At 44.1% G+C, this 126,377-nt stretch overlaps 1 protein-coding gene across 1 annotated transcript; it reads right to left on the bottom strand.

Moving 5' to 3' along the window:
- Positions 1–27,644: 27,644 nt before the first annotated feature.
- colec10 (collectin sub-family member 10 (C-type lectin)) lies at positions 27,645–108,143 on the bottom strand. Its single transcript, XM_052023192.1, has 8 exons — positions 108,064–108,143; positions 89,499–89,641; positions 65,995–66,066; positions 53,857–53,928; positions 47,160–47,213; positions 43,671–43,766; positions 28,325–28,635; positions 27,645–27,846 (listed from the first exon to the last, which is right to left on the bottom strand). The coding sequence occupies exons 2-8, from the start codon at positions 89,620–89,622 to the stop codon at positions 27,658–27,660; spliced, it is 918 nt and encodes a 305-aa protein (XP_051879152.1). The 5' UTR covers positions 89,623–89,641; positions 108,064–108,143; the 3' UTR covers positions 27,645–27,657.
- Between the last annotated feature and the right edge of the window lie 18,234 nt (positions 108,144–126,377).

Below are 126,377 nucleotides of genomic sequence, written 5' to 3'. Positions count from 1 at the left end.
AAGTTCTGTTAAGCAGCACATGACAGACTTGGCTGGTGCTGGTTAATCAAGAGTTGTTCAGGCCTGACCCTTTCATCTGCCCACCCCGTCCCTGAGCATGGCCACTGCCTCTGCAATGTCAGCTACTAATGGCTTTGTCGGACTGCTGTTCATTGCTTTTACTGTATTGATAAATCATTGTCCCCACTGCACAGTTCACACCAAGTCATGAGAATCAATAGGCCATTTGATCTTTTGAAACACATGAAGTGTTATTTTGAAGATCTGACCAAGAAAAACCCTTCAAATTAATATTATTTCCTTGGACACTATCTTTTTTAGCTGTTGACAAACAATAATAATTCTTTTAACCCACTCCTACACTTACTCCCACCCCACCCCTACCACTCATCATTTCCAGTTCCAATAACATGTAATCTCATTTTAATCAGATTTATTTGCTCTGGATGTGACATCCATTTCTGGCCAGGGTATCCTCATCAAGATTGTTATTGAGGACTATGACGTGCAGTGAGGCAGGGATCAGTCTTTTTAGGAATGCTTTTGGGAAGAAGTGATCTGTTGAGCTAACTAGATGGGGGACCACTTCTATGTTTTTGTACAAATAATTTCAGAAGCTGTCTTTCCAATATTATAAACAATTATTAAAGGCTTGTTCAGTCTATTCTGGAATGAAGGAACAAGTTGCTTGAAGAGTTAAATATTTCTTAAACTGAGAAACACCTGAGCTTTGCCTGCTCATAGAGAGATAAAATGTGATTCGTGGGTTCAGAATGATGGTAAAATACTTTGGCTTAGATGTATTATCTAGTAACCACCTAAAATAGACGTTGCCTCTGGACTGGTTGAGCAGCATGTGGTATTGAAAAATATGTAAATATATTACATGATCACAGTTTATTCCTGAGTGTACACCGTTAATGAATAGCATTGTTCTGCTGGGTGTGATATTTGTCCCCATTCTATTTACCTACAAAACAGGAGAGTTTCCAAGAAGTGCATCTCTTCCTGCATCTTGAAGATCTACCTGTAGCCCCTTCCAATTTCTCATCTGCATGCTGCCCTATTCAAGATCATCTAAAGGTACATCATTAGATTCCATGAGAGCTGTGATGTTCAGCTCCAACTCATGTCTGGCTCCACCTCTCTGCCAGCTCTCTTTAACCTTTCATTGCATCTGATTTGTCTTGCTCACTGCCAAACATCCAATGTTCAATGAGTGGACATTAGGAAGACAGAAGCTGGATTTTAGTCTGTGGATAAGTCTCCTGCAGTGTGGGCCCCAGAATGTCCATGGTGACTTCAAGGAATTGGAACTTTCTTACATTAACGACAGCTGCCTATCTTTACGCAGAAGTTTCTAGTGTGTTCAATCACGACATGGATGTGCAACCAGGGTGAACTAGAGGCCATATCTAAAACAGATATAAATGGGGATGTGTCCAGAAGCTTAATCTAAGAGTCAGATTTTAAGATCGGTTTTAAAAGAGGAAAGGGAGTTGGAGGTCATAATGAATTGAAGACCATGGTACCTTGGTGACTGAAGCACACTAGCCCATGTGATGGGAAGGAGGTGTGGGAGTGGTGGTGAGTAGAAGGATGGGTGATGTTCAAGAAGTTAAAGACAATTAATGTAAGCCAGGAAACCTAATAGAGTGGGTCCTTCAATCCCCTGCTGAATAAACTGTAAGGTCTCTTTGTGGGATTCCCACCACAGGTACCCGGAGTGATAGCCTGGTAGCTCTTTGTTGGAAATCCTACTTCACAAGGACAAAATCTATGAGAAAATTTAAGTAAATTGGGGGTGGGTATGAGAGATTATTGGGTTGTAGAGTTTGGATTGCAGGGTTGAGTCTGGATGAGGGAGGAGGAGTTGATGGCGATGGGATAGAGTGGTCTTACAGTTGCAGTAAGCAGATGGAGCTGGGTGGTCCATACGTGGCCAGGAACCAACCAGCTTGTGGGAAGTTGGTGAGAGTTCTTGAGAGATTGTTGAGCAAAGAAGAAGCAGCTTCTCCTGGCCCACAAGCAGAGTTGTAAGAGCGCTATAATATGGCCTCGACTCTTCCCAATACACAAGGAGCTGGAGGAACTCAACAGGTCAGGCACATCTATGGAGGGAAATGGATAATCAATGTTTTGGGTTGAGACCCTTCATCCGGACAGGAAAGAAAGGGGAAATAGTCAGTATAAAAAGGTGGGGGGAAGGGGTGGAGCAAAGTGGGCAGGTGATAGGTGGATCCAGGTGAGGGGGAGTGATAGGCAAGTGGGGGAAGGTGGGGGGAGAGTGTAATGATGTCAGAAGCTGGGAGGTGATAGGTGGAAGTGACAAAGGACTGAAGATCATGAAATCTGATAGGAGAGGACAGTGGACCATGGAATAAAGGGAAGGAGGTGAGGAGGGGAACCGGAGGGAGGAGTGTGTGGGTGATGGGCAGATCGAGAAGGAGGGGAAAGAGATGGGGTATGGGGGCTGGTGGGATAAGGGATAAAAAGAGATGGGAGTGGTTACCAGAAGTTAGAGAAATCGATGTTCATACCATCAGGTTAGAGACTACCAAGGTGGAATATGCGTCTCTAATCTGCGTCTAACCTCAAGTTGGCAGTAGAGGAGGCCGTGGATAGACATGTCAGGGTGAACTAGATGCCACGTCTAAAGCAGATATAAATGGGGATGTGATCAGAAGCTTAATCTGAGAGTCAGATCTTAAGATTGGTTTTAAAAGAGGAAAGGAAGCAAAAGTGTCGTAATGAGTTCAGGATCTTGGTATCTTGGTGACTGCCAGCAATAGGGGTTCAATTCCCGCCACTGTCTGCAAGGAGTTTGTATATGAAGTAAAGTTTTAAAGCACACTTGCCAGTGGGGAGGGGAGTGGAAGTGTTGAGGTAAAAGGAGCCAAAGGCAGGATAACAGGTACAAGAAAGAGCCAAGAGATTGCACAAATTTTTAACTGAGCATTGCAAAATCCATGAACTTTGATATAAAAGAAAGTCTACATGAAGATTATTTTACCTTCATTCTGTGCTGTGGAATTTGCTCTATAAATGTATCAGATTACACAGCCTTTTGGCATTGAATACATCATTAGTGTGAGCTAATTCAGTCTGAGATCACCAAGTTGAAAGTACACTGGGTCTACATCACAGTTGCACCTACCTAGTCTTTAAGCATTTGTCAAAATGTCATATGGCAACATGGCTCATTGTATGCTAGGAGGATTGATTTAACAGTGGGGTAACTGTTTTTAAAGAGTAAAGAAATCTGTAAACCTTTCTGGTTGTTCACTGTTTGTTTTTGGTTAATAATTAATGTTTTTCCTGCAATTGCCTTTAATTCTTATTTGGGCAATGTGGATTGGAATGCCGTTTGCAATCTACTGGCATACTTTTCACCTTGTGCTTGGGAAGTGACCCGGTGGAGTAGATTACATGGTCCACGGTGATCAACTAGATGAAAATTGGATGTGTTTTACAATGGTTGCAGGATCAGCTCTGCCAGGACACTGCAGGCAGCAAAGTTGACATTTGGACCCCTCACACTTTACACATCTGTAAATTTTTAAATAACCTGATGCTTTAATCAAATTACATTTATGTATCACACCGGAGTTAATTGCACAAATCCTAAATTCAAGATGGAAACTTCATTTTGCCTAAGACCGCAAGCAATTGTAGAGATTTGTGAACACAGTCCAGTCCATCACGGAAACCAGCCTCCCCTCCATTGACTCTGTCTACACTTCCCACTGTCTCGGGAAAGCAGTCAACATCATCAAGGACCCCTCCTACCCCAGTCAATCTCTCTTCTCCCTCCTGCCATTGGGCAGAAGATACAAAAGCTTGAGAAAATGTACCACCAGGCTCAAGGGCAGCTCCTATCTTGCTATTATAAGACTCTTCAACAGACCTTTCATACAATAGAGATGAACTCTTGATCTCTCAATTTACCTTGGCCCTTGCACTTTATTTGGCTGTCTGCACTGCACTTTTTCTGTAACTGTAGCACTATATTCTGCATTCTGTGTTTTTTCCCTATTTGTATTACCTCAATGTACTTGTTTATGGAATGATCTGTCTGGATGGCATACAAGCAAAAGCTTTCCACTGTATCTCGGTACCTGTGACAGTAATAAACCAATTACCAATTTTTAATGGTTTCAAATAGCTTATCTCAATAGGAACTGAGTGACACAATTGAGGGTGATTACAGATTTGTCCCTTGATGTATGCGTATCTCAATGCAGTGAGGTTCCTGGGTTAAAGAGGGACAAGCAAGGCAGGACTTCTCCTCATTAATATTCAGCACCTACTGTTCCCTGCTAGAAGTATCTTAGTTAAAGACAGGATTATGTCGTCAAAGGTAATGTCCTTCATAGATGTGTAGCTATCTAATGCTCCTTGTTCACATTTAATTACTATAGGCTATGGAACTAATACCACAGAACCCTGGAACTCTGCCAAACCAAAGCATGAGTGCCTTCAGGAGAGGGCAATGGTGACCAAATAGTAAATAGAATATGGACGTGTGAGTCATGAGAGGAAGTAGTCCTAATTAGGAATAAATTTACCATGTGAAAGGAAAGACCTTTCTGAGTTTATATTCCTAACAATCAAGAGCATGACGTACAACATATGTAATGAACTTCCATATAGCTGAGTAAAATTACTAATTCTTTCAATCTTGCAATAAAACCATTTTGCTATATTACAGATTAATTGTAGGCCATGAAATTTTGTTAAACTGGGCTAAGATGATTAAATTGCATTGCAGTGTGCTTTTCCTAGATCACAGAATCATTTTACTGATACGATAATGGAGTGGCAGCTTTGTTGCAAAAGGAAAATCCTGTGGATGCTGGAAATATTCAGTAGATTAAGCTGTATCATAGACAAAGAAACAGTTCCTATTTCCTGCTGATAATCTTTCATCAGGGCTAGGAAAGTTAGAGATGAATGGGGTTTGAGGTGTAGGAAAGATAGGACGGTGAGCAGAGAACCAAAGGGAAGGTTTGTGGTGAGGTAGATCGCAGGAGAGATTAAATGATAAAAAGCATGATAGTGCAGGGTGAAAGAGGGAGTAATGCAACATTTAAAGAAACAAGAGGTCAGTATGGAAGTGATGTTTGTGATGTGGGAGAAGCATAACTATTATCTGAAATCACCAAAGGAAAATACCGTTCCCTTTGTTGAACCCAATGTTGAATCCTAGGAGCTTGGACTGTGCTGAATCAAAAGATGAGTTCCTGTTCCTCAAGTTTACGTCGAACTTCATTAGAACAGTAAAGGAGGCTCAGGACCGAGTGGTTAGAGTAGGACTGGAGGAAAATTAAGAAGCTCAAGATTGCATTTGTAATCAAACTGAGGTGTTTTGTAAAGTGCTTATATTCAGCCTGCATTTGGCCTTCCCCATGCAGAAGTGGATTGTATCTTGAGCAATGAATCCAGTGTACAAAATTAAATCAAGTACGAGTAAATTGCTGCTCTATCTGGATGGTGAGAAAGGTGCAGATACTGCATTTCTTGTGGTTGTATAGCAAGGGGGAGTGGGCATTGTTATAGAACATAGAACAGTATAGCACAGAACAGGCCCTTAGGTCCACAATGTTGTGCTGACAAAGCTAATTCCTCCTACCTACAGAATGCCCACATCCCTCCATTTTCCTCTCATTCATGTGCCCATCCAAGCCCCTCTTAAAAGTCCCCAATGAATTGGCCTCCACCACCCTATCAGGTAACACATTCCAGGCATCCACCACTCTCTCAGTAAAAAACGTACCCTTCATGATCCTACCCCCTCACACCTTAAATGCATGCCCTCTGATATTGGATCACTCAATAATGGGAAAAAGATATTGCTTGTCCACCCTATCTATGTCCCTCATAATTTTACACACTTCCAACAGATCACCCCTCAGCCTCTGCCGCTCCAGAGAAAAGAGCCCAAGTTTGTCCAGCCTCTCCTGATAGCACATGCCCTCTAATCCAGGCAGCATTCTAGTAAACCTCCTTTGCACCCCCTCTAAAGCCTTGACATCCTTTCTGTAGTGAGGTGACCAGAACTGCACACAATACTCTAAATGCAGCCTAACCAGAGTTCTATAGAGATGAATCATAACTTCTTGACTCCTGTAGTCATTACCTTGTTATGATGGAAGAGTGAATAAGAGTATGGAAATATTTTTTTCAACAGGAAAAATAAGAATCAAAACGAAATTACTCAATATACCTTTTTCCCTTCCTCTTGGTCTCACCATGTTCCTCAATCCAGCACCAAGCCCAATCACTGTGCTGTGTCCACTATCATCTGCCCCACTGCACCCTTTGCTCTTGGCAGCCCCATATTCTCATAAATGTTGACCAAAAACAGCGACTGTGCACCAGTCAATTACTGACCGCTAAAGCTTCAATGTCATTGATTTTCTGTTGCAGGTTTGCAATCTTGATCGAACCCTTTCTTCTTGGCGGTCACAAGGGCAGGAGTGGCTGCTTGAGGTTTTGGGGTTTAGGTGTTTCAAAAGGGATAGGGGAGGGGGTAGAAGGCGTGGCATTGCTAATCAGGGATAAAATCACAGCTGTAGGAAGGGAGGGCATCACAGAAGGATCGTCTATTGAGTCAGCGTGGATGGAAGTCAGAAACAGGAAGGGAGCGATCACTCTATTGGAAGTATTCTATAGGCCCCCAAATAGCCACTTGGACACTGAGGAGCAGATAAACAGGCAGATTTTGTAAAGGTGCAAAAATAACAGGGTTGTTGTCATGGGTGACTTCAACTTCCCTAATATTGATTGGTGCCTCCTAAGTGCAAAAGGTTTAGATGGGGCAGAATTTGTTAGGTGTGTACAGGAATGATGCCTGACACAGTACGTAGACAGGCTGACCAGAGGAGAGGCCATGCTGGATCTGGTATTAGGCAATGAACCTGGTCAGGTGAATGACTTCTCGGTGGGCGAGCATTTTGGGGATAGTGACCATAACTCCCTGACCTTTAGCATTGACATGGACAAAGATAGGAGCAGACGATATGGGAAAGTATTTAATTGGAGAAGGGCAAATCTGGTAAATGCACCGCAGAAATGTGGAGGTTGTTTAAGGACCACTTACATGGGGTTCTAGATAGATTTGCCCCCCTGAAACAAGGAAAGGATGGTAGGGTGAAGGAACCACAGTTAACAAGAGAGATGGAAGGTCTAGTCAAGAGGAAGAAGGAAGCATATTCAAGCTTTAGGAAGCAATCAGGTATAGGGCTCTTGAGAGTTATCAGGTAGCCAGGAGGAGCTTAAGAAGGGACTTAGGAGGGATAGAAGGGGACTTGGCAAGTAGTGTTAAGGAAAACCCGAAGGCATTCTACACGTATGTGAGGAATAAGAGGATGACTAGGGTGAGGGTATATCCGCTCAAAGGATAAGGGGGGATAAATGTGTCTGGAGGCGAAAGAGATAGGGGAGGTCCTAAATGAATAGTTTGCTTCCGTGTTCACCAGGGAGAGGGACTTAGACGAATGTGAGGTTAGCGTAGAACAGGCAAATGTGTTGGAGCATGTCGAGGTTAAGAAAGAAGCAGTGTTGGAGCTACTAAGAAGTATTGGGATAGATAAATCCCCGGGGCTGGACAGGATATACCCCAGGTTACTATGGGAAGCAAAGGAAGAGATTGCTGGAGTGTTAATGATAATCTTTGAGTCCTCCCTGGCCACAGGAGTGGTACTAGAGGATTGGAGGATGGCAAATTGTTGTACCATTGTTCAAGAAAGGTAAAAGGTATAATCCCGAGAATTATAGTCCAGTGAGTATTACGTCAGTGGTATTGGTATTGAATTGGTTTATTATTGTCACTTGTACTGAGGTACAGTGAAAAACTTGTCTTGCATATCGATTGTATAGGTCAATTGATTACACAGTGCAGTTACATTGGGTTAGTACAGAGTGCATTGATGTAGTACAGGTAAAAACAATAATGGTACAGAGTAAAGTGTCACAGCTATAGAGGAAGTGCAGTGCAATAAGGTGCAAGGTCACAACAAGATAGGTCGTGAGGTCAGAGTCCATCTCATCGTATCAGGGAACCATTCAATAGTCTTATCACAGTGGGATAGAAGCTGTCCTTAAGCCTGGTGTATGTGCCCTCAGGCTCCTGTATCTTCTACCTGATAGAAGAAGAGAGAAGAGAGAATGACCCAGGTGGCAAACTATTGGAGAGGATTCTTAGGGACAGGATTTATGAGCATTTAGAGAAGCATAGTCTTATTAGGGATAGACAACATGGCTTTGTGAAGGGCAGGTCATGCCTCATGAGCTTAATAGAGCTTTTTGAGGAAGTGAGAAGACAAATTAATGAGGTAGTGCGGTGGATGTGGTATATATGGATTTTAGCAAGGTATTTGACACGATTCTCCATGGTAAGCTCATTCAGAAAGTCATGAGGTATGGGATCCATGGAAAATTGGCTGTGTGGATTTGAAATTGGCTTGCCCACAGAGGACAGAGGGTGGTTGTAGAAGGGGAGTATTTGACCTAGAGGTTAGCGACTAGTGGTGTTCTGCTGGGATCTGTTCTGGGACCCCTCCTCTTTGTGATTTTTATGAATAATTTGGATGAGTGGAAGGATGGGTTGTAAGCTTGCAGATGACATGAAGGTTGGTGGTGTAGTAGAGAGTGAAGAAGGTTGTTGTAGGTTGCAATGGGATTTAGACAGGATGCAGAGCTGGGCAGAGAAGTGGCAGATGGAGTTCAATCCAGAGAAGTGAGGAGTGATACACTTTGGAAGAATGAACTTGAAGGCAGACTACGTGGTTAATGGCAGGATTCTTAGTAGTGTGGAGGAACAGCGAGATCTTGGGGTCCAAGTACATAGATCCCTCAAAGTTGCCTCACAAGTGGATAGGACAGTTAAGAAGGCGTATGGTGTGCTGACCTTCATAAGCCGGGGGATTGAGTTCAAGAGCCGAGAGGTAATGTTGCAGCTCTATAAGGCTCTGGTTAGACCACACTTGGACTATTGTGTTCAGTTCTGGTCACCACATTATAGGAAGGATGTGCAAGCTTTAGAGAGGGTGCAGAGGAGATTTACAAGGATGCTGCCTGGGTTGGAGAGAATGTCATGACAGAGGATGAAAGGAGACTTAATAGAGGTTTATAAGACTATGAGAGGCATAGACAGAGTGGACAGCCAGCATCTTTTCCCCAGGATGGCAATGGCTAATAGTAGAGGTCACCCGTTTAAGGTGCATGGATGAAAGTTCAGGGGAGATGTCAGATGTAGGTTTTTTACACAGAGAGTGGTGGGTGCCTGGAATGCACCGGCAAGGGTGGTGGTAGGGGCTGATACAATAGGGTCACTTAAGAGCCTATTAGATAGGCACATGGAGGAAAGAAAAATGAAAGGGGGATTGATTGAATGGGGATCAGGTTTATATAGGTCGGCACAACATTGTGGGCTGAAGGGCCAGTACTGTGCCTACTGTTCTATGTTTTATATTCATTGTCCCTATGTGACTACATCAATGCAAACTAATGGAATGATTTATCTGTATTTCTGTTGTGTAAAAATAGGTGTACATAAACAAAAGATATTTTGAATGCAAATTGGACAGAGAACAGTAGCTGTGTGCTAGAAACAGATGGCTTTGTAGTTCTGGCTGGAGCAGGTTAATTAAGTGTTCATGTGAATCTCAGAGCTGCAGCCTGGCAGAACAGACCTGGGATAAGAGAATCTCCAGGACAAGGCACTCCTGGTCTTCATGCCAAAGTGCCAGCAGTTGGTCTGAAATTGCTCTAAATATTGTGAACTAAACATGTCTAGCGTCCAAAGTCATTCAGAAAAGAAATGTAGAAAACACTTCCATGAGACTTCATCTCCTATTAAGCAGTTTCTGATGTTTGCCTCTCACTCAGGAGTGTAAAATTGAACATTTGGAGTGATTACAGAGTATTCGATTTAGCTCAATAAAAGTAGAGCAACTGGTCCTACCCATTTTGTTTGGAACCAGGCAAATATGCATTTTACTTTCAAAGTAAGATGAGAGCAGATCCACAGGGGGTTGGGTCAGAGGTAAGGAGAGAAAAAAAGGGGGTAGAAAAAAGAGAGAGAGGCTAGGAAAGGGAAGGAAAGAAGAAGCCTGGTTGGGTTGTGATGGTGTGTGGGGAAGGGGTGTGGGGATTACTTAAAGTGGGAGAATTCAGTGCTGTTAGGCTTCAAGGTTCCAAGACAGAAAATGAGTTGCTACTCTTCCCTCCTCCCCCACACCTGCCTATCGCTATCTCTTACCTGCATCTACCTATCACCACCTTGTGCCCACCCCTCCTCCCCTCTTTTGTCCACCTACCACTGCTCTGCTTTTCCCTCCTATATATTGGGTTCTCCTTTTCCTATCTTCAGTCCTGAAGAAGGGTCCTGACCCGAAATGTTGACCGCCTGCTTTTCTCCACAGATGCTGCCTGGCCTGCTGAGTTCCTCCAGCATCATCGTGTTTTTCATCTAGATTTCAGCATCTGCAGTCCTTTGTTTCTCATTATGCTGCCTTCTGCTTGTACTTGGTTCAAAAATACTGGCTGCAAAACTTGGTTGTTGTTCAGTCACTTTAGCTCTGCACATTTGTTGCACAAGTTGCATTGGCATTAGGAAGGATGCCAGATTATGATGCTGTCACCTGCTGGCAGAGTGCAGAATATGCAAATCATAATGTCAATATACAATCAGTTGGAGGGAGAGAATGGCTCGCACCAGAAACCATGTTCACCACAATTCCTTGTGCCGAATTAATTAAGCTAATGACACTTAATCCCTTCTGCCTGCAAATGGTCCATATCCCTCCATTTTCTGCTTATTCATGTGCCTATCTAAGAGCCTCTTGAAAGCTTCTATCATATCTGCCTCCGCCACCACCCCTGGCAGTGCATTCCAGGCACCCACCACTCTCTGTGTGAAAAAAACTTGCCCCGCCCATCTCCTTTGTACTTTCCCTCTGTCACCTTAAATGCACGCTCTCGGATATTAGACATTTTGACACTGTGAAACAGATACCGGCTGCCTACTCTATGCCTCTTGTAATTTTATAAACTTCTATCAGGTCTCCCCTCAGCCTCCGCCGCTCCAGAGAAAGCAACACAAGTTTGTCCAACCTCTCCTTCTAGCACATGCCCTCTAATCCAGACAGCATCCTGGTAAACCTCTTCTGCACCCTCTCCAAAGCCTCCATCTCCTTCCTACAATGAGGCAACCAGAATTGAATGCAATACTCCAGATGCGACCTAACCAGTGTTTTATAAAGCTGCAACATAGCATTCCTGTATTCCTGTTTCAACTTCTATGCCATGCTTTTAGCCTTTGCTTTAGATCTATTCACTGTTTTCCCTTTTGAGGCATGTGCCTCAAGTTGGTTCATGTTGGTTTTAGATTGGTCTTCTGCTTGACTTTGGGACTCCATCAGTTTCGGTGCTCTTTTGTTCAATTCATGCTGTTGGTCTTGTCTAAGCCTTCCTTTGACTTTTAACCTATGTCTTTGCCATGGTTTCCACATTGGGAATCCATGTCACCTTTGATCTGCTTCCTGTCAATAGAAGAAATGTGTCTCGGTGCCTCCTGGCTTTTCCTGTGCTGCTCAAGATTCCATTTAACCATTCCTTGTTTCCGTATTTCTCAAACGAAAATCAAAAAAAAAACACAGGTGGTGGAAATCTGAAATAAAAATAGCTAATGTTGGAAACATTCAGCAGGTGAGACAGCATCTGTGGATGTTTCAGATCCAAGACCCTTCATCAAAACACTCAGTGTTCTTCAACCTGTCACTATTGCCTGTGCTTTAATCAATGCCTCTGCATTATACTCATTATCCAGGGCTATATCTGTGTCAGAGCTTGTTGCCTGATCTGCAATAAACATCTTCAAACCTTGTCATGTTCCTGTGGCATTCATTTTGATTATTCTCTCCATAATATGGATAACCGAGGACCAACCCTTCACCTCTATACTTTGTCTCCATTCCAACACCACCTCAGTTTCAAGTTCAATAAATACAATGCGCCTAGATTCTAGGCCAACACAGAAGCCTGGAATTCTAATATTAATGGCATCTTTGAAGATTAACTTGAGGTCAGCCAATATCCTCTTGTGTGGAAGAATTTTTAGTAAACATCATTCTGGAACCACTCCCTTAGTTGATTACTCTGCTGTGTCCATGTCATATGTTTCTCTCTGGTGAAGCTTAACTTCTTGAGCCACAAGGTGAAGGGTCCCGACCCAAAGTGTCGACTGTCCATTTCCCTCCACAGTTGCTGCCTAACCCGCTGAGTTCCCCCAGCATTGTATGTGTTGCTTATAACTTCTTGAGCCACTTCTCCTTGACTGACCCTCCCAAGGGTGGAGCTTTCAGTTTAATTTCCTACTCTGTAGCACTGTCTTGTTCTTGTACTGTTCTATTTTGTTGGAAAATCTTTAATCTGAAACTTGCTCAACTGATGTCTCCTCCCATGGTGAACCTTCCTGCTTCACCGGATGATTTGATTTAGTTACCTCAAGCTCAATACCAAGCTTTTCTTCTTCCAAAGGCAGTGAATTGTCAGCTATATTCTTTGCACTTTGCAAATTTTCAATCTCTTTCCTTCCTCACACAGTTTCATGAAGTTATTGACTTTCTGGTTCATATAGCTGCCTTGTTTGAGCTGCATTCTGTAATCTTTGTCTGCAAGTGTTACTAGTTGGAGACTTCATGGTCCATCCCAAGCCCATCTGCCCAGTGGGCTGCTCAGATGAGGCCAGTGCACCCAGGAGTGTGAGAATCTTCTGGATTTCCTCACTGTCCCAGGCTATGATCCTTTTAAAAACAGAATCCCTTAATCTCGTTGACACGATCCAATCCCCTCCCATGATCAAACTCAGAGCCCATTAATTAGAATAAGTGCCTGGTAGACACCCAGCAGTTCATCTCACCCATGACTCTGAAGATGTATATCCAATAGGGACACAACAATCTGTAAATTCTATCAAAAGGGACAGTGTACCCATGGAGACCACTACGGGTATGATCATGTGAAAGCTCCTGGATCTAGAGTAGCGGGACCAGTGATCTCGTGAGTCACCTGTACACCTGTCGTTCATCTGCCTCAGCAAAAAGTGGTGGAAAATGTTCAAATATACAACCTGTCCCATCACAGAATGGCTTGCCATAGTGTCTAAATGGATGTTTATAGTGACTTTCTCAGTGGACATTATGGCCTTGCATGGAGATTGCTGTTTTAATATGTGTAATAAATGCATTTGAGTACATCTATTTCCACCTCTTTATTCTCTGGCTCTATGGTGTGTACAGAACTCCGTGGATCTATTCCATAGACTTGGTTCCCTGTATCTGAGGCAAGCTGACTTGTTTATTAGTTTCTAGCCTTTTGAAGGTCTTGCACCTTTGTGCAATGTGCTACATTGTGTGACAACCATAACACTCATTCATCTTGAATTGGCATTCGAGGTAAGGCCTTCCAGGGTTTGGACACATGAGATCTATAGCCCTCCAAGCTCCACTTGCATTTCTTTGTAAATTCACCAGTGTTGACCATTTGACTCAGCCTTGATGAAGAAAACCATGCTGCCATTGACAAACGCTGTGGCCTGTTCTGTGCTTGTACTTCAGAATCATTATCCAAGTGAAGCTTCCTTGCCACCTCCCTTCCGACAGCACTCCTATGTGTTCTCTCAAACTTTCGGTCTACCATATTAACTATCTTCATTTCCAATGACATTGGATTAAAATGTCCCTTCAAGGTTTTTACAACGTTGTCATCACCGACCTTTGCTGTGGATTGCAAGAAGACTCAACAATGTCTCAGGTCAAGACCCCAGATGAAGGGTCTTGACCTGACATGTTGACTCTCCATTTCCCTCCATAGATGCTGCCCGACCCGCTGAGTTCCTCCAGTGCTTTGTGTGTTGCTCCAGATTCCAGCGTTTGCAGTCTCTGGTGTCTCTCACCAATGTCTCATGTCACCACCCTTACCAGCATCCTTCTTCTCCTCAAGTAACATATTCTTCAGCTCTATTGTCCATCCCCAGGACCTCAACAATTTAATTCATCCTGCAGAGCAACTACAGGTGGTCTATACATATACAGTTGAAGGCAATTGGCTGAGTCTGCTTGCTGTTCCTGGGCTTTCGATGTATCTGATACATCCACTTCCTGCGCTCTTCACCAACTGTGCTCCTGCTCAGAGAAGCTGGTTCACAGCGCTGGATCTCCTGTCACTTGAACACAATAAAATAGGAACATGAGTAGGCCACTAGGCCTCTCAAACCTGCCCCACCATTCAATATATGACTGATCTACACCGGTCTCCTCCTCTTCTGTGCCATTTCCCCATAACCCTCAATTCTTTTGTCTTTCAAGTACTTATCTATCTTCATCTTAAATATATCCAATACTTCTCTGGGACGGAGAAGTCCAGAAATTCATTATCCTCAGAGAAGAAATAGCTACTCACTTCAATTTTAAATTAACAGCACCTTTGTAGCTATGTCTGCTTGTTTGTGACTCTCTCACTAGTGAAAACATCTCAACATCTGCCCTGTCAAGCCACTTAGGATCTTATTTTTGAATAAGCTCACCCCTCATTTGTATAAACTCCCAAGGAATATGAACCCAAAGTGCCCAACCTCTTTTAATAGGACATCCCAGGAATTGGCCTGCTGAATCTTCTTTGGACTGCCTTCATTGCAACTGTAATTTTTTTAAACTAAGAGGGCCATAGGCAGCAACATGTCAAACTTGATTTGAATGTAGTGGCTGTGGGTTTCTTTGGCATTGTTACAATTACTGTTGGTCTGACCTGATAAAAGCAGAAAATCCTATATTGAAGGAAGTCATTCTCTAATTACAGAGCAGTGGCTGCTACAACAATGTATTGTGTGGTGCACTCTTTGTCCTCGCAAGTATGCAGCACTATAAATGTATGATTTGTAACTCCTCCTTGGCTTGACCACACAAGTGGGATGACTAACCTTTGCCCTGCACTGTAACACTGTGTGCAAAGATTCACTCCTGGCCTGGATTTCTGCTGCCACCTCCTTCCACTGATGTGTCATGCCTACTTAAGTTCTTAAATATCTCCCTTCGGCTTGCTACCTCTTCCATCAAGATTTCCAGGCCTCCACCTGAGAAGCTGGGGCCCGCTCACGGCTGGTACAATCTCCCTCGCAGCAATCAATTGCATCTCGTTGCTTTGGTGAAGCAGCCAGCGTAATCAAAGACCCCACCCACCTGGGACATTCTCTCTTCTCTCCTCTTCCATTGGGTAGAAGATACAGGAGCCTGAGGGCACATGCCACCAGACTCAAGGACAGCTTCTACCCCACTGTGATAAGACCATTGAACGGTTCCCTTATACAATGAGATGGACTATAACCTCACAATCTACCTTGTTGTGACCTTGCACCTTATTGCACTGCACTTTCTCTGTAGCTGTGACACTTTACTCTGTACTGTTATGGTTTTTTACCTGTACTACATCAATGCACTCTTTACTTTGTGAGTACTACTTTAGATTGTGAAGTCAAGATTCCATCTTATCGTACCAGAGATCCATTCAATAGTCTTATAACAGCGGGATAGAAGCTGTCCTTGAGCCTGGTGGTGCGTGCTTTCAGCCTTTTGTATCTTCTGCCTGATGGCCCAAATCATTGTCCAAGTGAAGCTTCCTTGTATCTCCCTGCCTGAGATGCTGTGGTACAATGGAGAAGTCTCAAACAAGATAAGTAAGATTATATTTATGAGAAGGAAATCATCAAGCCACAAACTGTTGGAGTAACAGAAACCTTGGGGAGTACGGTCCAGCTCTCTCGTACCTTAGAATAAAGGCACCGAAGTTTAGGATGAGGGCATGTTTATGGAGAGTGGAAGGACAGCCACAGGAGGGCAGTCTGCTTGCTTTTGACATTATTCATTGGACCAACATCAGCATCCTCTCCCAGGCCAACATCCCCAGCATTAAGGGAAGGGTTACTCTCAGTCAGCTACCCTGTGCTGGCCACATGGCTTGTATGCCTGACACACACACTGTATTCCGAGTTCTGCCATGGGAAGGGATTACCGGATGGATGGAGAAAATGATTTGAGGATGTGTTGAAGTGAACATCCCTACTGACCTCAAGCCCGTGCATCTGGAGCACCCAGAAGCCCTGCGTAAGCGGTGGATGACCCATCAGGCACCTCCTCCCGCCAGTGTGAGTCTGGAGTTCTCACATTGACCTCATCAGTCACCTCAGAACGCCCACAAAGCTGAAGTGGAGCCAAGTCATTCTTGATCCCAAGCAAAGAAGAAGGATTGACTGTTAAAATATTCTCTGTACGAACTCAATGTATCTGCACTGTGTAATGAATTGACCTGTACGATTGGTATGTAAGACAAGCTTTTCACTGTACCTTGGTACAAGTGACAATAATAAACCAATACCAATAACAATTTGGGAGCAAAACAAATATATACTCAGGAACTTGTTCAATGATACAGTGCTGCAGTGGCTAAAGGGTTTGCAATGAAGCATACTATATAAATGATGGAAAATCGGGAGTAAATATAGCTGAGTATTTGGCTTTGCCTTTGACTAAGAATTAGGAGACAGTTGTTTAATTTATTGGATGCGTGAAGGAAATCAGAAGTTTGCTATCTGGATGGAAAATGATAAAAGGACCAATAAATTTAACATCTGAGATATACTGTCTCTCTGTCATAGAATCACTAATTGAGGATGCCTAGCCTATTTTCAAACAACATAGAATAACTAGAGCCTTTAACTACTCCTGGTGAATAAATATATTAAATTCCTTCTGTTCGTTTTAAATAACTTAACACCGCCATTAAAATGAAAATTAAAGAACCTCAATGATTATGTCTCTAACGTTAGAAAACTAATAATTTCATGATATTCTAAGCCTGAGACTGTACTCTGCTAAGAGGTTCATTGCAAAAAAAAAGCTGGAAAAACTTAATTGAAAAACCAGAACAAAAAAGTCTTCATGTTCCTCACCTTTCACCTTTTGCGATCAGGGATTGGATTAGGTTGGTAAAGCTTCTGTATGAAAATATTTTATTAATAAATTGTCTTTCAACCAGAGAACATGGATTTTCGTATATCGCTTTTGATCTTCTGTTTCAGTTTATAAATTTAACGAACGACATATGCAGTCAGCAGAGGGAGCTATCTACCACTCTTCAAAATAAATATGACATTTTACTTTGAACTCAATTGCCAATGAGAAACTGAACATCCAGAATCAGAATCAGGTTTATTATCACTGACATATGTTGTGAAATTTGTTGTTTTGCGGCAGCGGTACCGTGCGAGAGGTAAAGACATAAAAATTACTATAAGCTACAAAAATAAATAAATAGTGCAAAAGAGGAATAATGAGGTAGTGTTCACGGGGTCATGGACCGTTCAGAAATCGGATGGCGGAGGGGAAGAATCTGTTGCTGTAACATTGAGTGTGGGTCTTCAGGCTCCTGTATCTCCTCCCTGGTGGTAGTAACAAGAAGAGGGCATGTCCCGGGTGGTGAGGGTCCTTAGTGATGGATGCCGCCTTCTTGAGGCACCGCTTCTTGAAGATGTCTTCGATGGCGGAGGGGGATCTTCCTTGTGCCCGTGATGGAGCTGGCTGAGTCTACAACCCTCTGCAGCCTCTTTCGATCCTGTGCATTGGAGACTCCATACCAGGCTGTGATGCAATTAGTCAGAATGCTTTCCACTGTACATCTGTAGAAATTTGCAAGAGTCCTTGGTGACGTACCAAATCTCCTCAAACTCCGACTGAAGTAGAGCTGCTAGCTTGCCTTCTTCATGATTGCGTCAATGTGTTGTGCCCAGGATAGATCCTCTGAGATGTTGATGCCCAGGAGCTGCTCATCCTTTCCACTGCTGACCCCTCAATGAGGACTGATGTGTGTTCTCCCGACTTCCCCTTCCTGAAGTCCACAATCAGTTCCTTGGTTGTGCTGACGTTGAGTGCAAGGTTGTTGTTGCAACACCACTCAACTAGCTATCTCATTCCTGTACACTTCCTCATCACCATGTGAGATTCTGCCAACAACAGTGGTGTCATCGGCGAATTTATAGATGGCATTTGAGCTGTGCCTAGCCACACAGTCATGAGTAGAGAGAGAGAGTAGAGCGGTGGGCTAAGCACACATCCTTGAGATATGCTTGTGCTGATAGTCAGCGAGGAGGAGATGTTATCACTGATCTGCACTGACTGTGGTCTCCTGATAAGGAAGTCAAGGATCCAGTTGCAGAGGGAGGTACAGAGGCCCAGGTTCTGAGGCTTGTTGGGATGGTGGTTTTGAACACTGAGCAGTAATCAATAAACAGCAACCTAAGGTATGTTTTGCCGTTGTCTAGGTGCTCCAAAGCCGAGTGGAGAGCTAGTGAGACTGCATCCGCTGTAGACCTGTTGTGGCGGTAGGCAAATTGCAGTGAGTCCAGGTCCTTGCTCAGGGAGGAGTTAATTCTAGTCATGACCAAACTATCAAAGCACTTCATCACAGTAGATGTGACATTGAAATTTTCCTAGAAATTAAATTAGAAACATATTATAGAACAGAAAGCACTCTTTTACTATATAGAAGTAGGGAATTTTCCTTATTCCACAGGCCACAATTTGTCACATCAGTGACAGAATTTGTTTTCAACGTTCTTGCTGAGCAGTAATTCAGCAGAATGAAATGCTTAACTGGCATGGGAATTAGATGGTAAAAGGTTGGTAATCTATTTCATCAGATTACCAGAAAAGACTTTATTTCACAATCCACATGTTCCAAGTGCCAGAAAATAGTAAATGACGTCATAATTTTCTGTCAATAAGTCAAGTTCTAGAGGGCAAAGTTGAGATCAGGACAAATTACAACAGCATTAGACAGGAATGAGGGAGAATTGATTGGAAACAGCAGTTTATGGGTAAGCCCACATGTGACATGTGGAGAATGTTTAAAGACCAACTACACAGAGTACAGGACAGGTATGTTCCAGTAAAAAGGAAGAACAAGATTGGCAGGGTAAGAGAACCTTGGATGTCGAGAAAGGTGGTGAATTTAGTCAAGAAGAAAAAGGAAAAGTATGTAAAAGTATAGAAAGCTAGGATCAAACAGAGCACTTGAAGATTATAAATAAGCCAGAAAGAAACTCAAGAAGGGAATTAGGAAAGCCAGGAGGGGCCATGAAAAGTCCTTGGCAAGGAGGATTAAAGAGAATCCAGAGGCATTCAGATCAGATCAGATATCTTTATTAGTCACATGTACATCGAAACACAGAGTGAAATGCATCTTTTGCGTAGAGTGTTCTGGGGGCAGCCCGCAAGTGTCGCCACGCTTCCGGCGCCAACACAGCATGCCCACAACTTCCTAACCCTTGCGTCTTTAGAATGTGGGAGGAAACCGGAGCACCCGGAGGAAACCCACACAGGCATGGGGAGAACGTACAAACTCCTTACAGACAGCACCCGGGTTGCTGGTGCTGTAATAGTGTTATGCTAACCGCTACACTACCGTGCCTTCTATACATTTGTCAAGGGAGAGGGTAGGACCACTCAAGGATAAAGGAGGGTACACGTGCTTGAAGCAGAGGAGGTGGGTGAGGTCCTTAATGAGTACTTTGCATCAGTATTTAGCAACGAGAAGGATGTGGAGGATAGGAAGATCAGTGTGGAGCGTGCTAATATGCTAGGGCATTTTGAGATAAAGGAGGAGATAGTGTTGGGTCTCTTAAAGAGCATTAAGGTGGATGTAACCAGGGTCTGATGGGATATACCCCAGGTTATTGAGAGAGGCAAGAGATGAGATTGCTGGGGCCTCAACCAATATCTTTGTGTCCTCTCTTGCCACAGGTGAGGTTCTGGAGGACTGGTGAGTAGCTAATGTCGTTCCATTATTCAAGAAGGGAAGCAGGGTTAATCCTGGTAACTATAGACCAGTGAGTCTCATGTCAGTGGTCGGAAGTTACTGGAGAGAAATCTTAGGGATAGCATTTATGAGTATTTGGGCAACCATAGCCTAATTAGGGACAGTTAGCATGACTTTGTGCAGGACAAGTCATGCCTTGCTAACTTGATTGAGTTTTTTGCAGAGGTGACGAGGGTGATTGATGAAGGTAGAGCTGTGGATGTTGTCTACATGGATTTTAGTAAGGTGTTTGACAAGGCCCCTCACGGGAGGCACATCCAGAAGATTAAGGTGCATGGGATCCAAGGTGAATTGACCATTTGGATTCAGAAATGGCTTGCCCGTAGAAGACAGAGGGTAGTGGTCGATAGGATTTATTCTAGCTGGAGGTCTGTGACTAGTGGTGTTTCTCAGGGATCCGCACTGGGACCTCTGCTGTTTGTGATGTATATAAATGAACTGGATGAAAATGTACATGGGTAGGTTAGTAAATTTGCAGATGATCTGAAGATTGGTGGTGTTGTGGCCAGCAAAAGAAGACTGCCAAAGGATACAGCAGGATGTAGATCAGTTGCAGATATAGGCGGAGAAATGGCTGATGGAGTTCAACTCGGCCAAGTGTGATGTTTTGCACCTTGGGAGATCAAATATAAAGAAACAGTACACTGTTAATGGCAAGACCCTTAACAGTGTTGATGCACAGAGGAATCTTGGGGTCCAAGCTCATAGCTCCCTGAAAGTGGCTGCACAGGTTGTTAGGGTGGTAATGAAGGCATATGGCATGGTTGCCTTCATTAGTCGAGGCACTGAGTTCAAGAGTCAGGAAGTTATGCTGCAGCTTTATAAAAATTTAGTTAGGCCGCATCTGGAGTATTACATTCAGTTCTGGTCGCCCCATTATAGGAAAGCTGTCGAAGCTTTGGAGAGTTTGCAGAAGAGGTTTACCATGATGCTGCCTGGATTAGAGGGCATGTGCGATAAGGAGAGGTTGGAAAAACTTGGGTTGTTTTCCCTAGAGCGGCAGAGGCTGAGGGGAGATCTGATAGAGGTTTATAAGGTTATGAGAGGCAATAGATAGAGTAGACAGCTGGTATCTTTTCCCCAGGGTTGAAATGTTTAATACGAGAGGGCATGCATTTAAGGTGAGAGGGGGTAAGTTCAAGGGAGATGTGCGGGGCAAGTTTTTTACACAGAGAGCGGTGGGGGCCTGGAATGTGCTGCCTGGGGTGGTGGTGGAGGCAAATATGATAGGGGCATTCAAGAAGGTCTTAGATAGTCCCATGAATGTGAGGGAAATGGTAGAATATGGACACTGTGTAGGCAGAAGGGATTAGTTTAATTGGGCATTTTATTACTAATGTAATTGGTTCAGCACAACACTGTGGGCCGAGGGGCCTGTTCCTGTGCTGTACTGTTCTGCCTTCTATGTAACTTCAAGAGGCAACAGTGTCGTGGTTAGCATAACGCTATTATAGCACCAGCGACCCAGGTTCAGTTCCGCCGCTGTCTGTGAGGAGTTTATACGTTCTCCCCGTGTCCAGGTGCTCCAGTTTCCTCCCACATTCCAAAGATGTACATATTAGGAGTTGTAGGCTTGCTATGTTGGTGCTGGAAGAGTGGCGACACTTGCGGGCTGCCCCCAGCACATTCTCAGTAACGCAAAAATTACACAAGCATTGATTGAACTGAAAGATATAGATACAATTAAAGGGAGGCTGGCCAAGCATATGAGGGACAAATGAGAGAGAGTAACACCAATCGATTTGAATGGAGAAAGATGGGATGATTCTTGAGTGGAACATAGAAGACAGTATGATTGGATGGGTTGAATGGCCTGTTTCTGTAACTGATAACTGATATCTTATGCAATCCTTTGTTTTGTTAATTAATTTCCACCCAGTATCCTTACATTGATTAATTTTGTTTTACTTTGTTGCTCAGAACATTTCCCTCATCAGCCTTCTGTTTCAAGTTATCCTTGCAGTTCTCAGAGCTTGCAAATTGCATCTGAATGAATCCACAATGGTGAGATGGTCAGATATCCTGTGATTAGGGGAATATGGTTTTCAAAACCCCAGCACTGTTTCTAAATAAAGTTGCAAACTTGCTTCCACTCTGGGACTTTCCGCAGTGTTGTGAAACGTGCAGTTTCTCACTCGAAAGGATGGTAATTGTGGCTGTGAGTTTAGGTTGTCAATGAGTCAAAGAAATTCATTAATGAAAAGTTTGAACTTGTGTTGTGGTATACATGGGTGATAATGAATCAGCAGTCTGTTTCCACCTTCAACATAATTCAGACAACTAGTATTGTCTCCAGCCTTGGAGAGGTTATTGTGTTTCATCAAATCTACAAATGGTATAACAGGGTTATTAATAGAAAATGATGTGAGATAAGTGAGAGGTAAAGATCATAAATGGAATAATGAAGTTGAGATTTTGAATAACTGGGTTCCTCCATTCATAGCTTCTTTCAGGGACCAGAGTATTGTCAGTGAAAATATGCCTTGACTGGGTAGATGCCCCCGCAATGTATGAGCAGTTGTTAGGATTGAGGCTGCAATCTCTGAATACCTAGTACTGATACTTTAAAAAAAATCAAGGTAACCTACAAGAGGGCCACCAAGTCACGTACCTTGGTGAGGAGGTTGAGGAGGAATGGTGGACCCAAAAAAAACTCCACCCCAGGGCATCCTGGCGTCTGGCAGAAAGAGTGCTCAAGATGTGTTACTGAATCTTTAAGCAGTGGAGTAGGAGGTGGACAAAAATGCCACATGATGTTTATTTGAGGTAAGCACTTGTGAACATTTAAAAGTCATTGTAGGAATGGATTGCTACCAAATAATGTTAGAATACATTTCTATATTTCCATACAACAGAGGAGGAGGCCATTTGGCTCATCAGGGCTATGCTGACTCCCAGGAAAACCCATTCTTGCACTAATTTTCCTTGTGACCTATTCCACCCATGATCCCATCAACTACCAGCAGCTCCTCTTCCCACCCATCTACAGTGGGGGAAATTTACAGTGACCAATTAACTTTTCCAGCATTTCTTTGGAATGTGTGAGGAAACCAGAGCACTCCGGGGGGGGATATATTGTGGGAATGCGCAAACTTCATTCGGACAGCACTGGAAGTCAGGATTTAACCCATTTTTGCTAAAGCTGTAAGGTAGCAGCTTTACCCTCGGCACCAGTGTACCACCATATATAGAGCTGAAGCTTATAAAGATGTAATGACATCTTGGAGGAGGGATTAGCTATGTCGGCACAACATCGTGGGCCAAGGGGCCTGTTCTGTGCTGTACTGTTCTATGTTCTATTATCTTCAAATAAGAATAATGACTTTAAACCTATTGGTGTGGAGCTTTTGATGTTCCTTATACCTAATAGATGAGTTGTTGGTGAAAGCTTAATGGCTGTTGCTCAAACAACTCATTTTGTTTATTAAAAACTTAAAATGTACAGTTTTTAAGCATTAAAGTTCATTTCTATGACCTTCATGATTATACATTGTCTCTAATTCGATTGAGTCATTGCATGGAGCTGTTTTGTTTTTACAGTGCTGGGAAGAAAGGCAAATCCCCCATAAATTTCCATTTGAAGTTTCCTGCCAGCAACGGCTTGGATGGTGTTGATCATAATTTTCCAGATAGATGATAAGATGCTGGGAACTGCCTTTGTGCATAGCTGCAATCCATGTGGTGAAGGTGGTAACTAGTGTAGGGTTCTAGAATTCAGACTCACTGACAATGAATCTGTGACGTGACCAAATGAGGATAGTGTGTAATTGGAAGTGAAACTTGTGGATGTGGCTGCTTTTGTGCATCTGCTGACCTTCTGATGTGTTTGGGAGATGCTTTTGAAGCAAACTTGAAGAGCTGTTATAGTACATTTTGCAGCTGATATGTACCTTAGCCACAGTGTGTTGGAGGCAGATGATGTAATTGTTTAAGCTGTAGTTCATCTTGTTTATCTTCTTCAATGTTGTACTCATCTTATGAAGAGTTGGCTCTTCTGTTCTACTTGGGGTGAGTGCAGAATACCCATCCTCTGAGCTGCTCTTGCGTCATGGTACTTATGCTGCTGTAATGGTTACGTTTCTGGTCAATAACAACCCTCAATGTGCAGATGGTGAGATTTTGACAATGGCAATGCTGTTGAATGTTGGTGAGGTGATTAAACTTGCATTTATTGGAGAAGGTCATTCATGTGGGGTTGCGAGTTTTACTTGCTCACCTTTGAAATATAAAATTGGAGAAAAAAAAGCAGATGGCATATAAACACCGTGGAGTAGATGTTTATATAGGTCAGCACAACATTGTGGGCTGAAGGGCCTGTACTGTGCTGTAGTGTTCTATGTTCTATGTCAGAGATTTGAAACACTTGCTTCCTCATTCTTCTTGTTCGCGTTGGCACGGTAGTGGTTAGCGTAACGCTATTACAGCGCCAGCGACCCAGGTTCAATTCCGGCCGCTGTCTGTAAGGAGTTTGTACGTTCTCCCTGTGACTGCGTGGGTTTCTTCCGGGTGCTCCGGTTTCCTCCCACATTCCAAAGACGTACGGGTTAGGAAGTTGTGGGCATGCTGTGTTGGTGCCAGCGGAGTGGTGACACTTGCAGGCTTCCCAGAGCACATTCTCAGTAACGCACAAAGACGCATTTCACTGTGTGTTTCGATGTACTTGTGACTAATAAATAAATATCTTATCTTATCGTATAAAATGTTAACTCTGTTTCTCTCACCACAGATGCTGTCTGACCTCCAGCATATTTCTGTTTTTATGGTAGATAAAATAGAGTCAGAACAACTTGAAGTCAATAGGTTGACTGATTTTAACACTTTCCGCTCAGCAAAAGTGGCTCTGAAGTCCGTAGACTTCCAGGCATGGTAATTTTACTGAGACTGCCCATGATCTCTGCTGAGCAGTATATTATTATAGAATAGAACAGTACAGCACAATACAGGCCCTTCGGCCCACATTGTTGTGCCGACCTTTAAACCTCGCCTAAGACTATCTAACCCCTTCTTTCCACATATCCCTCTATTTTAAATTCCTCCATATGCTTACCTAGTAATCTCTTGAATTTGACCAATGTACCTGCCTCCACCACCACCCCAGGCAGCGCATTCCATGCCCCAACCACTTCTGGGTTAAAAACCTCCGTCTGACATCTCCCTTGAACTTCCCACCCATTACTTTAAAGCCATGCCCTCTTGTATTGAGCATTGGTGCCCTGGGAAAGAGGCACTGGCTGTCCACTCTATATCTATTCCTCTTTATTCCTATTAGTTATGATTTAAATATGAAATTGCAGGAAGTCAATTTCAGCTCCTAAACTGTGAGGGCCTGCAGAACAGCGAGGCCTTGTGTGCGTAACTGCTGAAATGTTGATGGATCATAATAAGCCTCGACCACAAATAGCTGAGAAAAACATTGGCAACAGGCAAAGTCCTACCTGCAGTTTTGCTCCAACAGCTGAAAACAGCCAAAAATCAAACAAGTTTTAATATAATTAAAAGTTTTTAAATAGTTACCTAATAACTATGTGATTACAACACAAATACAAATGGAATGCTTTCTCTTTCTTGAGGCCATAAAATTTCTATTCAAAGAATGGGCTCACGGGTGCTGCTTCAGGTCTAACCAGGCACAGGACCTGTACACAGATTGCTCAGTGTAAATGGGGAATTTCAGCATGTGGGTGCAACAGAACAGACAATATTTTCCAGAAAATTCTGGGCGATTCTCACTGTGTTGTTGAAAATGCATGAAGAATAGACCGTCCACCTCTACAAGAACAGGTATTGATTGTAAGGGCCAATGTTTGTGAAGGGGATCTTTTCATTTTTTTAATTTACTTAAATTCCAGGATGACTGGTTATTGCTCTTCCATAATTGGCCTTAAACTGAGTAATTTGCTGGGAAACAACATTAGTGAATTCAAAACTGTAGAGAGTAGTGGATTCAGCACAGTACATCACGGGCAATTCCTCCCCACTGGTGAAAGTGTCTACAGGAGGCGCTGCCTCAGGAAGGCAACATCTATCATCAAAGATCCCCACCATCTGGACCATGCCATCTTCTTGCAGCTGCCATCGGGCAGGAGGTACAGAAGCCTGAAGTCCCACACCACCAGGTTCAGGAACAGCTAATTCATTTCAACCACTTGGTTCTGCAAGCAAGACCAAGGAATTGATTGTGGACTTCAGGAAGGGGAAGTCAGGAGAACACACACCAGGCCTCATTTGAGGGGTCAGCAGAGGAAAGGGTGAGCAGCTTCAAGTTCCTGGGCATCAACATCTCAGAAGATCTATTCTGGGCCCCACATATTGATGCACGCCAGCGGCTCTACCGCGTTAGGAGTTTGTGGAGATTTGGTACATCACCAAAGACCCTTACACATTTCTATAGATGTATGGTGGAGAGCATTCTGAGTGGTTGCATCACAGCCTGGTATGGAGGCTCCAATGCACAGGATCGCAAGAGGCTGCAGAAGGTTGTAGGCACAACCCTCCCCACCATTGAGGACATCTTCAAGAGTCGGTGCCTCAAGAAGACGGCATCCATCACTAAGGACCCTCACCACCCAGGACATGCCCTCTTCTTGTTACTACCATCGGGGAGGAGGTACAGGAGCCTGAAGACCCACACTCAACAATGCAGGAACAGCTTCTTACCCTCCACCATCAGATTTCTGAATGGTCCATGAACCCATGAACACTACCCCGTTATTCTGTTTTTGCACTATTTATGTTGTAATTTATAGTAATTTTAGGTCTTTGCACTGCATAGTAGTGTAGTGGTTAGCGTAAAGCTGTTACAGCACCAGCAATCCGGGTTCAATTCCAGCCACTGTCTGTAAGCAGTTTGTACGTTCTCCCCATGTCTGCGTGGGTTTCCTCTGGGTGCTCTAGTTTCCTCCCACATTCCAAAGGCGTGTGGGTTAGGAAGTTGTGGGCATGCTAAATTGGTGCCGGAAGCATGGCAACACTTGCAGGCTGCCCCCAGAACACTTTATGCAAAAGATGCATTTCACTCTTTGTTTCGATGTACCTGTGACTAATAAAGATATCTTACCACACTGCAGACACAAAACCACAAGTTGCATGTAATCTAAGTCAGTGATAATAAACCTGATTCAGAATCTGATTCTGATTCATGAATGACTCTGCATTACCCTCATCACTACCTCAGTATACCAACACTATGACCACATTGCACTAGAATGGACTGTGGGTTTTTTTTCTAATTATGTTTTTTCTTGTCTAATTTCTGTTTATGTTTTTCTTGTGACTGTCGTGTCTCTAATGCTGTGTGCCTGTGATGCCGCTGCAAGTAAGTTTTTCATTGCACCTGTGCATACATGGACTTGTGCACATGATAATAAACTCCACTTTGACTTTGATGCACAGACCAGTATGAGTAAGACAGATTGTCTCCCGAAAGAACATTAGTAAACTAGATGGGTTTTTATGACAATCCAGTTTTTCTTGTGGCCATCATTACTAATGCTAAGCTTTTTTAAAATAGTAGATTATTCCTGAATTTAAATTCCACAGTAGCCATGGTAGAATCTGAAATTGGGATTCTGAGATTACCTAGTTCAGTAACTTAACCACTGCATCACGAATGTACCCATTACGTTTTTTAGACCATGATAGAGATCACACCAACAATACTAAAACCTCTAAACTCTAAAGGGGCAGGCACTGTAGTGTAGTGGTTAGCGTAACGCTACTACAGTGTCAGTGACCCGGGTTCAATTCTGGCCGCTGTCTGTAAGGAGCTTGTACGTTCTCCCCGTGTCTGCGTGGGTTTCCTCCCCGTGCTTCGGTTTCCTCCCACATTTCAAAGACGGACGGGTTAGGAAGTTGTGGGCATGCTATGTTGGCGCCGGAAGCGTGGCGACAGTTGCGGGCTGCCCCCGGAGCATTCTACGAAAAAGATGCATTTCACTGTGTGTTTCAATGTACATGTGACTAATAAAAAAATCTTATTAAAAATTCGTGAGAAGTAGTGATGGAAGAGACCAGATGACAGGGATCACTGCAAGAATTGGAGTATTCTTTATTCAGTTGCAAAGCATCCTGATATAAAATGTCCAACACAACAAAATTCCAGATCAGAATGTACTTTATTCAATGTTTTCTACCAATATTTGACTTATAAATTTAGGATCTTTGCATACAGTTTTATGAGTTGATATATAATTGGTAGATCTAAATAGGTGTACTTAATTATGATCCCACTACGCACCAAAGATAAGAACAGATGGGGATAACTTCTTATTAATCATGAGTGACCATTATAATAGATGAAATGTAGATTAGATCATGAAATCTTTTTTAAAAATTCACAGACAAAGTATATGGTGAGGTGACACTCCACATCATTCCAACCCCCGTCACTTACCATTTCTACACAGTCTTCACCACCAAAAGCATTGTTGGGTTCTCCTGGTCTCCAATGGCTGTAATTCTGCAGTGGGGTAGAGTCAGTGTACATGAACTGCCTTTCCTTTTCCAAATCATTCACACCAATGAACACCCGAGATAAGCCAGTTTTATTCACATAGGCAGCAATCAATGAGTTTGTTTCTTCATCCTTTGGCATTGCCAGCGACCCTCCCCTATCTTTGCAGTGCACAAGAGCAGCATTGTAATTCTTCCCTTCTTTCACAATCAGGTAGAATTTCTCCTCCGTCTCTTTGATGCCTGCAATAACTTCAGAAGAACAAAGCGAAAGGTTTATTTTACTTTTCAACCAGTTGTCAGCAGAGGTGATTGCTTAGTGATCCAGAACTCTGCACCCTAGCAGTCTGGCAAAAGAACCAGTGCAGTGAAGAGAATAATTGTTGATGTGATCTGGAATGCTTTGCATGAAAGGGCTGTGGAAGCAAACTCAACAGTACTATCTGAGAAAATATGTGCTTGGAAAGGTAAAATTTACAGGGCTTTTGGGAAAGAGTAGGAGAATGGGAATTGTTGAACAGAACCTTCAAATTGTTACTACTAGATTGAGAGGTCAAATGGCCTCATTTTGCAGAATTTGTTACTTCATTCTCCAATATCTGATATCATGACACCACCACAAGTAGACTTCAACAACAATCTATTTGCATTCAGCTTGTAAAGTCTAAGACTAACTATGTAAATCCAACTCCCATGTTCTATTTGAAAGCACACCGGTCTAATGAAAAGTTTTGTTGGGTTAGAAATTCAGTTGCTTACCAATGTGGCATTGATTCCCAAGTGCTTTTCTGTCTAAATTAGTCAAAAATTCATCCTGTTCAGATTGCATAGTTTGCAAAATTCAGCCTGGCACTGCTAGGTCGGTGCATGTGAGATGTTTTATGCATGGACCACGCATTGAGAGGCGTCACAATGCTTACTTGTAACATAAGCAAATGAAATTGGGCCACATTTTCCTGCTTTAGAAGCATCACAGTTCAACAAGTTGGCTTCTTTTTAAGGGCAATTCAGATTGAGTAACAAAATGGTGGACTTGCAAGGGTTGTGGAGGAGAAAGGGGAGGTAGCAGGGGTTGCTGGGTACAAGTCAAGATGTCAGCAGATGGTGTCAACAGATGACTGTCCGAAATGAACACTTTGAGGAGGTAGTGAAGGCAGATATTATTGCAATGTTTAAAAGGCAATTGGATAGATAATTGGATAAGGAAGGAGTAGAGGGATACGGGCTTAATGCAGGCAAATGGGATCAGTGTAGATAGCTTAACAGACAAGGTGGACTGAAAGGGCCTGTTTCTATGCTGTATCTTTTTATGACTGTGTCCTCAGCATAATATAAGCCAATACCATGCCCTATCCATCAAATGCTTCATCTATCTATGGGTGATGCTGGCTGGTGACCTTGCCATCAGAATGGCTTCATCTCTAATACTCGTGCCATTATTATGTGCATGTGATCCTCCCAACAACACATTGCTGATGGCTGAAGTCCTAGCTTCCTCTTCAAGTAACTAAGGCATCAACTCCTGAAATAATAAAATGCAGGGCACAAATCCAGTGACTGTGTTTACATCGTGAGGTACTTGCACTTTAAGATCAGCCAGAAAATTCAATTTACCCCTGCACCAGTTCCTTCACATAGCTGGGAGGAGCATCCAAAGGTTTTGTTTGGCAATAGAATACATTAAAGAAAATAGTCACCTTCACAATGTAACTGGACTTGCACAGAGATTATACAAAGCCCATTGCACCACACAGTCTCTATCTTTCCACTGTCTCCATCTACACATTTCATTGGACTTGCTAAGAGGGAAAAATCAGTGAAAAGCGTTTAATTAGTGTATATTTTTGAAACATAAAGTCAGATGAAGTTTACTGAATATACTGGAGAAATAAAGGACTGCAGATGCTGGAATCCAGATGAAAAACAGTCCTCGGCCTCCTCCACTGCCAGGAGAAGTCCAAGCGCAAACTGGAGGAACAGCACCTCATTTTCCATCTTGGAACCTTGCAGCCTAATGGCATGAACATTGAGTTCTCCCACTTTAGGTAATCCCCATCCCCCTTCCCCACAACACCCCCGCCCCATCATGCTTCTTCTCTTCCCCCCTTTCCTAGCTTTTTTTTCTACCTTTTTTCCCCTCTCTGACCCCTCCCCCGGTGGATCTGCTCTCCCCTCCTCCCCTGCACCTGCCCGAGACTATCTCTTACTTGCATCTATCTACCATCACCCTGTGCCCACCCCGCCTCCCCTCTTCTGTCCACCTATCACTGCTCTGCTTTTCCCTCCTATATATTGGGCTTCCTCTTTTTCTATCTTCAGTCCTGAAGAAGGGTCCTGACCCGAAATGTTGACCGCCTGCTTTTCTCCACGGATGCTGCCTGGCCTGCTGAGTTCCTCCAGCATCATCGTGTTTTTCATCTTTTACTGAATATACAATGACATGAACTAGTCAACCTGGTGTTTCTACATAGTGGTAGAGTTTGAGCCAGGACTCCTGATGCTACTACCTCTACCTCAACCTTGCCTGTGCTGGAGGCTGCTCTATTTTAGCAATGCCAACTTAAGATGATCACGATGAACAGTCTGGGCCAAGAAGGGTCAGCCAGTGACTGCAGCATCTAAGGTATCTAGTTGTGCTAACATCTCAAGGAAGGGCTGCAATTTCTTGCTCCACAAAACCACTGGTCCTCCAGTGGCAACATCCAAAGTATAATCCAGATGGCACCATTGAAGGTGGATGTGCACCAACACATATGATCAACTCCCAGGTGGCAGCAGTCTACTTCTGAAGGCAACAGCCTGCACCCAGGTGGCATCAAGCAGGGCTCTGGTTGGAATTTGACTAGGAGTTCACTGATGCATGAAGACTTTGGCTGGCCTCTCCCTGAGTTTCGATAGAAGCTGAAAGGAAACAGTGAATGCTGTTGTTGTTAGGAGAAGCATGCAGCAGACATGCATATTGAGAGAATGGAAAATGGGATTAGATGGGATTACTTAGGTTGGCACAGACATGGTGAGTTGAGGAGCCTGTTCCTGTGCTCCACTGCTCTACGTTCGATGTTCTAACATTCATTGCCACGAGAGGTATTGGTATTGGTTTATTATTGTCACTTGTACTGAGGTACAGTGAAAAATTTGTCTTGCATTCCGATTGTACATATCAATTCATTATACAGTGCAGTTACATTGAGTTAGTACAGAGTGCATTGATGTAGTACAGGTAAGAACAATAACAGTACAGAGTAAGGTGTCACAGCTACAGAGAAAGTGCAGTGCAATAAGGTGCAAGGTCACAGCAAGGTAGATTGTGAGGTTAGAGTCCATCTCATCATATAAGGGAACCGTTCAATAGTCTTATCACAGTGGGGTAGAAGCTGTCCTTGAGCCTGGTGGTATGTGCCCTCAGGCTCCTGTATCTTCTACCTGGTAGAAGAGGAGAGAAGAGAGAATGTCCCGGGTGGGTGTGGTCTTTGATTATGCTGGCTGCTTCACCAAGACAGCGAGAGGTAAAGACAGAGTCCAAGGAGGGGAGGCTGGAGAATCTTGTATATTATCTTCACCTGTGACCTTCAGCTGCAGTAGTGGTAATGAACTTTTTAAAAATTTTTTTATTTTTTAACTTTTTTATTTACAGCGTGGTGACAGGCCCTTCTGGCCCAATGAGTCCGCGCCGCCCATTTTAAACCCAAATTAACCTACCCCTAACGTCTTTGCAATGTGGGAGGAAACCGGAGCACCCGGAGGAGACCCACGCAGACACGGGAGAACGTACAAACTCCTTACAGACAGCGACGGGAGTCAAACCCCGATCGCTGGCACTGTAATAGCATCGCTCTAACCACTATGCTACCATGCCGTGCATGATGCCAGATCCCAAAAGGAGGAGGACCCTCTTCAGTGTGAGCAGCACTAGTTATTAGAAATGTCACCCTCCTGATGTGATGGATATTCACTACCCAGTGTCAGGAGGCTTTTTGCTAAACCTTATAGCACAGCAAAATAAACGGTCCAAGGTTCAAGATGTTTATTGTTAATCTCTAACTCGTTCTATATACCCATCTTCTTGAGAAACAATACTGTCCAGGCTCAGGAAGCCTATTATTGACTTCACTGAGTCTGCAAGCTAATCAGAAGAAAAAACATGGTTCCTGCCATCTGACCTGACCAATGCAGTTGTGAAAACATCACATGCAGACCAAGTCGTCAGTAGATAACCAGCCAAAAAAGATATAAATATTAGAAGGCAGTAAGGGTGGGGAGGAGTTACAGAGATGAAGCCATCGAGTCCTCTCCTCAGCCTTGACCCCAGAAGGATCTCTTCCCAGAGCCTCCCATTAGCGGCGGACGACTTGTTCCTCTGCAACTTATTGGTACGTTTTTGTAGTCTGTAAGAATCGTACTTGTGTTTGGAAATCCTTTGTAGAGTTATAATCTCTGTTAGGGTTACTCCTCCAATAAATGTGCTCCATTTAAAATAAAATAACTGTGTTTAATCTACTTTGTTAGCTGGAAGTACCTCCTCCTTGGTTGGGAGGGGGAGCCGACTGCTCGAAATAGTGATTATTGACAGCTAAAGAGAATAAAATAGTTAAGTAAATTACTCTTTGCGCTCTGGGTTGATATAGTATAATCTTCCTAAAGTGAGGGTACTGATAGACACCTATAATACTTAAGAATCTTGGATAAAGTTTAGGACTCTAGAACGGGTATACTCAATATCATAACACTGAGTGCTACAATGTACAATAATATCTTCCCTGCAATGTGGTAACAATGTGATATGCAGCATTCAAACTGCACTTTAACTAGTATTGTATAATCTGCTAAAATCTACATCAAATGCATTGCCTCATTAACCCTCTTTGTTACATCCTCAAAGAATTCAATCAAATTAATCAAACACAAACTTTCCTCAACAAATCTATGCTGTCTCCGATTCATTTATGCCTTTCCAAATTAACGTTTATATTGTCTCTTAGAATGGGTCCCAATAATCTGCCTAGAGCTGGTTAAGTCAACTGGTCTGTATTTACTTGGTTTATTCCAATATCACTTTTTAAACAGCAGTGTAATGTTAGCAATTCTCTAACACCACCCTTGTAGCCGTAAAGTTTGAAAGATTGCTGTGAGAGCCTTTGCAGTTTCCTTTCTTGCTTCTTTTAACAGCTTGCCTTTGATGGTTTATCCATTTTCAAAGATAAACCCCAAATACTTGTTCTTTTACTATTTTTAATCCATGCAATATCTTACACTTATTTGCCTTAACTGAGATATCATCATCATCCACATCATTGTAAAGACAGTCACACAATATTCATTAAAATCCTGGAGTACTGAAGATCTCCAGAATGGGCCCTCCCTATGGCCAAGCTGCTCCAGTAGAGTTACATGACTAGAACATAGAACATAGCAGAGTACAGCACAAGAACAGGCCCTTTAGCCCATGATGTCCATGCTGACCATCTGAAGCATCTGAATCCTGGAACGTTGAGTTGTTAGTCCTACTCTTCCTTCAACTAAATCCCTCCCTCCTGCACCTTAGCCAGGTGGGCATGGTAGCGTAGCGGTTAGCGTAACACTATTACAGCGCCAGCAACTCGGGTTCAATTCCTGCCACTGTCTGTAAGGAGTTTGTACATTCTCCCTGTGTCTGTGTCGGTTTCCTCCGGGTGCTCCGGTTTCCTCCCACATTCCAAAGATGCACAGGTTAGGAAGTTGTGGGCATGCTATGTTGGCAGCGGAAGCGTGGCGACACTTGCGGGCTGCACTGTGAACATTCTATGCAAAAAGATGCATTTCACTGTGTGTTTCGATGCACATGTGACTAATAAAGATATCTTTTCATTCAACTGTACTATCTTCCTAATTCCTGAAGTACTAACATGTGGCTCAGGGGGTTATCCTGAAATTACAACACTGGAAGTCCTGCTTTTTAACTTTCTGCCTAACTCCCTTTGCAGGATCTCATCTCCCCTCCTGCCCATGTGATTAGTACCAATATGGACCATGACATCTGGCTGCTCACACTCCCCCTTCAGAATGTCCTGTGACCACTCCTTGACCTTGGCAGCAGGGAAACAACAGACCATCCCGGAGTCTCAGTGGCAGCCACAGAAATGTCTATCTGTGCCGCTGACTAAAGAGTCCCCTATCACTATTGCTCACCTCATCCTTGATCTACCCTGCTGTACAACAGAGCCAGTAATGGCGCCACTGATCTGGCTGCTGCTGTCATTTTCTCCTGAGAAGCTATACCCCCCCTCCCAACAGTATCTGGAATGGTGTGCTTGGATGAACAACCACAGGACACTCCTGCACTACCTGTCTTCCCCTCCTGGTTGAACCTTTGGTGTGACTACCTCCCTAAAACTCCTACCTACGACACTCTCTTGTAGATGAGGACAGTGTGGTCGATGCAGCTTACATTGACTTTAGTAAGGATTTTGACAAAGTCCCACATGGAAGGCTGATCCAAAAGGTTAGAGCCCATGGGATACAAGGCAAATTGCAAATTGGACCCATAATTGGCTTGGTAATAGTGTAGAGATGGTGACGGTGAAGGATAGCGTTTGTGATTGGAAGCCTGTCACCAGTCGTGTACCACAGGGACCCTTACTGCATTAATGACCTGGATGTTAATGTGGGAAGTGTGATTAATTTGTACAAAAATTGACACAAAAATTGATGGTCTTGTGGATATGAGGAGAATAGTTTCAGGCTACAGAAAGATATTGATCAGCTGGTGAATCAGTCAGAAAAATGGCAGTTGGAATTTCATCCTGATAAGTGCAAAGTGATGCATTTTGGGAGGTCACATTAAGGCTAGGATACACACAATGGAGGGTAGCACTATTCGGAGCTCGAAAGAACAGTGAGAGCTTGGTGTACAAGTGCTAAAACCCCTGAAGGTGGCAGCACAGGTCGGTAAAGAAGGCCTTGATTTGCTAGCTTTTATTTAGCCAGGGCAGAGAATATAAAAGCAGCAAAGTTATGATACAGCTTTCTGAAACATTGACGAGGCCACATCTAGAATATTGTGTGCAGTTTTGTTCACTAGAATACAAGAGGGTACGGAGGAGATTCACCAGGGTGTGGCCTGGGATGGATGAGATAAGATATCGTTATTAGTCACACGTACATCGAAACACACTGTGAAATGCATCTTTTGTGTAGAGTGTTCTGGGGGCAGCCCGCAAGTGTTGCCATGCTTCTGGTGCCAACATAGCACGCCCACAACTTCCTAACCCGTACGTCTTTGAAGTGTGGGAGGAAATCGGAGCACGGGGAGGAAACCCACGCAGACACGGGGAGAACGTACAAACTCCTTACAGACAGAGGCTTGGAATTGAACCTGGGTCGCTGGTGCTGTAATAGTCTTACGCTAACCGCTACACTACCGTATCTCAGAGGGGAGAATAGATAGGCTGGGTTTGTTTTCCACAGAGCAGAGAAAGCTGGTGGGCGGGGGGTGGTGGGGGGAACCTGATAGAGGTGAGGGGCATTGATAGCGTTAAGAACATAGAACATTACAGCACAGTACAGGCCCTTCGGCCCACAATGTTGTGCCGACATTTTATCCTGCTCTAAGATCAATCTAACCCTTCCCTCCCACATAGCCCCTCATTTCTCTATCGTTCATGTGTTCTAAGAGTCTCTTAAATGTCCCTAATGTATCTGCCCCTACAACCTCTGCCGGCAGTGCGTTCCATGCACCCACCACTCTCTGTGTAAAAAAACTTACCTCTGACATCCCCCTTGTATCTTCCTCCAATCACATTAAAATTATCTCCCCTCATGTTAGCCATTGTCACCCTGGGAAAAAGTCTCTGACCGTCCACTCGACCTATGCCTCTTATCACCTTGTACACCTCTATCAAATCACCTCTCATCCTCCTTCTCTCCAAAGAGAAAAGCCCGAGCTCACTCAGCCTATCCTCGTAAGATATGCTCTCCAATCCAGGCAGCATTCTGGTAAATCTCCTCTTCACCCTCTCTAAAGCTTCCACATCCTTCCTCTAATGAGGCGACCAGAACTGAACACAATACTCCAAGTGTGGTCTAACCAGAGTTCTATAGAGCTGCAACATCACCTCGCGGCTTTTGAACTCAATCCCCCGACTAATGAAGGCCAACACTCCATACGCCTTCTTAACAACCCTATCGACCTGCGTGGCAACCTTGAAGGATCTGTGGACGTAGACCCCAAGATCCTTCTGTTCCTCCACACCGCTAAGAGTCCTGCCACTAACCTTGTATTCTGCCTTTAAGTTCAATCTCCCGAAGTGTATCACTTCACACTTTTCCAGGTTGAACTCCATCTGCCACTTCTCAGCCCAGCTCTGCATCCTATCAATGTCCTGTTGTAATCTACAGCAACCTTCTACACTATCCACGACACCACCAACCTTTGTATCATCAGCAAACTTACTAACCCACCCTTCCACATCCTCATCCAAGTCATTGATAAAAATCACAAAGAGCAGGGGTCCCAGGACAGATCCCTACGGCAACCACTGGTCACCGACCTCCAGGCAGAATACGCTCCATCTACCACCACCTTCTGTCACAGTTGATGGTAGGAAACTCTTCCCCGTATCTGAGGGGTCTGTAACCAGAGGACATAGGGTCTAAGGTAAAGAGTAAGAGGTTTCAAGGGGATGTGAGGAGGATTTTTTTAGCCAGAGGGTGGTTGGGGTTGTGAATGTACCACCTGCAAGGCTGAGGCCCTCATCACATCTAGTATGTACCTAGACGAGCACTTGAATCATGGAAGGCTACGGATCAAGAGCTGGTAAGTGGCATTAGTTTAGATGGGTACGAGGGTCATCCTGGACATGGTGGGCCGAAGGGCCTGTTTGTGTGCTCTATTACTCCGATATGGACTGTTAGGCATGGGAGTTTGTGGATTCAGTGAGTTGGGGACTGGATTGATGGTGGGATACCGAGGTAAGGTGATCACAGGAGGAGGCTGTGCATGGAAAGAATCATGGAGTGGAGGGGGTTACCAACAGGTCTGGGAGTGGCTGTGGGTGTGGGTGACAAGCACTGGGAAGAAGAGTGAGAATCTCTCTGCGGATATAGAATGGAGCAGAGTCTAAATCTTGGTTGTGGAGACACTTGTAGCGAGACAGTGGTGAGGGGGAGGGTTGCGGGATTGACAGCAGAGAGGGAATACAAGAGACTGCAGGCACTGGAATCAGGAGCAAAAAACAAACTGCTGCAGGAGCTCAGCGGGCCAGCCAGCATCTGTGGAGGGAATTGAACAGTCGACGTTTCAGATCAAGACCCTGTATCTGGACTGAAAGATGGAGGGGAGATAACCAGTGTAAAGAGGTGAGGGGAAGGGGTAGAGGAAGGGGTATCCTCTTATGAGGGTAGGTTGAGTGAGCTGGGGCTTTTCTCTTTGGAGAGAAGGAGGATGAGAGGTGATTTGATAGAGGTGTACAAGATGATAAGAGGCATAGATCAAGTGAGTGGACAGTCAGAGACTTTTTCCCAGTGTGACAATGGCTAACATGAGGGGACATCATTTTAAGGTGAGTGGAGGAAGATATAAGGGGGATGTCAGGGGTCAGTTTTTTACACAGAGAGTGGCGGGTGCGTGGAACGCACTGCCGGCTGAAGTTGTGGGGGCAGATACATTAGGGACATTTAAGATACTCTCAGATAGACACATGAATGATAGAAAAATAGGGGGCGATGTGGGAGGGAAGGGTTAGGTAGATCTTAGAGCAGGATAAAATGTCGGCACAACGTTGTGGGCTGAAGGGCCTGTACTGTGCTGTAGTGTTGTATGTTCTATGTTAGAGCAGGCAAGCAACAGGTGTTTCCAGTGAGGAGGGGTGACGGGCAGATGGAGGAGGGAAGAGTGGGAGAAGGGGACCAGTGGGAGAAGTGTGTGGGTGACGGGCAGATGGAGGAGGGGAATGAAAAGGGGTCCCCTTTCCCCACTGTTCCCTCCTGCCCACCCCCCTCCCTTATTTGGTTCCATGCTCCCTTTCCTATCAGATTCCATCAGGCAGCAGCCCTTCGCTGCCTCCACGCATCACCTCCCAGCCCCTGTCGCGATTTCCACCCTCCCCTCCTCTATCCGCCTATCACCCCTCCTCACCTGCGTCCACCTATTGCCTGCCAGCTCTTTCCCCAACCCGTCCCCTCACCCCCTTATACTGGCTATCTCCCCGAATTGATACCCTTCATCTTCCAGTCCAGATGAACGGTATCAAGTGGAAACTTCAACTGTCCATTTCCCTCCACCGATGCTGCCTGACCCACTGAGTTCCTCCAGCAGTTTGTTTCTTGCTCAGGATCGAAGAGGGGGTTCGGGGAGAGGTGGGAAATGTTTGGGGAGAGGTGGGTGTGGTGGGGGGGGTTGCACTGCGTTTGGTGGTGGTGTTGGGCCGACAGTCATAGAAACATAGAAAACCTGCAGCACGATACAGGACCTTCGGCCCACAAAGTTGTGCCGAACATGTCCCTGCCTTAGAAATTACTAGGCTTACCCATAGCCCTCTATTTTTCTAAGCTCCATGTACCTATCCAAGAGTCTCTTAAAAGACCCTATCGTATCCGCCTCCACCACGGTACAGTAAAATCGGTACAGTAAAATTCTGATAATCCAGCACGTGGTGCCAGAATGGCAGATTTTCCAGACTATTGGATGTAATTTTTTATTTATACCCCAACACAATTTTAAATCCCCTCTTCAGATATGACACATTATTACAGTAAATCTCCCAGTGAACCAGTTAACACTGAAACTGGGTTCTCGTTGAGTAGAAAGGAAGCACAGCAAACTTGACTGAGTAAGCCAGAAATCGGGAGGTGGAGAAATATAATTTATCTCCCGCCTTCCCTGAAGTTTGTTGAAAGCTGTTTCCAAGAATTGCTTTAATTAGTTTAACATAGTGACCTGGGAGTTTAGGTATTCAATAACTTACAGATACAGTTCTGACGAAGAACAATTCACTCAGTCGTTAAATCAAGAAGTTGAAAGGCATGTTATTTTTGTAGGATGGGTCTAAAACAATTAGTATCTGTGATCAGACAGGAATAAAGGAAGACAAAGGAGGGGGGTACAAAGGACAAAGGACAAAGGACTCTTCCTTTCCAGTCCTGATGAAGGGTCTCGGCCCGAAACGTCGACTGTTTATTTCCCTCCATGGATGCTGCCTGACCTGCTGAGTTCCTCCAGCACTTTTTGTGTCTTGTGCCAGATTCCAGCATCTGCAGAATTTCTTGTGTCTTAGTATCTGTTATCTGGCAGTTTTTTCTTGCAATTCTACCTCCTAGTTTTTTTCCATCTGGATAAGTGCCAAATCAAAAGCCAACCCTGAACCAACCATCCATTATCCTAATTATTCCATAGTAGAGAGTTTGCACAGTGAATACTGACGGTTTATTTGATTCTTGGAAATAGGACAATCAAGTTTAATCTTTAACCATGTCTTTTACTCACTTCCTCTTGGCTGAATTCTGGTTGAGTTGCTTAACTTTGTATTTTGTTAGATTTCCTCCTTTCATCGTCTTACCTGCAAGTTATCGTTGAAGGAGCCCTTGAGCACTTAATTCCTAGCTCACTGAATATAAAAGGTATTTTATAATATGTGATCCAAAGGTCGGTGAAAGAAGTAAGGTTTTTGCAGCCTCTTATAGGAGGAAGTAGAGCAAGCAAAGTGGAAAGTGTTGGGGACAAGTTTTAAGGCATGGGAGTGGCCACCACTGATTGCGCGATGAAATGTCTGGAAGAACCAAAGAATGGAAATGGATAAACATGAAATCTCAGGGATATTCAAGAGATAAAGAGGACATGAAGCAATTTGAGATCAAAGATGAACATTTTTAATTCAGATTAGCGCCGATCTAAGTTAGCAAGAACAAGGGTGATGGTGAAAGAGCTTGGTGCCAGTTAGGATGTGAGCAGCAAAATTTTAGATGACCTCAGACTTATGACTAATAGAATGAGTGGGCCCAAGGATGCATTTGAGTCATCAGATTTAGCAGTAAGAAAGTGCAGATGGGGTTTCAGCAGCAGATGAGCTGAATTGCTGGAGTCAAGGCATGCTAGCACAGTGGAAATAGGCAGACAAATTCACCACCTGATCCAAAGATCATCTTAGGTCAGGTGTACCAATCAGGTTCAATTCTAGATGGGTTCCAGGCAGAAGGATTGGGCCACTAGCTGTGGAATGCAGTTTGGAATGTGGGTTGTAGGTTCTTTCCTCAGGTTAGTTTGAGAAAGTTACTGCTCATCCAGTCCAAGATGTTGGGTGTGGAAAGTGATAAGCTCGAGACAGTGATGGTGTCAAGGTAGATGGTGGGGTGGTAGAGTTGGCTATTATCAGCATCCATGAGGAAACTTTTGCTATGTTTCTGAATGTTGTTGCCAAAATGAAGCCTATGGCTGGGAAATAGAATGGACTACAGGCATAGGCTTGGGAGGAGAAAGATTCAAACAAGAAGCTCTGGGAATGTTGGGCATGGATTAGAGAGACAACAACATGCTACAATCTGGAGATAGTATAGTCCTGATGTGGTTATAAAATACCACGAGCTTTGACTGACTGAGCTGCACGTAGACATCTCTGGTTGTATTATAGACATGATTTTAGTGTGATATTCTAAGCCAATGTAGAATATGCGTTTAAATAAAAACCCCTGGGATCTCAACTCCCAGCATCTCTAATTGACCTGAGGATCTATCTAATGATAATTTCTGAGTCTTTATGTAATCCAGATAAGCTCAGAAGAATTCAGAGAAATAGTAAGTTACACACTTCAGCAGTATAATAATGTAATGGCTCTCGACTATGTGGTCAGTGATGAATGAGCAGCCCAAGCCATACCTTGGATAACTACTTGCCCTCAGATTTTCTAAGGGGTTTTACAGTGGAACTGAAAGAGCCAAAAAAACATGGGAAGAAATATCATTTATTTATAAGGTGCTGGTCATTGAAAACAGGTGCATAGAAATGTCTTCTTTCAGAGGGTAGTGAATCTCTGGAATTCTCTGCCCCTGTGGGTGGTGGAGGCCAGACTATTAGAAATAATTAAGGTGGAGATCGATAAATATTTGAAAGATCAAGGAATTTAGATTTATGGGGAATTGGCACAGAAGGGAAGTTGAAGCCTCTGTAGATCGGTCATTATCATACCAAATGGCGGGGCAGATTCGAAGGCCTAGTGGCCTACTCCTGCTCCTGTTTAGCGGTTAGCATAATGCTATTACAGCGCCAGCAACCCGGGTTCAATTCCAGCTGCTGTCTCTAAGGAGTTTGTACTTTCTCCCTGTGTCTGCGCGGGTTTCCTCCGGGTGCTCCGGTTTCCTCCCACATTCCAAAGACGTACGGGTTAATACTCTACACAAAACATGCATTTCACTGTGTGTTTCGATGTACATGTGACTAATGAAGATATCTTATCTTATTTTCTTGTGTTCTTCACAAACAGGCCAATTATTAATGTTGCAAATGAATGTTGGTCACTTTAACACCCAATGAGCAGTTAGAATAGTTAATTCATTGTCAAATCACGTATAGAAAGCAAAAACAAAGAAATCGAAGAGATGAAAGGGACAGAAAATGGAAAAGGTAAAAAAACTTTCAAATTTATTTTTAATAATCTTCAGCAATAATTCAAATCTGAAAATGTGATGCCTTGCAGGAGAAGTTTAATTTTTGGTGCCAGCTATTTTGGTTGGTGGTAATGAAGACCTGTTGCATTGTTAACAGTTTGCAAAGTCTGGAATGGACAAGCTCTAACTTTGTTGACATGATTAGTGACATTTGATTTTGTATGTCTTCCCATTTCTCATTCTTCCATATATTTCAATGCCAAATCTCTCAGTCAGATACTGATGCAGCAAAGAAACAGGGCAATTTGGACTGATCTATCATTCTCATTCATTATTTATATTCCACAAAATAGTCTGAAGAGCATTAGATGGTATAGCCCAGATGTGTTTACAAAATGGGATAAGCTTTGACTCACTGAGCTGCACAAAATCTCTGGTAGTATTATAGACAGTTATTACTTTACTGTGCCATTCTAAGCCAATGTAGAATATGTGTCAAGACAAAACCCCCTGGGATCTCAGCTCCTAGTATTAGTGTTCAGTGAACCATAGAACCATACAGCACAAAACAGGCCCTTCGGCCCACCATGTTGTGCCGTCCATCAGAATGAAGAGATGTCATCATAATACAGCAATGTGGATCACAGTACAAAACAAAGGCAAACTAAAACTAAGTAGAAACACCTACAATTAGTCAGATTTTCTTTTAACCAAAATTTGAAAGGCCATTTTCTCATTTCCTTCCCAAGCTCATTAGGCACCATACCAAGAGGGCAGACAAAGTAGACAGGGAGTAATCTGTTCTCAGGGCTTTGAGACAACCATTGAGCAGGACAAGACCAATGACACATCCCCTTCCTATGTGCAGCTGTCTCCCACCAGGCAGACATTACAGTTGAAATTAAAGTTGCTTTTCAAAGTTGCATTGCAAATCAACACACTCTACATTTACAACTGAAGGCTAATGGCACTGCTGCCTCACAGCTCCAGCGACCCTAGTTCGATCCTGACCTCTGGTTAACATCTGTTTGCATTTTCTCCCTGCAAATGCATGGGTTTCCCCCAGGTGCACCAGTTACCTCCCGTATCCCAAAGATGAACAGGTTGGTAGGTTTATTTGGCCATTGTAGATTGTCCCTAGTCTGCAGGTGAGTAGTAGTACTTGGGGTAAGTTGATGGGATTGTGGCAAGAATTGGTTACAGGGAAAATTAATGGAGGGATGGGATTGCTTTGTGAACCAGCAGAGACTAGTGGGCCGGAATGACCATCTTCTTTGTAGTCAGAAAATGTGAAATAATATGAGAATGATATATTTTAAAGGTTGATCGTGTTGTAACTTGCATCTGAAACTATTAGAGTCAATGATATCTGTAGCACAGAAGGTGACTCTGTGGTCCTTTGGGCCTGGGCCAACTCTTTGAAAGAGCTCTCCAAATAGTCAACTGCTTCTTCCCTACAATCCTCCAATTGTTTCCAATTTCTCTATAGAAGTAACTATCAAATGTGCTCCATTATATTTTCAGGCAATCCATTCCAAATCAATTCTCTTCTTAGTTATTTTGCAAAAAAAAATTACATGACTTTTAGGTCAATGACATGAAGAATTCTGTGACAATAAGTATAAAATATATACCAGATGTGAAACATAAATAAATCTTTCAATGAATGCATCTTATTTTGAGAAGGTTTGTGTCAAGTTAATATGTTACCTACCATTCTTTACAAAGCGCATAGTGTTGTTCAGACGAGCTATGTTGATATCCATTTGTCCTACAATTTTCCGGTATCTGCCACAATCACAGAAGCGGCCTGTTAATTCAGCAGAACACATTATGTGATCAGTATTTCCGTATGCATAACTATGGCTTTGGTTTAATGATCAACAATTTATGGCTGAAGCCTCAGTGCCTAATCATCCCATTAGAGACATTTTATAATCAACCATCGAAAGCGGGGGAGGTTCACCTCCCACGTTGCAACCTAAGACTAAATAATAGTTATCATGCACTATAATAGGTTTCAAAGTTCCTTCTGAAATAAATCCAGTCAAAATGAAAATGAAAACTTTCAGGGTAAAACTGCCTCTGCTACATAATTGATACTTAAATGTTGTTAAGTCAATTACGTCACTAGACCATCCATTTGGAAGTTGCATTCCATCCATTGCGGTATCTAATTACTTCCTAAATGACCGCGTGTTTATCCCTTCACTGCTCCTTTCTGAATACCATTCACATGTTAATTACTCTTTCTGTGAAGAACCCCAATGTTAGTCTAGAACTTGGAGACACAAGAGACTGCAGATGCAGGCAGATCTTTGGTTCCTGAGATAATTGTGGCGAGATGGTGGTGAGGGGGAGGGTTGAGGGATTGACAGCAGAAGAGATCAAAGGGGCAATACTAGAGACCACAGACGCTGGAATCTGGAGCAGAAAGCAAACTGCTGGAGGAACTCAGCAGCATGCCTAAGGGAAATGGACAGATGACATTTCGGCTCGAGACCCTTTATTTGGACTGAAAGAGTGGAGGGAGTCATAGCTAGATGGTGGTGAAAACGCTTTTGGCACACTGGCCTTCATCAGTCAGGGCAGTAAGTATAGAAGTTGGGATGTTATATTGCAGTTGAACAAGACATTGGTGAGGCCGCACTCGGTGTACTGTGCTCAGTTTTGGCCACCCTGCTATAGGAAAGATGTGTTGAAGCTGGGAAGAGACTTGAGGATATTGCCAGGACTCAAGGGGCTGGGTTATAGGGAGAGGGTGGGCGGGCTAAGACTTTATTCCTTAGAGCATAGGAGGTTGAGGGGTGATCTTTTTGAGGTGTACAAATCATGAGGGGATAGATAGGGTGAATGCACTCAGCCTTCTTCTCAGGGCTGGGGAACGAAGAAGTAGAGGGCACAGGTTTAAGGTGAGAGGGGAAAGATTTAATGGGAACCTGATGGGCAACATTTTCACGCAGAGGGTGGTGCATATACGGAACGAGCTGCCGGAGGAAGTGGTTGAGGCAGGTACAATGACAACATTTAAAAGACATTTGGACAGGTGCATGGATAGGAAAGGTTTAGAGGCATATGGGCCAAATGCAGGCAAATAGGATGAGCTTAGATGGGCTTCCTGGTCGGCATGGACCAGCTGAGCTGAAGGTTTCCATGCTGTATGACTCTATGACTCTAAGGAGATAGTCTTGAATTTGCCTTAAACTGATCTGAATTGAGATTTCTTTTTCCCCTGCAGTAACTGTTTAGGGATAGGTTTAAGTAGATAAAGTGTAATGTATTCATATTTATAACATCAGTATATGTGCAGAAGCAATGGCAGCAGTAGATGACATTGAGAGGAACGGCTCGCTGTCTCTCGTTGGAGTGCAGTACAGGTTAAAGATACAGCTATCCCTGTCAGTTTTAACCAACATGTCATGTGGAATCATAATATTATGGAACAGAATCGGGTGCATTAGTCCATTTGTCTTTGCTGGTGATAATAAAAGCAGTTTCAGTTCAATATTTCATACATAAATTTACTGGAAACAAACTGCAAAATTGCCACATCTGACAATATTGAGGAGACAAAACTATAAGCATGGCTGGACTTGGAGTGGCAAAATCGCTGACTAGATTACAGGTAGGGCAGTGAATAGGGAATTGAGTTGGTGGCAAGCTTGTCTCTTTCAATTGAGATGATGATCGTTCACTGTAGCCTTTTACACAGTTGACCACCACACTCTCCCCACTGTTGTCCAGCTCAGTGTGTCTATCACTTACATTGTCAATTGCTATGCATAATAATTTCTTCTGACCCCAAACCTACTGAAACCCTTACCCTTCCCTTTGTTATCTACCAACGTGACCATTTCAAAGCATAACTTGGGTCTCCTTTTTTAACACTCTGTAAACTTGAGTTCATCTAAAACTCTGCAGGTCTTGCTCAGCCATCATCCTTGTGCTTTGCTGACCTGCACTGGTTCTCAGTTAAAGCAGTGCCTGGTTTTTAAAAACTCGTGTCATTATTTACAAATTCCTCCATGGCCTTGACCCACCCTCTCTCTCAATTCTCCTCTGACTTTATACCTCTCCAACATATCTGTGCTAATTTAATCTTGACCTTGTGATTATTCCTAAATGTAGTCACTGCACTATTGCCTTTAGCTGCTAAAACCCTGAACTTTGAAGTCCTTTCTCGCTATAAACTTCTCTGTCTCTGTGTCTATTTTTCTTCCTCTGAGACACATTTTAAACAGCTTTGACCAAACTTTTCATCAGTTTTCCCAGTAAACTTTGTTTGGTTAGCTCGTAAAGGCCAAGAATAAATATTAACTTGCAGCTTATATAATTAATGACTTTACTTAAATGTTTATAATTGCTTAAACATGTTTTAACTATTTTATTTCTTGTACAATACTTTAACGTTTTTGATTCTTTTGTCATTTTTTTCAATCGTATCTGAAAATTTTAATGTTTCTGAATATGAGGGATATTCAGAAGCATTAAAATAGTTCAAATACAATCAGCTGCTAAAGTTCTTTGTAGCCATTTTATGAATGAAGCTTATTCTGTGACAACATTGTGTTACACAAGGCCCTGCTGCCAGGCTGTGTTGGGATGGCTATGGACAGAATGTCAACACCGACTGATCTGGAAGAGCTAAGTGGGCACTCGCCACAGAGGTCAGTGATGTGTTAGCTCTGGCCTATTTAACTAATTAAATTAAAATGCTCAGATACCACAGTGACATTTTTGATTATTAGTACAGGTCATTATTAGTAAATTAGCCATTAAGCTAAAATAGCTTCTTGGGACGTGGTGAAGTAACATATGGTGAGAGTAAGACAGCAAAATAGCAAGTCTGGAATGGGACTGAAGGAGCAAGAAGCCAATTTCAGTCTGGAGAGGGGAAGGGGAATTGGAGTAAGCTGAGCAAAATTGTCTCAGGAAAGAAAACTTGGCTTTTCAAACTCATTTTGTGAATGGAGCTAATTCCTATCGATGGAAATGGCGTGTCGTTTCTCTTATTATGTCTGGCATGAGTGCCCTCAAGTTGCTGCTGGCTGTCAAAAGTCAGAAGTAACCACATCTCCACCATTGACATTTTCCCACGTGACGTCGTCCTCCGTCTGGTCCACATTCCCAGGGAGTGTGGGTCTTCACTGACAGTGGGAGATTTCTGCATTTGCCAGTACATTTTCAGAATCGGGTACCATACCTGGTTGGCCTTTCATTCCTGGAGGTCCTGGATACCCTCTATTTCCTTTTTCACCTAAGTAATAATCAACAGTGAGTTACTATCTTGTCTCACAGAGGACTGATTACCAGTAGGATCTTATTTGCCCTACACTTGTGAAAGAAAGTTTTTTTAAATTTGTAAACAGAAGGCAAACATGCGCAGTTTTTAGACATAGTGATGTCACACGCACAGTGAATAATAATGCATCAAAGTGATTCCATGCAATAATTTAAAAAATTATGTCAGTTAACATACAAGATACACTAAGAGCTTCTTGTGAGGACAGAACTCCTTTTACGATGAGTTGTATAAATGTCTAGTCGGGAAAGAACTATCTCGGGTACAACTGCAACATTTTAGAGGCACTTGGATAGGTTTATGGAGGGGAGGGGCTTGAAGGGTTACGGGCAACCGGGACTAGCAGGGAGGATGCTGTGGTCAGCATGGACTATTTGGGCCGAAGGACCTGTTTCTGTGCTGTATTACTCTATGACTATCTCAATCTTTTTTTACACACTTGACATTCTGTTAAAAGATGCTCAAAATATGGATTATTCAGGATTGCATTGCATCATTTGATGACATTTACCAATAGGTTTAAAAGTTTTTTAGTTGGGCTTTTGAGAATCACAAAGTTCTGTCCTGTGGAACATAAATCACTATGAGATCACTGGCTTCCCATAATAGACCCTGTTAGTCATTGCAACCATGGACTAGACTGTGGTAGAAACCTCTGTCTGGGTAAAATGATGAAGTCTAAAAATATTATAAATGATCAATTAGTTTTAAGAAAGGTGTGCTGTATGCATGGTTCAATGTTGCCAATCCAAACCATTGTCATCAAATGCTTCATCTTGAATCCAGCCTATTTATGGTAATGCATCTTCACTGCAAAGATCTGCTTAACATGTGAAAATAGTCAGCATTACACATTCTACTTGCATTGACAAGCAATGTGCTGGAGGGACTCTGCAGGTCGTGCAGCATCTGTGGGAGGAAAGAAATCGTCGATGTTTCTGGTCGAGACCCTGCATCAGGACTGAGAGCGGAGAGGGGGAGGTGGCCGGTATAGAGAGGAGAGGGGGGAGTGGCGAGAAAGGATTCCGAGGTGATTGGTGGACTAAGAAGGGGCATAAGGAGACAGGTAGGTAGTACCTGGTAGGGGAGGCGAGTGGAGGGTGGTGTTGGGAGACAGTGGCAGGTGAATGAAATGATAGGTGGAGGGAGGGAGGGAGGGGGGAGAGAGAGAGAGAGGGAGAGAGAGGGAGGAGAGGGAGGAGGAATTTGTGGAACTCCTTGCAACGTACAGCAGTGGAGGCCAGATCAGTGGGGGCGTTCAAAGAAGAGATAGATAGATATCTAAATAGTAGGGGTATCAAGGGATATGGGGATAAGGCCGGAAATTGGGATTAGAATAGTTTTTTTTTTCCCCCCCCCCATTTCTTTTTTTCCATTTTCCTTGGAGCAGACTCGATGGGCCGAATGGCCTGCTTCTGCTCCCTTGTCTTGTGATCTTGAGAGAGAGAGAGACGGAGCAAAGAGAGGGGAGGGGAGTGTGAAGATGAGAGAGATGCAGGAATGCAGTTCTACCAGAGCTGGATTCGGATAAGTAAAGGAGGTGAGAATGGGAACCATCGGTGGGGGGAGGAGGGGGGGGGGAAGGTGTGTGAATGGAAGTGGGAACCAGAATTGGGGGGGGGGGAATAACCTGTGTGTGCAGTGGGTGCATGGAGCCAAGAGGGGGAGGGGAATGAAGATGGGTGAAGGAAGGGCTGGGGGGGGGGGAGGGTGGGGCTGGGGGGGGGGAGGGTGGGACTGGGGACAAAAATGGGAGGACCGGAGGATCAGAAGGGAGGTGGGGGAGGAATAGAAAGGAAAAGGGGGGTTAACTGAGATTGGAAAACTCAATATTCATGTCATTGGGTTGAAACGTCAACAATTTCTTTCCCCCCACAGATGCTGCTCGACCCGCTGAGTTCCTCCAGCAGATTGTTCGTTGCTCCAGATTCCAGCATCTGCTGTATCGTGTGCCTCCATTCTACTTGTATCACACTGCACCAGTATTTAGTGCCCTGAAATACGGTTGCGTTTAGTGCTAGCACCAAATTGGCCAACAAGATATTGGAATCAGTGTTAGGGTCGTTTACACTTGAAAATAAACACTAAGATGGAACCTTTGGGATTTCTGATAGGATCTCACCCAATTCTGTGTATATCCCTGAACTTTGCTGCACAGTGTTCAGAGAAGGGTGTCAGGAAGACTCCTTATGACAGGAAGACAGTGACAATGCAAACCCTGCTGTGGAGGTGACGAAGGCTGCAGGGGAGAGGGAATAAGCTATTCAATTAACTTGGTCAATGAGGTACAGGCAGGAGGGATTTCATCGTGCACCAGGGGACCTGTCAGCAGAAATGGGAGGAAGTGGCTACAACAGTCTCTCCTCCTGGACTGAGAATCCTTGCATAACAGAGCATGGAACATAGAACAATTACAGCACAATTCAGGCCCTTCGGCCCACAAAGCTGTGCCGAACATGTCCCTACCCTAGAAATTACTGGGCTTACCCATAGCCCTCTATTTTATCGTGGGAGAAACTTCACGATCTCACGAGCAGCATAGCACAGCTTACACGTGAAGAGTGCAGATTCTCAAAGGAAAAATGTACCTTATGAAGCGATCTGCATTCTTCAAGTGAGGTGCCAGTTATCAGGAAATAGAGGGAGACCTAACAAGTTACGTTAAGTAATTGCAGCAGGGATTCATTCATGTGTTATAGTCAGTATGCACTATAACATAAAATGCTGTATACATTGTATGTTATATAATAATTACAACACTTTTTGTGTGTCAGTGGGACTCCCCTGCACGATTTTTGCTGTGCTTTATTAGTGTTAATGATTGGAGTGTGGAACAAGTCACATGGCTTGACTGGGGATGGTGATTTTGTAGGGACCTTAAGGCAAAGTGATTATCAGGGAGTCTTTAATAGCCCAAGCTGACAATAGTTCTGTCCTCTGCTTAGTTGGGAGAGACATCTTCCTGTAGACTTCTTCCTCTCCCAAGCCCTCTTGTTCATGCTGCTCATGCCCAGGGTCTCTTTGCAGCTCATCCTCTGGAACCAGCTGCTGCCCGTGTTTGCAAGCTTGTGCTCTGCATGCCGGTGAGTGATGATGCTTCTGTATCTGCTTAACATGTACTGCAGGAAGCTGTAAGGGTCTGTGCTTGACCAAGGTGTGTGTACAGACTGTCCAAAATTTGATGTACCAGCAGAATTTGGGAATATAATGTGGTTAGAGCAAGGAATTGTACAGGGGCAGAGAAAGACATACTGCAAGCATTCACAGGAGATAACTTTGAAGCTATGATTTAGAACATGGTGTGTAAGAATACTGCATTGGATAGAAAGATTCTTCTGGGATTCCTGAGAAAGTACTTATAGTGTCATTGACGATGAAATTACACTGGTGTCTATGATCATTCTCTAGCTAGTTGAAAGATGTCTGGGTGCACACACAAATACATTCTGAAGAACATCAGGAAAGTGCAACTAAGAAATGTTAGTCAATAACTTTCTTTTAGAAATGTGTGCTTGCCCATAAACATTTTTATTTCAAGAGCACTACATTTGAGAACTTGTCCATTATCTGATACAACTGGACAAAAGATATGCAAAGACCTCCAGACTAATATTTTGGTGAGTTCACCCAGAAATTGAAGGATGGTTTGTGTCGGACGGTACTTTCGGCCTGATACGGGCTTACTATTGAGTGTGTGTAAAGTAGCCGGCGTGTGGTAACGCATTGTGAATTTGTACTGAAGAATAAAAAGGACATGGCACAATTACTTGAAAGTTGCACAATGTGACAAGGTTCATGGGACTCACGAGTGAGACAGCATTTTACACCATCAAGACACTGACTTGTCCATCACAGATAAGCTATTTAACTTGAAGGTTTCAGCAATGGCTCCAGATGGAAAAACTTAGAGGATGTTGAAATGGAGGCACACATAGAATTCAGAGTGATAACTGAAGGCAAAGGATAATGAATACCTAGCAATAATTATCTATGTGATTGATACAATTAGTAAGGAGTACTGGAGGAATTTATGTCCTTATGCATTATATTTTAAAATACAGCTTTCTGTATGTTGTAGTTTCTAATTTTTATGCTTATTTGGCATTTCAAATACATTGTAACCTTTTGAATTAGCGCCTCTCGGGTAACCTTTGAAGATGTATTTGTTGGTGTCACATCACTGCATTGTTGATCCTGAGTGGACACTTGTGAGGTAAGAATTTTAACATCAATAGCCGCTCGTCCCAAGATAATCGGGATCAGGTATAGTTTGGCAGAAGTTGGGTTTCGGACCAGGGTCTGATCCTGGGACCAGGAAGTCAGTGGGACTTTTACCAGCTGGGGAAAGTGGCCATTGTTTCTCTGTTCATCCTCAGACAGTGGTTGCTTTGTGGATGCTTTGACATCAAGGCCTATTTATCAATTCTGTGGACTGTTAATAAGCCCAAGGCTATGGATATCAGTCCCATCAACCTACATCTAGCATGGCCATATATGAGAACATTTACCAGCATGAAGCTGTCTGTCCTTGAGGAATTAGTGAGCTATTCAATGACTCAGTGGGGGATTTACATGATGCTGTCAATATGTTGTTTAAACTACCTATCTTGCAAGTGGACAGACATTTACAGATAAATTGTGCAAGCCTCTGATTATTCCAAAAACTGCCCATGTGTTCTGCAGAGGAAAATGAATACATTACTAGGATCCAGAGTGAGAAGGTGCTGTGCTAATATCCAGGACTGAAGTGATAGCAGGTGCTGTAGAAATAGTCAGGACAGTGGTTGTTTCTAGGGCTGAAATAGAGATGGATGTTCCTGTGGTCATTCAGGAGATAACTGGAATTGGAAGGACAGCTCAGTGGAGGCAACGTGACCACTTGCTCTGGGCTTATGGTGCACAAGAGGGCAGGCAAATGTGGGCCTGATACCAATGAACTGATCACACATTGTGCCTGTTTGTTAGTAATCTTCTGTCTGCAACTGAGCATGCTTGGAATATCAATGTACTTGCTAAAACCCAGTGAATGTTCCTCCAAACCTTTGTTCTGGGTTGTTTTTCCAATAAAGGAGTCAGAACTGAATATTGTGCTAACACCCGAGAATGTCTGTACTTGCTTACAGTAGACTCTGGGCTAATGCAGGCAACAGCATCTCATTTTGAGGGGACCCATAGCATTTTCCATTACTATCATCCTTCCCCGGCTCAAAATGTTTCTCTGCTCAGCTGCTGTGGTTGGAGATTTCACGGGTGTGAAGAGCTTCCCCTAGGATCTATTTCTCCCTTTCAGGGTAATCTTACCAAAATATCCATGCAAGTCTGGAGATCTTTGTTCTTATTGGTTCGAGCATGTGAGGTGGAGACAGGTAATCAAATACACTCATCATAAAATAAAGACGTTCACAGAGAAGGGCACAGCCGTTCCAAAAGAAAGTTATCAACTAACTTTTCTTAAGTACACTTCCCTGAAGTTCTTTACTCTGCAGTCAGTTCTGACTGCTGAAAATGTCCAGCACTGCTGTCTCTCTCAGGATAAAGGAGTTATGTCTACTTCTGGGAAACATGGTGTTCATTGTGAGGAAGTCACAATGATCCAAAACAAGCTGCACATAGAAGGAGAGGAAACCTTTAATTTTGGTGAAAAGGTCTGACTTCTTAATGGGGACAGAGTGCAGTCAATAGTTGCATGCTGGTTTGAGAAGTTGGCAAATCCTAGTACCTGCTCCATGTAGGAGCAAACCCGAGGCCATTTTTAACCAATGACAAAGAAATAATTTTTTTTTACTTTATTTAAGTAGAAGGTGTAAGAATCCAAATGGAGCATCACGGCTGTAGGTAGATATTTTATCCAAAAATATATATTTAAAAGTGATAAAATACAGCCCTTCTGTTAAATTATAAAAAGTACCAATACCATCATTACTGAAAGCCCATTAATACCATATACGTTCCCTTTTACTCTCCCTATACAACAATAAACATACCACAGATTGGGAGAGAAAGAAGCAGTTTTAATTGGTGCAGAACACCTTTGCATCAAGATAGAGAATGGATGTAGTTTCTGATGACACAGAACCTTATCTGTTATTGTTTGCTTATTAGAATAACTCTAATGAATCATTTGCTACAGAATGGCTCCTACAGACTCTGGACTGAATGACGTATGAAAAATCAACAAGGTGCTGGAGGAACTCAGCAGGCCAGGCAGCATCTGCAGAGGAAAAACAGACGGGCAACATTTTGGGTCAGAACCCTTCTTCAGGACTGAGGAACTTTGTACTAGAAAGGAAATGTTTGGCTTTAACCATCTTTGAAGCTTTTACGGAGACACAAGAGACTGCAGATGCTGGAATCTGGGGCAACAAACAATCTGCTGGAGGAAGTCAGCGGGTTGAGCAACATCTATGGGAGGAGAGTATTTGTTGGTGCTTCAGGTCGACATTCTTTTCCTCCCACGGGTTTTGTCCTGACACACAGTTTCGACCCAAAATGTCAACAATTCCTTTCCTCCCATGAATGCTGCTCGACCCGCTGAGTTCCTCGGGCAGATTGTTTGTTGCTTTGAAGCTTTTATACTGCGTTCAGTCTCGAGACTCACCCTTTGCACCAAGTGGACCAATTTTACCTCTTTGTCCAATTTCTCCTTTCTGACCAGGTTCACCAGCCAATCCTTAATAAAAGTAAAACTTCACATTAGATGATTAATATGCTGAGCTATAACATTGCTGTCACTAAAAATTACAGGTTACCCAGAAAAAGTAGTTTATTACATTTTTTAATGTGTAATTAAATTTAAATTATTGATACGTGTTTGTAGGCAATAAAACTAAAAAGGAGTTATTATTTGAGTGACATCCTTAGTTTTTGGATTCAAAAATCAAGTGCAGTTAATCATAATATTGTGGAAGTTTATTACCACACTGCCGTCAGTATGGGGAGATATATTCCTGAGGTTTCTACAGTCAAATAGCTTTATCTTTAAAAGACTTAGATATATAAGATAAAATTTCTTTATTAGTCACATGTACATTGAAACACACAGTGAAGTGCATCCTTTTGCGTAGAGTGTTCTGGGGGCAGCCCGCAAGTGTCGCCACACTTCCGGCACCAACGTAGCATGCCCACAACTTCCTAACCTGTACGTCTTTGGAATGTGGGAGGAAACCGGAGCACCCGGAGGAAACCCACGCAGACACGGGGAAAATGTACAAATTCCTTACAGACAGCGGCCGGAATTGAACTCAGGTCGTTGGCGCTGTAATAGCGTCACGCTAACCGCTACACTACCGTGCCTGCCCTATATCTGAAGGGTGTATTTTGTTAAAATGATCTTTGATTACATAAGACTCCCTCTGTCAAATTTCTTGATAAGAAGCAACATACAAAAATAATTTGCAGTTTAGATCTAAATGAGATACATCACAACTGACCAACACTCTCAGAATGAATCAGACTTGCTGTCATTTTATGTGAATATAACTCTGCTTTATCCCACCTCTGTCTCATTTCTGTCTCTTTATTTTGTTTGACTGATGCAGATTCATGAAGACTCTTTCAAAGTACTGAGAATGCCGGCAGAAAGGCAGAAATAAATGTAGATTCAGCCTTGATTCCAGGAGCAATGAAAAAGAAAAAGAAAATCTGATAAAGCAGGTAGTAAGAGGTAGTAAAAAGGAGAATAAAATGATACTTGTGAGGGATATTAAAGTGAACACTGTTTTTTTCCAATGGTTTTAGGAAAAAGAGGATGCATCAGGGCACTCTGTCTTCTAGAAAACTGTTGGAGGAAGAGACTAACATCCTGGATATCCTAAAAAAGATAATATTGAATCTGGCAGAACTCATTAAAATTAATGAAAACAGGACAATAATAATGAAATTATGGCATCACAAAGTGACCATCCCTTAAGGCCAGATGGTTTCCGTCCCTGGGTGGAATTGATCCAGGCAAGAACATTGCAGATATCCTAACCAAAGTCTTCAAAAGATTTCTTGGTTGGAAACATTTCTTTCAGATTGAAAAATTGTGGTTGCCAGCCCAGTATTTAAGGAGGATGAAAGTTGTAGAGTGAAGAAGTACGAGCAGGGAAGCCCAGCATTCACACCCCGAGAACTATAACACATTATATCACAACTTTAAAAAGGGCTGGAAGATAAAGGCAGTTCTGGGCATTACACTCAAGGAAGTTATGAAAATCCAAAACAAATCTGCAGGTGATTGAAATCTAAAATTAAAAAAAAAGGAAAATACTGGAAACATTGAGCAGATCGGGCAAAATCTAAAGAACATTTTCTTTGACCTAGCACACACTGTTTGTTTCCACAGATGTTACCTGTTCTGTTTTCAAAAACCAAGGAAATTAGATAGCTACATCTAGTCTAACATCTATTACAGGAAATTACTAAAGTCTAACATTAAGCAAAGTGTGAATAAAGAATTGAAAGAGTAGGTCAAGCCTGATGGAATATTTTGATTAATGGACATGGGAATGTTTAGGGCTGTTATTTATGTGGTTCTCAAACCCATTTTATAAAATCCCATTTAAGGGATTAAAGTGTCAATTGTTAAAGTTAATGGTCATGTGATCAAAGACAATGTACTGGCTGAATACCAGGAGATAGAGAGCAGGATAGCAGGCAGTACTCAGATTGGCTGGAGCCAGCCGGTGGTGTCGTGCAAGGATCTGTTTCAAGTGCGGATTTGTTCATCATATCTGTTCACCTTTCCCTTAGAAGACAGAGGGTAGTGGTTGATGGGTCTTATTCTGGCTGGAGGCCTGTGACTAGTGGTGTTCCACAGGGATCCGTACTGGGATCTCTGCTGTTTGTGATATGTATAAGTGGCTTGGATAAAAACCTGGATGGGTCGATTAGTAAATTTGCAGATGACACAAAGATTGGTGGCGTTGTGAATAGTGTAGAAGACTGCCAAAGATCAGTTGCAGATATGGGCAGAGAAGTGCTAGATGGAGTTTAATCTGGGCAAGTGTGAGGGGATGCATTTTGGGAGATCAAATGTAAAGGGAGAGTACACAGCAGGATCCTTAACATTGTTGATGTACAGAGGGATCTTGGGGTCCAAGTCCATAGCTCCTTGAAAGTGGCCACATAATTTCATAGGCTGGTAAAGAAGGCGTATGGCATGCTTGCCTTTATTAGTCAAGGCATTGACTTCAAGGGTCAGGAAGTTATGTTGCAGCTTTATAAAACTCTGGTTAGGCCGCATCTGGAGTGTTGCATTAACTTCTGGGCGCCCCATTATAGGAAGGATGTGGAGGCTTTGGAGAGGGTGCAGAAGAGGTTTACCGAAATGCTGCCTGGATTAGAGGGCATGTGCTTATAAGGAGAGGTTGGACAAACTAGGGTTGTTTTCTCTGGAGTGGCGGAGGCTGAGGGGAGACCTGATGAAAGTTTATAAAATTATGAGAGGCATAGGATAGACAGCCGACGTCTTTCTCCCAGGATTGAAATGTCTAATACCTGAGGGCATGCATTTAAACTGAGAGAGGGAGAAAGCTCAAAGGAGATGTGCGGGGCAAGTTTTGTTTTAAAAACACAGAGGGTGGTGGGTGCCTGAAATGCACTGCCGAGGTGGTGGTGGAGGCAGATACTACAGAGGCTTTTAAGAGGCTCTTAGATAGGCATATGAATTTGCAGAGAATGGAGGGGTATGGACCACATGCAGGTGGAAGGGATTAGGTTAATTAGGCATCATTAGATTAATTAGTTTGGCACAATCTTGTGGGCCAAAGATTCTGTTCCTGTGCTGTACTCTATGTTCTAAACAATTTAAAAGGTTGGATAGAACACCACTTATCAAACCAAGATAGTATTGCAAGCAGTGCAAATGGAAGCATGAAATTATATTAAAAAATGATTAAACAGATGGGCAAGTGTATTGGTTTATCATCGTCACTTGTACTGAGGTACAGTGAAGAACTGGTCTTGCATACCGTTTGTACAGATCAATTCATTACACAGTGCATTGAGGTAGTACAGGGTAAAAACAACAACAGAATACAAAGTAAAGTGTCACAGCTACAGAGGAAGTGCAGTGCAGGCAGACAATAAGGTGCAAAGTCATAACAAGGTAGATTGTGAGGTCAGGAGTCCCTCTCATCGTATAAGGGAACCATTCGATAGTCTTTTGACAGCGGGATAGAAGCTGTCCTTGAGCCTGGTGGTACGTGCCCTCGGGCTCCTGTATCTGCTGCCTGATGGGAGTGAGTTTCAGCTAAGGAAAGAATGAGATCCTCTACTGAGGACCCAAGAGGAATGCAACAGAGCACTAGTGAAAATCTAGGAGCAGTAGAGGTCTGAAGACACAGAGGGGTTCATATATATACACCATTAAGAAGTTATGGACAGGTATAGAAAAGCCTAATAAGATGCTGGTCTTAATGCCTGGAGTACCAGAACATAAGTGTATGCATAGTTTGCCAAAAGCAGGATAAATCCAATCTACTAACTACTGCTTAAACATTCTGTTCCCAGTCAGCAATGAAGTGATGAAAGGTGTCATCAGTGTTATCAGGCAATGTCGCTCATTAATAACCTGCTCACCAAAGCAGAGTTTGTTTTACGAAGACACATGGCTCCAGATCTCATCACAACCTTGATCCAAAGGGTGGAGTTGCAGTAGTGGGAGTGACTGCCCTTCACATCAAGGCAGCATTTGACCAAGTGTGGCATCCAGGTGCCCAGACGTTAATGGGTATCAAGTGGAGAACAGTCCAATTAGAGTCATACCTCGCACAACATACAACTACCTCAATCCCTGGACATAACTGCAGGAGTTCCTCAGGGCAGTTTTCTCTGCCCAGAGACACAAGAGACTGCAGATGCTGGAATCTGCAGCAACAAACAATCTGCTGCAGGAACTCAATGAGTTGAGCAGCACCTGTGAGGGGGAAAAAAGAATTGTCGATGTTTTGGGTTGAAATACTGAGTTCTGTATTTTCTTTGTCCAACTCGGTTTTGCACTAACCTTGCACTAATTTTGTATCCTGTATATACCATTTTTTGCACTATTTGTGCTTGCACAATTTTTCTGTCTGCATTTATTGCATGTCCTCTGTGAGAGTGTGGGGGAAACGACATTTCGTTCCTCCTTGTTTTATACAGCATATGGGTGAATGACAATAAAGTAACTTGAAAACCTGCATCATTTTCGGCTGCTTCATTGGTGATGTTCCTTTCATCAGAAGGTCAGAAATGGGGATATTTACTGATCGTTGCACAATGTTCAATTTCATTTGTAAGTCCTCAGCAAATGAAACAGACCCTGCCTGCTCTTAGGCACACCCAGACCAGGACAACATTCAACCATAGGCAAGTAACATTCATGCCGTTTCCATGTGGGAGCCTACTCTTGACATTCAATGGCCTTACATGCTGCATGAGCAGGTCAGGAGCTGGATATCCCGTAGTGAATGACTTTTCTCCTGACACTCCAAGCCCCTTTCCATCATCTACAAAGGCACAAGTCAGGTGCATGACAGAATACTCTTGAATTGCACAACCTTCCACAAGGTGCACTGTAGCTGCTCGCCTCAGCTCCTCCAACAACACCTCCCAAACCTGCAAACCCTGCCGCCATCACCAAAGACAAGGCCAGTTGACTCTACATGTACAAATACTTTATTTAATTCTTAGTATATGATTATTAGAACATAGAACAGTACAGCACAGAACAGGCCCTTCGGCCCATAATGTTGTGCCAACATATCTAATCTCTCATACCTACAAAATACCAATATTCCTCCATTTTCCGCTCATTCATGTGCCTATCCAAGCCCCTCCTAAAAGACCCCAATGAGTTTGCCTCCACCACCCTATCAGGCAATGCATTCCAGGCATCCACCACTGAGTAAAAAAAACATACCCATCTCTTCTGAAACTACCCCCTCTCATCTTAAATGCATGCTCTCTGGTATTGGATCGCTCAATAATGGGAAAAGGATATTGCTTGTCCACCCTGTCTATGCCCCTCATAATTTTATGCACTTCCAACAGATCACCCCTCAGCCTCCGCCGCTCCAGAGGAAAGAGCCCAAGTTTGTCCAGCCTCTCCTGATAGCACATGTCCTCTAATCCAGGCAGCATGCCAGTAAACCTCCTCTGCACCCTCTCTAAAGCTTCGACATTCTTCCTGTAGTGAGGTGACTAGAATTGCATGCAATACTCTAAATGCGGCCTTACCAGGTATTGATTTGAGTTCTCATACATATTGTTAAATAAGATAATATTATTTAATGCATCTGTCTCCAATCTCACCTTTGTTGGCTCTACCATTTGTAAAGATAATTTGCTCAGGATTGATCCACTGCCCTGTCATGAGTGATTGTCTTGTTTAGTCAGTGATAACCCATTAACTGGATTATCTAAAGCAATCCAATAGAGACCTAAATTATGGTGCAAATTTAGATGTGATGGGTACATTCCAGCTCAATTTTCTGACATGCCTCAATTCAATTGGGTGCAGTCAGGTTTGGAAAAATCCTGAGACATTTTGTAATTGATATCACGAAGCAAAAAGCCTAATTTCCTTGATTCCATGGACAAATGCACAGTCAGCATGAAATGGTTGGCTCAGTCTGAACTGCAAGCTTAGTTCCTCCGTGGGGATCTTTGAATGGCATGTGTCCAGGGAACAACCTGCCCTTCATCTGGACCCACGCCATTGTGGAGAAGAAGTGAACATGCTGCAAATAATCAATAAGGGAATAGCTGGCCCCGTCACAGTGTGATTTCCGTAAAGAAGTAAAGTGCCCTCCGACATTGAGGTTCAATTTCAGAGGAAGGGCAGCTGTCTTAAAGATGATGCAATTGACTTGCTGATAGAAAGTGTCAGTGTTGCCTCCCGTATGTCTGAGTTGCCAGAGAGGTTGACAGTAACAAGTGGGATCAAATGCAATCAGCACTGTTATCAAAACACGGGGCCAAACATTAACAGCCAAAAGTGGGTGGTAGGCCAGGTATTGAAGTACTAGTCGATCTAAAAATCTGACAACAAACTGTCTTTTGTTGGAGGGGGTGGCAATTTAAACATTGCAATGAATGAGCGATCTTTGATTTAAGGCTATTTTGCAGTTTAAATGTTAGAATTGGGATGGCCATTCCATAGATCCCATATTCCCACTGTCTCAGGATATCAAGCAACTGCAGGAGGGGGAAGGTAGATTCATGAATAAGGTAAGTGCTGAGAGATTGTGGACAACATGAAGCAGAATTACTTCCACGATCTCCGCAAGGTTTCAAACCCTATCTCCACAAACCCACACCACTTATACATCGCCCCAAATCAGATAACTTTTTGTACTTAGGATTAGAAGCCTGGGAAGCTGGAAATGGAGCTTCTCTGGGATCAGACTCTTCTGAGGTTGTGGACTGAGCATCCCTCCTTCCAGGGACTAGCCTAGAGCTGCCACTACTGGATGAGGGGAAGCCAATCCTGTTGGTAAGCATGAGAAGCCTACCAATGCAAACAAAAACATACACTATAGATTTGAACTCATGGCATACAGAGAAACCTGGACTTTTGGAATTCCTGACCAAAATTCTACTCCATACAATACTCCCAATCATTTCCAGACCACTGTCAGTGCAAAATAAGCTTCAGTGTCTTCCTCAGAGAGTTCAGAGGGCAGCCTATGAGGCCCAAATGTTTCTGTTTAAGCACCAAGTATCATAGCTTTCACATTCTCACCTCCAAAGAATCACTGATGCTTTGTACCACCTCCTATCCATCAATGGAAACATAACCGCAGAACATGCCACACGTTCCCTAGTAACCACTTAGATAGGGAACTTGTTTCAGTGAAGTTTACTGTGTCCAGTTCTGGTCACCTCATTATAGGAAGGATGTGGAAGCATTGGAAAGGGTGCAGAAGAGATTTACCAGGATGCTGCCTGGTTTAGAGAGTATGCATTATGAGGAGAGACTAAGGGAGCTAGGGCTTTACTCTTTGGAGAGGAGGATGAGAGGAGACATGATATAGGTGTACAAAATATTAAGAGGAATAGATAGATTGAACAGCCAACGTCTCTTTCCCAGGGCACCAATGCTCAATACAAGAGAGCATGGCTTTAAAGTAATGGGTGGGAAGTTCAAGGGAGATATCAGAGGGAGGTTTTTTACCCAGAGAGTGGTTGGGGCATGGAACGCGCTGCCTGGGGTGGTGGTGGAGGCAGGTACATTAGTCAAATTCAAGAGATTGCTAGATAGGCATATGGAGGAATTTAAAATAGAGGGATATTTAAAATAGAGGTTTAAAGGTTGGCACAGCATTGTGGGCCGAAGGGCCTGTATTGTGTTGTACTGTTCTATGTTCCATGAAGTTCATTCTTCCGATTGAGACAAGACAAATTTCATGCACGCATTTTGATCTTTCCTTGCCTTGTTGCAGGGCAAGGGAGCAAACCAGATGGATGGAGATATAGATGCAATGCAAAACCTCATGTCATTTGAGATAGGGCCCTGTAAGTTGTCAAAAAGGGTTTGAGAGCTGGCAGGAGATGCTCTGGGGAAGGATGGGAAATGTTCTCGTGCAGGTATTGCATCCTTTCATTTGTAACTGAACAAGGACCACTTTGATAGAAATTATACCAGGGTTGCATTTACCAACCACTTCACCTGATATCCTTCCTGGTGCTAAGTCTGTCATTCAGGGCCACTCATTCAGTTTGGGAAGTATATGGTTGGTGGATGAAAATGCTTTCATCAACTGTTGGGGCAATGAGGAATCTGGTTTAGAAGAAAGTTACATTTCAAGCAGCAAAACCTGCTGGAGTCACTGGGAAGTTAACTTGCAGTTTATAGTTCATGGCAAATAACTTGGAGGATTCCAGAGCCCATGTCACGTGGAATGCCTATGCCAGACATTGGGAGTGTGCCTGCGGCTTGGAGGAAATGAAATCTCCAGGGTCACCCGTGGTGCAAAGCCCCATAGCAGAGACTGTCACTTGTTTCTCTCCAGATTATGCAGAATGCAGTAACATGGGCTTCCAACTTCAACACAATCTCCTCAACCAAGATCCCTGACCAGTTTTGTTGAACAGAGAGAGTCATTGATTCAGCTGCCAGAGGATTTGCTTGCCCACATATCAATGACTGTGCTTCAAACTACACAAAGGTCTTTGTAATGGGATTAGCCAGAAATCATCTGGCTTTTTGTCCCATTAACTCTTCCGCTATGTGTGCGTCCTCATTTATGGCTTCCTGTATAGTTCATTCTTTGTCTATTTCATTCTTTTTCAGAATGAAACACCTCCTCAATGTGATACACAGCATGATTTGGCTGAAATGTGGTCAAAACAATGTGTTTTTAAATGATCCTGTTGCATAAATATCTGATCTTAAAATCAAAATTATGAGAACATTACAAGGTTAACAGATGCAGTACCTACAAGGAATCCACATGAACACCAGTGAATTTACTATGTGCTCTAGGCTTGAACTAACATTAAGATATTTGGGAAGGCCAATCAAGGTGCTTGACTATAGTTGCTAAATAAGAACACAAGAAATAGAAATGCCTTGAGCCTGCTCTACCATTCAATGAGATCATGGCTGATGTTCTTCTGTAATTGCAAATCTCTTACTTCCTCTAATATCCAGAAATATGTTGATACGTGTTTTGAATTAAGTTAGTGACTGAGTGAGTCCTCTGCAGTGGTGCATTCCAAAGATTCACCACACACTGGGCGAAGGAATTTCTCCTCATTTCATTTCTAAATGTTCTATTCCTTATTCCAAGACTGTGACCCTTGGTGTTAGAGTCTCTGCCAGGGGAATTATCCTCTCTTCATTCAGCCTATAAGAACTTCGTATGTTTCAATAAAGTCATTTCTTCTTACTTATCCAAAGAAGAGGCCTAATGTACATATCTTCTTGTGTAACTGACCCCGTCTTCTGAGGAAGGAATGTGGTGAATCTTTGCTGCACTCCCTCTGGGGCACAAATATCCTTTGAGCTAAGAAGGACAAAATTATACGAAATACTGCAAATGCGGTCTCACCAAGGCCCCACATAATTGAAGCAAATGTCTGTAATACTCGATCGCTTGGTTCCTCAACTTTTTACCTGTATGAATCTGTACCACTGCTAAACTAACACATTACCTCTATATCATTTGATTAGTTTAAGGACATTGCTGTTACTATAACATTTCTGAGAAAATCCATGCAGAGGAAGCTCCTAAACAGAACAAGAACTTACTTGCATTTACACAAGCACCTTTTGTGTAGAAAATATCCCCACAAAGTATTTGCCAAAAGAAAAGGACGCAGATGGCAAACTTGTACATGTTAAAACTAACATTTGAGATCCTTAACAGCTGGTTACCACCAATTACATTAAGACTAACAGCATTCAAGATATTAATATCAGTGGAAAAAGAGGGGTGGCTAGGACAAAAGTAGCATCAAAACAGTTAACTAAGTATTAATGCATAAATAGACATGTTTATGCATGTCTAAATATTAAAGTATTAATGCATAAATAGGCAGGCACGGTAGTGTAGCGGTTAGTGTAACATTTTACAGCACCAGTGACCCGGGTTCAATTCCAGCTGCTGTCTGTAAGGAATTTGTACGTGCTCCCCGTGTCTGCGTGGGTTTCCTCTGGGTGCTCTGGTTTTCTCCCACATTCCAAAGATGTAGGGGTCAGGAAGTTGTGGGCATGCTACATTGGTGCCGGAAGCATGGCGACACTTGCGGGCTGCCCCCAGAACACTCCACGCAAAATGCATTTCACTGTGTGTTTCGATGTACATGTGACTAATAAAGATATCTTAAATTGAGGGGAGACATATTATGGAGAACCGACTAGGAACTGCAGGACGTGGCTACATTCCATTTCTGTGATCACACAGGCAGAACTGACCAGCTAAGCCTTCCTCATCAGCACTGAGGCATTTAAACTGGATACACAAGGTCATAGAATACAGTATTACTGTTCTTGTTCAGGAACAGGGTGTGCAGTTTGCACCAGGGAGCAGTCCAAGAGCTGTCTATCAGCTGTCCATAAAGGTGGTAGAACCACCCCCATATATTTGTAAAACCCCAGGTTGGCTGTGCATAAAATGTATGTAATCAGTGGTTGATGTCATTAGTTTGTAGTAAAATGGGAAGAATTGGAAAAGGCAATAATGATGGATTTTATCCTTTGCTCTGTGGAGATAGTTGTCTGATATTTTTGGGAATTCTACACACACCCACCCACACACACCCACCCCCTGGGTCCCATGTGATTCTTGCATTTCTTCCATCACTCAGTTCCACTAATAGTTTTATTGTGTGATAACCAAACACCAAAGTCACAACAGCATGGCAAGTACTATCACAGTACTTTTCATGATACTTCAAGTGCATTCCATCTGGGAGAACTTGTCGAAATGTATTCAGTCATGTCACGTAAAAAAATGTGACTGCCAACTTGTGCACAGCAATATACCACGAACAACACTGTGCTTTAGACATTGAGTGCATAATAAATATGGGCCAGAAAGTATCCATCTGAGAGAAAATGGAGCTTTTCTCTAAAACTTCATCTGCAGGAAAGCCCCGTTGGAGCTGCCCTGAAGCGACAGCCTAGTTTTTTTGTTCCTCTACCTGAAGCAGTATGTGACCCTGATTCAGATGTATTATTGTTCTTATCCCAGCTATGGTATTAATTCAGAAAGAGGAAGATCACGTTGCTTAAAGCTTAATACACTGAAGCATACAGACTACTCTGCTTGTCTAAGGCAACACACTTGATCATTATTGGGAAATATTTTGTTTCAAAATAAATATCCTTTTAGCATCACATTCAGTGAATTTCTTTCAAATGACTATCAAAGTTATGCACATTGTGTTTACGACAATTCGCAGATTACAGGAATTGGTCTCATTTAAAGGAATAAGAAACAATAAAATTAATAAACTAGAGGGGATTCACTGAAGTGTGCAATATTACCAGGGAAGATACAAGTACTTGTTCAGCCATATTTGTTATGGGTGGGAAACCCAAGATCCTTGTGCGGCAGTTTGTTTTCATCAGCAGCAGGGTCTTGGCAAAGTGGTCTCCATGCAACCTTAACCTCCATCTCATCTGGTCGTCGTGCTCAATAGGAATGTCGTGCTCAGTAGGGATGTCAGTGTGAAGCCAATCTGGCAGTAAATAATGAATGTTCTGTTCAAGTGATTCCCACAGATTCTGATGATGTTTGTGTACCACCTCAGTTAGCCCCATGACAACGTGCGAAAGCAAATCCAACAATAGAACAAAGAAGTTAGTGAAGTCAAGAGTTCATGAGAGCAGAACAAATGGTGCCGAGAAATAACAACCAGAAAAGAAATGGAATTGCTCAAGTTTGCAAGCATAAATTCTAATGTGACAGAATTTCATCCTATCCCTTACCCACATCTCTGATCCAGTATATATCTCAGGAAAACGGTCACATGTATCTTGCTGGATATCAACAGCAGTACAAATACAGCTGAGGCCTTGAATGGGGAGGTAAGAAGGGGGGGGTGAGCTCAGAGGCAGGGAGGAGAGGAGAAGCTACGTCATTGCCCTAAGGTGGAGGCAATTGTTTTATTGCAATTGCCATTTAAAGTGTAGCTCCCCTAGCTGCAGATAAATAGTAACTGATTTGCCTTATTACTACTATATGGATTTGACAGGCAAAAACCAGCAATATTACCAACAGAAATGAAGTTAAATGGCCTTGCAAATATAATGGCATCATACCTTTTGGTCCAGGAGGTCCCAGCTTTCCTGTTTTTCCAGGTTTACCAATATCACCCTTTTCACCCTGCTCACCTTTGAAAAGAGAAAACAGTCATCAAATGTTCCTTTTGCTGAATTAAAGTTTACCTTTCCACTCCAGGTTTCCATTGTTCAAACAGCTTATTCTAAAGTCAAACAGCTAAAAAATCTGCAGGTGCTGGAAATTTGAAATAAAGACTGAAAATGCTGAAAAATGCAGGAGCTCAGGCAGCATCTGTGGGAAGAGAAAAAGTATTTCAGGTCCATGACCTCTCACCAGAACTGGGAAAATTTGAAAACAGGCATGTTTAGACTGGTAATGAAGGGAGAAGGATGGAATATTGGTGATAGGGTGGAGACCAAGAAGAAATGGGTGGCATTGACTAGGAGAGGGTGCTGAGGCTTGTTAATGGTAGCTAATCTGTCTCGAGGAGGACAGAGGAGAGGGAAAAATAACCTGTTAGAAATAAGATATCTATAATCGAAACACAGTGAAATGCATCTTTTGCGTAGAGTGTTCTGGGGGCAGCCCGCATGTGTCACCACCATCCGGCGCCAACACAGCATGCCCACAACTTCCTAACCCGTACGTCTTTAGAATGTGGGAGGAAACCGGAGCACCCGGAGGAAACCCGCGCAGACACGGGGAGAACGTACAAACTCCTTAAAGACAGCGGCAGGAATTGAACCAGGGTCACTGGTGCTATAATAGTGTTATGCTAACTGCTACACTACCGTGCCCACCCTAGAACCCAGCAGCTGCTGGAAATTTGAAATGAAGGAGAATTCTGGGAAAGCCTGGCAGGTAGGGCAGCATAGAACATTACAGCACAGCACAGGCCCTTCAGCCCACAATCTTCTGCTGACATTTTATCCTGCTCCAAGATCTATCTAACCCTTCCCTCCCACATAGCCCCCATTTCTCTATCATTCATGTGTCCAAGAGATTGGTGGAAAGAACAAAACTGGTTACATTAGAACATGTCAAGGATTAAAAAGCAAAAAACTGCAGATGCTGGAAATCTGAAAGAAAAGCATAAAGTGACAGAAACAACCCTAAGTCTAACCACCTTTCATTGATATGCTGTTCATTGCTCCAGATTCCAACAGCCTTGTGTTGCCACTGGTATACTTCCTGATCAGCCCCAACATTCTTGTACCTGACATACACTATCACCATATGACTGCCAGACATCACGATTCAGTTGCCTGACCTATCCATTCCCCACTGTAGACCTTATCAATGCTTAAGGTCCTACCTACTTGGTCCTTGTGTGATACTAAATTTCAGAGGTGAATGTTTGACCAAAATATTTGTTAGTGTATTGTGGAGGGTCGTGGCTGCCACGTGACAGCACTGCCCCCTACCTGGTCGAAAGACACACCACTGCCAATCAAGGTTTGGCTCCACCCCACCCATCAGCACACACCAGACCATTGGTCACTAAGCACCTTTGTACTTGGCCTTGGGCCTTTGTGAATCACCTGGGCTGGACCCCCCCCCCCCCCCAGCCCTATAAAGAGTGCCACATGTGCTTGGCTCGGTCTCCCTTTTGCCAGCCCCGAAGGGATCACCCTGCTTCTTCCCAGGCAGAGGAACAGCGCTGGAGAGATCATTGGTAAGGTGTGCACTGTTATTAGGGTTAGGAGCATCTTGGTTAGTATCCCTGGTAGCACAGAGCCATGCTTGCACTGAGTCAAGGGGTGGCAGGTATCGTATTGTTTTTCCTTGAGAGAGAGTGTGAGTCCCATTGCAATTCTCCCACACTTGCCATCAACTGTGCACGTGTGTTATTTCTGTTACCCTTTCCCCATGTTAGTCTTTTGTAAATAAATGATTTATCTCTAGGACAGTGTTCAGTCCTTGCCTTCTGAGACCCCCAAATCTGTTTCATAAGTTAGCTGCCACACACCACAGTACTACCTATGTACCATCCAATTTGTGTGTCTTTTCAGGCACCTTTAAATTTCTAGGCAATGGGGACACGAGAGACTGCCGATGCTGGAATAAGGAGCAACACACAATCTGCTGGAGGAACTCAGTGGGTTGAGCAGCCATTTCAGGTCAAAAACCCTGTATCTGGCAATTATGTGAGCTGACCAAGGACCTTTGACCTGAAACATCAACTCTATTGGTCTCTCCACAGATGCAGCCTGACCTGCTAAGTATATCCAGCATTTTCTGATTTTATTTCCGATTTAGACAGTCAGAATCTTTTACCCAGGGGAAAAATGTCAAGTATTAGAGGACATGCACTTAAGGTGAGAGGGGAAAAGCTTAAAGGAGATGTGCAGGGCAAGTTTTTTTTAAATATACAGAGTGGTGGGTGCTTGGAACCGGCTGCTGGAGAGAATGGTGGTGATTAAGAGGCTGTTAGACACATGAATATGCACGGTATGGAGGGATATAGATCAAGTGCAGGCAGAAAAGAGTTAGTTTCATTCAGCATCGCATTCAGCACAGACATTGTGGGTGAGGGACTATTCCTGTGCTGTACTGTTCTATGTTCCAGCATCTGCAGATTTTTCAATTTTTAGGCGCTAGCAGTTGCCATTGTCCATAGAAAAATTGACTTCAAAGCATACATTACATCATGCTATGGTACATTAGAAAAAACCATTTTGGAATCAAAGTTCTTTGAAGTCACTAAAGTATACAAGTGGTGCCAATGATTGCTGAAATTGTTCTGTCACCTTTTCTATGCAGACGTGTGTGGTAATTGGTGTGCCCCTGGGGAACGACACACTTCTAGAATGATCAGAGGACATAAGAAACAGGACAAGCTGCTGGGAAAAGGGCAGGACAGGGAGAAGGTTGGAAGCCATGTTTGTACACATGCATTGGGTATTCAGGAAGCAACATTCTGCTCTGAAGATATTCACACTAAAATCTGGCACCTCCTCCTCTCATAACAGAAACCACAGGGCCCATTCCCACTGGCCTCAGGGTCATTGTGGCCATAAATCTTTATATATTGGAATCATTCCGGCTGGAGCAAGAGATCTGCATCATCTCACAGTTTGTTGTCCGCTACAACTTAAGGAAGATAATCGATGTTCACCATTCAAAGATACTGGCTACATTTTATTCTCTTCGGTAAAGTACAGCAAGTGGAGTGGGTGTGTGGAGTTATGAGTGTTGCAGTCCACCTGATAGTGTAGTGTGCTATTTTCAGTATAGGAATCATTTTGGAAATCCCAGCAATCAACTCGTATGTAGCAAGCAAATGGGATTCTACTCGATGTCCCAGATCTACAGAGCAATGTACATTTGTGCCAAATACATCTCTAAATGTGCAACTATTCTTTCCAACCATTTCTGGCTTAAATGGGCAGGTTGAGATCCTGGTTTAAAATGTTTGGGTGCAAATGGATGATGTATATCTTTGATGCAAACCAAACTGTTTCCTTTTTAGCCCCCTTCTAACCTGCCCCATCAAACCAATTGATTTATCATCAAACCAATACACTGTCTTTTCATGATATACCTGTACCTTTTTGCTAAACTTAAATGTAGTATTGTTTAAAATTCATTCTATAATTTCACAATGGTTAGTACTGAATATTACAATAAAAAGAGCTTACCAGCTTTGGGTCTCCAAGTATATCGTCTATTTATTTGAATAAATAATCTAAGATCTAAAATCTACAATCTAGAGATGAGAGGGGTAGTTAAAATAATCAGTGATGGTTTGCATGTGTTTGAAACTTGCAAAAATCTGGAGGAGAAATTTCCTTTTGGGTATTTGCATTAAATACCTGCAAGAGAATCACTACTTATCACCCACCAGCCCATCTCACCCTTGCGTACTGGCTATTTCCCCTTTACGTTCTCAGTCCTGATGCCGGGTCTCGACCCGAGATGTTGCCCAGCTCTTTGCCTCCACAGATGCTGCTTGACCTGCTGACTTCCTCTAGCTGTTTGTTTTTTTGCAAGAAAATCATTAATTTTTCATTAGCTGTAGAAGGTGAGTGCAACTTGTAGTGAACAATGTTGAATTTCTTTATCAATACATCACTTAATTTTTCAAGTCTGCAAGCCCTGAGTGAGGAATTTGATCCAAACTTTAAGAGTAATAATGAGTTTTTCTTTTAAGTTGTTGGATGAGGATTGCCGTATTGTGAAGGGAATTGTGTACATTAATAAATTAAATTCCAATGCAATAATGCATGGAAAAGTACAAAATCCCACAAGAAAAGCTCTTATTTGAAGTTTTGGAGTTACTGTCTAACTTGAGTCATCCTGTTGATATGGAAATTTCCTTGTTCAACAGGTAACAAATCCAAACAACAGGTTAGTTTGCCAAGTAATTTCCAGCTTTGACTCATCCTTGGTGCCGGGAACTACATACAATTTTGAAGGAGGAATCTCAGGGAAATCATAAGAATATTGGGAAAGTTTGGAATATGGTCAACTTAAGTGTCACAAACTGGGAAGGGATGATGGGAAAATAGGATGATGGAGGTAGTTTAAAGGCCATGTTAGAAGAGCAGAATGGTCATTAGGTTAGGTAATGTTTAGATTGCAAGGTATAGCTAGCTGGAGCAGAGATAAATAAATGGAAGTTGGAAAGTAGCTTAAGTGCAGGAGGGCTGATCATAAGATGAGCAGAGTCATGACAAAAGGACAAGACCATAAACCAGTCATAAGATTGGGGAGTGCTGGACCAGGAAGTTGCCAAGTGGCAAAATGCCCACAAACAGGAGAAGTTATACCCAGCACTGCCTGTCAGGATGGCATCTATTGAGACCAGCCAATGGCAGGGTCAGAGGCCCGATGGTCCCAGCCAGCCACTCACTCTCATCACCGCCATCCATGAACCCTTCATCCCAGGGGAGAAACTCCGAGCTGCCCTCACTTAGAGTGTGGGAAGGCAAAATTTTGGCATAAGTTAGAACAAATGATTGAAATTCACCAGCTGCACCCCAAAGACATACATGTTTTAGTTAAAGCTAAATGCACAAGGAATGTGTGGGGGATGGTACCTGGACAAGTAGTGAGAGTTCCAGTAATAAGGAGAGGTATTGCACATTTAGAGGGGCAGTGAGACAATGACTGGGAGGTGGTGAGAGTAATTTCGGGAGACGATAACGTCAGTTGTTCAGAAGGCTGGTGAGCTTGCCATTGACTCAGTGGAGCTGAAATATTGAGTCTATGAAGAATACTTAGGGCTGGACAATCCAGGTTGGAATGATCCAGTCTTTCTGAAAATGCTCAAGGAAGGTGGTCAGGGACATAGGGATAGTAATGAGATCCATCTAGTGTTATGGGCCGGGGAGATGGAGCAGAGGAAGGGGAAGAGAGGCCACGAAGTGGCTGCAGTAGATGTAGCCACCGTTAAGAGTCACCAACCAAACCAGATAGACACCACAGCAGAATATAAACCTTTACACATACCCCAGACATATGGAAGTAAGGATTTGAAATAATGGATGGTCCTGGAAGGAGATGTTTTAATTGTTGTGAAGTGGGACACGTTGTCTGGAACTGTGAGACAAACAGGTCATATCATTCAAGTCCCATCATAGATCAAAGTTTGGAATGTGGAGAAATCTTGGAAGTTGGAGTTTTGGTTAATGTGGGATGCTTGAATGTTTGCTTGTGCATGATTAAAACAAAGGAATACTGGATGTTATCAAAGTCAAAGTTTGAATGTTTCCATAAAGTTGTTTGATTGTACTTTAAGATGTTTTGTTAGCTGTTTAATTCTTGAAGATTAAGTCATACTAAACTGGTTTAAAAGATATCTTTATAAGTCATGTACATTGAAACACAGTGAAATGCATCTTTTGCATAGAGTGTTCTGGGGGCAGCCCACAAGTGTCGCCATGCTTCATGCTCTGTAATGTAAATGCTGAGTTTTCAAATGTTGCATGAAGTAATGGCAACTTGTGAGTTCACTGGAAAGAAAAAAGATAATGTGTGAATGCTTGAGTGAAAAGCTGTTACTTGTTTGCTCAACCTGTGCTGGAAGCTGTTTAAATATTAACTATGCTCCAGAGGAACAGGATGTGACTGAAAGATTCTGCTACTCCATGTGAAATAAATTTGCAGGACCTCTTGTGTTGTAAGAGAAGGCATCTCTTTAAGAAACTATGAATGTGTGAATGAGGCCAGACCAATCAATGTTTTCTTTCCTATGTTCTTTGGAATATGTGTCAAAGTTTTTCCACTATGGAGGTTCACTGTTTTTTCTAAGTTTTTCCAGACACTTGTGAAGGATGAATACTGCCAGCATGGATTTTTTGTCTTACCTGTTTAAGTTTGAGACACACAGAGCTTACACCTGAACAGGAAGGGGACTAATATCCTTGCAAGCAGGTTTGCTAGGGTGGTTCAGGAGGGTTTAAACTAGTTTGCGAGGGGGATGGGAACCAGAGGGGTAGGTCAGAGGAAGAAGTGGATGGGGAAAAGTCAGATCTAACATGTAGAGAGGCTTTGAGGAAGGAGAAGCAGAGTACAGGGTATAAAAGTAGAAAGGTGGATGGGCTAAAGTGCATTTACTTAAATGCAAGAAGTATCAGGAATAAGAGTGATGAACTAAGAGCTTGGATAAGTACATGGGACTATGATATTGTGGCTCTTGCAGAGACTTGGCTGTCACCAGGGCAGGAATGGATATTGAATATTCCTGGATTTCAGTGTTTTAAAGGGATGGGGGGGGGGGAGAAGGTGGGGGAGAAGATAAGGGGTGGTGTTACTGGTCAGAGACACTATCCACCCTTTCTGCAGCTGTAATAATGTAGAAGGATCTTCTTTAGAGTCAGTATGGGTGGAAGTTAGGAACAAGGAGCAGTTACTCTACTGGAGTATTCTGTAGCCCCAACCCCCCCAACTGCACCCCCACCCCGCCCCCAGGTGACCAGAAAGATTGATGAGGGTAGTGCAGTAGATGTGGTCTACATGGATTTTAGTAATGTGTTTGACAAGGTTCCACATGGTAGGCTTCTTCAGGAGGTCAGAGGGCATGGGATCCGGGGGGCTTGGCTGTGTGGATTCAGAATTGGCTTGCCTGTAGGAAGCAGAGGGTTGTGGTGGAGGGAGTGCATTCAGGTTGGAGGGCTGTGACTAGCGATGCCCCACAAGGATCAGTTCTGGGACCTCTACTTTTTGTGATATTTATTAATGACTTGGATTGGTGTTGGGGGGCGGGGGGTGGTGGTGGTAGAAGGATGGGTTAGCAAGCTTGTAGACGACAAAGGTCAGAGGTGTTGTGGATAGTGTGGAGGACTGTTGGAGATTGCAGAGGGATATTGATAGGACGCAGAGCTGGGCTGACAAGTGGCAGATGGAGTTCAATCTGGAGAAGTGTGAGGTGGTACACTTTGGAAGGATAAACTTCAAGGTGGAGTACAAGGTTAATGGCAGGGTTCTGGGTAGTGTGGAGGAACAGAGGGATCTGGGGGTTCATATCCACAGATCACTGAAAGTCACTTCACAGGTGGATAGGGTAGTTAAGAAAGCTTATGGGATGTTAGCTTTCATAAGTCGTGGGATCGAGTTTAAGAGCCACAAGGTAATGATGCAGCTCTACAAGACCCTGATTAGATTACACTTGGAGTACTATGTCCAGTTCTGGTCGCCTCATTATAGGAAGGATGTGGAAGTGTTGGAAGGGGTGCAGAGATTTACCAGGATGCTGCCTGGTTTGGAGAGTATAGATTATGAGGAGAGACTAAGGGAGTTGGGGCTTTACTCTTTGGAGAGGAGATTGAGGGGAGACATGATAGAGGTATACAAAATATTGAGAGGAATAGATAGTGGACAGCCAGCACCTCTTTCCCAGGGCACCAATGCTCAATACAAGAGGGCATGGCTTTAAAGTAATAGGTGGGAGGTTCAAGGGAGATAGAGGGAGGTTTTTCCACCCAGAGAGTGGTTGGTGCATGGAATGCATTGCCTGGGGTAGAGGTGGAGGCAGGTATGTTGGTCAAGTTCAAGAGATTGTTAGATAAGCATATGGAGGAATTAAAATAGGGGGCTATGTGGGAGGAAGGGGTTAGGTAGTTTTAAGCGTGGTTTAAAGGTCGGCACAACATGGTGGGCCGAAGGACCTGTATTGTTCTATGGATGTTGCCTTTTTGAGGTAATGCCTCCTGTAGATACTAACAATTGGGGAGTGATCTTAGATATTGCTTTCCTTAAAAAGAATGTTTTCAAGGTTAAAAGATGTTGCTCAAGAATTTACGCTATACTGATTGAGTTTCGGAGTTCTTTTGGAAAGCTTGTTTTTGATGTAATGCCAGTATTTTCTTTGTATGAGCAGCCAAGATTCAGGTCATTTATCTCTAAGAATACAAATGTGTAATGTGCTTGAAGTTCAGTATGTGTCTTAGTCAGAGACGGGCCAAACACAGCAATTCATTTCTCATCATAGGGAACTGGAGAAGGAAGGCAAATGAAGAAACCTAGTCAGCACACTAACAATCCTGAAGGAAAATCAAATATAACACCCATGGTGCTGAGGTTCAGAGCTTCAAGTTCCTAGGGGTGAACATCAACAGCCTGTCCTGGTTCAAGAAAGCTCACCAGCACCTCTACTTCCTCTGGAGGCTAAAGAAATTTGGCATTGCTCCATCAACCCGCACCAATTTTTATTGACACACCATAGAAAGCTTCCTATCCAGATGCATCATGGCTTGGTATGGCAACTGCTCTGCCCAGGACCAGAAAAAAATTGCAGAGAGTTGTGGACAGCCCAGCACAACACAGAAACCAACCTCCCCTCCATGGACTGTATAGTTATTGCCCAAGTAAAGCAGCCAACATAATCAAAGATTCCACCCACCCCAAAAATTCCCTCTTCTTCCCTCTCCCATCAGGCAGAAGATACAAAAGCCTGAAAGCATATACCAGCAGGCTCAAGGTAGCTTCTATCCCACTGTTATAAGACTACTGAATTGTTCCCTAGTACAATAAGATGGATTCTGGACCTCACAATGACCTTACACCTTATTGTGTACCTGCACTGCATTCTGTAGTTGTGACACTATTTTGCAATCTGTATTGTTCTAACCTGTACTACCTCGATGCACTATGTAATGAATTGATCTGTAGGAATTGTATGCAAGACAGGTTTTTCCACTTATCTCAGTACATGTGAAAATAATAAACCAATTCCAACCAATTACAGTTCCAACCTCCTATTTCTTATCTATCCATTCCTGATGGAAGCAGACCTATGGATGTAAGGGAATGGGAATGCAAACAGAGGACATGGAGCGAGTATGTCAGCAAACCATAAAGAAAACACTAACATGTCATAGTAATTGCATTTTGTAATGAGGGCTGGTTCTGTATGTCAGATGTTTAGTGGGATAGAAACTTAGAAAAGCATCTGGAAACCCAACAGGGGAAGAGATCTGAGTTATGGCAAGAGCTATCAAGTTCCTCAACCTCGAGGGCCAGGCAGACTGAGCCAAGAGAGAAGAAAAACAACATTATGTTGGCCTAGCTGGTGAAAAGAAATTTCACCACTTGCGTGAGGCCAGACACAATCCAATGGCCAACTAACTCCAGCTAAACTGTAATGCACCCCATCACAGAATGTCAGAAGCCAGTCACTCCAGCCTGGATGAGAGCAAACACCCAAATGTTCTGGGCCCCTTTCAGTGGCGGTTCAGACACCTACCACCCCTTAAACCAGATCAAAGGGACCTGCCAAAACACTTGTAGTTATCCCAACCTGTACATCCCTCTATCGCAGCAATGAGCACTTTGTGATCCTCAACTGAGACAAATTAAGTTCCCCAGCTGGTGCCTCTTGCCTACACAGCATGTCTGATAGTATCTAGAACATACAGCATTGCAGCATAGTACAAGCCCTTCAGCCCACAATGTTGTGTCAACATTTTATCCTGCTCTAATATCTATCTAACCCTTCCCTCCTGCATAGCCCCCCATTTCTCTATCATTCATGTGTCTAAGAGTTTCTTAAATGTCCCTAATGTATCTGCCCCCCAATCTCTGCTGGCAGTGCATTCTACACACCCACCACTCTAAAAGTGTACCCCTGACATCCCCTTATACCTTCCTCCAATCACCTTAAAATTATGCCTCCTTGTTAGCCTGTGATCTATGGATGTGGACCCCAAGATCCCTGTTCCTCCACACTAAGAGTCCTGCCATTAACCATGTATTCTGCCTTCAAATTTGATCTTCCAAAGTGTCTCACATCACACTTTTCTGGGTTGATCTCCATCTGCCACTTTTCAGCCCAGCTCTGCGTCCTATCCAAGTCCTGTTGTAAACTGCAGCAACCTTCTACACTATCCACAATATCAACCTTCGTGTCATCAGCAAACTTACTAACCTACCCTTCCACATCCTCATCCAAGTCATTTATAAAAATCACAGAGCAGAGGTCCCAGAACAGATCCCTGCAGAACGTCACTAATCACCGACCTCCAGGCAGAATATGCTCCGTCTACAACCACCACCTGTCTTCTACGGGTGAGCCAAGTTTCCCTGGATCCCATGCCTCTTGACATTCTGAATGAGCCTTCCATGAGGAACCTTATCAAACACCTTACTAAAATCCATGTACACCACATCCACTGCTCGACCTTCAACCTTTGTCACATCCTCAAGGAATTCAGTCAGACTCGTGAGGTATGACCTGCCCCTCACAAGGCCATGCTGACTGTCCCTAATCAGCCTATGCTTCTCCAAATGCCCATAAATCCTGTCTAAGAATCTTCTCCATGCTTCCAGCACCAACATAGCATGCCCACAACTTCCCAACCCGTACGTCTTTGGAATGTGGGAGGAAACTGGAGCACCCGGAGGAAACCCACACAGACACTGGGAGAATGTACAAACTCCTTACAGACAGTGGCCAGAATTGAACCTGGGTCTCTGGCGCTGTAATAGCGCTATGCTAACCGCTACACTACCATGCCTGCCCCTAACACTACACTAAGCAATCAATATTGTGATATTTGTGTACCCAACAGAGTTAACCCTCACAGCAATAATGTTGGGTGCCTGGAGTTTGTCCTCAGAAGCTTTCAGAACCATCCACATTTGTCCCAATAAAGCTGTTTGAATTTTCAGAGCTATCTTGTCAGTTACAATGCGTTCCCATTGTAAATATGGGATTCAGTTGAACCATTTGTCAGCACACACAGTACTGAAGTAAACCGCAGTTGTAATTATTGAAATTATATTACATCATCTGCTGTTTTCTTTGTACTTGTGTATGACAACTCAATGTACTTTGAGTTTGGGGAGATTTCACTGAGAGTTTCTCCAGGAGAGTGTTCCAACTGAATGTTTGCTTGTGCTGATTAAAGACCTTTTCCATTTACAGTGTGGTCTCCATGTGGCTCATTCACAGGCACTACAGCCAGTCATGAGCGACAGAAGACCTATGTCAAAGCTTGACGTTTCCTGTCATCCTGCCCTGAGAATACGCAAGATCCTTGAGTAGTGGGTCTTGTCAGTTTGGCTTCTGAAGAAACAATCTACTGGAGGAAATCAGCGGGATGAGAAGCATCTTTGGGGGGAAAAGGATTATCAGAATTTCAGGTTGAAACCCTGCATCAGGACCAAGAATGGAGAGGGTAGAATGCCAGAGTAAGGAGGAGAGGGAGTATTAAGACAGGGGTCAGTAGGTGATTGGTGGGCTGAGGAGGGTTGAAAAGTGACGGGCAGATAGAATTGAGTGGGATGACGGGAGAGTGGAGGTGAAGACAGGTAGGAGGGTGATAAGCAGGAACAAAGGCTTCCAGTGCTGGAATTTGATACTTGAGGAAGGTGATCATGGGAACCACTAGGGGAGAGGTAGGTGAGTGAAATGAGATGCAGGGTTTCCACCCAACACACCGACAATTCCTTGCCTCCCACAGATGCTGCTCGATCTGCTGAGCTCCTCCACCAGATTGTTCGTTGTTCCAGATTGCAGCATCTGCAGTCTGTCGCACCTAAGACACCTTCTACAATTCTGCAGTGATTTCTGCATTTAAAGATAAACAAACTGATTGCTTCAAGAATATAAGTGAATATTGTCTTCAACAGAAGGGTAATGTGTACATCATTGAATCCCCAAATCAATTGACATTAAGGAGAATGAAAGAAAGATATTCAAATCCACTCAAGTTACTTTGCAGCCTATGAAACCCCTTTTGAGGTACAGTCACAAATAACAATATGATAACAAACTGAAGGTCTGTTTCAGAGATGTTGATCGGGCGATATGCATAGGCATCCTATCAAAAAGGCAGGCAGGTGGGCAGAGGGGTAGGGGCGGCCACGTTGGTATGAAGTGAAATTAAGTCGACAGCAAGAGGCGATACAGGATCAGAAAATTGAGAATCTTTGTGGGTACAGTTGAGGAACTGTAAAGGTAAAAAGACCCCGATGGGAGTTATGTACAGGCCTCTGAGTAGTAGTCAGGATGTGGGGTACAAAATACACCAGGAGATAGAAAAGGCATATGAGAAAGGCAACATTACAGTGATCATGGGGGACTGCAATATACAGGTAGACTGGGAAAATCAGATTGGTAGTTTACCCCAAGACAAGGAATTTGTGGAACGTCTATGGGGTTGTTTTTTTTTTAAGAGCAGCTTGTGGTGGAGCACACGAGGGAACAGGCAATTCCGGATTTGGTGTTGTGTAATGAGGCAGACTTGATTAGGGAGCTTAAGGTGAAGGAACCCTTAGGAGGCAGTGACCGTAATATGATAGAATTCACCCTGCAGTTTGAGAGAAAGAAGCTGAAATCAGATGCAACAGTATCACAGTTGAGTAAAGGTAACTACAGAGGCATGAGGGAGGAGCTGGCCAGACATGATTGGAAGGGGACCCTAGCAGGGAAGACAGTGGAGCAGCAACGGCAGGAGTTTCTGGGAGTAATTCGGGAGACACAGCAGAACTTCATCCCAAAGCAGCAGCAGCAGCAGCAGCAGCATACCAAGGGGAGAATGAGGCAACCGTGGATGACAAGTGAAGTCAGGGATAGCATAAAAGCAAAGGACAAGGTGAACAATATGACGAAAATTAGTTGGAAGGCAGAGGATAGGGCAGCCTTTAAAAACTAGAGGACAACTAAAAAAGCAATAGGGGGAGAAGATGAAAATGAGGGTAAACGAGCCAATAATATAGAAGATTACAAAAGTGTTTTTTTAAGATACCTAAATGGTAAGAGAGGCAAGAGTGGACATTGGACCACTGGAAAATGACAGCAGAAAAGTAGTAATGAGGAAGAAAGCAATGATGGAGGCACTGAATAGATACTTTGCATCTGTCTTCAGTGGTAGACACCAGTAACTTGCCAGAAATTCAGGAGAGTTAGGGTGCAGAGGTGAGTGTTGTGGCCATTATGAAGGAGAAAGTTCTGGGGAAGCCAAAAAGTTTTGAAGGTGGATAAATCACCTGGACCAGATGGACTACACCAGAGTTCTGAAGGAGGTCGCTGAAGAGATTGTGGAGGCACTAGTAGTGATCTTTCAAGAATCACTGAAGTCAGGAAGGTTCCCAGAGGACTGGAAAATTGCAAATATAACATGCCTGTTTAAGAAGGGAGGGAAGCAGGCAAAAGACAGGAAATTATAGGCTGGTTAGCCTGACCTCAGTGGTTGGTAAGATTTTAGAGTTCATTATTAAGGACGAAATTACAGACTACTTGGAAGTACGTGATAAAATAGGGCAAAGTCAGCACGGTTTCTTTAAGGGGAGATCTTACCTCACAAATTGGTTAGAATTCTTTGAGGAGATAACAAGCAGGTTAGACAAAGGAGAGTCCATGGACATTATTTACTTGGATTTTCAGAAGGTCTTTGACAAGGTGCCACACATAAGGCTGCTAAACAAGATAAGAGCCCATGGTATTACAGGAAAGGTAGTCGCATAGATAGAGGATTGGCTGAACAGCAGATGTCAGAGAGTGGGCATAAAGGGGTCCTTTTCAGGATGGCTGCTGGCGACTAATGGAGTTCTGCAGGGGCCAGTGTTGGGACCACAACCTTTCACTTTATGTGTTAACGATCTGGATGAAGGAACTGATGGCTTTGTGGCTAAGTTTGCAGACGATACCAAGATGGGTGGAGAGACCGGTCGTGTTGTGGAGGCAGGGAGTCTGCAGAAGGACTTGGACAGGTTGGGAGAGTGGGCAAAGAAGTGGCAGATGGAATACAGCGTAGGGAAGTGTGGGCTTATGCACCTTGGTAGGAATAAAGGTGTAGACTATTTTCTAAATGGGGAGAGAATTCAGAAATCAGAGAAGGGGACTTGAGAGTTCTAGTTCAGGATTCCCTCAAGGATAACTTACAGGTTGAGTTGGTTGTAAGGAAGATAAATGCAATGTTAGCATTCATTCTGAGAGGACTAGAATATAAACTCAAGGATGTACTGCTGAGGTTTTAAGGCATTGGTCAGACCTCATTTGGAACATTGAGAGCAATTTTGGGCTCTGTATCTAAGGAATGATGGGCGACTCTGGAGAGGATCCAGAGGAGGTTCACAGAAATGATCCCGGGAATGAAAGGCTTAACATATGAGGAGCATTTGATGGCTTTGGGCTTGTACTTGGAGTTCGGAAGGATGAGGCGGGGATCTCATTGAAACCTACCAGATACTGAAAGACCTGGATAGAGTGGACATGGAGAGGATGTTTCCATCAGTAGAAGAGTCTAGGATCTGAGGGCAGAGCCACAGAATTAAGGGACATCCCTTTAGAACTGGGATGAGGAGGAATTTCTTCAGCCAGAGGGCAGTGAATCTGTGGAATTCATTGCCACAGAGGACTGTGGAGGCCAAGTCATTGGGTGTATTTAAGGCAGAGATTGATGGGTTGTTGATTGGTGAGGGGGTTAAGGGTTACAGGGAGAAGGTGGGAGAATGGGGTTGAAAAAAAAAATCAGCCATGATTGAATGGAGCAGACTCGATGGGCCAAATGGCCTAATTCTGCTCCTATATCTTATGATCTTATGGATAAGAATTAGCCAGAGTCAGTGGAGAACTTTCTTGCTTGCCTTTGAAACAGTGCCATTTAAGAGTGCACAGTTTATCATTTCACCTGCCAGGGAATTCCACAAATGGGCCATCTATTCCATTCAAACTAAATGCCCCCTACTGACATGGCAAACTAATGGGATTGGTACTAATTGGGAATATTGTTCAGATTCTGATGAACCATTAATACCATGGCTAGTGAATTTAAGTCTTAAGTTGAACATGTTACTCCTTGGGTCCAGATACTTGAGAAGCAAGACATTAGGATAAGGTGAAGGATGCTTTCATTCAGATAAAGACTGTGCCTTCTTCCTCTTCAAAAAGGACTCAACCTCAATCTACCTCATTATGAGCTTTCACTTTTGTCTGCCTGCACTGCACTCTGTAGTTGTGACACTTTATTCTGTTATTGTTTTACCTTGTACTACGTCAATGCACTGTCATCATGAATTGATCTGTATGAACGGTATGCAAGACAAGTTTTTCACTGTACCTCGGTACATGTGACAATAATAAACCAATTCCAATAAAAATTGACCTTGAAATAACCACTTATGTTGAAGTATAGCTTGTCTAGACAAGATGATGGAAGTAATACATTTGTGGTTATTAACATTCAATTGAAACATATTTTTGGCTCTAGTCTGATGTCTTATATGCAAGGTCAATTGAGAAAATAATTTCTGAAGTTTATGTACCTGAATTAAGTTCCCATTAATAAAATTGAAGTATGTTAGCCACTTCCTTCAGAAGGGAACTAAATATTGAAGGAGACAACTTGTCTGAAAATAAATCACTTAGTTTGTAACTACGTAGATTTACTGCCAGAGGGAAGTATTATGCAAAGAATGTGTTGATGTCACATGTCACAAGGAGGGCCGTACAGTTGTCCATGCTCAGATACAAATGTATACTGATGGAATAAAAAGTTTCCAGTTTCTACAGGCTAAAGGAATGTTAATAGCTGCACAATCACAGAATAAGGCACTTTAAGTCTGCAGGCTATTTGTGTGCTCACCTTACCCCTTTATTTACATAGAACACTACAGCACAGTACAGGCCCTTTGGCCCACAATGTTGTGCTGACATTTTATTCTGCTCCAAGATCTATCTAACCCTTCCCTCCCACATAGCCCCCTATTTTTCTATCATTCATGTGTCCATCTAAGAGTATCTTAAATGTCCCCAATGTATGTGCCCCCACCACCTCTGCCGGCAGTGCGTTCCACACACCCACCACTCTGTGCAAAATACTTACCCCTGACATCCCCCTTGTACCTCCCTCCAATCACCTTAAAATTATGTCCCCTCATGTTAGTCATTGTTACCCTGGGAAAAAGTCTGACTGTCCACTTGATCTATGCCTCTTTAGGGGCCTGATTAGACAATCCCAGCATATTTACTTTTCCACATACATGTTGCTAGCATGTGTACAGGGGATACATTTCTCTACTTTATTGTATGGCAGAAAAGCTAGTTTGAAATGTTACTGAAGAAGGGGTTTGCAGACATGGGCATCAAATTGTTTGAGTGTTGATTTGTCAGCAGATTAAATTGGGGTGGCTAATTAAGAATTTGAAACCATCTGGAGTTTACTTTGAGTTATTTATTCCGTAAAAGGAGTTGGAAGTCAGTACTCTAGCAGCACCCTGTATCATAACTGCGTCCAAGGCTCTTTCGTCCTGCTCCTACCAGGCAGTAGTAGCAGACTCCAGCCTCATCTCCCAGTCTGCAATCTACTACTTTATAAAGATGACAGAAGTTCTTTGCCTAAGGAGAGGCAGTCATCTTCTTGGGTACAGGCAAACATTAAGTGCTTCTTCATGATGCAGGCAATGATTAACTCCACACGTGTTACATAAACAATTTCACATCATTGACTTAATCTGTACCAGAACCATAAGATGTTCCACACTTAAACATACAAGTACTGTAATTACACACAGGAAGTGCCAAAGGTCAATGCAGGCCACTTATGGAGTTAGTATTTGTTTATTATTGTCGCTTGTACTGAGGTACAGTTAACATAGAACACTACAGCACAGTACAGGCACTTTGGCCCACAATATTGTGCCGACATTTTATCCTGCTCTAAGATCTATCTAGCCCTTCCCTCCCACATAACCCCCTATTTTTCTATCATTCATGTGTCTATCTAAGAGTCTCTTAAATGTCCCGAATGTATCTGCCCCCACAACCTCTGCAGGCAGTGCGTTCCACGCACCCACCATTGTGCAAAAAAACTTAACCTTGACATCCCCCTTATACCTTCCTCCAATCACATTAAAATTCCCCTTGTGTTAGCCATTGTCACCCTGGGAAAAAGTCTGACTGTACACTCGATCTATGCCTCTTATCTTGTACACCTCTATCAGGTCACCTTTCATCCTCCTCTCCAAAGAGAAAAGCCCTAGCACACTCAACCTATCCTTGTAAGACATGCTCTCCAATCCAGGCAGCATTCTGGTAAATCTCCTCTGCACCCTCCCTGAAGCTTCCACATCCTTCGTCTAATGAGGCGACCAGAGCTGAACACAATACTCCAAGTGTGGTCTGACCAGCGTTCTATAGAGTTGCAACATCACCTCGTGGCTCTTGAACTCAATACCCCGACCAATGAAGGCCAGCATTCCATATGCCTTCTTAACAACCCTATTGTCCTGCACGGCAACCTTGATGAATCTATGGATGTGGACTCCAATATCCCTCTGTTCCTCCACACTGCTAAGAGTCCTGCCACTAACCTTGTATTCTGCCTTCAAATTTGATCTCCCAAAGTGTATCGCTTCACACTTATCCAGGTTGAACTCCATCTGCCACTTCTCAGCCCAGCTCTGCATCCTATCAATATGCTGTTGTAATCTACAGCAGCCTTCTACATTACTCACAACACCACCAACCTTTGTTTCATCAGCAAACTTACTAACCCACCCTTCCACATCCTCATCCAAGTCATTTATACATATATATATAAAAAAAAATCACAAAGAGCAGGCTCTCAGAACAGATCCACTGGTCACTCCTGAAACAGATCCACTCCCAGAACACCACTGGTCACCGACCTCCAGGCAGAATACCCTCCATCTATCACCACTGTCTTCTGTGGGCGAGCCAATTCCGAATCCACACAGCCAAGTTTCCCTGGATCCCATGCCTCCTCACTTTCTGAGTAAGCCTTCCATGAAGAACCTTACTAAAATCTATATACACCACATCCATTGCTCTACCTTCATCAATGTGCTTTGTCACATCCTCAAAGAATTCAATCAGGCTCGCGAGGCACAACCTGCCCCTCACAAAGCTACGCTGACTCTCCCTAATCAGCCTATACTTCTCCAAATGCCCATAAATCCTGTCTCTAAGAATCTTCTCCAGTAATTTGTCCACTGCTGAAGAAAGACTCACCAGTCTGTAATTCTCAGGGTTATCCATACTCCCTTTCTTAAACTAAGGAACAACATTTGCCACCCTCCAACCATCTGCCACTACTGCTGTGGCCAGTGAGGATGCAAAGATAGTCACCAAAGGCACAGCAATCTCTTCCCTCGCTTTCCGTAATAACCTTGGATATATCCCATCCGGCCCTGGTGTCCTGATGTTTTTCAATAATTCCCGCACATCCTCTTTCCTCACATCGACATGCCGTAGCGTATCAGTCTGTCGTACGCCATCCTCACAAATGTCAAGGTCTCTCTCTGGTGAATACTGAAGCAATGTATTCATTAAGGACCTGCCCTACCTCTTCCGACTCCAGGCACATGCTTCTTCTTATCCCTGATCGGTCCCACTCTCACTCTAGTCATCCTCTTATTCTTCACGTACGTGTAGAACACCTTGGTTTTCCTTGGTCCTACTCACCAAGGACTCCTCATGCCCCCTTCTAGCTCTCCTAAGTGCATTCTTAAGCTCCCTCCTGGCTACCTTGTAACTCTCCAGAATCCTGTCTGATCCATGCATTCTAAACCTCAGGTAAGCTTTTTTCTTCCTCTTGACAAGATATTTTACATGTTGTGTCAACCACTGTTCCTTCATTCTACCATCCTTACCCTGCCTCAATGGGACAAACCTATCCAGAACCCCATGCAAGTACTCCTTAAACAACCTCCACATTTCCACTGTGCACTTTGCCAAGAACATTTGTTCCCAATTTACACTCTCAAGTTCCTGCCTGACAGCATCATAATTCCCCCTCCCCCAGTTAAATACTTTCCCATATTGTCTGCTTCTATCCCTCTCCAAGGCTATGGTAAAGGTCAAGGAGTTATGGTCACTATCTCCAAAATGCTCTCCCACGGAGAGCTGAAACCTGATCAGGCTCATTGCCTGGTACCAGGTGCAGTACTGCCTCTCCACATACTGTGTCAGGAATCCTTCCTGTACACACCAAACAAACTCTGCCCCATCTAATCCTCTTTACACCAAGGAGGTGCCAGTCAATATTAGGGAAGTTGAAATCACCCATGACAACAACCCTGTTATTTTTGCACCTTTCCAAAATCTGCTTCCCGATCTGCTCCTCTGCATCTCTGCTGCTATTGGAGGGTCTGTAGAATACTCCCAATGGAGTGATCGCTCCCTTCCTGTTTCTGACTTCCACCCACACTGACCCAGTGGACGATTCCTCCAGGACATCCTCCCTTTCTACAGCTGTGACACTGTCCCTGGTCAGCAAAGCCACTCCCCCACTTATTTTACCTCTGCCCTGTCCCTTTTGAAACATCTAAACCCCAGAATATCCAGCAGCCATTCCTGCCCTTGCAATAGCCAAGTCTCTGTAAAGGCCACCACATCAGTTCCATGTACTTACCCATGCTCTAATTTCATCAGTCTTGTTCCTGATACTTCTCACATTAAAGTACACACACTTCAGCCCATCCAACTGACTGCAATTTTGCCCTTTCAACTGCCTATCCTTCCTCAGTCTTTCTACACTCTGCATCTATTTGTACACTCAACGAACCAAGCTCTGACCTATCACTCTGGTTCCCATCCCCCTGCCATACTAGTTTAAACCCTCCCCAACAGTTCTAGCAAACCTGCCTGCAAGAATATTTGTCCCCCTCCAGTTCAGGTGTAACCAGTCCCTTTTGTACAGGTTGTACCTTCCCCAGAAGAGATCCCAATGATCAATAAATCTGAAACCCTGTCCCCTGCACCAATTTCTCAGCCAAGCATTCATCTGCCAAATCATCCTATTCTTACCCTCACTGGCACATGGCACAGGCAGCAATCCAGAGATTACGACCCTTGAGGTCCTACTTTTCAGCTTCCAACCTAGCTCCCTATATTCTCTCTTCAGGACCTCACCTCTTTTTCTACCTATGTTATTGGTACCAATATGTACCACAACCTCTGGCTGTTCACCCTCCCCCTTCAGAATGCTGTGGGCCTGATCCAAGATGGCCCTGACCCTGGCATCCAGGAGGCAACATACCATCCAGGAGTCTCTTTCACATCCACAGAATCTCCTGTCTGCCCCCCTTACTATGGAATCCCCTATCACTACCGCTCTCCTCTTCTGCCCCTTCCCTTCTGCACTACATGACCTGGCTCAGTGCTAGAGACCTTGTTACTGCAGCTTTTACCTGGTAGGTCATTCCCCTCCAACAGAATCCAAAGCTGTATATCCGTTATTGAGGGAACAGCCACAGGGATACCCTGCACTACCTGCTTTTTCTCTGTCCTTCTCCTGACAGTCACCCAACTACCTACCTCCTGCAGCTTCAGAGTGACTGCCTCCCTGTAGCTCTTGTTTATCTACTCCTTGGTCTCCCGTAGGAGCCGAAGGTCATCCAGCTGCAGCTCCAGTTCACTAACACGGTCTGTAAGGAGCTGCAGCTGGATGCACCTCGTGCAGATGTAGTTATCTGGGAGACTGGAGGTCTCCCAGAACTCCCACATCTCACAAGCGGAACACATCACTGACCCTGGAGCCATTCTCACTACTCTGCACTACAGGGAACACCAAATCAAAGAAGGAAACTTATCAGAGACTTACCTTCACCTCTTCTCACCGAAGCCTCTTGAACCAAAGCCTCAGCTCCCCACTCCAACAATAGCCACTCCCCTTACACTTGCCTTATCTTTATTTGCTGCTGTTGATAAGCCAATCAACAGGTAACAATTTGCAAATGTGCCTCGTTTAGACTCTTGCAAGGTGAAACTCTCAAGCTCAGGCACAGAGACTCACCTCTTTTCAAAGGTCCCGCTCCAAATCTCGCAGCAACTCCCGACTCCGCGAGGTGAAACTTGTCTTGCATACCGTTAGTACAGATCAATTCATTACACAGTGCATATACATTGAGTTAGTAGGGAGTGCATCATACTGAGCCAGTCAGCTGTGTCTACTAAATGTATCTTGGACAAGTGAGGTGAGGGCCATGCCTTGAACCCCTGGCTTCTGACTCTAGTCAGTGTCCTAAGAACAAGAGCCCTTGCAATAACAAACATAGAGCTACCCAAAAAGTAATGCAGACTACCAATGGGAACTAGGAACGAAGATACGGATGCCTTGACTAGTCTCAAGAGCACAGCACAAGAACACAGGAATATAGGAAAATGAGGAGGCTGCCAGGTCCCTCAATCCTGCCTCTCCATTCAAGATGACCATGACTAATTTAGGCTGGCCTCAACTCCCCTTCTGTGCCACTTGTCCCCAGATCCACTGGAAGCGGACTGCAACACCTGCAAGAGACAATGTGTCACTTATTTTTTGCTGTATGCTCCACAATCTAGTGGTCACAGGCCTTACCCGGGATGCCAGGAGGCATCGGAGCAAGGTGAGGAGGAAGAGAAGTGGAAAAAAGGGACGAAGTTGATCAAGGAGCAAACTGTTCTCTTCTGAACATGCCATAAACACTCAGAGAATGAGGCAGTCCTCATCAAATGCATCAAGACCTGGACAATATTTAGACTTGGCCTGGTGCTACTGCGGGGCAGTGTGCAGATGAGAAAAAGAATGGGGTGGAGACAAAGATAAATCTCAGTGGGGACAAACGAGAAGCAGAGGTAACGATGTGGACACAGGAAGAGAAGCCATTATTGGGGAGTCTCTAGCTCTGACTGGATAAAATAGAAATGGAACCGGGTGAGTGTGATCCCACCCAAATGGATGTGGGGAGGATTGGTGAATGGTAGTGTGGTCAACTGTTCCAAAGGCAGCGGTTAAGAATGAAAAAGAATGGTTTAACTTGTTCAAAATTGTACATGAGTAGAATCATTTCAGTAACGGTGATGGAAACCTAAGTGATGGAGAAGTTTTGGACAATAAACATCAGGGGTAATAGCAACAAATTTGAAGGAAAAATAGACAACAGCTGCGGGAAGAGAACTATTAAGAATGCTGGCTAACCTGGTGGGATGGGAAGCACAGAAACTTGGCTGGGAATTGGATTGAGCAAGCAACTGGTTAGATGGTAATTACCTGGATGGGATTGGCACTGCTTTTTCTTGAAACGTCACTTGCTGGCAGTTTTCTACATCATCAGGTCCATGCCAGTGCTGTGAATGCTTGGCGTGAGGCACAGCTGAGTACAAATTATGGGTACAAATCCAATCCAAGTAATTACTGCCGTCTGTCTCTTCTCAATCAGAAGTAAAGCAATGGAAGGCACATTCGAAAGGCATGGAACGCTATGTTGGCGTCGGAAGCATGGCGACACTTGCAGGCTGGCCCCAGAACACTCCACGCAAAAGATGCATTTCACAGTGCGTTTTGATATACTTGTGACTAATAAAGATATCTTATCTTAGTTGTTAATAGTACTATCAAGTGACACTTACTCACCAATAATCCATTCATTGATGCTCAGTACGGGGGTGAGCAAGTCTGCTCGAATCTAAAAGCATGGTTACATAAGTGATGGCAGGTTCCTGAGTTTGATCACTGATGTACCTCCTCTGAACCTAAATGTCTGTGCATTTGGTTGAGCAGCGTGTGACTTGATCCTTGGACAAAGTATCCAGTATTTGGCAATATTTAAATTAAATTTTCATGAAAAATGAGGAATGATATCCATACACATTCTCTGCATGTCTTCCCAGTAATGGATAGTATTCAACTTCACGGCATTGGGAGTACAGCAGTCCCAGTGTTTAATTCCACTTATCCAGTTCTGGAGTGTCAGAGTTAAACTTGCAGGTGTTTTTCCTTATGTGTTTGATCATGGAATTAACTATTTTGTCAAGGTGTATTTTATTTTGAAATGTATTCACTTTTTGTCCTGTAATACCTGTCAAAATCATTCTACCTCTTTTAGTATTTATTTTCTTACTCCATTTGTAGTGTATTGCCCTTGCTTTTGTTTAGGTTACATTGCCTGAAAACTGAATCAGATGGTGAGCTGATTGCCTCTTGATCTATTTGTTAAAGGTAGGAGAGGGAATTATTTGAAGTATTAGCTGCATGAAAACAGGGCGAGATTATACTATTCTTACAGTCACAGATAAATTGGTTCAATGAATGCATTAATAACAATAACAATATGGTGATCCATTGAGAATTGCTTATCTGAAATATGTTTTCAATACCTTTAGGTCCTGGCAAGACTATGTGAGTTGAGCAAATGTCAGAGGCAGTGCGGTGGACTGACAGACTGTACAATTGTAGAAGTATGAGCAAGAACGAAAACTTCTTCACCCACTCAACCTCCATTCTTCGAGTTGTTTTCAACCTGCAAAAGAAATCAAGTGCAGTAGGTGTTGAACTGACTTTGGATATAGTTCAAATGGGCGACATCCAACCAACAGCTCCATCTATATATTTTTAAAAATTTATTTCTATTAAATTCAGTGTGAATTAAATCCAAGAGAGACATGAACAACTGATGTGTTGTTACACATTTTACACTCTTGCACAGAATCTTTTTATTCCTGCAATACCCTTAAAAGGTATTTATTCATACAAGACTAGTGACCTGGCACACCAAGCAAGTGTGTTTTCCTGTCAGAGATCGAAGATCATAGAAGATATGTTGGAAACAAGAGAACTCTAGTTTAGCATAATGTTGTATCCACAACTATGATTGAAGATTAGACAATCCAAAGATATTGGAATGAATAATTACATACTTAACATTGTATTAATGATAGATCTATTGCATGTAAAATTGTTACTCACGTTGCTTGTAATAGGAGGATTATGTAGGGAAATAGAGGTGTCGTTATGCAACTGTGTGGTCCATTTACAAGCAATGTACATATTGCATGTCAAAATAGTGGAATATTTTTATCTAATATATTCTGAAAATGATTGGATGCAGGATTTTATAGAATATTATGCAATAGAGTATCTGAAGATTTCTCGGTTTGTGTGTCAGTTTCTTTCCAGATCAAAAGAGGTGCAAAGTTTTATAAGTGAGAATTTCATGGATGTGTTTTTGGGGAATTTGCCTTGATTGGAAGGAGATATGAATCTTTAGAGTTGGATAACAGAAGAAGCTGTCGGGCTGCAGAGGAATTAATGATAGTTAATAGTAAAAGGCTGTTGGCCAGCGGGTAGTGAAGGTTGAGAGACAGGCAATATTGGCAGATTTTCTCACGGAATTGGTGGTGACGGTAACGACATGTGTAATGGTTGGTATGAGGAAGGAAAGAGTTTTTGGGCCACAATAGAAAAGACAATGGTGACAAGAAAGGTAAGTGACCTTATCAAAGGGACCAAGTGTCTACGGCTTTTTAATCACTTAAACATGTGATTTGGATTTGATTACACCAAGGGCTCCACTCTTTTGCCATCTGCCAGACAGGCACACATGAATGGAGAAATAATGATATAATTATAAATAATTACATGACAGAATTCCTGAATAAATCTAGAAATACTAGGTGAATGGAACACTTGAACTTTCCCAGCATCCAACGACAATAAGTGCAACAAAATCTACACTGTAGTCCTTTTTTAGAGTATCTATGGTCAGTCCATTATCAGCAATAGTTGGTGTCCCTACCCCCATCCCACCTCACCCTTACCCGAATATTCTGCAGCAGTCACTCGATCTGCACTGAGACTAACACAGGTGCCCATCCATATTATGTCAACTCTGACCTCAGGAGTTGATGATGTAAAATACCAAGTGTAGAAATAAAGATAAATCAGATATTAATAAATCTTAATTTTCAAATTATTTTATTTTGGGTTCAAACAGGCATTAAGGAGTTCTGTGAGTTCAACCGTGCTCCCCCCCCCAAAAAAAATAGTGAAAAGTTTAAAACCTTTACTCTTACACTCTTAAAATATTTGAAGTATCTCTTCTGCTCTCATGCATGGCAAACATAAAGGAGGCTAATTGGCTTCTCTTGTCAATGCCATTGAGAGGGGGACTGTTTAGGTCACTTTCATTTCCCAGCCCTTGGTCCACAACATTGCAGTTTCTGGTTCATCAAGTTCTCCAGGTATCCAGGTACCACAGTAATGTGGTCAGGGTTTTGGCCTTCATAAACGTTCAGACCATGAGTTGCAAACTCACACTATTCTTTCGATAAAAACAGTTCCTCAACTCCCTCTAATTCTTCCATCTTAAATCTATGTTACCCATGCCAATGGAAATAAGAACTCCTTATTCACTTTATTGGTGCCTTTCATAATTTTGTGCACCTTAATTAAACCTTTTCTTTATTCCATCGAAAACAATTCAAACTCTTGTTGGTTTTTCCTCAAAGCTGTAATTCTTCAGTCATGGTAGATCTTCTCTGCAGATAGGACTATACTATCCTTTGGTAACAAAGTGAACTGAACCAGTTGTGGTCAAACTAGTGTTTGATATGGTTCCAGTATTGTCTACCTGTTCATATATTTCATGCCTCTGCCAGTAAAGGCAAGTGTCCCAAGTGAAAAACACGATGATGCTGGAGGAACTCAGCAGGCCAGGCAGCATCCGTGGAGAAAAGCAGGCGGTCAACGTTTCAGGTCAGGACCCTTCTTCAGGACTGAAGATAGGAAAAGGGGAAGCCCAATATATAGGGGGGAGAAACAGAGCAGTGATAGGTGGACAGAAGAGGGGAGGCGGGGTGGGCACAAGGTGGTGATAGGTAGATGCAGTTAAGAGATAGTGATAGGCAGGTGTGGGGGAGGAGGGGAGAGCAGATCCACCAGGGGATTGGGTCAAAAGTAAGGAGAGAGAGGGGATAAAAAAGGAGGCTAGGAAAGGGAAGAAGAGAAGAAGCGTGGTGGGGGGGGGGGAGGTGTGGGGAAGGGGTGGTGGGGATTACCTAAAGTAGAAGAATTCAATGTTCATGCCATTAGGCTAAATCTAGATGATTTTCATCTAGATTCCAGCATCTGCAGTTCTTTGTTTCTCAAGTATCCCAAATACCTTCTTACCCACCTTACCTACCTATCCTGCTACTTTCACTGACTTCTGAACATGACCCCCGAGAACTTGCTTTTCTTCTACACTTCCTGTTATCCTATCATGCCTTGCCTTGTTTACCCTCCCTAAAGGCACACTATCTCACACTTCTCTGGGTTGAATTTCATTTGCCCTCTATTCACCAAAATTCCCATTGACTCTTACCCTCTGCTTTCTCCACCCAAGACAATTTTTGATCCAACTTGCATCTTCACTTCGATCCCAAGAACTCTTATTTCACTGAACAGCCTACCACCTGGGACTTTTTCAAACAACTTGCTAAAATCTACATCGAGTGCATTAAGATTGCTACTTTGAGCCTCCTTGTGACTTCCTCAGTAAAATGTAATCAAATTAATTAGAACAATATTCCATGAACTAATCTACGTTCATTGTCCTTGAATTAATCTTATCTCCCTAAATGCTGATTTATATTGGCCTTTGGAATTTTTTCCAATAATTTGGTCACTACCGAGATTAGGTTGGCCTGATTTTGCCTGATTTATCCCTCTCTCCTTTTTTTAAACAATAATATTACTTTAGCTGTCACCAGTCCACCATTGTATTTCTTTTTAATGAGGTCATAGTACATTGTATTTCACTCAGCTTTGACAGCATCCAGTGATTTGTTTCCTATTCAGAAAGTAGAACTTATGGTGCGGAGGATTAGTTCACATTTCCACTCTCCCATAATCTGGGGAATTTGTTCAAGCTCCATTTGTACTGAACACATGTGGAATATTGCACAGGCAGGGCATTCATTTTCTGCGTGAAAGTTATTAAAGATGTACATTGCTGCACCTGAGATATACAATAGAATATACATATTGTATATCATTTAGGGGGGGCGAGGGTTGGTCTGAATACCATGATGAGTTTGTTCTTCAGGGCCAGAATTTTAATTTTAATATATTAATTGGATAAAATTTCAGTTAATGTGAAACTAACTGTGTTAGTCTCAGTCTAACCCTTAATCTGTTCAGGTTCTTACCAAAAAATTGTCAGAGATTGGAAAAATATCTGCATATTTTTTGCTATGAATTCACTCTGTTGTCACAAACCAGCAACAAAAGAAACACACTGAGCATGATTCAGTGTTAAAAACTATTTTATTAATCACTACTTATGATAATACGTAAAATAAAAGTAAAAATGTTAGTATGTTAGAATTCAAAAATGTTAAACCTCGAACGTTAACCCCAAAACTAAACTCGTCGTGTGTGTGTGTGACAAAGTCCAAAACTCCCAGTTCCTGAATGGTTCTTAAAGTTCAGTTCCGCAAGCCATAAGGTGAAACATGAGCAAGGGCTTCTTCAACAACCACCGTTGTCTGAAGATAAGATGTAGATGTAGAAAAACATAGAGAGAGTACATACGAAATCCAAATGTTCCATGATGGAACCCAAACGACACTTCAGTGTTTACTCGGTAGTGACTTCCTCACCCCGAAAAGCATCCGAACCGTGGTCGTCCACACCCAAATACCTGTTTCCTTCTACAGGTCAGCAACAAAGTGAACTCCACCGGATTACTTCCAACTTCCATACATGGATTTCAGTGGCAAACACAGTTATTGTTTCTCATCCATCGATAGAGAAAACAAGCAGGCTGGTGTCTCTCTCCCTTCTCTCTCTCTCTCTTCTTCTGACTTCTTCAACAACGTCATTACGTCCTTTATCTTCTATTGACGTAAGCACGCCCCACACACACATACACACACACTCTCTATCTTAAAGGGACTTTCACTGAGTCCGTAACACCTCCCACCTAAAAAAAATTTTTCCCAAGAAAAATTTAACCGCGCATACAGTTAGTAATTTTAATAATTATCATGCTACACAACTACAGACTATCAGATTAATACAGATACATGTTTCCCATTTAACATCGGGAAAGACAATCAGCAATCACATTATCTTTGCCTTTAATGTGAGTTATCATGAGATCAAACTCTTGCAAAATTAAACTCCAGTTTAACAGCCTTCTGTTGTTTTTGACTCGGCTCAGAAACACCAATGGGTTATGATCTGTATACACAGTCAATGGTTTCTGAGCGGTGCAAACATATACACTGAAATGTTGCAAGGCTAAAACAAGCGACAGTAATTCTTTCTCTATGGTGGAATAATTCTTTTGATGCTCATTAAATTTCTTTGAAAAGTAAGCTACAGGATGGTCAATATCATCAAGGTCACCCTTCTGCAACAACACAGCTCCTGCAGCTTCATCACTGGCATCTACTGCTAATGAAAATGGCTTTTCAAAGTCAGGTGTTCTGAGCACAGGATGGTAGCATAAAATGGCTTTCAACTTCTCAAATGCTTCTTGACAAGAATCTGTCCAAACAAACTTTACTCCCTTCTTCTGAAGATTAGTTAGGGGAAGAGCAATATCAGCAAAATTTTTACAAAATTTTCGATAATATCCAACCATTCCCAAAAATCTTCTAACAGTCCTCGTACCTGTGGGAATAGGGAACTCAGATATTGCTTGAACTTTTGCCTGAACAGGAGCTTGCTTGCCTTGACCTACAACATAACCAAGATACGTCACAGTGGCATGGCCAAATTCACTTTTAGCCAAGTTAACTGTAAGGTTAGCCTTGGAAAGTCTTTCAAACAACCTTTCTAACGCAGAGATGTGATCTTCCCAAGTATCATTCCCAGTCACTAAGTCGTCAATGTAGGCATCTGTATGTTTTAACCCATGAATCACTGAATTAATCATTCTTTGAAATGTTGCCGGAGCATTTTTCATTCCAAATGGCAAAACATTATTCATACAATCCAGAAGGGGTTACAAAGGCTGAAATCTCCCTTCCTCTATCTGTTAATGGAACACACCAGTACCCTTTTAATAGGTCAATCTTTGTAAGAAATTTTGCCTTTCCCACTCTGTCTATGCAATCATCCACCCTAGGAATAGGGTAAGCATCTGACTTTGTTACAGCATTCACTTTCCTGTAATCTGTGCAAAATCTAACAGTTCCATCAGGTTTAGGTACAATAACACAGGGCGAACTCCAATTTGAAGTAGAATGTCTAATAATATCATTTTCCAACATGTACTTTATTTCCTGATCAACAAGTTTACTTTTTTCCACATTCATTCGATATGGGTGTTGTTTGATTGGTTTTGCATCCCCAACATCAACATCATGGGTAATTATCGATGTTCTGTTTGGAACATCTGGGAACAGATTTTTAAATTTTAAAATTAATTCTCTCATCTGTTGTTTTTGTGAAACTTGTAAATGGTCCAACTTCGTTTCAAGGTTCTCCATGATATTTTGGTTTTTCAGTTTCGATGGAACAATATTTGGTCTAAATTGGCCTTCCTCAACATCAACATCAGGCATTCTAGAAACAACCTTTACACCATCCACCAAGGCCACAACTGAATCCCTCTCATAATAAGGTTTTAGCATGTTTACATGACAGAGTTGTGTTTTCTTGCGTCTATCTGGTGTTTTGATTATATATGTTAGATCAGTCACTCGAGATTCAATAACATAGGGTCCAGAAAAACGAGCTTGCAAGGGATTATTTTGGCTAGGGAAAAATACCAACACCTTTTGCCCCACTGCGAATGTCCTAGGCCGAGCACGTCTATCAAAATATGTCTTCATTCTTATCTGGCTTGTTTTCAAATTCTCTCTCGCTAGCTGGCAGACTCTCTCCAACCGAGTTTTAAATTTTTGGACATAGTCCAACAGACTCAAGTGAACTTCCTCATTAACCCATTGCTCTCTTAACAACTCCAAAGGTCCTCTCACCCTATGTCCAAACACAAGCTCAAACGGACTAAATCCGATTGACTCCTGGATCGATTCTCTAACGGCAAACAAAAGTAAATGGATACCTTCGTCCCAATCCTTGGTGTTTTCAAAGCAATAAGTCTTCAGCATATTTTTGAGAGTAGAATGAAATCTCTCCAGAGCTCCTTGAGATTCTGGGTGATATGCAGATGATACAATCTGCTTTGCTTCCAGCTCATAGACTATTTGTTGAAAAATTTTTGACATAAAATTACTACCTTGATCAGATTGGATTTCTTTTGGCAAACCAAACAAGGTAAAAAATTTTACAAGAGCCTTTGACACCGTCTTGGCCTTAATATTTCTAAGGGGTATTGCCTCTGGAAATCTAGAAGTGGCACACATGATGGTTAACAAATACTGATTTCCAGTTTTAGACTTTGGTAAGGGGCCAACACAGTCCACAATCACCTTTGAAAAGGGTTCACCAAAAGCAGGAATTGGTTTCAAAGGAGCCACAGGGGTTTTTTGATTTGGTTTACCTACCATCTGACATGTGTGGCAGGTTCGACAAAACATCACCACATCTTTTCTCAAACCAGGCCAATAGAATTGTTTCAAGATCTTCCCTACAGTTTTATTCACACCAAAATGACCACCCAAAGGCATACTATGGGCCAGGTTTAAAATCTCATCCCTATAAACTTTTGGAACAACAACCTGATGAATAACTTCCCATTCCTCAGTAACAGGAACATGAGGAGATCTCCATTTCCTCATTAACACTCCATTTTTGACATAGTATCCAGTTGGCACCTTTTCAATCTCCTCACATGAGAGTGCTTTTTCTTTCAATTCTGTCAATTCAGGGTCCTTTGTCTGTTCCACCATAAAATCCTTCCTCGACAAAGACAAATCTTTAAATTCAGGCTCACTGTAAGGATGTTGATCCTCCAGTGAAGACAGAAAAGTCTCAGATAAGGCATCATAATTTTCTTCCTGTTTAGGACTGTCACAAGGAACTACATCAGACTGCACCGGACTGTCTGTCTTGGCTAATTCTCTAGCTCTAGCTCGAGTCACCGCACATGATGGGTAAACATCTGGATCATTCTCAGACTCATCAATCCTTGGTTTGGTTGTTAACCGTACCACAGGATCACTTTCTCCATCTGCAAGGTCATTTCCCAATAACAAAGAAACTCCTTCCACTGGCAAACTAGGTCTTATCCCTATCTCGACTGGTCCTTCTACGAACTTTGACTTTAAAATCACCCTGTGTAAAGGGACAGACATGGTCTCACCTGTAACGCCTCGTACTAGATTTACTTCACCAGTGTCACTTTCTTCACCAAAATTTAAAACACTGTCCAGCAAGAGAGATTGACTAGCCCCAGTATCTCTAAGAATTTTCACTGGCACCTGGGGTGACTCATCATTCAGTGAAACAAAACCCTCTGATACATACGAACGGAATTCTTTTCTCACCTCTTCCAACTTTTCCACTTTTCCCTCTTGCAAGGACTGATCTTTAACAGCATCTCCTAAACCTTTTTGATTTTTAATTGCCTGAAAGCAAGCATTGGGCACAGCTTCCTTCCTTTTCTTCAAAAGGGCACAATTAGATATCACATGGCCAGGTTTCTTACAGTAATAACAAGTACGCTCAACAGGTTTCTCCAGCCCTGGCTTCTTTTCATCTTTTCCTTTTTGATTACCTCCCAATTTAATCTCCGGTTTACCTGGATTGTCTTTGTAACTCTTTTGAAAGGTTTTAGGTTGTCCCCATTTGGATTTATGGGTTAAAGCATAATCATCTGCCAACCTAGCAGTTTCTTGTAAAGTTTCCACTGCCTTTTCATTTAAATATGTTGTTAATTCAGCTGGAACACATCTTTTAAAGTCTTCCACCAGTATCAATTCTTTCAATTTATCAAAATCCCCATCTACATTTTTAGCCATGTACCATCATTCAAAACATATTCTCTTTCCATTGGCAAATTCCATATAAGTCTGATCTGCAGATTTCCTCAAGTCTCTGAATTTTTGTCTATAAGCTTCAGGTACCAATTCATAGGCCTTCAATATAGCTTGTTTTACCTTGGTTCAAATCAGCTGCATCCTCAGCAGACAAAGCAGAATAAGCTTTTTGAGCTTTACCTTTAATCACACTCTGTACCATAAGAGCCCATCCTTTCCTTGGCCAGTTTGAACTCACAGCAACCTTTTCAAAATGTTGGAAATACTGATCAACCTGATCTTCTTCAAACGGAGGGACTAATCGAACCTCCCTGCTGGCTGAAAAACCATCATCAGAATCAGATTCCAAACTCCTACGCTTCATTTGTAACTCATGCTGCCTCTGTTTTTCCTTCTCCTCACTATCCAGCTCCATCCTCTTCAATTCCATCTGCTTCATTGCTAGATCAGCCTCTATCTTCATCTGAGTTAGCTTTTGTTCGGCCTCTATCTTTAACTGGGTTTGTTCTCGTTCAGCCTCTATCTTTGCCAGCTGCACCTGTGCCTCAGAAATTGCTATTTCACTGCCAGGAAACTGTTTTAACACTTCCTTCTCAAACACCTTCTTTTCCACATAATGGCCAGCTATCAGTCTCTGAATATCTGCCTTTCTCATAGACTGCTTTACTTCTGTAAGGTTTAGCCTTGTAGCAATCTTTATCAAATCATCCTTTTTCGCCACCTCCAATCCCTTTTGGGTTGGTGACTCCAAAAATGCCTTAATATCCATTGCTGCTGGTTTCCACACACACAAGCCAATTAAAAAAGAATTTATCAGAGCTCCCTCAAAAATCTTTGGATTGAATCTCGAACAAATCTCGTCAATCTGGGGTACAATCCCAGACGACACTCGTTAACCTTGGGAACTATCCCGGACGAGCCCCCAATTTTGTCACAAACCAGCAACAAAAGAAACACACTGAGCATGATTCAGTGTTAAAAACTATTTTATTAATCACTACTTATGATAATACGTAAAATAAAAGTAAAAATGTTAGTATGTTAGAATTCAAAAATGTTAAACCTCGAACGTTAACCCCAAAACTAAACTCGTCGTGTGTGTGTGTGACAAAGTCCAAAACTCCCAGTTCCTGAATGGTTCTTAAAGTTCAGTTCCGCAAGCCATAAGGTGAAACATGAGCAAGGGCTTCTTCAACAACCACCGTTGTCTGAAGATAAGATGTAGATGTAGAAAAACATAGAGAGAGTACATACGAAATCCAAATGTTCCATGATGGAACCCAAACGACACTTCAGTGTTTACTCGGTAGTGACTTCCTCACCCCGAAAAGCATCCGAACCGTGGTCGTCCACACCCAAATACCTGTTTCCTTCTACAGGTCAGCAACAAAGTGAACTCCACCGGATTACTTCCAACTTCCATACATGGATTTCAGTGGCAAACACAGTTATTGTTTCTCATCCATCGATAGAGAAAACAAGCAGGCTGGTGTCTCTCTCCCTTCTCTCTCTCTCTCTTCTTCTGACTTCTTCAACAACGTCATTACGTCCTTTATCTTCTATTGACGTAAGCACGCCCCACACACACATACACACACACTCTCTATCTTAAAGGGACTTTCACTGAGTCCGTAACACTGTACATCTCTGGCATCTTATCCTATTGTCAGTGAGTTAGCATTGGCCAAGCAGAAAATAGCAACTCTCAAAGGTTAATTTTTATTTGGTGTTTTTAATAGCTCTGTCATTTGGTTTATCATTTTCATGTTTGTACCACTTAATTTTTCAGACATTAAATATTTAGATAAGATTAATTGCCTTTTGCAGGCAGATGATTTGTGAAGACTGCATGCAAGTACAGCCTGCATAGTGATAATGCAAAAAAGTGTGTTTCGATGTACGTGTGACTAAGGAATAAATATCTAAAAATATCTAAATATATCTATATATTAAGAGACTCGAAGTATTTAAATTGCATCATTTAACCTAAATATTTTAAAGTCTGTGCTAAAAAAAGCATGAAGTAGAATCGTAAATAATGTCAATAATAATGACAATTATTTTTTTAATGTGCAGACTTCATTGGCAAGGTTGGCATTATCCTCTTATTTAATTTCAAAAATAAACTTTATTCATAATAAAAAATCTATACATAAAGAGGAAAACAGTGCAAAATACAAAAGCTTAACATTCATGATTGTAACATACAGTAGTGTAAAACTTAAAGAGAAAAAAAAACACACAAACATAACACCATTGCCACGAATGTGGCTCCCTGAGGTGATACCCCTTTCATTGTTCAAGGGGCTTCCCCACCGAACTCAGCCCCTCCACGTGTGGTAGTGGAAGGAGCCCAGACTGTGGACCTTCCTCACAGAGCCTTAGCAGCGGCTGCACCGAGCTTCAGTGCGTCCCTCAGCACGTACTCCTGCAGCCTGGAATGTGCCAGTCGGCAGCTTTCCCTTACGGACGTCTCGCTGTGCTGGAAGACCAACGAGTTTTGGGCAGACCAAAGGGCATCCTTCACTGAGTTGATGACCTTCCAGCAGCACTTGATGTCTGTCTCAGTTTGTCCCCCGGGAATAGCCCATAGATCAGCGAGTCACACAGCTGCTGGGGATGAACCTGAACACGGACCCTTGCATCCGTCTCCACTCCCTCTTAGCAAATCCACAGTCTGCAAAAAAGTGGGTGACTGTTTCTTCCCCACTGCAGCCTTCCCAAGGGCAGCGTACATTGGGAGTGATGTGTTGTCTGTAGAAGAAGGCTCTGACCGGGAGGGCACCTCTCACCGCCAGCCAAGCGAGGACTTGGTGCTTGTTGGTCATCATCTGGTGATGAGGCATTCTGCCATATGGTTTGGACCATTTGCTCAGGGACAAACCCAGAGAATCCATAGTGTCCCTGTCCTGCAGAATCTGCAGTACATTCCGCGCTGATGGATTTATGATCAAAGGTGTTTGCTTGGAAGAACTCTTGCACAAAGGAAGGACAGGTAATGTGGCAACGTCCAGCTGACTGGGGCATCGCGCGGTAGGGGAGCCAGGCCTATCTTCCACAACACCGGGGACAGGTAGAACCTCAGCACGTAGTGACACTTGCTGCCACGTACTCAGGGTCCACACACCAACTGATACAGCCACACACAAAGGTGGTCGTCAGCATGAGGGCAACCTTGGGTACACTTTTTCCCCATTCTCAGGGGACTCGTGCAGCAGACTCGCTCCATCTTGTCCCCCAGATAAACTGGAAGACGTCCTGGGTGATTTCCAAGGCAGAGGAGCGAGGAACAGGCCACATCTGCGCCAGGTACAGCAGCCCTGAGAGCACATTGCACCTGATGACCAAGTTCTTCCCAGTTATTGACAGAGAACGCCATTTCCACAGACCCAAGCTTTGTTTGACCTCCCCAATCCTCTCCAGCCAATTCTTGTTACAGGCCTCAGCCCCTCCGAACCAGATCCCCAGCACCTTCAGGTAGTCAGACCTGACGGTGAAGGGGATATTGGATCATTCAGGCCAGTTTCTGAAGAGCATGGCCTCACTCTTCCTGTGATTGACTCTGGCCAACTCGCACTGGTCGCAGATGCTGATCAATCTGCGAACTGACCGTGGATCCAAGCAGAAGACGGCGACATCGTCCACGTACAGGGAGGTTTTGACTTGTGTGCCTCCACTGCCTGGCATCGTCACCCCTCTTGTGCTCTCGTCCTTCCTGATGGATTCGGCAAAGGTTTCAGTGCAGCACACAAGACAGGGGAGAGTGGACAAACCTGCCTGACTCCAGACGATGGGGAAACTATCTGTCTCCCACCCATTGACTTGAACTGCACTACGGATATACGTAGAGCAGTTGGATCCAATTTCTGATTCCCTCCCCAAAACCTATTTTGGAGAGCATGTCTAACATGTACATGTGTGGTGTCTTGTCGAAGGCCTTCACCTGGTCCACGCTGACCAGGCAAGCATCCACCCTTCTGTCCTGCATGTAGGCGATGGTATCGCTGAGCAGCGCAAGGCTGTCAGAGAGTTTCCTGCCAGGTACAGCACAGGTTTGATCTGGATGGATCACCTGTCCCAGAGCAGACGACCTGGTTGGCAATGGCCTTGGTCAGGATCTTATAGTCCACATTCAACAGTGAGATGGGTCTCCAATTCCTGATGTCCTCCCTCTCCCCGTTCTGCTTGTTGATGAGGGTAATGGTGCCCTTCCTCATGGAGTCTGACATGCTGCCAGCCAGAAGTACAGCATTGTACACTTCCAGCAGGTCCGGGCCCATCCAATCCCACAGAGCCGTGTACAACTCTGCCAGTAAGTCATCATATCCGGGAGTTTTATTCGTGCCAAGGGAACGGATGGAGCCAGTCGACTCCCCCAGGGACAGTGTCTGCTCCAGGCTCTGCCACTTGCTGTTGTCTAGCACCTCCACGATGGAGGACAGGGAATTTTGGGAGGCTGTGCTGTCTGTGGTCTTAATGTCATACAGACCGGCACAGAAGGATCTACATATCCTCAGTATGTCTGTCCGTGAGGATGTTACTGAGCCATCCTCTTCCTTAAGGCTGTGGATCACAGAGCTCCCCCTGTGAACCTTTCAGAAGCAGAAGCGTGAACACGTCTCATCCTGTTCCACAAAACAGACCCTGGATCTGAAGATGACCTTCAAGGATTCAGAGGCAAAGAGTGCAGCTTGCTGGCTCTTTACCTCTCGAAGTTCCTCTCTCACATCCACCCCCCCTCGACTGCAGAAGGAGACATTGCTGAGTCTGTCTGGAGTTGGAGCAGTTCCCTCTGACTCTGTCTAGCTTTCTGAACACCTTTGAGGATAAAGAACCTCTTGATGTTCTTCTTGGTTGCCTCCTGCCAGTGAATCGGGGAGTCAAAGAGGGGCTTCATTGTTCTCCAACCTGTGTAATCCCTCTTTAGTTGCTCGATGTTCTCTGGGGTCAGCAACTTGACGTTCAACTTCCAGGTCCCCCTGCCTTCTGGTCCTGCTGTAGGTGACAGGAGGCTCGAAGGAGGCAGTGGTCAGACAACACTGGTGTGACGTTGGTGGATCTGACAGTGACTGCCTTCGATGTGAAGAGCAAGTCTATCCTCGACCATACTGAGCTGTCCGTTCCGGTCCAAGTGTGTTGCGGCTGTGCTCCACCTGCAGGGGTGCTGAAGGCGTCGCACAACTTTGCATCTTGAACTGTTCCCGTCAGGAGTCTGGAGCTGCTGTCCAGTCTCCTGTCAGCACTGCCGGATCGTCCAGCTGCATCAGTGATGCAGATGAAGTCTCCAGCCAGAACCACTGATAGGGACGTTGTTAACAGCGGTGGGAGCTGCTGGAGGACAGCCAGCCGCTCGCTCAGCACGGGCGAGGCGTACACATTAATTAGCCGGAGCAGAGAGTTATGGTACTTTACGTCAGCCACGAGGAGCTGCCCTCCCTCCCACCCCACCCCCCCCACCACCTCTTTGACTTCAGTGATAGAGAAGTTACCTCCCTGCAGCAGAATCCCCAGGCTGGGTGTGCGATTATCATTCCCACCCGACGACACAGACAATCTCTGGGACCACCATCACGACCACCTCCGATAGCTGCGGAGGTGAGGCAGCCCACACTCCTGTAAAAGAGTCACATCTGCCTTGACCTTGGCCAGGTATTGCAAGTGTTCACACATCGCACAGTGCTCTTCACACTGCGCACGTTTAGAGATGCCAATTTTACCTCCATAGTTATTTGAGTTCAGGGATCACAAATACTGTCCGTTGTCAATCAGCCTGAGCCCTCATGCTGACATCCTTGGTGAACTGCCTCACTGTTTTTGGGCTCAAGTACTGGGAATGGTCTCCCCAGGATGTAGCAATGCTGGTGGTGTCACTGAGGGGAGATTAATCTCTGTTCCTGTTCCCCCCTCTGGCTCTGACTGTTCAGTACCCTCCATATTTCAGAGCTGGGCTGCGTCGGACACCATGCTGCTCCCAATCTCTCGGATCTGGGGGCTGACAGCTTCTGTGCTGCTCCTGATCTCCTGGAGCCGGGGGCCAGTGGCCTCTGTACAACTCCTGGTCTGCCGGAGCTGGGGGTGCGCTGGACACTGTGCTGCTCCTGGTGTCCTAGAGCTGGGGGGGGGGGGAGGTGGTGGGGGGTGCTGTGTGCTGCTCCCAGTCTCCCTGGGCTCTGTCTGTGGGCTCCCCTCCTCCATTTTGGTGCTTCCTCTGCCTGGGTCACTGGTTTCTCATATTTACTTCATCCTCTGACGAGGAGAGGTTTCTGGCATCTGTCCGTTGCATTGCCCTTTTCTTCCCAGTACTTTTACTCTCAGCAGCTCATTGTCACTTGGGTGGTGTCTTCTGAGTCTGTTTTCTTCTCACCACCTGCCATTCCCCTCCTTGTACCTCTGCCCCCTCCCTCCCTCCACTGACTCCTTCTCTTGGGGAGGAGCCTGGGGGTTTGTGGCTGGGGTTTGGGAGATCGAGGCAGCTGGCTTTTCCTCAGCCCTGGTCACAGTTTCTGCTGGGGCCTCTGCACTGGTAGGGGTGTGTCAGTGTTACTCCGGGGGGTTGTCAGTGCTAGCTGCCCCTCTTATTGCCTGTGCAGATGCACAGGCACGTTTTGGGCAGGCCTTGTAGAGATGGCCTGCCTCCCCACACAGGTCGCAAATTTTGCTTTCCCTACAGTCCTTGGTCTGGTGGCCTTCCTGCTTGTAGTTCTTGCAGACAACTGCACTGCACTGGGTTGCCACACGTCCAGACTTGCTGCAGTTACGACACAGTCTGGGTTGTTCTCCATATATCATGTACCCATGGTTCCCTCCGATAGCAAACACTGAGGGAGGGTGGACGATGGCTACGTTAGCATCCACCCTTAGTTTGACTTTCACCTGGTGCTTGCTGGTCCAGATCCCAAACAGATTTTTGGTATCCACTCAGCTTCCTGCTGCTCCGAGCCAGGAAGGTGAGGACGTCCACAAGGGGGACATGTGGATTGGACATGAGCACCGTAATCATGCACTCCTTCTGGGTGGGAAAGGTGAAGAGTGGCTGTGCCTTCAGCAATGACAGTGGAGCCTCATTCCCACTCTCCTGAAATACCTGTAGGATCCCACCGGGTACTTGAAGGTAACGTCAAAGTACCTGTTACCTGGGAAGTCCTGGAGGCAGGAGATGTCCTTCACCTCCAACTTGCAGCACTCCATTAGCACCTTCTTGATGAAGAGGTTCTTGGTGAAGGGGGTCCCCTCGCTCCCACCCTGACAGTGTTTCAGATCTCTGGTCCTCCTCCCGAGGCGCTCGTTACCCCAGCCATCCTGATGGAGCTGGTTGGTTATAACGAGTAATTTGCTGGGAAAGGGTGTGAGATTGGTTACCGTTAGGATCCACCCCCACGCCAGTAGGTTAAGTTCTCATCAGGCAGCCGCTTGATCGCGAAGAGTCACCATTGTCTTCTTCAACGCCAATGTTCGAATTCACCCGTGAATCGACCTCTGTGAATACCATCCTGGGAGAACTGCCTTTCTGATCACTGTCTCTCCCCTGCCAGGTAAGTATTGTCCTTCTTTAATTGTACTGAGAGTGTGGTGTTGAATCACCTTGAAAATGAGTGTTGCTTCAGAAGGTAATTAAGAGTCAAAAACATTGTTGTAAGTGTGGTGTCACATGTAGACCAAACCCCAGGGAGGATGACAGATTTCTTTCGCTTAAGGATATAGATCTTTATTCATTAGTCACATGTACATCGAAACACACAGTGAAATGCGTCTTTTTGTGTTACTGGGAATGTGCTGGGGGCAGCCCACAAGTGTCGACATTCTTCCGGCGCCAACATAGCATGCCCACAGCTCCTAACCTGTACGTCTTTGGAATGTGGGAGGGATACGGAGCACCTGGAGATGTTGGGGAATCAGGTGGGTTTTAAAGAAAAGGCAGTAATTTTGAGGTCACCTTTACTGATGCTGGCTTTTCATTCCAAATTTATTCAAATATTACCCAACAGAATTAAATAAAGAATAATTCCACCATATCATCCCAACTGTAACAGAGGAACAGAACGATCTGCTTGCATACTGAAGGAAGCATTGAAGACTCCTTGAAGGAGCTAGACCACTGAACAAATCAATGGCTGGCAGATTTCTTGTTCAGATGCAGAAAAACATCCCATTTAACAACTGGACTGGCACAGTTGTTTATGCAGGGGAGGCTTGCGCAGGGGTAAATTTGATTCAACCAGATATAGACCAATTTGTCCAGCAGCAGAGATGATAGGCAGATGCATGAAGACGTATCACCACACAGAAGCCTAAAAGGTAAAGGCAGGTGACAAGCTTTAGAGTAAGGCTCTCAGGTTCTTCAGACTCATAGAAACAATCTGACTAGCATTGGGAGGTTAGCAGTGATTAAAGCAGCCACGTTCTCCTGTTCCAGATGGCCACTGGGAGGTATAAGAGACACTATGATCTTGGCTCCAGATAACCTGGACTGAAGACCGACTTCAACACGTTTTGGCTGCACCAGATTTAGAAGAAGTAGAGCCAGAAGCTGAACCTGAGATTCATGTTGAGAGTGAGCACACCTGAAAAGATGCTTCACCTGAAGAATATTATTAAAGTAATATTATTGTTTAAAAAAGGAGAGAGGGATAAATCGGGCAACATCAGGCCAACCTAATCTCGGTAGTGATCAAGTTATTGGAAAAAATTCCAAGAGCCGACATGAATAGGAAATAGGATAACTTGGTTAGACACTGGCACTTTAAGAGCAAGAGCCAAAAAGTAATTGTAGATGACTGGAGAAACTAAGGACTACAGATGCTGGAATATCCAGATGAAAAACACGATGATGCTGGAGGAACTCAGCAGACCAGGCAGCATCCGTGGAGAAAAGCAGGCGGTCACTGTTTTGGGTCAGGACCCTTCTTCAGGACTGAAGATAGGAAAAGGGGAAGCCCAATATATAGGAGGGAAAAGCAGAGCAGTGATAGGTGGACAAGATAGGGGAGGCGGGGTGGGTAAAATGTGGTGATAGGTAGATGCAGATGACCATCCTCTGGGTGAAGAACTTTTCATAGATCTCGGGTCTAAGTGGCATACATCATATCCCGAGCCTGTGACCACTGGTTTTGGACTCTCCAACCAATAGGAATGTACTCTCTGTATCTAGTCTGTCTAGAACTGTTAGAATTGTAGAGGTTTCTATGGGATCTCCTCTCATTCTTTTGCTCCAGTGAGTTTATTTTGAATTAAATTGATCTTAATACATGATCAGATGACACCACACATAAAATATTGCTGAGTGCATCAGTAAGGCAGAGTATGACAGTGAAGCTCCAGTATCTGAATATTTTCTTGTTTCTGTTAACAACAACATTGCCCTGATCCAATTTGAATAATGTAGGATCTGACAAGATTCCCCACCAGTAATGAAGGACTTGATCATATTTTGTTGACACATTGGGCTTCTGACATTTTTGTTTAGCCCATGATTATGCTTTTTGTCTGCGTTTGTCATCTCATAGCAGAGGACAATGCATTAATTTAAGTTCTCAGTTAACTAGGATTTTCCCCTTTGAGGCCCAGCAAAACATGCAGCTGTTTCATTTGAAGCAGATGTGACATTACAAGAATAATCCTTGACATGCCTCCTCCCTTCACTTTGATAACCAGTTCAACAAAATCCATAAGTAATTCTACACATGAAGGCAATCAAAGGCAATGAGTAATCCCATGAAAATAATGAAAAATTACCACTTGTCCACAAATATTGTTTTAAAACTGAAAGCTATTATGGCTTTGCCCAGAATTCTGTTAAGTAATCTTTATTAAAATACTCACTTGAGTACTCTGAAAATTAAATTAAAATAAAAACTGAGGAGCATATGAGTCACTGACTATTTATTGCATTCTTTGTTACTCAGAGGTCCCCATAAAATTAGTCAAACTGCATGACAGAGAATAAACAAAACCTAAAGGTTCTGACAAAACAGAAAATTTGCACGTTCTTTAATAAAAATAGACAGCTTACCTCTCGAAGCAACAGAAGAAAATGGAGGAAATTATCTGTGTATTTCAACTGGTACCCCATCCAGATCACTTCGTTCCCAGAGTGTTTACTCATTGTTGACATTTGTTTATCACAGCAGCTTTTAGCATTGAGCCAATGTTTTACATTGCCCACACAGTTTTTCCATTTAAAGGATTGTATTTGGTTATATTAAAGTTTTAAAAAATAACTATCAGGAAAAGTGTGTAGTGCTCATGAAATAAAATACTGTTTAAGGAGAATAAATTCAATAGTCTCCAAAAAAACATACATGGGAATCCGATGAATGATTGACCTGCGTCTGCTCAGTGTAACCTAGAAGCACGTCAATTTTTGCAACATGCTCAGTATATCTGCATTGTGTGGCCTGAGCTAACCGCACTGCTCATCAGCAAGATGAAAGATTGAGAAAGGCTTACGCATTTAAAGCAGTTCTGTGATGCTTTAAGGTAGCCTGAACCTCTTGACTATGGTTCCTGCATGTGCTGTCAAGTGCTTCAAAGGTGAAGTCGAATTGGAAACCTGCAACAAGGGAGAGGGTAGACTCCAAGACTTTTGTTTCTACGTTGGAGACCTGAATGGAGGAGGTAGATAGGAGGAGGTGCGTACTATATCTGTAGTTGGTTGATTTGGCCCTGGCTTCATCATAGTGGTAGGGCAAGGGATATGCCAGGCTGTAAGGTTATAAATTGTGGCAGTGTGTATTTCTGCTGCTGTTCATGGTCCACAACACTTTACGGACCTCCAGCTTTGAACTGCAAATCTGCTCTGAGTTAATTGTAGTGTTGGACAACACAATAGAGGGTGTCACAGAGACACAAGAGATTTTGCAGATGCTGGAGCACACAAAATGCTGGAGGAACTCAGCAGGTCAGGCAGCATCTGTGGAGGGCTGCATGACTTGCTGAAATAAACAGTCAACGTTTCGGGTCGAGACCCTTCATCAGGACTGGAAAGGAAGAGGGCCGAAGCCAGAATAGGAAGGTGGGGGGAGGGGGAGGAGCACAGGCCGGCAGGTGATAGGTGAGTCTAGGTGAGAGGGGGAAGGTGGGTGTCCTTGGTGTGAAGACAGATCTTCCCCTCTGCAAGAACTGCACAGTGGTCACTTCTATATGTCATGATAAACTTACCTGCAGTAGTTTGGTGAGGACAAGTTCAAATAGGTTTATCTCTTGCATTGTTTCACTCACTGCCTGCTGCAGACCCAGTCTGGGAGATGATCAGTGCTGGTGCTACCAAGGTGATAGGTATTGAAGATCCCAGTCCAAAGTATATTCTGTGCCTTTGATTGACGGAGCACTTATTCATTAGCTGAGGAAGAATGGCAGGTGGTAATCAGAAGGGGGATTCGTCCCCCATGTTTGACTCAATACCATGAGTTTCCATGGATCTGGAGTCGATGTTGTGGACTTCAAGGGCTGCTCCTTCCCTCTTGCACCACCACTTCACTGTCACCTCCGGTGGGTTTACCTGATGCTGGTACAGGATGTACCCTAGGCATTGTGATAGAGGAGCCTAGCACACTTCCTGTAAGACTTCTCGGTGTGTCCACCTATATCAGCCTATTGCTTGGCTAGTTGGTAGGACTGGTCTCCCAATTCGGACTCCAGTTCCTAGATGTTTGTGAGGAGGATTTGCAACATTGAGAGGGCTGTGGGTGACCTTGGCATGTCTGAATTCATAGCCTTGTTAATGTTATTTATTTAGGGTTTACTTAGGCTGTTTCCTTGTGCAGTGATAAGTTACGCTGGTGTGGTGACATGCCCAGCAATGCCTCTCCCAGACTGTTAACTGAAGTCATCCATGGAATTTGCGTGGGCTAAACCTTGACCACTGCTAGTCGGTGAGGGGTGGTTTTCTAATTGAAGCATATTGTCTCACTGTAATGGAGTACATGATTGTGAAGGAATTTGACTGATGTCATAGCTACCATGTTATCTTGGCAGTGATTTCCTTTTGACCTTCATTGCAAAGTTAATCGCTACATTTCTGTTCTCTTACTGCACTTGATTTGCTCTTTCACCACTCACCCTGACAAACTAGTTAAAAAGAATTCTTTGGAGAGGTTGTGAAATAAGAAGAATGTGATAATAGTTCTGTATTATTCATTCTCCAGTGTTTGTGAGGGATTAAAAGTGACAGGAACAGTTGAGTGTTATCCAAAATGGTCTCATGAGGAGGAAAGTGTGACATTATATTGATTGCATCCAGCTGTTGAGAACAGGGTAAAACATGGTGTTTTTGCCACAGTGTCAGGTTGACATTCTTGAGTATCTGAAAAGAGCAGGGCAAAAGGATATGGTTTTGTTCCAGGGAGCATGGGAATGGACGAAATCCATGCTTCTTTCATTTACAGCTTGGTAATCAAAAGAGCCTTGTGTAAGAGGATTGTAGATGTGGAAATGAGAATTAGGTACATGGAGACCAAGACGTTCAGTTGATTCAGATCCACTGTTGTCAGCAACGTTTCCTTTGCTGGGAAGCAGGACACACACCCAGACGCAACAGGTAGCCTTGCTATCTCTGGTGTTGCACCACCTTTAAGATTGAGGATCAGTTAGTCATGGACAATAAATTCTAGCCTGTAATGATATCCATGAAGTGTTTAAGTGAGTGGGTTGCAATCTGTTTTGGGTGATGAGGAAATCATCATTGAATTGCTGGCATTATGTTCAGGTGGTGAGATATGGCCATGAAACTTTCAGCAGTGCCAAGGGCATCGGAGTACTCTGAATATTTGTTGTGAACCTTGACTGATAGGGTATCACTAGATGTATAATAGGGATAGATGAACAAGCATCTTGTGAGCTCAGAGGTTTGGTGGGGTTGGGGCTTTTGCTGATACAATTTAATTTTGTTTATTTATTCCCAAGCCATGGATATCACTACAGGCTAGAATTTATTGTCCATGGCTAACTGATCCTTGACCTATGACTTGTTGTAAAGAGAAATGGAGTCAACCAGATTGGAGAGCCTGGAATCACATGAAAATTCAAAAGTTACATTGATACTAGATTTTTTAAATTATATATTTATTTAATTACTTAAATTTAAATTTCTCTGTTGTCGTGATGGAATTTGAGCTTTTGCCTCTTGATCTGTAGTCCAGGCATCTATATAGAGTCATAGAATCATACAGCATGGAAACAGGCCCTTCGGCCCAACTCGTCCATGCTGACCAAAATGCCCATCTAAGCTAGTCCCATTTGCCCGCATTTGGCACATATCCCTCTAAACCTTTCCTATTCATTGCACCTTTCCAAATATTTTTTAAGTGTCATTAATATACTTAGCTCAACCACTTCGTCTGGCAGCTCGTTCCATATACAGACTGGGTGAAAAAAGTTGCCCCTCAGGTTCCTATTAAATCTGTCCCTCTCACCCTAAATCTATGTCCTCTAGCTATTGATTCCCCAACTCTAGGAAAAAGACTGTGCACATTGAACCTATCTATGCCCCTGATAATTTTCTGTGAAAAAACATGATGATGCTGGAGGAACTTAGCAGGCCAGGCAGCATCTGTGGAGAAAAGCAGGCGGTCAACGTTTCGGGTCAGGACCCTTCTTCAGGACTGAAGAGAGGAAAAGGGGAAGCCCAATATGTAGGAGGGAAAAGCAGAGCAGTGATAGGTGGACAGAAGAGGGGAGGTGGGGTGGGCACAGGGTGGTGATAGGTAGATGCAGGTAGGAGATGGTGACGGGCAGGTGCGGGGCAGGAGGGGAGAGCAGATCCACTGGGGGATGGGTCAAAGGTAAGGAGAGAAATGGGAAAAAAGGATAGAAGAAAAGAGGCTAGGAAAGGGAAGAAGAGAAGCACGGTGGGGGGGGGGGAGAGTGTTGTGGGGGAGGGGGGTGCCTAAAGTGGGAGAATTCAATGTTCATGCCATTAGGCTGCAAGGTTCCAAGATGGAAAATGAGGTGCTGTTCCTCCAGTTTGCACTTGGAATTCTCCTGGCAGTGGAGGAGGCTAAGGTCTGTCATATCACCGCTATAATTTTATATACCTCTATAATATCACCCCTCATTCTCCTATGTTTTACCTGCTCAATAACTCGAGTCCTGGCAATATCCTCTGCACTCTTTCCAGCTTCAAGACATCTTCCCTGCAGCAGTGTGACCAAAACTGAACACAATATTCCAAATACGGCTTCACCAACGTCTTGTACAACTGCAACATGGCATCCCAACTTCCATACTCAATGCCTTGACTGATGAAGGCCAGCGTACCAAAAGCCATCTTCACCACCCTATACCTGTTCAGTAACTTAATCACTGTGCCCTATAGGCAGAACTGACTTTGATCTTTTGTGTAAGGTCATTGACCATTTTGCAGCCATGGATTTAGGCTCTTGAGGCTTGGCTCCTTCCATTGACTACTTGCTTCCACTGTCCTCTGAGCATGTGCAAGGCATATTTAAGAAGGACAAAGTGCCAACTGGTGAGGCTGAAACATGTGACTAAATGCACGCTAAAAAGCAAATAAAAAGTATGCAATAAAACTCTGGTTAGACCACACTTGGAGTACTATGTCCAGTTCTGGTCGCCTCATTATAGGAAGGATGTGGAAGCGTTGGAAAGGGTGCAGAGGAGATTTACCTGGATGCTGCGTGGTTTCGACAGTATGCATTATGAGGAGAGACTAAGGGAGCTAGGGCTTTATTCTTTGGAGAGAAGGAGGATGAGAGGAGACATGATAGAGGTGTACAAAATATTAAGAGGAATAGATAGATTGAACAGCCAACGTCTCTTTCCCAGGGCACCAATGCTCAATACAAGAGAGCATGGCTTTAAAGTAATGGGTGGGAAGTTCAAGGGAGATATCAGAGGGAGGTTTTTTACCCAGAGAGTGGTTGGGGCATGGAACGCGCTGCCTGGGGTGGTGGTGGAGGCAGGTACATTAGTCAAATTCAAGAGATTGTTAGATAAGCATATGGAGGAATTTAAAATAGGGGGATATGTGGGGGGGAAGGGGTTAGATAGTCTTAGACGAGGTTTAAGGGTCGGCACAATATTGTGCTGTACTGTTCTCTGATTCTATGATTCTATGAAATAGAATTCAGTAATTCACATCCAACAGATCTGATCAAAGCTGTGCAGTCTTACCACAACTAGTCATGCACAGCGACGGGCAACTAAACAGCTAACATATCTGTCCTGCTGGTGGGACAGGACATACCCAGACCTTGTGATGGAGGAGCCTTGCACATTTTCAGTAAGGTATGGTTTCGTGAGTTCTACTTCATCAGGTTGTTGCTTGAATAGTCTGTTGGGCAGCTCTCCTGATTTAGAAATGTTTGTGAGGGTTTTGCAAAGTTGACTGGGCTGGGAGTGACTTTACTGTGTCTGACTGGGCTGATAAGTGGCAAGTAATATTGGCACCAGAGAAATGCCAGGTGATGACCATTTCTGACGGGAGTGAGCCTGATTACCTACCCTTGACATCAAATTCCCCCCAGTAACATCCACCCACAAACTCATTTGGGCCAGCCACATAAATACCAGAGCTCAAACAGCAGGTCAGAGGCTGGGGATCTTGTGGCTGGTGGCTCACCTCCTGATACCCTGAGACCTTTTCACCAACTACAAGACACAACTCAGGTCTGTGATGTAATACTTGCCTGGATGGGTGAAGCACCAAAAAGTCTCAAGAAGCTCAACACTATCCAGGACAAAACAGTCCAACTTGACAGGGACACTATCAAACACCCTAATCAGTAATTTCTTCCACCACCAACAAACACTGACTGCAGTAGGTACCACCTGCAAGATGCACTGGTGTCACTCACCTGGACTACTCTCACAGTCCTTCTGGTGTTCTTTACCACCAAGAAGGACAAAGGCAGCCAGCCCAAAGGAACATCACTGCCAACAGATTCACCCCCAAGTTGCACACCATCCTGATATGAAAAATAAAAGTACCAGCCCTTCATTGTCACTGGATCCAAATCCTGGAACTCCCTCTTTAACACCCCCGCAGTTTAAGATGAATCATCACCCTTAAGGGTAATAAGGCTCAAGCAACAAATGATGGCCTTAATACCCTCAGATCTCAAAAAATGAATTAACAAAAATGTTTTCACAAGAAACTGAGTCACCTTCCCACCCATGTTATCAAAATATGTCCCTAGTTTAGAAGGTTATTAATATCCTGCTTAATCATTGCTTCCCATGCAGGTGACCTCCCTCTTACATCTTGCTGGTTCAGCCTTAATCAAAGAAGTAAAAGACACTGTCTGAGTCTTGATTGGAGTTGGGCGAAGTTGGTGTTTAAATTTGGAGTGGGGGTGCAGGTGGTGTAGGAGAGGGTGTGAGAGTGTGTGTGTGTGTGTGTGTGTGTGTGTGTGTGTGTGTGTGTGTGTGTGTGTGTGTGTGTGTATAAGTGTGCCTTTTTCAGCTGCGTGTATTTCTTTCAAAGTTCCTGCATTTGTGCAGGTGTCCTCACCCCTGGAGAACATTGTAGCCAACTCATGCTAGGTGGGCCTACCTGACTGGTGCACAAGGACTTCCCTTTAGCGTCAATATACAAGGATTTCTATGTGCCCCTGTGTGAATATGGGACCTCTCTTCCTTTTGCCCACCTCTCTCTCTCTCTAACTTGCCAGCTATGTGTGCTGTCGCTGTTTGCCTGTCAAGTGTGGGGGATGCAGCAAAATATTTTTGGCTTATCATTTATTTATTAGTTTATTATTGTCACATGTACCAAGATACAGTGAGAAACTTCTGTTTGTGTGCCATCCAGGCAGATCACGCCATACAGAAGCACACGCGTACTTGAGCATGCGTTGTAAGACAAGTTCGTGAGGTCTCAAAGGGCAAGAACTCTGGACACAGTCTTTGGAGTTAAAATGATTTATTCACAAAGACAAACGCGGGACAGGATGAACAAGAACGAACGCACTCACACACACGGGTGATCGCGAACGTGGGGAAAATTGCAACAAGGAGGAGATGCGCGCGCGCGCACACACACACACACACAAAACAACAAACTGGGTACAAACAAATGCCTGCCACCCCTCAACTCGGTGCAAGCATCGGCTCTACCCTACTGGGAATCTACATAGGACGCTCCTAACCCTTGTGGAAGTGCACACTCTTACCAATGGTCTCTTCAGCGTTGTTTCACGATTCCTGGAGCAATCAAAAGAGAGCTAACTACGCACGTGTGGCATTCTTTATAGTGCTGGAGGGCTGGGTGGTCCAGCCCAGGTAATTCAAACAAGTCAATGGCTCAGGGGCAGGTAAAAAGGTGTTTACAGAGGCCAATGGTTAAGTGTGTGCACTAATGGGTGGGTGGAGCCAGACCTTGATTGACAGTGATGAGACTTTCAACCAGGTGGTCAATGGTGTCACGTGACAGCCATGAACCTTCACAATACAGCATGTGACAATAAACTCGACTTTGACTTTGACTTCAAGGTTTTCTCTCTGCGTGGAGTGAGTTAACTGAAGGGTTGCTGCTGAGAATTCAGTAAGACTTGAGACCAAAGTTAATGCACTCAACTGAATCAGCCTCACAGAAGGATAAGGCTTCTCTTGTCTGCACTGTGTTAGTACAGGGAGCACAGGTAAGGCCAAAGACCAGCGTTTGCCAGAGAGGGAGATACAGAGTAGAGATCACACCATACAGAAGTTAGTTAAAGGAGATATTGTAGCGATTCACCGCACCAGCATCGAACTGGCTCCTGACATCGCAACATCGTCGGAGGCCCCGATCCAAGGTGGCGCGGGGCCCTCCTTCTTCCCCAACGTTGGGCTGGGAAAGCACGTGCGCGGCAAGGTCAGGTGACCCGCACGTGACGTCAGCGCGGGAACTGTAGCGCGGGAAGTTTTCGGCTATTAAAGGTGCACTGCGCCCCGGGTCTGCGTTCGACTTCTGATTTCGAAACCAGCAACTCCGTGTCTTCATTTCGTGGTGTGTAGCTAGCCGCTACATTGGTGACCCCGACGGGCCCAAACGTTTTTGGACCCACGATGTCTGCACAGCAAGAGGTACAGGCAGTAGCCCTTAAACTGCCCACCTTCTGGACCCTCCGGCCCAGTGTCTGGTTCGACCAGGCCGAGGCCCAGTTCCAGGTTCGCCAGATCACCAGGGATGACACCAAGTACTATTACGTGGTGGGCACCCTTGACCAAGACACCGCCGCCCAGGTTGAGGATTTCATCCAGGCGATCCCGGAGGGGGAGAAGTACGATAAGTTCAAGACCCTCCTTCTCGAGACTTTCAGCCTTTCCCGATGCGAACGAGCCTCTCGCCCACTCCACCGTGATGGGTTGGGCGACAGACCCCCCTCTGCGCTCATGAATGAGATGTTGGCCCTGGCAGATGGGCATACACCCTGCCTGCTGTTTGAGCAGATCTTCCTGGAGCAGTTACCCGATGACATCCACCTGCTCCTGGCGGATGACGATTTCAGCGAACCCCGGAAGGTGGCTGCCCGGGTGGCTGTCCTTTGGCGGGCGAAAAAGGAGAGCGGGGTGTCTGTCGAGTGTGTTGCCACGCCACGTACCCAGCGGCCCAGCAGGCCGGCCACCATGCAGGTTTCCGGGAAACACCAGAGCCAACCGCCGCTGATGGCTACAGCGACTGGCCACCTGGATAGCCTCTTGCATGTGTGGGACAGGCATTCCGGACGTCGGTTCCTAGTGGACACCGGAGCTGAAGTCAGCATCGTGCCTCCCAACGACCGCGAGACTCGCAACTGCACACCAGGACCCGCCCTCAGAGCCGCCAACGGCAGCACCATTCAGACCTTTGGCACCCGGTTGGTACACCTCCAGTTCGGCACCTGCAACTTTACTTCGAGGTTCATCCTGGCCGCTGTCGCGCAACCACTCCTTGGGGCAGACTTCCTTCATGCTAACAGTCTGCTGGTTGACCTGCGGGGTAAGCGTTTGGTACATGCCAGGACCTTCCAAACGTTCTCGTTGGGTGAGGCCAAGCTACCGGCCCCACACCTTGACTCCGTCACCACGTCGACCAACGAGTTTGCCAGGGTCCTGGCAGAGTTCCCGTCCGTACTAACGCCCCAGTTCTCCACCACCTTGCCCAAGCATAGCGTCCAGCATCACATCCCCACCCAGGGCCCTCCCCTCCACGCATGCGTCCGGTGGCTGCCCCCAGACAAGCTCTGCCTCGTGAAGGAGGAATTCAAAAAAATGGAGGAGCTGGGGATCATCTGTAGGTCAGACAGCCCATGGGCCTCTCCGCTACACAGGGTCCCCAAGGCAGCCGGAGGATGGCGGCCCTGTGGCGATTACCGACGCCTCAACGACATTACTACCCCAGACCGGTACCCTGTGCCGCACATTCAGGACTTTGCTGCCAACCTACATGGGCAGTCCATTTTTTCCAAGGTTGACCTCGTCTGCGGATATCACCAGATCCCGGTGCATCCAGACGACATTCCGAAGATGGCGCTGATCACACCTTTTGGCCTCTTTGAATTCGTCCTGATACCCCTTGGTCTCAAGAACGCTGCTCAGTCCTTCCAACGACTCATGGACGCGGTCGGGCGCGACCTTGATTTCTCCTTCATATACCTCGACGACGTCTTGATCGCCAGCAACAGCCGCCGGGAACATTTCACGCACCTCCGCCAACTCTTTTCTCGCCTGAGGGATTTTGGCCTGACCGTCAACCCAGCCAAATGCCAATTCGGGCTGGAGACAATCGATTTCTTGGGTCATCGGATCGACAAACACGGCGCCACGCCCCTGCCTGAGAAGGTCGATGCCATCCGCCATTTCGCCAGACCCACCTCCATCAAGGGCCTGCAGGAATTCCTCAGTATGGTAAACTTTTATCACCGGTTCATACCATCAGTGGCCCGCATCATGCGCCCGTTGTTTGCCCTCCTGTCAGGTGGAAGCAAGGACATTGTTTGGTCGGAAGAGGCTCACACCCCGTTCGTTGAAACCAAGCAGACCTTGGCGGATGTGGTCATGTTGGTGCATCTGCGCACGGACGTCCCAACTGTCCTCACGGTCGACGCCTCCAGCACAGCGGTCGGAGGTGTTCTAGAACAGCTTATCGAAGGGCGTTGGCAACCACTGGCGTTCTTCGGCAGGCACCTTCGACCACCAGAGCTCAAATATAGTGCCTTCAACCGCAAGCTGTTGGCGTTGTACCTGGCCATCAGACACTTCCGATACTTCTTGGAGGGCAGGCTGTTTACAGCTTTCACCGACCACAAGCCGTTGACCTTCTCTTTCAACAAGGTCTCAGATCCCTGGTCAGCACAGCAACAGCGGCACTTGTCGTACATCTCAGGGTTCACCACTGACGTCCGCCATCTGTCAGGGAAAGAGAACGTGGTCGCGGATGCACTGTCATGGCCCACCATCCAGGTTTTGTCCCGGGGGTGGATTTCGGCGCCTTTGCGGAGGCACAGTGAATGGACATGGAGATGCCCAGCTATCACACCGCAGTTTCGGGCCTGCAACTGCAAGACCTTCTGGTAGGCCCCGGTCAGCGCACCCTGCTCTGCGATATCTCCACGGGTAGACCCCGCCCCATCGTCCCAGCTGCCTGGCGCAGACGGGTGTTTGATGCCATCCACGGCCTTGCACACCCATCCATCCGGACTACTGTCCGGATGGTGTCAGACAAGTTCATCTGGCATGGCCTGCGTGAACAGGTTTCCGAATGGGCCCGGTCCTGCATTCACTGCCAGACCTCGAAAGTACAGCAGCACATCAAGGCCCCCTTGCAGGATTTTCAGCCTACCCGCTGGAGGTTCCACCATATCCATGTCGACCTGGTCGGCCCCCTTCCAGTCTCCCGAGGAGCGCGGTACCTCCTCACGATTGTCGACCATTTTACCCGCTGGCCTGAAGCCATTCCCCTCGCAGATACCTCCGCCCAGTCCTGCGCACAGGCCCTTCTGTCAACTTGGGTGGCCCGTTTCGGTGTCCCGGCACATATCACTTCAGACAGGGGAGCTCAATTCACCTCCGACCTGTGGTCTGCCGTCGCCGACTTGTGGGGTTCCCGGATCCACCTCACCACCGCCTACCACCTGCAATTCAATGGACTGGTGGAGAGGTTCCATAGCCACCTGAAGTCGGTGCTCATGGCCCGCCTTAAGGGGCCCAACTGGGTAGACAAACTTCCCTGGGTCCTGCTGGGGATACGCACCGCGCCAAAAGAGGACCTGCATGCCTCTTCCGCGGAGATGGTCTACGGAACGTCCTTAGTCATCCCGGGCAAGTTCCTACCAGCCCCTCGGGGGCCAGAGGAAGGACCTGCCACGGCGCTTGACCACCTGTGTGAGCGGCTTGGAAGCCTGGCCCAGATTCCCACCTCGCGACACAGGCAGGTCCCGACCAGTATGCCAACTTCCCTCCAAAACTGTAAGTTTGTCTTCGTCAGGAGGGGCGCGCACCGATCACCGCTGCAAGGGCCGTATGAAGGGCCATTCCGTGTCGTCAGAAACAATGGATCTATGTTCGTGCTGGACATTGGGGGGCATGAGGAGGTGTTTATGGTTGACCGGCTGAAGCCGGCTCATTTAGACTCGGACCAACCCATAGTGGTACAGCGAGTGCAGTGCAGGGGCAGGCCACCCAAGTCATAGTTTATTTAATTCTGGTTTTTGCGACGGTATTGCCGGTTCTGGGGGGGGGGCGTTATGTAGCGACTCACCGCACCGGCATCGAACCGGCTCCCGACATTGCGACGTCGTCGGAGGCCCCGATCCAAGATGGTGCGGGGCCCTCCTTCTTCCCCAGCGTTGGGCTGGGAAAGCCTGCGCGCGGGAAGGTCAGGTGACCAGTGTGTGAAGTCAGCACGGGAACTGTAGCGCGGGAAGTTTTTGGCTATTAAAGGCGCACTGCGCCCCGGGTCTGCGTTCGACCTCTGATTTCGAAACCAGTGACTCTGTGTCTTCATTTCGTGGTGTGTAGCTAGCCACTACAATATCAGCAGCTGTGCTGGATGGCGTGTGGTCCCTGAAACCCACCAGTCCCATTTCAAATCTTTTTCCAAGTCCAAACCACCACTTCAAGCTTACTTTTAGCTAATTTTGCAATTCTTCGAGGTGGACCTGATTTGGGGGCTATAGGTCCCACAGCCAAAGGGAGAACGGCACCCTCAGTACAGAGGGTGTGCCAGATTTTGGATCTTCATGGAATTGGTTGACATTTTCATACAATGTGAAAAGAAAATCTCACAAATCTGGAAATTTGACCAGACAATTCCAGTCCCTAAATGTGCTTGCGTGGATGATATGTTTTCTGCCAGACAATGATATTACCTTCTTTTCCTTGCCCACGGAATCGTTGGGATTGTGCCTCTAAGCTGCAGTCCTCACCCAGATATTCAACCCCCTAATTACCAAACCCGAGGCACTGGTCATTCTACCCTGATGCTCTGATCTTCTGACCCTCCCCCCAAGGTCACAACTAAGCAAACCACAAGGCCTGATATCAGGTCCCCAAGACCCAACAACTCAATACCTACACTTCCTTCACACTCCTTCTGGTCACTTGACCCTCCAGCTGTTCCCAATTTCTAACACTCTAACAACTCAACATCGCTCAGGGAGGCACACCTCCACCCACCTCCTGAATCATTGACATTCATGACTCACTGATCTTCCCAGATTCACTGTTTTGCCCTGGACATTAAATACCCCATGAAGCTTGACCTGAACTGAGAGACCAACCTCATCCTGACTCATTGGCCACACCTGACTCATCAACACACCCCCCCAACTCCCCCACTCATCACCACCCTCCAAGCTCAGCATTTTCCCCAGCTCAACAAGTTCCCCCTCCCTCATCAACTCACCAACATGACTCACCAACCTCACTTGATTCATGAACCTTGTCTCCATTTAGAGAGCTCCTGCCAACACCTAACAAACTCTTCTCTATTTACCGATCTCTCACTCTCCTCTTGACCTTTCTCCAAATCTCCAAACGCCCTATTTGACCCGTCTACCTCCCTGACCTGACCCGATCCATGGACCCCTTCCTACCTCTAACACCCGCCCCCCCACCTTCAAGTACTGACTGTAGTCCCACTGATCACTAACTGCCATCCTTTACTCCGGACCCCCACCTTCAATTCCCTGAATCTCCCTCTCTGGCAAACACTGGCCTTGGGCCTTACCTATTTCTTTTGTGCTCCCTGTGATAGCATAGTGCAGACAGGAGAAGCCTTCTCCTTCTGTCAGGTTGATTCAGTTGAGTGCATTAACTTTGGCCTCAAGTCTTACTGAATTCTCAGTAGCAAACACAGCACCAACCCTTCAGTTTACTTACTCTGTGCAGAGAGAAAACTCAAAGTCAAAGTCAAGTTTATTGTCACATGCACAAGTACATGTGTGCACAGGTGCAATGAAAAACTTACCTGCAGTAGCATCACAGGCACATAGCATCAGATAAGCAGCATTCACAAGAAAATATAAATTAAATATAAATTATACACAATCTTTGCAAGAAAGAACACAATTAGAACAAAAAAAACAAGTCCATTTTAGTGCAAAGTGATCAGAGTGATCATAGTATTGTAAAACTGTAGTCATTAGGGTTGTACCAGTTGGTTCAAGAACTGAATGGTTGAAGGGAAGTAGCTGTTCCTGAACCTGGTGGTGTGGGACTTCAGGCTTCTGTACTTCCTGCCCGATGGTGGCTGCGAGAAGCTGCGGATGGTGGTGATCTTTAATGACGGATGTTGCAGGTGTGGTAGTGTAGTGGTTAGCGCAATCCTATTATAGCGCCAGTAACCTGGATTCAATTCTGGCCACTGTCTGTAAGGAGTTTGTATGTTCTCCACGTGTCTGCGTGGGTTTCCTCCGGGTGCTCCGGTTTCCTCCCACATTCCAAAGACGTACGGGTTAGGAAGTTGGGAGCATGCGATGTTGGCACCAGAAGCGTGACGACACTTGCGGGCTGCCCCCAGAACATTCCACACAAAAGATGCATTTCACTGTGTGTTTCGATGTACATGTGACTGATAAGGTATCTTATCTTGCCTTCTTGAGGCAGCGCCTCCTGTAGCTACAACTGATGGTGGGGAGGGATGTGTCCGTAATGCATTGGGCAGAGTCCACTACTCTCTGCAGCTTTTTATGTTCCTGCACATTTGAATTGCCGTACCAGACCGTGATGCAACCAGACAGGATACTTTCAACAATACATCTGTAGAAATTAGGGTGTTTGGTGACAAGCCGAACTTCCTTAACCTCCTAAGAAAGACACTGGTGCACCTTCCCTCCACAAGCAAAAATAACAAGTACTAAAATAATTGCATGTTTTCACAGAGTAGGCATGGTCATAGATAAATAATCTTTGTTGGCCTCCATGCGTTTTGTACCCTTTTCTATTTAACTAAAGTGTTCCAGAGGCTTGAGAGATATTTATGAATTCTGTAGTCAAGGGATGTGGGTTGAGAAGAAAATAATAAAACAATAAAAGAAATATTCAGCAGACAAAAATCGAAGAACAACAAATAAGAGCTCGTTAGTCAAATACCAGGAACAAGGGAGAGAGAGAGAGATACAGTCCGTCCAAGGAATGAAACATTTTTTGACATGTCAATGGCAAAGCCGTTTACACTTACACTCATAGAGTAAATATAATAAATCTGGATCTAACAGAGTTGTCGTTTTACTTGACAAATAAAGAACCTCGACCATAACTGCGCTTATAAAAAAGGAAAGTGAATTAGACCAGAAACAATTTGAAAATTAAAGGTGGTTTCCCGATTGGAGCCTCATTTGCTGCCCTGGGAGCACACGATGAAACCATACGCTCATTTAGATTCTCTCAGAATAATTGATTTGCAGTCTGTACTCTGTGTTAATGACCTCTCTTTTGCTCTTATTTCCCATGGTTTGAATAAAACTGTAATAAGGAACTATCATTTTATGTAAACTGTACGGTTTACATTTTGATATAAATATATAAATTTTGGGCTGAAATAACTTTTGAAATTAAATAATTTTTGGCAAAGTTGCTGTAATGAGAATAAACTTGGGAAAATATTTGGAGGACAATGACTTGTAAAAATAATTGGATCACACCCGGAATGGGGGAGCAATTTTAAGTTGCAAGCATGCAGTTATACATATCTACTGTCAGATCACTTTGAACCTCTGTCACTGACTCTGCCATTCACAAACATGTTAGAAGTGGAGACTTGTTCCAGTAGAACTGCATCCATCACACCTGCTATCAATGGTAAAGTCCCACACAAGTACCAGGTGTTCAGAGATGTTTCCACTTCACTGAATGACATTACGGATTCATTTGCAGAATCCCTTGATTTCAATAATCAACCTCAACACAATCTGATAAGGTATAAGATTTTTTTTTCATGTACTGTATATGGGAGAGTCATTCCTCCAAGGCAGGATCAGCTTTGGCCTCAGAACCCACTCTCAGCAGTGATTGGTTGCTTCTTTCCCTACCAGCTAGCCTATGTCGAAACTCCTTCCCTTCCATTTGTTCCAGTGGTCTCATGGCCAGGCCTCATCTCTCAAGTGTTTTTGGTGTTAGGCTGAGCTCCCATTATCACTGCCACCCCAGCAAGACTTCTTTGCCTTCTGTTGAGGCATCAGGTGCAGTTGAAAATGTCTTAAAGTAGGTTCATTGTTCTTTGTCTCACGACAGCCAGTTGGTCACTGTCTTTGTTCCTTCCAATTTACTGCTGCTGAGACCTTGGAACTTCATACAGCGAGCTGCTGAGACCTTGGAACTTCATACAGCGAGCTGCTGAGACCTTGGAACTTCATACAGCGAGCTGCTGAGACCTTGGAACTTCATACAGTGAGCTAGCTTTCCAGATTATTGTTGCTACTTAGCAAAGCTGAGAGGATGTTACAGTGGGAACATTGTCTCTTATCTCATGCAACTGTCTGGTTTGGGGCAGTTACGTCCGTCTTAAATGTCAACAATGAGCAGTGGAACCTTTCATAATATAATGTGTAAATAAGCTTAACGTTTGATGTGGATACCAATGATGTCCACATTCCATTTGTTCCACTACAATCCTCTCTTTGGCCCTGGTTACCCACCAAGAAACCCACTCCTAAACAAAGGGCAGGCACGGTAGTGTAGTGATTAGCGTAACACTATTACTGTGCCTGCAACCCGGGTTCAATTCCTGCCGCTGTCTGTAAGGAGTTTGTAAGGTCTCCCTGTGTCTGCGTGGGTTTCCTCCGGGTGCTCCGGTTTCCTTGCACATTCCAAAGACGTACGAGTTAGGAAGTTGTGGGCGTGCTATGCTGGCGCCGGAAACGTGGCGACACTTGCGGGCTGCCACCAGAACACTCTACGCAAAAGATGCATTTCACTGTGTGTTTCGATGTACATGTGACTAATATAGATATCTTATCTTACCTAGTTCTGCCGTGATGTGTTTGCCACGATTTCAGTAATCAGGTGGTATGGTAGGGGGTTTCAGTGTTCTAAGCTAATTCTATTTCTAGATTATCCTTACCTATTTTCTGAATAAAAAGTTCAATACTATTGATTGTTTAGTTGATTACATAGTTCTTGCTATCTCTGTACTAGTCATGAACAAATTGTAACAAAGCACATGACATCTCATCGTCCTCTTAGTCACCCTGACCACCACTCATCTTGCTTCTGGTCCTGCCACTCCCATCCCCGTGGTCAATTGGTAGATTAGGCAGCTCCAGCTATGGTGCTCACATTATTCCTACATGCCCTTGTCTTTCTATCAACTTGCTTTGTTTCCTCACTACAACTCCAGTGTTGTATCTTGGTCACTGGCAGAATTGTGCAAATCAGGCAAGGGCACATAGAATAATGACCAGCATGAATTGGAATTGGTTTATTATTGTCACTTGTACCGAGGTACAGTGAAAAACTTGTCTTGCATACCGTTCGTACAGATCAATTCATTACACAGTGCATTGAGGTAGTACAGGGCAAAAACAATAACAGAATACACAGTAAATTGTCACAGCTACAGGGAAAATGCAGTATGGACAGACAATAAGGTCATATCAAAGTGGATTGTGAGGTTAAGAGTCCATTTTGTCGTACCAAGCGACCGTTCAATTGTCATATAACAGTGGGATAGAAGCTGACCTTGAGCCTGGTGGTATGAGCTTTCAGGCTTTTGTATCTTCTGCCCAATGGGAGGGGAGAGAAGAAAGAATGTCTAGGGTGGATGGGGGTCTTTGATTATGTTGGCTGCTTTACCGAGGCAGCAAGAAGTGTAGACAGAGTCCATGGAGGGGAGGTTGGTTTCAGCGATGTGCTGAGCTGTGTCCACAACTCTCTGAAGTTCCTTGCGGTCACGGGCAGAGCAGTTGCCGTACCAAGCCGTGATGCATCCAGATAGGATGCTTTCTATGGTGCATTGATAAAAATTAGTAAGGATCGACAGAGACGTGCCAAATTTCTTTAGCCTCCTGAGAAAGTAGAGGAGCTGGTGAGCTTTCTTGACCATGGTGTCTACATGGTTGGTCCAGGATAGGCTGTTGGTGATGTTCACTCCTAGGAACTTGAAGGTCTCAACCCTCTTGACCTTAGAACTGTTGATGTACACAGGAGCACGTGTACCGCCTCCCCTTCCTGAAGTCAATGACCAGCTCTTTTGTTTTGCTGACATTGAGAGAAAGGTTGTTGTCATGACACCATGTTACTAAGCTCTCTATCTCCTTCCTGTACTCCAACTCATCGCTGTTTGAGATCTGGCCCACTACGGTAGTATCACCTGCAAACTTGTAGATGGAGTTAGAGCAGAATCTAGCCACGCAGTCATGAGTGTATAGAGAGTAGAGCAGGGAGCTGAGGATGCAGCCTTATGGGGCACCAGTGTTGAGAATAATCGTGGCAGAGGTGTTGCTGCCTATTCTTACTGATTGCGGTCTGTTGGTCAGGAAGACAAGGATCCAGTTTTGAGTCCCAGGTCTTGGAGTTTGGTGATGAATTTTCTTGGAATTATAGTATTGAAGGCGGAGCTGTAGTCAATAAACAATAGTCAAATGTAGGTGTCTTTACTGTTCAGATTCTCCAGAGATAAGTGTAGGACCAGGGAGATGGCATCTGCCGTTGACCTGTTTTGGCAGTAGGCGAATTGCATTCGAGGTTGTGTGGGAGGCTGGAGTTGATGCGTGCCATGACCAGCCTCTCAAAGCTCTTCATGGAGGTGGACGTCAGAGCCACTGGGTTGTAGTGTACAAACATGAGAAATTATGCAAATCCAGGGGTGAATATTAACACTTATTGCCAAACTTTTGATGCAAGGACACCTCTTTCAGAGCAATGTCTTTGTCTTACTCTATCTACTTAAGGTGTTTCTTCAGGATGTGA

Source organism: Pristis pectinata, chromosome 9, assembly GCF_009764475.1.
Source record: "Pristis pectinata isolate sPriPec2 chromosome 9, sPriPec2.1.pri, whole genome shotgun sequence".
NCBI lineage: Eukaryota > Metazoa > Chordata > Chondrichthyes > Rhinopristiformes > Pristidae > Pristis > Pristis pectinata.
The sequence above is the reverse complement of the archived record's forward strand: the minus strand, read 5'-3'. Positions and strand labels throughout refer to the sequence as shown.

Bases quoted from the DNA above. Each gene is read 5' to 3' on its own strand.
- colec10 (XM_052023192.1), bottom strand. From the start codon at position 89,622: ATGGAGGTTGAGTGGGTGAAGAAGTTTTCGTTCTTGCTCATACTTCTA. The intron at 66,067-89,498 runs GTATTGAAAACA...CTCTTTTCAAAG, and splicing joins AGTCTTGCCAGGACCTAAAG to GTGAGCAGGGTGAAAAGGGT. The intron at 43,767-47,159 runs GTATGGTACCCG...CTGAATTAACAG, and splicing joins AGGAATGAAAGGCCAACCAG to GCCGCTTCTGTGATTGTGGC.